Raw genomic sequence first — 144,179 nt, 5'->3', positions numbered from 1 at the left:
ATTGCATTGAGGAAATGCTTAAGGAAATTCAAATAGTGGCATTGGATTGCAGAATAGCGGCATTGCACTGCAGAAATACAATGCCACTATCTGCATTTCCACAAGCCCCAGCTACGAAATTTCAAATCACTGCCACTAATCGGGCACCATAATTTACCTTGATTGCTGCTTGACAAGCAGCCTATTGGGCCTATCAGAGTGCGGAGATCAAGTCCTCCATAGTAATTGGACCCAAAGGGGCTCAGGGCATGAGGAGAGGAGCACTCCTTATTAGCAGGAAGGAGGCTTAAGTTACTAGAGTTTGCTAGGATGCACTAACCGCAGCGTAGCGTGTGCTCCTATGGTTACGCGTGCTACGCGGCTCATAGCACGCATAGTGTGCAGCACATTACATTTAAAGCACGCTGTGGAAATATTTTCTTTAGTGAATCAACCCCAATGGGCATTAACTCTGCAGGTTTGGGATGCTGCCTGCTGCTGGCGTCAAAAGTAACATCATGTGAACGTCGCCTTAGACCCACTATACGTATCATATTGTCAAAGAGTCAGAGTGGAGATGTACAGCCTAAAACATGACCTATTCCAGCAATTCATATTGGCATATGTCAGCCTCACACATTAAACATGAAAGTGAATACAGGAGAAGCAGTGTAGATGTAACATAGTCGTATGGAATGTCTTCTTAGAAAGATAGCTAATATATGCAGTTGCAGTTAGTAGACTGACAAGTCCTTTTTGGGGGTGTTGATGGGAACACTATAAATCATTGCAAAGAGAAACAGACATATACCGTAGGTGACTTGTACTGCGTTGTAATCAGTGGGACATAGATAAAGATAGTGAAAAGATTCAAATTTGCCTTGCTTTGCAGTATAAAGGTTAATTAATGAGTGAAGAAAATTAACTATAACACATAAGTGGAGATGAGCACATTGAAGGTGTTATGCATGTAGAGTGCTACTTATATAGAAGGGAAAAGTGAGATAAAAGCTTAATGAAGAGAGAACGTGCTGCAAGGAGAAAAGATCTGGTTGTCATAGTGAGGGAAGGCAGATTTATACAGAAATGGAGGAAGAGCTCCTGAAAGTAAAATAATGAAGGGGAAGAAAGAGGAATTGAAAGCTGTGTGATCTTTTCCTACAGTGTTCATGTTTTATCACAGCTTCACATGTAGTCATCTTCCATTTAACTTTCACATTTTCTACTATTGAATTATAGATAGCACTCTCCAGGTGGGGAATATGGGCAGAGATCCAGCCTGCATGTTGTCATATCTTGCTTTTCAGTCATGTGACATCTTGCACATCAGGAGATATAAATGTGCATGTCTGCCAATGAATTTGTATCAATATCGATGTTCCTATGCCTCTGCCTCCTGTATAAGCATACTGTATGTACAGTACGTTCACTTTCCAGTCAACATTAAAGCCTTGGTTCAGTCTCATATTTTTTTAATGTACATTGTGAGGAATATACTGTAACATAATTTGTAGTGTTGATGTTTGAATTCGGGACATCGTGGTTCAGGACCCAAATATCTGTATTCAGCACTGGATAGCAGGGAGGGGTGCGTTCCATTTAGCTGCGATACTTCCTCTTTCAGCTTGGAATCAGGAAGTATCCGAGCTAAATAAAACACACCCCTTCCTGCTGTCCGGTGCTGAAATAGTGCTGAATGCGGCAGTTCAGGCTCCAAACCACGTGGTCCCAAATTCAAAAAACAACACTAATAATTTGCAATGAATAAAGCTTTGTAAATTGCACTTACTGTAAATCATTTTTGCATCACTATTTTAATTACCTGGCTGGCTGGGTTCTGCAATATTTATTTCCAGTGCTAATGACCTATGTAGCTGAGAAAAAACTAATAGCAGTGTGTATTCTTTCCAAACTCCTCCCATTAATCTATGATCACCCATATGAGGTAGTCAGAGAGGAGCTGGAAGGGAGCATCAGACCATTATTTTCCTCTGAGTACAGAGCTGACCTTTCCTCTTTGTGCTGCACAGGAGGGAGCAGAAGTAGGAGATGGGAGGGGTCAGATGACATCTCTGTTCAGGAGAAGACACTCGCACTCTCCCTGCAGCTCTATACTTTATGCAAAGATCTGTGGGTCATGTGACTTATTTTTCCAAATTACACTTCAGTGGAACAACTACAGTAAAGAGGAACTTCAGCATAAACAAACATACTGTCATTAAGTTACATAAGTTATGTTAATTAAAATAGATAGGTAATATAATCTCTTACCCACCCTGTTTTAACAGAACAGGCAAAGGTTTGTGATTTCATGAGGGCAGCCATCTTTTTGGTTGAAAGGAGGTGACAGGTCCATGAGACACAGTTCCAACTGTCCTTTGTCCTGATCACATCAGAAATCCCATTATGCTTTGCACAGCATCAGGGGAAAAATGCCCAGGCAGAAGCTTAGCTTCTAAGCAGCTAAAAATGAGGCTTGGGTATGAAAAACAAAGTTCTGATGCTTCTAACCTGTTAAAGAAACACCATACCTTTTCAGTGCTGCTGAGCAGATTTTTAGTCTGGAGGTTCACTTTAAGTAGGGAAAATCTTGGAGGATGAACTAGGGCTATAAAGAGCCTTTAGGTTTTGCCTTCAAAGTTTTCATACAATTACTATATGCACCTCTACTAATTCTCTACATGTTTATAAGGGGTTGCTTGTTTATTCTCATTAACATTAACCCGATAGAGAAAACTCCATTGTCAAACTAATGCAGAGTAAGTGATATTGGGCTTGATGCCAAAGACAAAAACATTGCGTAACATACGTTACCATAGCAATGTTACCCATGTACTGCAGGTTATGCAGATTGCACACCACATGGTAGTCTGCTGGCCTGAGTATTGGCAAAATTGCTGTATGCTATCTGTGCACAGCAATATTACTGGCATCAAGCACACTCTCTCGGTTCAATGTTAGAGATATTCCAGACTGCACAAACGTTTCTCAGCTCCTAAAGGTTTCTTGGGTTTTAATTTTAATTGTATAGTTCCAAAAATCAAAATCTCCTGGCCTCATAAGCAGTCCTGGTGTGGCATACTGATATAACCCTAGCAAGTTGGCATAAGCGCTGACAAAAAGGGGTTTTAGCTCTCTGAAAAAAGTAAAGGTGTCTTGTGGTATCTGTCCCCAAGATACTAGCTTCAGTTCCTTTAAGTCCAATAAGTGGCTATGTGGGAGCCTCCCTCATATTTTCTCCCTGGTGTTTATATGAACTTTGGTGGTCCTAGTGGAAAATCTTTCCAATGGAGTCAGAAACAGCAGTAAAAATGCAAAGGAGTATCTATCCTAAAACATACAGCATAATATTCTTTTATCTAAACTTGACTTATTTCCTGTTGTTCTTTCTCAATCACAGAGCAATTGGAAACGTCTACCAAGGCTTCCTGGCAATCCTAGTGTCTTGCTCTATATTTTTTCCAAGCCTTCTTTGGCCTTGATTTTGACAACTTTGAGGGTTCTAATCCAGAGATTTTTTTACTATGAACACATCTTTCGTACACAGAGTACATCCTGTCCAGTTTCATATTTTCTTTTTGATCTGTCTCTTTGGTATGTTGATTTGCTATTTGCTACAAATCTTTATTAATTACAGTGTCTAGCTATCTCATATTTAGATGGCTAAGGCTAATAGAGTTGAACAAAAACACTATTTGCTTTCCTTAATATAGTTTTCTCCCACCCACCCAGTATGTGATGACCACACTCCACTCTCGAGCTCTCTACCTTTCCTGACTAGTATCTAGCTCCTTTCAGGCTAGTATCTTTAGTTTCTAGTCTTAGTTGTCCTTTTGTCATTAACCTTTCTTAAACCCCCCCCCCCCCCCCCCCTCAATTTTAATATTTTTTTCTATCAAATCTCCAAAGCATCTTGCCAGTAAAGAAAAGTCATCTGTAGAATCCAGATCCTCTGTCATCGGCCCTCATTGCGATCTTCTTTACTTCCTCTCCTGGATTTCACTCATGTGAGACTTCTCAGTCAAAGCATTTCATATGTTACTTGAATGAAACATATTACCTTTGTTGGGAAACCATATGCCAAAGGCTTTTGTGAAAGCGATAAAAGTAAGATACAATCCATGCTGCTATTCACTACTTCAGTGTAGCATTATTTGGAGTACATTTATTGTATTCTCAGAGCTGTAATATTTTTGAAATCTTGCCTGTTCTTTCAGAATTATTTTTTCCACAGAGACCTGAATATGATTTAGAGTGACCCTGGAGAAGGCCTTGCTTGGCACAGAAAGGAGAATCATTTCTTCTCCCAGTTTACATTTGATAGCAATGCTTCTTCTAAAACCCTTTTAGATAAGAATTTGGTGATGCAATATTACACTTTAGAATCATTGCTTCCTCTGCTCTATCAGCCGTTCCATCCTCTCATAACCGTCAATTTCTTCTGCACTTTTGCATGGCACTTTGTTGCCGAGTGGAGCATATTATCTTGAATGAAAAATTCCAAATTGACACTTCACACTATGCATTCAGCAGCCTTACATAAAAAAACAATGTTCAAAATCTTTAATCAAAACAAATTGCTCTTCGTAAAAAGAAGTGTTTAGACAGTTCCTGTGTTTTATGTAGCGGTAGATAGCTAAAACACAACACAGTGTAGAGGGTTAATTAGGTTTCATGCTTGTTTAGGGGCAGAGGCATAGCTAAGGAGCTATGGGCCCCGGTGCAAGTTTTACATTAGGCCCCCCAAGCACTCTACACTTAACAATTGATATAGCGCACCAAAATCTTCTAAGGACAACCACAGTGTCAAAGGTGCAAGAAGAGGAGGGAAACAGTTTGTTAATGATTACTACTATTCAAAGCATCTATAGAAGTGATTATTACCAGCACAGGACCAATAGAGAGCTAATACTGTGGTTGAGGGAGGGCCCCCTAAGGGCCCTGGTGGGGTCACAACCTCTGCACCCCCTATTGCTACGCCACTGTTTAGGAGGAAAGAAACTTTTAAAATAGTCACATAATTCCACAAGTTTGTGCTAAATTCAGTTTCTTGTGGATGTTGAAACTTTTCTCCTCTTTCCTTTCGACAAAAACGTCTTACTAAATTCGGTAAAAAATCAAATTGGACCACTACCTATGTCTGGTCAACACTAATTAGTGACATCATTTAGGGATCTTCTAATCTTCCCACTCAAGGCAATAATATTGGATTTTCAGTTACACTATATGCTTAGGGGATACCAAAGAGATTTTTTTTTCACAATTCTAATGCAGAAGTAAAGTGCCTCCATTATCAAATCATGGCTGCTACAGATGTCTGTAAACATTTCTGTTTTTATTTATCTTTCTTTTTAAGTCAATTATATGTTCTATGCCAGGGGTGTAACAATAGCCCTTGCGACCTCTGCAACCGCTGGCGGGCCCACTCCTCCTCCCTCTCATTACCCTCATGCAGAGTAGTACAGGTAGTGGAGTGATGTTTACCTGCTCCAGCACTGTGGGTCTCCTCCATGCATTACAGCTGCATACTTTCTGCTGCCGTTCGCTGGTCACATGACCAATGCAAGTTACCTGATCACAAGCCGGCAAACGGCAGCCAAAATTTGCAGATGTGATGCATAGAGAGGAGACCAGCAGCACTGGAGCAGGTAATTACTCTGTCGGGGCTAGGTGTGTTTGTGGGGTACGGCGGCGGGGCGAAGTTTTACCCTTCCTGGCGGTGCGATTATCATACCGCTAGATAGAACTGCAACAGCCCTGCACATTACTCACCTCCCATTGAACCAGCTCGGGGGTTACCGCTCTGAGCTGCGGATTTCCGTCACGAGCCTGACTTGGAGTTATCGCTAAGGAAGTTAATTCCAGGGGGCCCCAAGACAACTTTGCAGGGGGGCCTCCGGGTTGTTGTTACTCTTCGGTTCTATGCCTTCATGTTCTGCACCAATTTGTGTATTTAAGATTTCCCACAACAATAAGGTCTTTCCGATTAACTTCTTCACTTTATTGAAGCTTCCATAGATAATTTCCTTAAGGGCTTGTTTCCACTGGGGGGCCAGAGGCGTCCGAGCCATTAGGCAGCTATAAATTTTCGCCTAAGGCGACAGGAAGAGGCAAGGGCGCTTCTGCACTGAGTAGTGAGAGAAGAAATGCCTCTCAGCTGACTCAGGTGTCAGTTTACACAGCAGCAGCAGTGGGGCTGACTGGACTTCAGCTCAATGATTCAAAGAACCACAGTAATGAATGAGTCAGTGAGAGAAGGCACTCATCCTAGTCAGGGATCCGAGGAGTACAGCATCATCAGCTCCTGAGTCCGACTCCTGAGAATTCAGACCCTCTCTCTCTGCTACTGCTAACTGCGTGGTGTAGCAGCCAGGCATTGACTTCCCCCCAGGCCGCCTTTCATTCAATGATTTAGGGTTGGTCCTGTGTCTGCTGTATTCAGGTTTGTTGATGTAAGGCAATGTAAAATACTAGGCTAGCTGATAAAAGTGCAATTAGAGGGCAGGCTAGCTGGTAAATATACACAGCATGATGTAGAACTCGTCTGGAGGGTCAGTGGGAAAAAATCTGTCTGGTCCTCTCCCCATTGTTATAATGACTGCATGTGCAGATAAGGTCTTAAACAGGTTGAAAAGTTTTGACAGTCCCTAGACTCCAGGAGGCTGCTTGCTGACTTGTGTAAGAGATTGGCAGGGACAGCAGTCCTATTACCAGCAACTAGTCTCTGTGTAATGTGGGACTGCAATACAGATAAACTGCTCCATCTCAGGCTATTCTCAGTCTCACTCCACTCCTCCTATCTCTGTATGTGTATAGTGTATGTCTACTGTGTGCTGTGTATAGTGTGCTCTCTGTGTGTGTGTGTGTGTGTGTGTGTGTGTGTGTGTGTGTGTGTGTGTGTGTGTGTGCAGTGTGTGTACTGTGTGCGTGTGTGTGTGTGTGTAGTGTGTGTACTGTGCTGTGCGTGTCTAAAGTGTGTGTGTGTGTGTACTGTGTATAGTGTGTATGTTGTATGCAGTGTGTGTACTGTGTGTGTGTGTGTGTATGTTGTGTGCAGTGTGTGTGTGTGTGTGTGTGTGTGTGTGTGTGTGTGTGTGTGTGTGTATAGTGTGTGTACTGTGCTGTGCATGTCTAGAGTGTGTGTGTGTGTGTGTGTACTGTGTATAGTGTGTATGTTGTGTGCAGTGTGTGTACTGTGTGTGTGTGTGTGTACACTGTGTGTGTGTGTGTGTATAGTGTGTGTGTGTGTACTGTGTGTGGTGTGTGTGAGTGCATGCCGCAATAAGTACATTTTCTGGTGAAACGCTGCTGCATTATGATTTCTGGGGGTCTTGGGGGTGGGGTTCACCACAGGAGTGGTGTTCACCATGAGGGGTGCGGGGTATGGGACTGGGGGCAATCACGGGGGGGGGGGGGGGTGCCACAGATTTCTCGCCTGGAGTGACAAAATGGCTAGAGACGCCCTGTAGGGGGCGATTCGCTGGGTTTTCCTACATGAAAATTCGGACAGGGAAACACAGCTTATTAAACTCAATAGGCTGCCGTCCAATTCGCGCACGGGGAAAAACAGATTGTGTGCAGCACAAAAATTGCATCACATATGCATGAATCGTGCATGGCATGGCTAGGCTAGAGGAATTCAGATGCGTTCTTGCACCATAGCAAGCTTAGCATGCGTCTCACTAGAAGCCTGTGGCAAAGTGAAAACGGGCCATTAGAGGAGAGTCATTTCAAAAAATGGGGACATAATATTGGACTGTTGTAACATTTCATAATGTTTCAAAACAGGCTATAGTATCAACAGCCCTTAAAGGACCTCTGTCGCGAAAAACTTAACATTTAAAAATATATATTGTAACGCTGTGTTATATTTGCAGGTGGGACACTGGCGTCACACTCCTGAACGTGCAGACTCCAGCTCTTTTATTTACAGAGTGGCTGGTAAACTATAGCAGCAAAATCACGAAATAAAACAAAAGGTAAACAGAAATCCTAAGCCTGTCAGGCTTCCTAGTCTTTCTTACTATCTGGAAACCTGACTATGCTATTCAAAGCAAACAAATGAAACAGTCATTTTGGCCTTCAGGCCCACTCACAGTTCAGTAGTCCCTGGAGCACTCTCTCTGTGTGTCCACTCTCTGCATTAGCATCCACAGTCTGACATAGAGCAGGGAGCGGCCAATTCCAATGCTATTTATGCTGCAGCTGCTCTCCCAATGGTGTGGTCAAGTGTCCCATCCTCACACACTTGACTGGCTCCAGACTCCCATTTCAACCAGATTTTGTTCTGGTCAGTCAAAGCTTGCAGCATAAAACCTGTCTGGAGCCTTTTAGCAAATTAACCTGCTCTTTGCCTGAATCCAACATGCAGGTATCTGCCATCTGCTGTGACATGAGCCAGGCAATGGATCACTCTGTCACAATATATAACATATACAAATAAGAAGTATGTTTTTTTCCAGAGTAAAATGAGCCATAAATTACTTTTCTCAGATGTAGCTGTCACTTACATTAAGTCAGGGGTGTCAAACTCAAATAGACGGAGGGCCAAAATGAAAAACTTAGACAAGGTCGAGGGCCAACAGTCATATTTAACCCGCCCCCCCCCCCCCCCCCATTTGGAATGATCGCACAGCACCTGACAATTTGCATTGCATGCTACAGCCACAGTGGGAAAAAAAAACCTTAGTATAGGTAGGTAGGTAGCCAGCCAGGTATAGGTGCCCCCAGTATAGGTAGCAAGGCATAGGTGCACCCAATATAGGTTATCTAGGTAAGTGCCCAGTATAGGTTTGTCAGGCATAGGTACACTAAGTATAGGTTAGCTAGGTAAGTGCCCCCAGTATAGGTTAGCTAGGTAGGTGCCCCCAGTATAGTTAGCTAGGGAAATGTTCACACAATCACAGGCATCCCTATGGGGCAATATTTGCTCGTTCGGCGCAATTGTTCAGATGACGTGCTATTCAGAGAGGAGGCGGATGGCTTGAGATCTAGATTTCGACAAAGAGGATACAATGATAGGACCCTCATTAAAGCGTACAAGAGGGCCGATGCGAGCTCTAGGACAGCTCTTCTTGCTGGAAATGGACATTCAGTCCAAAAGGGAGAACAAGTCCCCAGATTTTGTACTAAGTTTTTAGCACAACATCGTGAAGTTTCTAGGATAATGGAAAAGCATTGGCATATCCTTATGAATGACACCAAATTAAGCACTGTAGTTAAAAAAAAACCTATTTTTCGTTTCGCAGAGCACCCTTGTTACGGGATCTTTTGGTGGATAGCCATTTTGTGGACCCCCAAATCACTACAAAGCATTGTAAAACCAAGGTTACTTATACCTGTGGCGGATGCTCTGTATGTCGTTACCTACAGGTGGGCAGTTCAGTTTGCCTACCGGATGGTAAAAATTGGTCTTTTTCACACTATGTTAATTGTAGTACACCTTTGGTGGTCTATTTATTATTATGCCCCTGTGGGGCTTTTTACGTGGGAAAAACTAAAAATGAGTTCCGCTCTAGAATTTCGCAGCACATTACAAGTATTAAGAGCTCTAATACGACCAATCTCACCCCGGTGGCCAGACATTTTAAAACTGCCCCCGATGGTAAATTCCAATTTTTACGGTTTGTTGGTCTAGATAGGATCTACAATTCATTGAGGGGTGGCAACATGGACCGTTTATTCCTACAGGAGGAGGCTCGGATCTTTGATCTAAATGCAACAAAATATCCAGGTCTGAACGAAAACACTAGTTACGTGCCCTTCCTGCCCCTTTGATGCGGGTCCTCTCCCTCTTGGTGCATCCCTGTGCCGCTGCCTCTGTCGCTGCACCTCTTTGGGCCATGTGCTGGAGGTTGTTCGGTCCCCACCGGGGCATCTCATACACTCTATTTGATTATTACATGATTGTCATGATATATAATGGATTTCATTAAACCAGGGCTTTGCCAAATATATGCCTCTTTGGAGTGACGGTCTGCAATTGCATTCTGTCATGTCCTATATTTGAGGTAGCTTTTGCTAAGTATTTATAAATTAATATGCTGTTGCTTTCTTAAAGTCATTTGTTTTTTGTGTAATGTCATGTGTAGCATTTATTGCTACCTGTGCTTTCATACTCAATGATCCATGTTTGCTTTGCATAATTTACCTGGGACGTGCACGCTTGTCGCCCCCGCCGTCCGATCCGGCTGCTGGCTGGCCCGTCCCGCCCCCACCCGGGGGCCGGCGTGCCGGGGGGGCTTGGTGGATGCACCGGGCGAGCCTATTGGTGGGCTCGCCCGTCGTGTCGGCCTGCCCCGCATCCCCCTCCCCCCCCGCTCGCATTGGTCCGCGGGTGGGGGCGGGAGGGACCGTTTGCTGTGGCCGGATTTGAGGGCGGTAGGTGTATTAGCGGTCGCGTCACCACACTGGGACACACCTCCTGAAGACATCGGCGAAATCGATCGAGGACGCCGTCCTCCGCCATGACGGTTTCCTCCTCGCTTTCTTGCCCTCCATTACCCTGAGATCTGTCTGCCCCTCTCAGCCCTGCCGAGCCATGGACATATGCTTCTTCCGGCCAGCTGTGACTATTTCAAACCTGAGACCACAATAAGAGCCCACTGGGGCAACTCTGTTCACCTCTGGCAATTTATGTGCAGCATACCACTCTACTGCTATTGCTTTGCAGCATACCATGCTACTGCTTTGCTAAAACTTCTCTGAATTGTGTCAGACTGAGCTTGGCTGGCTTGCAACTGCTCTACATATGAACTGTAATGTGATGCAACTTTATGTGACAAACCCTGTCTATACAACTTTAAATGACTGCTGAATATGCATGTATTAGCTAATCTGGATTGCTGAGGACGCCTTTTGGCGGTGTGCAAGTTGCTGAATCACAAATACCACCAGGAGTATCCGTTTCATGACAGCAGGTTGTCACTACAGCAAGCAGTTTACGAGTCAGAGGGATGCATATAGCACAACTTGGGCCGTTGAATTGAAGCATCATCATATGTGATATACATTATTGGCTTGGCATTCTTGACCACTCTCTGTGCCTTGGAATTATCCTGCATGGGTCGGGACTAACTTTTTAAGCTGCGCAGCTTTAGCATAGATCCCTGTGCACAGGAGAATTGACAATTTTTGGACTATTGAGTGTGGGGGGTACTCGGGGTCCAGGTGAGGGGTGGTGGTTTGTGGGGTGGTTTACGGTCATGTGCTTTTATATATATAAATGGAAGTTTCTGTAAGTGTTAAATAAAGTTTTGTATTTTTATAAACATTAGATTTGTTTTCAATCAGGACATACCCTCCATATACTTCATCTCAAATGTTTTTTTCTTTAAATGCTCCCATAGGTTAGCTAGGTAGGTGCCCAGTAAAGGTTAGTAAGGCATAGGTACACTCAGTATAGGTTAGCTAAGTAAGTGCCCAGTATAGTTAGCTAGGTAAATGCTCCCAGTATAGTTAGCTAGGTACATGCCCCCAGTGTAGGTTAGCTAGTTAGGTGCCCAGTATAGGTTAGTCAGGCATAGGTACACTCAGTATATTTTAGGTGGACCCAGTATATGTTAGCTAGGTAAATTCCCCCAGTATAGGGTAGCTAGGTAGGTGCCCAGTATAGTTAGCAAGGAATATGCTCCCAGTTAGCTAGGTAAATGCCCCCATTATAGGTTATCTAGGTAAATGCCCAGTACAGGTTAGCCAGGCAAATGCCCAGTATAGGTTAGCTAGGTAGGTGCCCAGTACAGGTTAGCTAGGTAAATGCCCAGTACAGGTTAGCTAGGTAAATGCCCAGTACAGGTTAGCTAGTAAATGCCCAGTATAGGTTAGCTAGGTAGGTGCCCAGTATAGTTAGCAAGGTATATGCTCCCAGTATAGGTTAGCTAGGTAAATGCCCCCAGTATAGGTTAGCTAGGTAAATGCCCAGTACAGGTTAGCCAGGCAAATACCCAGTATAGGTTAGCTAGGTAGGTACCCAGTACAGGTTAGCTAGGTAAATGCCCAGTACAGGTTAGCTAGGTAAATGCCCAGTACAGGTTAGCCAGGCAAATGCCCAGTACAGGTTAGCTAGGTAAATGCTCAGTACAGGTTAGCTAGTAAATGCCCAGTATAGGTTAGCTAGGTAGGTGCCCAGTATAGTTAGCAAGGTATATGCTCCCAGTATAGGTTAGCTAGGTAAATGCCCCCAGTATAGGTTAGCTAGGTAAATGCCCAGTACAGGTTAGCCAGGCAAATACCCAGTATAGGTTAGCTAGGTAGGTACCCAGTACAGGTTAGCTAGGTAAATGCCCAATACAGGTTAGCTAGGTAAATGCCCAGTACAGGTTAGCCAGGCAAATGCCCAGTATAGATTAGCTAGGTAGGTGCCCAGTACAGGTTAGCTAGGTAAATGCCCAGTACAGGTTAGCTAGGTAAATGCCCAGTACAGGTTAGCTAGTAAATGCCCAGTATAGGTTAGCTAGGTAGGTTTCTAGTACAGGTTAGCTAGGTAAATGCCCAGTACAGTTTAGCTAGGTAAATGCCCAGTATAGGTTAGCTAGGTAGGTGCACAGTAATTAGCATCCACTTCCTTCCACAGCCACGGCTCCTTTACTTCCTGGAGTCGGCTGTCCATCCTGCATTGAAGTCCACTCCCCCGATCCTTTTTGCTGCATGCCTGGCAGTGCGGCATGCAGCACAGGCATCAGCAGTGAAGCTAAGACAGAAGAGCGGCTCCCCAGATAACGTTACGTATACAGGAAGTACTTCCTGTATACGCGCCTATTATAACAGAGCCACTGTGCTGTCATCCCGTCACAGCCGATTCTTGTGCTGCATGCCCGGCGGCGAAGAGGGTAAAGGGAGCGGACTTCAGTGCAGGACGGGCCACTGACTCCAGGAGGTAATGGAGCGGCAGCCAAGAAGGAAGAGAGCCCATCCTCCAGGCGCATTCAGGGGCAGAGCAAGGGAGTGATAGAGCGTAGCCATGCTCTATCACTAGTACAGGAGGGAGGGCAGCGCAAGCCTCCTGGCCACAAAAAATGGCAAGAAGAGATGACGGGTGGGAGGGGGCGGAGCCTGGAGCATGGCGGCGGGCCAAAATCAATGTTAATTATAAAAGCACTGGCGGGCCAAGTTTTATGGTGCTGCAGGCCAAATTTGGCCCGCAGGCCAGAGTTTGACACGTGCATTAAGTAGTAGAAATATGACATTACCAACAGGTTTTGGGCTAATTCATCTCTCCATAGGGGATTCTCAGCATGGCCTTTATTTTTTATAAAGACACTCCTTGAAAAAGATTTATACAAAGACGCTGGCCAGCCTCCATGCTCGCTGCACACTTTTTTGGTTGTTGGACGGAGTAACTGCCATTTACCAAGTGCTTTTGAAAATATAGAAAATCCTGAGAACCCCCCCGTCAGGAGATGGGCTAGTCCAAAACTTGTTAGTTCAGGCAGATTTCTACTCCTTACTGTTATTGACATCAACAAAGGAAAAAAGTAATGTATGGCTCATTGTACTCTGGAAGAAAAATACTTCTTATTTTTATGTGTTTACATGTATTTTACATTTTAAGATTTTCGCAACAGAGGTCCTTTAATATATGTGTTGCTAATCAATAACGCTTTTCTTTCTTTGTCTACCTAATTACATCTCTGTATTCTGAAGTTCGTCTACTCTGTAGAATTACAGAAAGTGAGGCCATCCTGTGTTTTTAGCTTTGAAAAATGTAACCATTTTATTGAACCACTGACTCATATACCAAAAATCTATTTTAGCTTTCCATTTCAGGTCAAAATCATTGATATTGCATAAGTCCAGATTCCATTTTCTTTGTTTCTGTAGTAAGTTAACTTAACCTTCCTGGCGGTGCATTTCTTTCTGGATTTATGAGTCTAAAAGCAGTACATTTTTTTCAAGAATTTTTGGTCTCAAATTTTTAAATCATAATTCACCAAAATATGTCAGAATAAAGCTCTTATAGACATCCCGCATATAATAAAAGACTAGAACACAAAATTGTTGAAATAATTAAATTTATGAAGAAACTTAACAAATAGTGAAACTGTACAAATTAGGCACCAGTCTATACAGTATGTACATATATACCTAATACATACAGTGGTTTGCAAAAGTATTCTGACCCCTTGAAGTTTTCCACATTTTGTCATATTACTTCCACAAACATGAATCAATTTTATTGGAATTCGACGTGAAAGACCAATACAAAGTGGTGTACACGCGAGAAGTGGAACGAAAATTATACATGATTCCAAACATTTAAAAAAAACAAAAAAAAAAAACTGCAAAGTCGGGTGTGCGTAAATATTCAGCCCCCTTTGGTCTGAGTGCAGTCAGTTGCCCATAGACATTGCCTGATGAGTGCTAATAACTAAATAGAGTGCACCTGTGCAGGTCGGTGCAGGCAGCAGGCAGAGATTAGTCAAAATCCAGACAAAAATGTGTAACATTGAGGCCTCTTGCACACTACATGCGATTCAGATCTTTTTATCCGCTTTTGGATTCCGATTAAAAAACTGCTAAGATTTTTAATCGGAATCCAAAATTGGACGCATAAAAAATCAGAATCCCATGTAGTGTGCAAGAAACCTAAGGCAGATCAGCAGGAGCACTTACAGGGGTTGGACAAAATAATGGAAACACCTTGAAAATCAACAAAATATATTTTAATATGGTGTAGGTCCACCTTTTGCGGCAATTACAGCCTCAACTCTCTGAGGTATTGATTCATACAAATTGTGAATTGTTTCCAAAGGGATTTTATCCCATTCTTCAGTTAAAACACCCTCCAATTCTTTTAGAGACGATGGTGGCGGAAATCGACTTCTTACTTGATTCTCTAATAACGACCATAAATGCTCAATAATGTTGAGGCCTGGGGATTGTGGTGGTCAGATGAGGTGCTAAACTTCATTAGAATGTTCCTCGTACCATTCTTTAACAATTGTAGCTGTATGGATTGGAGCATTATAATCTTGAAAGATGGCATTCCCCTCCGAAAACAGTTCTTGAACCATAGGATAAACTTGGTCACCCAAAATTCCTAAATAGTCTCGGTTGTTAATTCTTCCATGAAGGGAAATCATTGGCCACGCGCATTTCCAAGAAATAGCACCCCAGATCATCACAAAACCCCCACCATGTTTTACGGTTGGGAGAAGGCAGTCTGGATGAAATGCTTCTTTCGGCTGTCTCCAAACGTACACTCGGCCGGAAATAAGGTAAATGATGATTCGTCAGAGAAAATCACATTTTTCCACTGCTCGAGGGACCAATTCTGGTGGTTTCTACACCACTCTAAACACTTTGAAACATTTGTCTTTGAGAGCAGAGGTTTTCTAATTACAGTTCTTCCGTGGAATCCAGATTTGTGCAGCTCCCAAGGAACAGTTTTTGTGGAAACTGGGTTCTGTAGGTGTTCAATCAGCTCTGCAGTGATTTTAGGAGCTGTGGTCTTGCAAGCTTTTCTAACAATTCGATTTAAAGTCCGATGGTCTCTCTCAGACAATTTCGACTTTCGGCCACAACTGTGCTTTGCTGAGGACGTTTTTCTTTCTCTTTCAAAGGCTGTCATTACTTTTGAGACAGTACCTCTTGAAATGTCAAGCATTCGGGCAGTTTCTGTTACAGTAGCGCCTGCCATACGAGCACCAACAATTTGCCCTCTTTGAAAGTCTGAGAGAGCTGCCATTTTTATAAATTATAACCAACTTTGGTTTAAATATCTGTAAAAAAAACAATTATTTTAATTAAACATATCAAATAACAAAAATAATAAACATAAAAAATGTAACATATGTGTAGAGTTGGGCCGAACGGTTCGCCTGCGAACGGTTCCAGGCGAACTTCCGTGGTTCGCGTTCGCGTCCCGCAGGCGAACCTTTGCGAAAGTTCGGTTCGCCCCATAATGCACCATGGAGGGTCAACTTTGACCCTCTACATCACAGTCAGCAGGCCCAGTGTAGCCAATTAGGCTACACTAGCCCCTGGAGCCACTCCCCCCCTACTAAAAGGCAGGCAGCGGCGACCATTACGGTCACTCGTGTGCCTGCATTAGTGAGAGTAGGGCGAGCTGCTGCACACTCTCTCTCATAGGGAAAGATTAGTTAGGCTTAGCTTGTCCCTGGCTGCATACCTGTTCTGTGAACCCACCACTGCATACCTGTTCTGTGCACCCACCACTGCATACCTGTTCTGTGAACCCACCACTGCATACCTGTACTGTGAACCCACCACTGCATACCTGTTCAGTGAACCCACCACTGCATACCTGTTCTGTGAACCCACCACTGCATACCTGTTCAGTGACCCCACCACTGCATACCTGTTCTGTTCAGTGAACCCGCCACTGCATACCTGTTCTGATCAGTGAACCCGCCACTGTATACCTGTTCTGTTCAGTGAACCCGCCACTGCATACCTGTTCTGTTCAGTGAACCCGCCACTGCATACCTGTTCTGTTCAGTGAACCCGCCACTGCATACCTGTTCTGTTCAGTGAACCCGCCACTGCATACCTGTTCTGTTCAGTGAACAGTTTGGTGTGTCAGTGTGAAGCAGTACCTTAATTACACTACCTGATTGATGTATACACATGCAAGATGTTTTAAAGCACTTTAGGCCTGTCATTTAGCATTCAATATGATTTCTGCCTAGTGTTGGGCGAACACCTGGATGTTCGGGAACGTTCACCAAACATAGCCGCGATGTTCGGCATGTTCGGGCCGAACCCCGAACTCCCCGCTTTTGGGGGCCCTATGGGGTTGCAGGCATAAGGGGGGAGCATGCCCCGATCGCGTACAAAATCGCTTCCCCATACAAAAGTTTAAGGAAAGTAAAATAATACCGGTGGTAGTGGCTGGCAGTGGCACTGTGAAGTGAGTCAGGAGGAGGAGTCCGGAGAGTGACGCGTTGAGGGAGGCCGGGCAGCGGGCGGTTCAGCGGTAGTACCCTTGTGGTACTTCCGCCCTTTCTCTGACCTCACGTCCTCTGCATACGAGGGTACGCGTCACGCGTACCCTCGTATGCGTCATCACGCAGAGGACGTGAGGTCAGAGAAAGGGCGGAAGTACCACAAGGGTACTACCGCTGAACCGCCCGCTGCCCGGCCTCCCTCAACGCGTCACTCTCCGGACTCCTCCTCCTGACTCACTTCACAGTGCCACTGACAGCCACTACCACCGGTATTATTTTACTTTCCTTAAACTTTTGTATGGGGAAGCGGGCAGAGGGGGGAGCGCTAGCGGAGGGGGTGGGGGGGAATTTCCGACCCCCCCCCACCCGCGATCGGGGCATGCTCCCCCCTTATGCCTGCGACCCCATAGGGGGGCCGTATTCGGCCGAACAGCGGCCCTGTTCGGCCAGGCATTGAGCCGTTCGGGCGAACCCGAACAGTTTGGCCGAACACCACCAGGTGTTCGGCCGAACTCGAACATCACCCGAACAGGGTGATGTTCTGCAGAACCCGAACAGTGGCGAACACTGTTCGCCCAACACTATTTCTGCCCTTAAAACGCTGCTTTGCGTCAAATCCAGATTTTTCCCGGGGACTTTTGGCGTGTATCCCACTCCGCCATGCCCCCCTCCAGGTGTTAGACCCCTTGAAACATCTTTTCCATCACTTTTGTGGCCAGCATAAATTTTTTTTTTCAAAGTTCGCATCCCCATTGAAGTCTATTGCGGTTCGCGAACTTTAACGCGAACTGAACCTTCCGCGGAAGTTCGCGATCCCGGTTCGCGAACTTAAAATCGGAGGTTCGGCCCAACTCTACATATGTGTAGTTTTGATTGCTTAAAACATGTTCAAAGATTATGATGCCAAAATGTTAGGTTTTTTCCATTATTTTGTCCAACCCCTGTAGGTCAGAAGCAGTTGAGAACCAAATGGCTTTTTTGTTAACACCCTGTTCTTTCAAATTAGCTCACCTGCCATCTCTGTCATGGTAGTCTGGTGACACAGGGGAGAGATCAAATTACAACTCGTGATTATAGACAAATAAGGAGGAATTAGACAGGATAAATTCTCTACATACACACAGGGTGATTTTCTCTATGTTTACCTTCTGTGCTGCGCAAGAGATTGGGTCCAGATGGAGGGATTAGACAGGCTAAACTCTCTACATACATCCAGGCTGCACTTCTCTATGTTATCCTTCTGTCCTGTGCAAGAGGTCCAGATGGGCTAAACTCTCTACATACATACAGGCTGCATTTCTCTAGGTTTACCTTCTGCCCTATTTAAGAGATCGGGGTCCAGAGGGGGGATTAGACAGGCTACACTCTCTCAGTACATGCAGGGTGCATTTTTTCATTTTCCTTCTGCCCTGTAAAATTAAGCACTGCCCCTGATTACATCACGCTGCTCCATACCGCCACTGATTGGATCCAGGAAGCAGAGAGGAGATGGGGATCCTGGTGGCCAGCAATAGGAGCCTGGAGTCCCACTGGACAGCGCCAATCGTGCAGGGGGCCCAGGTAAGCTGCAGCAGCAACTGATTTGGTTAGCCCGAGCTGCAATCTCAGAGCTTTAACCTTCCTGGCGGTAAGCCCGAGCTGAGCTCGGGCTATGCCGCGCAGGAAGATATCTCAGCCCCTGGTGGAGCGATTTGCTCCATTTAAAATGCTGTACGCGCAGCTAGCACTTTGCTAGCCGCGCGTACAGCTTGATCGCCGCCGCTCTGCGGCGATCGCCCGTATGCAGCGGCGCAAGAGGGCCCCCCCCGCCAGAGCCCTGCGCTGCCCGGACCAATGAGTTCCGGGCAGCGCTATGGGCTGGATCGGAGGTGTCTGACGTCAGGACGTCGGCTGACGTCCATGACGTCATTCCGATCGTCGCCATGGCGACAGGAGAAGCCAAACAGGGGAGCGCGTTATATACGCGTTCCCCTGTTTGCTATTGATGCCGGCGACGATCGCACTAGAGGGACACATGCGCCCTCTAGTGGTGTTTCCTGTAGCTACCACTCTGGTAGCTTTACATGAAACACAAATTTTTTTTTTTTTAAAAAAAGGATTTTTGCCATTTTGGCAAAAAAAATTAACCGCCAGGAGGGTTAAAGGACACCTGAAATAAGAGGGATATGGAGGCTGCCATATTTATTTCCTTTTAAACAATGCAAATTGCCTGGTTGTAATTCTGATCCCTTGTCTCTAATATTTTTAAGCATAGGCCCTGTCCAAGCATGCAGATCAGATGTTTGGCTTGATTTGCTGCATGCTTGTTTCAGGCGGGCGATTCATACACTACCGATGCATGAAAGATCAGCAGGACACCAGGAGACGGGTATTGTTTAAAAGAAAATAAATAGGGTAGCCTCCATATACCTCTCATTACAGGTGTCCTTTAAGGCTCTGAGGTTGCAGCTCGGGCTAACTACATCAGTTGCTGCTGCAGCTTACCTGGGCCCCCCACACGACTGGCGCTGTCCATGTAAATGCTTTAAGCTTCATGTAACTCTGAAAAAAAGTTTCTTAAAGGACACCGGAAGGAATAGCAAGAGATATGAAGGCTGCCATATCTATTTCCTTTTAAACAATGCAAATTGCCTGGCTGTCCTGCTGATCCTCTGCCTCCAATTCATTTAGCCACAGACCCTGAACAAGCAAGCAGATCAGATGTTTTTCATTGAAGAGCGACTGCATTTGCCACATGCTTATTTCAGGTGGGTGATGCAGACACTACTGCAGCCAAAGACATCAGCAGGACAGCCAGGTACTTGTATCATTTAAAAGGAAAAAAATATGGCAGCCTCCATACCCCTCTAAGTTCAAGTGTCCTTTAAAACTATCATAGTTAAAGGTAAGTTGAAGGAATTATTTGTTAAACTAACTCAAACCTCCCAGGCAGTAACCTTACAAATATACTCTACACCTCCTTATACCCTTCCCATGCTCACACTCACAGTGATCTTCATCCTGAGAAAGCATGTGAGCCCACTGTGTCTGTACTGCATGGATACTCCTAGTCACAGCATGTAGATCCTTCAACCACACCCCACCTTCTCTACAAATGTACCCAATGCATGCCAAGATCCTTTCTATGCTTACCGATAGGGGTCCTCATTCTCAGAGGTCATGTGATTCCAGGATGTGAAAGGATTACTTGTATCCTCCTGTGCACAGCACTTGGATTGTGCTGTTCTGGTGCCATCCTCTCCCCACTAAGTAGTTCCCTATTCTGCCACATACCCCTTGGCTAGATCTAATGATAATCACATCTCCCACCAGACTGGGAAGGAGAGGTTAAGTAGCTAGAGCAGACATGATCTTCAACCTAATGGGAGCAAAAGGTGTAGGTGAACGGCATTACCAAGAAGTGACCACAAGGGGCCGGGACACTGTGATAATGCAACAGTCCCCCTCCAGAAGCCAACAGAGCCCCAGCCATTAGCTCCAGCATGACTTATTTCCTGGAGCTTTAGTGGATCATGTATGTATTCTGGAGGAGGTGATGTGAAGGGTTCTCCATCATATGAACCAGGTGTGTAGGAATGTTACTAGGGAAAAAAATGTGTAATTAGGCTGGAAAATAGAAGACATACTCCATAACCATTTTATTAAAAGGAGGACATTTTAATACTGTTTTTCAAGAGCTTCTAATCATCTGAATAAAAGGCTTTACTACAAGAAAGATATTACTTAGAAGCCATGCTTTTGTATGATAGAAGCTAATTACATCCCAGTAGAATTCTCAGCACTGAACCTGGTGCATTTGTTTGATGTTGTATTTTAGGAAACTCCAATTATATTTGAAGGAATAATATATATCAATGATCTTACAACCTGCAATAAGCATGATAGATATTTGTAAAAACAATAGTAAATGTATTTACTTTGAAATGATGCATAAACACAGCAATTCTGTGCTAGTTACCAAAAATATAGACCTTTTAGAGAGAGGTTTTCCTTTAGAACACATACAGTAGCTATTGTGTTGCAAGCTTTAGACTGAATGCATCTTAAATCAGTCAAGAAGAGGGTTCTTCGCAGTAAGCGTTAAGTCTGTTAAAAAAAGAATATGCTACACGTCTGAATAATGTCACCACTGTATTGTCAAACCATTAGTCATTCCAGTTCTTTTATTTATTGTCTGCATAAGAGATTATTTGCTAAAAATGAAAATTGTCTAATTGTGACTCATTACACCTGACTTACTAGGGCATCTTCAAAGGAGCCAGACAGGGGCCAGATTTGTACTTTTTGATGCACAAAGCCCAATATCATATTACCGACGATTGTTTTGGGGACGTTAAGGTCCCCTTTGTCAAGGCCAGACCAACATGTACACACACACACAATTTATACACACAACTTTAACCCAGCAAGAGCAGCCAGGTCTCCAAAATTACATAGTAGTCATGTGCCGAAACATTAAATAGTCACATGCACTCAGATTACACAATTATGTATTCACATGCCTATGGATAAAGGAATTTAGTAGTCACAATACCTCAGGATAAAAAAATCAAGTAGTCATGCCTCCAGATAAAAGAATACAGTAGGTAGGTGCCAAACAGGAAAAATAAAAATAAATAAATACAGTAGTGCTATAACCCCAGATAAGAGAATGAAGTAATCACATGGCTCAAGATAAAACAAATAGTCACATGCCAGCAGATACAATAATTAAGTAGGTGCCAGAAGACTAATTAATGAAACAGCAAGTTACCTCAAGATAAAATAATTAAGCAGCAATGTTATGATGATTATGATTGATTTATAAAGTGCCAACATATTCCACTGCGCTTTACAAAGTTAGAAACTAACAGCCGTTCATGATAATACAGACAATGGCATACACAAAATATAGACACTGGTACAAATCACAGAATTAGTAATTACAATGACAAATGTAACATGATGAGTAAAATGTATAACAAATTGTCCACTCCATTCAGTATAGGTAGCCAGATGACCCCCCCACCTCAGTATAGGTAGCCCCTCCAGGAATGCTCGGGTAGTACTTTTTGAACCCCCCGCATCCGGGTACCTAGATATCTGGATCCGATTCGAATATCCGAATTTGACATTTTTATACCCGAACAGAATTCGGGTGTATCCGACCCTAGTATCTGGCCGGATTCGGATACCCGAATTGAAAACCGGAAATGGTCTTTTCAAGGCTCCTTATCCCGTTTTAGAAGCTAAAAACATTCCTCCTCCTCCTCCTCCGGTTTTGCATTTTTTTTCTTGCAGACATTTGTAGTATGTCAAAAGCAAGCTCACATACCTTGGCTGGGAATTGAACCCAGCTCCACTGCATGGAGAGCAGCTATGCTCACCACTATTTCACCAACTACACACACAGCAAAGGACAGCACTTTAAAGTCTAGAAGATTCCAGGGCAAGGGTGGGAAGGATGAAAAGCTAGGTGGCCATGCAACCATTCCTGCTAACCTAAAGCTTACTTATCCACTTCAGGACTCAGCCTTTACCCCCCCTTAAGGACCAGCACTGATTTCTAAGATCTGTGCTGGGTGGGCTCTACAGCCCCCAGCACAGATCAAATACCAGGCAGAGCGACCAGATCGCCCCCCCTTTTTTCCCCACTAGGGGGATGATGTGCTGGGGGGGGTCTTATCGCTCCTGCCTGCGTGTGGCTGGCGGGGGGGGGGCACCTCAAAGCCCCCTCCATTGCAGAATTCCCCCTCTCCTCCCTCCCTGCCCCGGAGATCGGAGGCTGCACAGGAACGGATCTGTCCTGTGCAGCCTCTAACAGGCTCCTGCCTGTCATGTGACAGCGATCCCCGGCCGCTGATTGGCCGGGGATCACTGATCTAGTACAACGCTGCTACTGTTAGCAGCGTTGTAAAAATGTAAACAAAGCGGATTATTTCCGCTTGTGTTTACATTTAGCCTGCTGCCCGCGATCGGCGGCCCGCAGGCTATTTACGGAGCCCCCGGCCGTGAATTGACAGGAAGCAGCCACTCGCGCGAGCGGCTGTTTCCTGATTAATTAGCCTGCAGCTACCACTTTGCCGACGCGCGTTATGAGTGCGCGGTCGGCAAGTGGTTATAGACAGTCATATGAGACACATGCCGGGTGCAGGGCTGTGTGGTGAGTGAACATATAGACAGTCATACGAGACACATGCTGGGTGCAGGGCTTTGTGGTGAGTCAACACATTGGCTTGAGACTTTACCAAATCCAATGCTCCAATATGGGGAAGCTTCTCTGTTTGCTGTGTTTTTTTTTTTTTTTTTTTTTTTTTTTAAGTGTGGTGTCACAGTTCACTCATCTCTTCAACTAGAAGAAAGGCCCAGGAGTAGTCTTAGCTACCGTAATATCTATGTTACCGCAGGGCTCTTATAACACTTTCTCTTACAGGGCTATGGAAACCGTTTTGCCCATGCGATAAAGTGAGGTGCAAAATAAAATCATACCTAGCAGAGGATGGTTTTGATCCATCAACCTCTGGGTTATGGGCTCCACACACTCCTGCTGCACCACTCTGCAATCTGCTTACATTTGTATACAATATTCAAGTTTAAGAAGGGTACATTAGCTCCCTTCACATAACACAAAGCCATCCCTGGGTGGGCTTGAGCCACCAACCTTTTGGTTAACAGCCAAATGCACTAATCAATTGTGCCACAGAGACTAGTTGTTGCTGCCATGTGATTTTATGGGATGTGTGTGTGTCTTTTGGAGGGAGGAAGTAAGTCTGCTTCAAGAAGTTTAACGCCACTTTTACCTACAACAAAGCATTCCCTTTGAGGCAGCAGAGTGGTGCAGTGGAAGTGTGCTGGGCCCATAACCCAGAGGTTGATGAATCAAAACCATCCTCTGCTAGGTATGATTTCATTTTTGCACCTCGCTTTATCGCATGGGCAAAACGGTTTCCATAGCCCTGTAAGAGAAAGTGTTATAAGGGCCCTGCCGTAACATAGATATTATGGTAGCTAAGACTACTCCTGGGCCTTTCTTGTGGTTGAAGAGATGAGTGAACTGTGACACCACACTTAAAAAAAAAAAAAAAAACCCACAGCAAACAGCAATGACACTTTCTCTTACAGGGCTATGGAAACCGGTTTGCCCATGCGGTAAAGCAAGGTGCAAAAATGAAATCATACCTAGTAGAGGATGGTTTTGATCCATCAACCTCTGGTTTATAGGCCCAGCACACTTCCACTGCACCACTCTGCTGCCTCAAAGGGAATGCTTTGTTGTAGGTAAAAGTGGCATTAAACTTCTTGAAGCAGACTTACTTCCTCCCTCCAAAAGACACACATACATTCCCATAAAATCACATAGCAGCAACAACTAGTCTCTGTGGCACAACTGATTAGTGCATTTGGCTGTTAACCAAAAGGTTGGTGGTTCAAGCCCACCCAGGGATGGCTTTGTGTTATGTGAAGGGAGCTAATGTACCCTTCTTAAACTTGAATATTGTATACAAATGTAAGCAGATTGCAGAGTGGTGCAGCAGGAGTGTGTGGAGCCCATAACCCAGAGGTTGATGGATCAAAACCATCCTCTGCTAGGTATGATTTTATTTTTGCACCTCACTTTATCGCATGGGCAAAATGGTTTCCATAGCCCTGTAAGAGAAAGTGTTATAAGAGCCCTGCGGTAACATAGATATTACGGTAGCTAAGACTACTCCTGGGCTTTTCTTGTGGTTGAAGAGATGAGTGAACTGTGACATCACACTTAAAAAAAACCCACAGCAAACAGAGAAGCTTCCCCATATTGGAGCATTGGATTTGGTAAATTCTTAAGCCAATGTGTTGACTCACCACAAAGCTCTGCACCCAGCATGTGTCTCGTATGACTGTCTATATGATCACTCACCACACAGCTCTGCACCCCGCATGTATCTCATATGACTGTCTATAAGTAAGCTTTAGGTTAGCAGGAATGGTTGCATGGCCACCTAGCTTTTCATCCTTCCCACCCTTGCCCGGTATTCTTCTAGGAAATTTCCTGGGTACCCAAGAGCATCCCCGAGCCCCTCTTCTGCCCCCCTTTTAGTATAGATGCTAGATTACCCCACCCCCCAGTACAGTACAAGTTTCCAAAATGACCCCCCCCCCTCCCCATGGCACAGTATAGCTGGCCTCTCACATGTGAACTCTCCTCTTAGTTCAGTATAGGTAGCCAGGTGAATGCTCCCATTCACCACCCCCTCCCAGTTCAATATAGGTAGCCAAAGGACCTCTCCCATTCCACCCCCCTCCCAGTTCAGTATCAGTAGCCAGGTGAGCTCTCCAACCCATCCCCCTCCCAGTTCAGTATCAGTAGCCAGGTGAGCTCTTCCACCCATCCCTCTCCCAGTTCAGTATCAGTAGCCAGGTGAGCTCTCCCACCCATCTCCCTCCCAGTGCAGTATCGGTAGCCAGATGAGCTTTCCCTCCCCCACCCCCCAGTTCAGTATCAGTAGCCAGGTGAGCTCTCCCACTCATCCCCTTCCCAGTGCAGTATCGGTAGCCAGATGAGCTCTCCCTCCCCCACCCGCCAGTTCAGTATCAGTAGCCAGGTGAGCTCTCCCCCTCATCCCCCTCCCAGTGCAGTATCGGTAGCCAGATGAGCTCTCCCCACCCCCAGTTCAGAATAGGTTGCAAGGTGAGCTCTTCCACCCCCCCCTTTAGAGTTCAGTGTAGGTAGCCAAGTGAGGAGAGCATGGGGTGCACAGTGCAGCACGGGCCATATACTTCAAATACAAGGAAGTGACCAGTGATGCACCTCTCGCTCTCCTCATCTCTTTTAACCCCGGTTACCGGCGCTGATCTGTGATGCAAGTATGCCGAGCAGGCAGCGAGGGAGGGGGGCTAAGAGGAGGAGGAAAGCAGGCACCAAGAGAGGGGAGGAGGGGTGACTGACAGGAGGAGTGAGTGGACAAACAACGGTGGACCACCGGGAAGAGCAAGGATGCATCGCTGGGCTGACAGAGGCAGAGCAAGGACACATCGCCGGGCAGGCAGGGCAAGGATGCATCGCCCCAGCCTTCCCATCACCCTAGGCACCGGACTTGGTGGCCTGCCCTCAAATTCGGCCCTGGAGCCAGATAGCTCATGGTGATCCAGAACCACTAGGCTATTGTAAGGGGCTCAGAAGGACAAAAAACTAGTATGTTTAAAATGTTGACTAGGTGAAGAATGGGATTAAAGATATAGGGCTTGATGCATTAAGCTGCACTGTTAAGCAGTGCACTTTAATGTGAAGGAGCGGCCGCTAATGCATGTCTTACAGAGCAGTGCTTACTGCTATGCAAGGAGCGTGCCTTTCTTAGATAGGAACGTGCCTTCCTTGGATAGGAGCGTGCCTTCCTATACATAGTTACTATGTATAGGAAGGCACATTCCAATGTGAGGAAGGCACGTTCCGATGTAAGGAAGGCATGCTTCTATCCAAGGAAGGCATGCTCCTATCTAAGGACGGCACGTTCCTTACATAGCAGTAAGCTCTGCTATGTAAGACATGTTGAAAAATCTCTGTGCAATGTGGACAGGACAGGTGTGTGTGTGTGGTCTGACAGCGAGGCGGCTGAGGCCACGTTCAGACCGGCGGTTTCTCCGCAACAGCAGCGTGCGCCTGGCTTGTCTGAGCCTAGTAGTGCACACAGATGGAGAGCTGCGCGCGCTAACAGGCAAGCCCTTTATGCCAATAGGAGAGGGATCAGCTGATCTGGAGGATCATCTGATCCCAGGGCAGCAGGTGATTGGCTGAATAGGACTGGGCGGCGCTGAGGAGCGCTCTGCTATATATACTTCTTCCCTGTCAGTTGCCGATTGTCTGCCGTTGCGAATGCTTATGTGTTAGCGCTCAGACCATAGTCAGATCCTTCAGTGTGGTTGAGCCGGGTGGACCTGGGAATCCACACTTAGGCAGATTACTGTGTTATTACTGTGCTATTATTGTATTATACTTTAGACTAGTTCCAGGGTGTTGAGACTACGGACCTCACACCCAAGACTAGGGATACTGTGTCATTACTGTGTTATTCTTTAGACCAGTTCCTGGGTGTAGAGACCACAGACCTCACACTCTAGACTAGGCCTATGCTTGATATCTGTTATGACCTATTGCTTTCCTGACCCTCCTTCTGCTCTCTGATTCGGTGCCTACGCATATCTGATTACTTGTTGCCAACCCTGCCTGTCCCTGGTTACCGAATTAGTCTTCTGTCTCTGTACCTTATCTGCTCAAGTGTTGCCGGCCCGGCCTGGCCTGGCCGACCTCTCTAACTGTCTGTAGAGACTCCCTGTCTCTTAAAGGGACTTCTCTGCTATCCAGTCAGGGACTCCATCTCTTAGGTGTCCTTTGACTGCAGTAGAGTCTGATTCCCAGCAGTCAGGGAATCACTGGCTCACATACTGTCACATCTAACACTAAAGCTGGCCACTAACGGTCCAATTTGTAGTGAAAAATCGTTCAAGCGATCAGAAATTCTGGTCGGACGAAAAATCGTTCACTACACCATCAACTAACCAATCATTGCTTCCTATCTATCACGACCACCAAGAAAATCAAAATTTTCGTTCGCCGAAAATTCATTCGGGCGACATTTTTTTCACTCGTTCATAATCGATTGTGTCCACCAATGGAGATTATTTACAACCAATCCGATCAAAATTTCTGATCGTTTGAACGATTTTTCGCTAGAAATTGGACCGTTAGTGGCCAGCTTTACACTTTGTCAGGTGTCCAGAGGTTAGTTATACTCGTATTATTGGTGATTCTGCAGATCATCAATAATCAGGTATATATCTGTATTCTTGGTGATACTGCAGATCACCAATAATCAGATTCTCTCTGTGTGCTGACACCGATCGTTACAGATACAATTGGATTCTAATCAAATATAGATCGGTTGGCTAGGCATATTGAACACTGTTGACCTATGTATGGTTAGCTTCGGGCCTTTTTCCACTAGCCTGCGATTTGCGATTTGCTTCTGATCGCAAATTGCAAGGTAAATTAAACTAATGGAAACTGCAGCAGCAATTTCCATTAGTGCGATCCCATTGCGATGCGATTTTGGTCAAAGCGCAATCGTCGTCCTGACGCGTTTTGTATGCGATTGAGCAGTACTATAATGAGTATAGTAGCTCAATCGCAATCGCATGGTGGAAATTGAAACACGATTGCATTTCATAGTGGAAAAGAGCCCTTCGTCCTCAAAGTAATTAGGATTTGTCTAGATAACAAATGAAAAATTAGTAACTGGATCTGCAGTAAAGTGTATGTGATGCAGCACGAGTGTATTTACTTGAAGCAATTTTTTATTTTTACCTCTTGGAATTGCATAAGACTCCCAGTGATGGATTATCCTCTATACTCTATTGAACTTGCACCATGTGCTTTTATTTATTTATTTTTTTGCATGATTTGCATGATGAGTGCCCTGGAATGAAAAATGCTTAAAGAGAAACCGTGACCAAGGATTGAACTTCATCCCAATCAGTAGCTGATACCCCCTTTCCCATAAAAAAATATTTTCCTTTTCTTAAATGGATCATCAGGGGCTCTGTATGGCTGATAATGTGTTGAAACCCCTCCCACAGTGTGATGTCAGGACCATGGTGCTGACATCATACTGTGGGAGCCTTGTTGCATTGTGGGAAATAACAGCTGTTTCCAACTGCCAAAAAAGCAAGCAGCAGCTACTTCCACTGACATCACCTGCCAGCAGTAAAAATGTCACCATATGATAAATGTCAGAATGTAAATCAGAAAGATTTTACAATGGGAAAACACTGACTCAATCATTTATACATAATTACTGTAAAAATTAACATAAAAAGCTGCAGAGACTATTGAAAGATCTGATGTAAATTAGATGCAAGAAAAGGGGAGAAGGGAATACTGATAATTGTAAATATGTTAAAATAAAAATGATGTATACATTATAACTTGTAATTCTATTTTATACACATCCTTTGTGTATAACACACACACAAACATATACAGTGCTGTCAAAAAGTATTTACTAAACAACTTATATCTGCCCTGTATCAGACTCTTATTTTTTTCTTCTGCTCAGGTTAAGGCACAGACCCATACAGTGGCATGGGAGGCTGATGTAGGTGAATTATCCACTAATTATTGGGACTAAACACTAGAAAATTACTCAAATATCACCCCATAAACCTGACCGTCTTCAGTATCTGTATATATTACACAGATCTTATTTAACGTCAGTTTGACTAGCTACATTTAGACTAGGCTACTGTCCTCATTGTCCAAAATGTGTGGTAGAATTAGGTACCTTTTTTCACATGGTGTGGTCATGCATGCCCTAATATAAATACCGTATATTCCGTTGTATAAGACGACTGGGCGTATAAGATGAACCTCCAATTTTTCCAGTTAAAATATAGAGCTTGGGATATACGCGCCGTATAAGACTACCCCTCTTCCAACGCACACCAAATAAAAATTAAAAAATCATCATAAACTGGTGCTATGAACAGATACTGATGCTGTACTGTATGTGGTACCCTTTATATAACTGTATATAGGCGATTGACTGGTTGGATTTGTCAACGCTCTCTCTCCATATGTGGACTGGTCAGCTCTCCTTGTCTCCCTGTTTATCAGAGCGGTATGGAAGAATAGATCGCGCTGTGCCCATAAAACATGCCTCTTCACCCTTTTGGCCCACCCTTGTATCCTATTTACCTCCTTCTCTGTCTCTCAGATCTCACACATAACACGTAACAGGATAAGGCATATCACCCGGCATCAATGACACACGGCATATAAGATGACGCCTGACTTTTCAGAAGATTTTCAAGGGTTAAAAAGTAGTCTTATAATATACAGTACCTTCTGGCAGCAGGTTATAAAATGTATGCATGATCCTATAGGCTGTCCGGTCGAATGTACTCGGCAACTATGTTTGCTTAGTATATTCCCTCACACATTTTCTGGTAAATATGCTAGGTTGTTAATGCTTGTAGTCTTACATATTGCCCGAAAATTACTTATCAAGTTTTGGATCACAGCCAAAGTTCCAAAGACCGTACTATGCCTCTATTGTTCTGCCCCTTTCAATGTTTATTTTATTGGCTCATAATCTTTTCCCTTCTAAAATTGATAATGTATTTCTCCTGAATGCTGGCTTTCCCTTGATGGTCTGATACAATACATACTCTGATATGGATGTAAACACTGACGTATTTTTTTAGTTATTTTTTTGTTTAAAAGTTAGCATTTTTTTAATGCTTTATTTCAGTGACATTTTGAATTGTTCGTACCTTTGTTCTTTCTATTGATCAATAAAGATTGGTTTTGGAAAATTTGGAAGAAGTATTTACTCCTCCTTGACTTTGTTAATTATTCATGCTTATTCACAACAATATGATCTTCAGGCAAATTTAATGGAATACAAATAAACTGAGTACGCACACTACAGAGTTTGAACGCTCATTTTATTTACTGAACAAACATTACGACTTTATAAAAGCAATTGCTTCATTAGTTAAACACTGATCCAACTTTCATCGATACTAGACAAGACACGACCCAGCTTGATTACTGTCAGGCTTACTAAATATAAATAAGACTTACATAGATCTGCATGGAGTTTGTATGTTCTCCCCGTGTCTGCATGGGTTTCCTCCGGGCACTCTGGTTTCTTCACATCTCCCCCCAAAAAACTGAAAGATAAATGAATTGGCTTTCCCTTAAAATTGGCCCTAGACTATGATACATACACTACAAGATGCATACTGTACATAGAGACATATGACTATGGTTGGGATTAGATTGTGACCTCCTCTGAGCGACAGTTAGTGACAAGAAAATATACTCTGTACAGTGCTGCGAAAGATGTTGGCGCTATATGAATACAAAATAATAATAACCTTTCCAACAATGTGAAGTTGCTGAAATCTGAACAAGCAGCACACCATTCTTCATTTAAAATAAATTTCAGAAAAAACCTGAGAAAGAAAGCTAGTAAAACATCAATCTGGAAAGGGATACAAAATTATCTCTAAAAACCCTTTGAACTTTGAACCCTCATCTCCAGTTAGAGAAAACTGTCCAGGAGTGGCCATCTTACAACAGGCAATTGATACTAAATCTTGCAGTCACCGTTTATACATGCAGCAATGCATAGAACACAGCAATAATAACTGCCAACTTGTTAAATAAAACCTTAGTTCTCCAAAAATTCTGCGGCACTCTCAAATTAAGATAACCCTCCAGAATCATCAAGGTTCCCTATACAGCATTTGCCCACTAATACGAGTCAGCATGCACACAACTTAAATTTAATCCTGGGACCAATTGTGGCTCTTAACCTTTAAATAAAGGGAACACACATATGCATCTAACCAGCCATTCAAAGAGCTACAAACGACAATATCCTCCATTTTGTTTTAGACATCAGCAACAATTGCCTACAATACTGGTAACAGGAAGCACCAACAAACGATACCAAAATCTAAAAACAGTTTTAAAAGGGGGAAGGACATCAAGCTAGGTATTTCAAATGATTATTAGATCAAGCCAGCTTCACCAGGTCAATGGCAGTGTCCTTGATGTGCAAAATGCATCGTTTTTTTGTGTCTAATAAATAATGTTTGCCATTCCTAGCTTGTTGTCCATGGAGGAGTCAAGTCACAATCCCTTCTCCTTTTTAAACTGATTTTTGATATTTTTTTTATCCTTTGTTGGTGCTTCCTGTTACCAGTATTCAGCAAACTACTTTGGTGGTGTTAAGAGGGTACTTATTAGCTTCCCTTGCATTCCTGGAGAATGATGACCATCTGACCCCCACGTGGACAAGATAACATATCATGTCGGCCTTGTATCTGTTTGCTTCTCAGAGAACTCAACTTTGTGAGTGGTAGGTTTTACTTAAAGGAATACTATCGATTGAAACAACTTTTTTTTTTTAATACTCTATATTAGTGTACACATTACCACTAGTGCTAGGGGCACTTTATTTATTCACCCAGGTCTCTCTCTCGCTATCCCTGCCTAAAAATTCATTTCTCACACAGCTCATAGTAGTTTGGGTCACCCTGAGCTGCTTGGTTACTCTGTCACACACAAATATATTTCACTGTGTCACTCACAGCATGCAGCAGACATAAGGAGATATAGGCTGATCTGAGGTGGTAACAGGTAACTAAATGAGCTGGAATATTGCTGGAATATAACTAGCTATACCACGAGTCTGTGTTTACACTCAGACTGGCTGCCTGCTTGAGGTGATTCACTCCAGGCTGCATTCACTTTACAAGCTGCTGAGAGGGGAAGACCACTGTCTACAATTAGCATTATTAGTATCTTTATTAGTCAAGAGAAGCAAAGATAATAAACACACGTTGCTAGAATCTTTAACCCCTTACCACCATATCAATAAGATTATTTCGGCAAGGTGATAATTAAACTATAAACCGAGGAGTTGATAGCAACTCCCCTGTGCAGAGATATGGTCTAGCCCTCTGGAAGCTCAGTATTAGATACATTTTGTATCCAACACTGACGCCAAAACTGACGGAGGATTTTACAGCTGAGAGGAACAGCTGTGTGAGGAATCAAATCGCTCCTAGTACTTGCCCTAATGTGTGCTACAACATACAGCATTTAAAAATAAATGCATACATCGATAGTATTCCTTTAATTCTTGCCACATTGGTTAAAAAATACTACACCATAAGAGGTTCTCAGTTATTCTCCCTTCGTTTATAAATTACCTGTAGAGATGGCCTGAACGGTTCGACCACAAACTTATTTGCGTGAACTGCGGTGAACCGCGAACTATATGCAGGTTCGACCTGCCCCCTATACTACATCATTAGGGTCAACTTTGACCCTATACATCACAGTCACAGGGACACAGGGTAGCCTATCAGGCTACACTCCCTCCTGCAGCCCACTCCCTTATAAAACGCAGGCAGCGTCAGCCTTTTCACTCACTTTTGTGGCTGCAGTAATAAGAGAAGGGAGAGAACCTGCTGACATAGGGAAAGCTTAGTTACGCTCTTGTGTTAGGCTTGTTTGTTGCTAAAAAGCACTCCGCATCCTCAACAGCTCTTTTGAGAGCTAATGTTGTTCTTGTGATCTATTTTTTTTTGTGTGTGTCCCACAGACACTTGTGTTGCATATACAGCCCTGTCAGTCAGTCGCAGCTGCTGGACCTTGGCCCCTTGGTAATTCCTACTGTGCCACTGCCAGGCCCAGCACATTCAGTGACTACCTGTGTGTGTGACAGCTGCACATTTGTAATACCAATCACTGCATACCCACCTGTTCAGTGCACCTACCTACCTATGTGAGCGCATGCACTGTTTTATACCAGTCAGTCGCTGCACCTGTTCACGGTACCTGTGTGTGTGACAGCTGCACATTTGTAATACCAATCACTGCATACCCACCTGTTCAGTGCACCTACCTACCTATGTGAGCACACACAATGTCACTGCACCTGTTCACGGTACCTGTGTGTGTGACAGCTGCACATTTGTAATACTGATCATTGCATACCCACGTGATTAGTGCACCTACCTGCATGAGCGCACACACTGCTATATACCAGTCAGTCGCTGCACCTGTTCATGGTACCTGTGTGTGCGACAGCTGCACATTTGTAATAGCAGTCACTGCATACCCACCTGTTCAGTGCACCTACCTACCTACCTACGTGAGCACACGCAGTGTTATATACCACCAGTCACTGCACCTGTTCACGGTACCTGTGTGTGTGTGACAGCTGCACATTGTATTGATACAGGTCACTGCATACCTGCTCACTGCACCTGTGTGACTACACATTGTATTAGTCAAGTCAGTGCATGCCGTTCACTTCATCCCCCCAATATGGGCTGGTATGGGCAAAACAGGCAGAGGCAGGCCACCCGGCAGGTCTGTTCGAGGTCGTGCTGTCGTGATTTCGTGCGGCCCTGGACCAAATTACAGTGTTCAGAAGGCGCGTGCCATCAACCCCCAAGATTGTCAGGATGTAGTTGACTATTTAACACAGAAGACCTCATCTTCCTCAGCTTCCGCACGGAAGCGGGACATATCTTCCTCCTCCTGCTCTGATTCTTGCACCCCACTTAACACTCAGTCGGCCGCCACCACCAAAGTGCCATCACCCTAGGGCTCATCGGTGTGTACATTTTTGTGTGTGTCTGCCTCAGATGAGAGCAATGCCTGACGCCTGACTTTTCAGAAGATTTTCAAGGGTTAAAAAGTAGTCTTATAATATACAGTACCTTCTGGCAGCAGGTTATAAAATGTATGCATGATCCTATAGGCTGTCCGGTCGAATGTACTCGGCAACTATGTTTGCTTAGTATATTCCCTCACACATTTTCTGGTAAATATGCTAGGTTGTTAATGCTTGTAGTCTTACATATTGCCCGAAAATTACTTATCAAGTTTTGGATCACAGCCAAAGTTCCAAAGACCGTACTATGCCTCTATTGTTCTGCCCCTTTCAATGTTTATTTTATTGGCTCATAATCTTTTCCCTTCTAAAATTGATAATGTATTTCTCCTGAATGCTGGCTTTCCCTTGATGGTCTGATACAATACATACTCTGATATGGATGTAAACACTGACGTATTTTTTTAGTTATTTTTTTGTTTAAAAGTTAGCATTTTTTTAATGCTTTATTTCAGTGACATTTTGAATTGTCCGTACCTTTGTTCTTTCTATTGATCAATAAAGATTGGTTTTGGAAAATTTGGAAGAAGTATTTACTCCTCCTTGACTTTGTTAATTATTCATGCTTATTCACAACAATATGATCTTCAGGCAAATTTAATGGAATACAAATAAACTGAGTACGCACACTACAGAGTTTGAACGCTCATTTTATTTACTGAACAAACATTACGACTTTATAAAAGCAATTGCTTCATTAGTTAAACACTGATCCAACTTTCATCGATACTAGACAAGACACGACCCAGCTTGATTACTGTCAGGCTTACTAAATATAAATAAGACTTACATAGATCTGCATGGAGTTTGTATGTTCTCCCCGTGTCTGCATGGGTTTCCTCCGGGCACTCTGGTTTCTTCACATCTCCCCCAAAAAAACTGAAAGATAAATGAATTGGCTTTCCCTTAAAATTGGCCCTAGACTATGATACATACACTACAAGATGCATACTGTACATAGAGACATATGACTATGGTTGGGATTAGATTGTGACCTCCTCTGAGCGACAGTTAGTGACAAGAAAATATACTCTGTACAGTGCTGCGAAAGATGTTGGCGCTATATGAATACAAAATAATAATAACCTTTCCAACAATGTGAAGTTGCTGAAATCTGAACAAGCAGCACACCATTCTTCATTTAAAATAAATTTCAGAAAAAACCTGAGAAAGAAAGCTAGTAAAACATCAATCTGGAAAGGGATACAAAATTATCTCTAAAAACCCTTTGAACTTTGAACCCTCATCTCCAGTTAGAGAAAACTGTCCAGGAGTGGCCATCTTACAACAGGCAATTGATACTAAATCTTGCAGTCACCGTTTATACATGCAGCAATGCATAGAACACAGCAATAATAACTGCCAACTTGTTAAATAAGACCTTAGTTCTCCAAAAATTCTGCGGCACTCTCAAATTAAGATAACCCTCCAGAATCATCAAGGTTCCCTATACAGCATTTGCCCACTAATACGAGTCAGCATGCACACAACTTAAATTTAATCCTGGGACCAATTGTGGCTCTTAACCTTTAAATAAAGGGAACACACATATGCATCTAACCAGCCATTCAAAGAGCTACAAACGACAATATCCTCCATTTTGTTTTAGACATCAGCAACAATTGCCTACAATACTGGTAACAGGAAGCACCAACAAACGATACCAAAATCTAAAAACAGTTTTAAAAGGGGGAAGGACATCAAGCTAGGTATTTCAAATGATTATTAGATCAAGCCAGCTTCACCAGGTCAATGGCAGTGTCCTTGATGTGCAAAATGCATCGTTTTTTGTGTCTAATAAATAATGTTTGCCATTCCTAGCTTGTTGTCCATGGAGGAGTCAAGTCACAATCCCTTCTCCTTTTTAAACTGATTTTTGATATTTTTTTTATCCTTTGTTGGTGCTTCCTGTTACCAGTATTCAGCAAACTACTTTGGTGGTGTTAAGAGGGTACTTATTAGCTTCCCTTGCATTCCTGGAGAATGATGACCATCTGACCCCCACGTGGACAAGATAACATATCATGTCGGCCTTGTATCTGTTTGCTTCTCAGAGAACTCAACTTTGTGAGTGGTAGGTTTTGCTTAAAGGAATATTATCGATTGAAACAACTTTTTTTTTTTAATACTCTATATTAGTGTACACATTACCACTAGTGCTAGGGGCACTTTATTTATTCACCCAGGTCTCTCTCTCGCTATCCCTGCCTAAAAATTCATTTCTCACACAGCTCATAGTAGTTTGGGTCACCCTGAGCTGCTTGGTTACTCTGTCACACACAAATATATTTCACTGTGTCACTCACAGCATGCAGCAGACATAAGGAGATATAGGCTGATCTGAGGTGGTAACAGGTAACTAAATGAGCTGGAATATTGCTGGAATATAACTAGCTATACCACGAGTCTGTGTTTACACTCAGACTGGCTGCCTGCTTGAGGTGATTCACTCCAGGCTGCATTCACTTTACAAGCTGCTGAGAGGGGAAGACCACTGTCTACAATTAGCATTATTAGTATCTTTATTAGTCAAGAGAAGCAAAGATAATAAACACACGTTGCTAGAATCTTTAACCCCTTACCACCATATCAATAAGATTATTTCGGCAAGGTGATAATTAAACTATAAACCGAGGAGTTGATAGCAACTCCCCTGTGCAGAGATATGGTCTAGCCCTCTGGAAGCTCAGTATTAGATACATTTTGTATCCAACACTGACGCCAAAACTGACGGAGGATTTTACAGCTGAGAGGAACAGCTGTGTGAGGAATCAAATCGCTCCTAGTACTTGCCCTAATGTGTGCTACAACATACAGCATTTAAAAATAAATGCATACATCGATAGTATTCCTTTAATTCTTGCCACATTGGTTAAAAAATACTACACCATAAGAGGTTCTCAGTTATTCTCCCTTCGTTTATAAATTACCTGTAGAGATGGCCTGAACGGTTCGACCACAAACTTATTTGCGTGAACTGCGGTGAACCGCGAACTATATGCAGGTTCGACCTGCCCCCTATACTACATCATTAGGGTCAACTTTGACCCTATACATCACAGTCACAGGGACACAGGGTAGCCTATCAGGCTACACTCCCTCCTGCAGCCCCCTCCCTTATAAAACGCAGGCAGCGTCAGCCTTTTCACTCACTTTTGTGGCTGCAGTAATAAGAGAAGGGAGAGAACCTGCTGACATAGGGAAAGCTTAGTTACGCTCTTGTGTTAGGCTTGTTTGTTGCTAAAAAGCACTCCGCATCCTCAACAGCTCTTTTGAGAGCTAATGTTCTTGTGATCTATTCTTTTTTTGTGTGTGTCCCACAGACACTTGTGTTGCATATACAGCCCTGTCAGTCAGTCGCAGCTGCTGGACCTTGGCCCCTTGGTAATTCCTACTGTGCCACTGCCAGGCCCAGCACATTCAGTGACTACCTGTGTGTGTGACAGCTGCACATTTGTAATACCAATCACTGCATACCCACCTGTTCAGTGCACCTACCTACCTATGTGAGCGCATGCACTGTTTTATACCAGTCAGTCGCTGCACCTGTTCACGGTACCTGTGTGTGTGACAGCTGCACATTTGTAATACCAATCACTGCATACCCACCTGTTCAGTGCACCTACCTACCTATGTGAGCACACACAATGTCACTGCACCTGTTCACGGTACCTGTGTGTGTGACAGCTGCACATTTGTAATACTGATCATTGCATACCCACGTGATTAGTGCACCTACCTGCATGAGCGCACACACTGCTATATACCAGTCAGTCGCTGCACCTGTTCATGGTACCTGTGTGTGCGACAGCTGCACATTTGTAATAGCAGTCACTGCATACCCACCTGTTCAGTGCACCTACCTACCTACCTACGTGAGCACACGCAGTGTTATATACCACCAGTCACTGCACCTGTTCACGGTACCTGTGTGTGTGTGACAGCTGCACATTGTATTGATACAGGTCACTGCATACCTGCTCACTGCACCTGTGTGACTACACATTGTATTAGTCAAGTCAGTGCATGCCGTTCACTTCATCCCCCCAATATGGGCTGGTATGGGCAAAACAGGCAGAGGCAGGCCACCCGGCAGGTCTGTTCGAGGTCGTGCTGTCGTGATTTCGTGCGGCCCTGGACCAAATTACAGTGTTCAGAAGGCGCGTGCCATCAACCCCCAAGATTGTCAGGATGTAGTTGACTATTTAACACAGAAGACCTCATCTTCCTCAGCTTCCGCACGGAAGCGGGACATATCTTCCTCCTCCTGCTCTGATTCTTGCACCCCACTTAACACTCAGTCGGCCGCCACCACCAAAGTGCCATCACCCTAGGGCTCATCGGTGTGTACATTTTTGTGTGTGTCTGCCTCAGATGAGAGCAATGCCATCTGTACTCTCTGCCACCAAAAATTGAGCCGTGGAAAGACCAAGACCCGTGTAGGGACAACTTCCTTACGAAGGCACATGATGACAAAGCACAAACTGCAATGGGATGACCACCTGAGGAAAAGCAGCACACAAAAGCAAAGCCACACACCGCAGTGGAAGATACCAGGCCGCAATTATTTCTAAAAAAAAAAAAGGAGATACCCAAACTGTACCGTGATGTTGAAAGGCAAGTGGTGTCATCTCTGGCACACAGTGTTGGGTCAAGGGTCCCTCTGACCATGTGTTCTGCAAAGCACGGTCAGGCTTGCCCGAAAGACTAAGTCAGTGCTCACAAACAGCATCTCTGCCTGCACGCCGTGCGACTGCCTGCCCCAAGACTAAGTCGCTCTCCACACAGCATCTCTGCCTGCAGGCTGCTTGACTGCCTTCTCCGCCACCACCAACAGGGTCCAGGATTCCAGGGGGATTCCTGAATTTTACGGCTATATGAGTGTCTCGCGGGGGGGGGGGGGCACACCCAAGATAATAAGGGGGGGGGGGGGGCACACCCAAGATAATAAGGTTGTTGCTTCATTGTGTACAGACCAAATTCGTCATTGAGCTACCTCGGCCCGGCACCCATATGGGCTGGAAAGCTGCCATCACCTGCACTCTCGTCATGGTGCGCACCAGTCCAGCACGGCCGTCACTACACAAACAGCTGAAACAGCTGTGTGTGGTGCGTTACACGTTGAGTTTGGTCTGTCAGTGTGAAGCAGTACACTAATTACACTACCTGATTGATGTATACACATGCAAGATGTTTTAAAGTACTTTAGGCCTCCAGTTTAGCATGCAATGTGATTTCTGCTCTTAAAACGTTGCCGATTTTTCCCGGGGACTTTTGGCATGTATCCCACTCCTCCATGCAAAAACTCAGATGTTAGACCCCTTGAAACATCTTTTCCATCACTTTTGTGGCCAGCATAAATGTTTCTAGATTTCAAAGTTTGCCTCCCCATTGAAGTCTATTGCGGTTCGATAAGTTCGCACAAACTGAACTTTTTGCGGAGGTTCGCGAACCTAAAATCGGAGGTTCGAGCCATCTCTAATTACCTACAATGAATATAGAAAATATAGAAAGTCAGATAAGATCAGGAAAGTAATATATATTTCTTGATAGTCCATCTATATTACTGATAAACAAAATGATACAAAGAAAAAAAATGCAGTACAAATTCCCTCTAAAGAATGCAGGTCATGTCTTTGTATTAATGTACTGAACTTTACTTACGTATTTTTGACTTTGTAAATGTAAATCTATACCTGTAGAGCTGGATCTCCTAGGGGCACACACACTTTGTGAATATGCTATGGTGCCCTTTCAGTTCCTGCAGAAAATCCCAGATTAGAGAGCTCCCATGGTGACCCCTGTGACAGGTTATTAAATCTTTAATTGAAATGTATAAATCTCAGCTTCAAAGACTATACTGCAATATCGTCAGTATTATTTCTGTTATAACACATTTTGATCATTTATATAACTGCAGATAAGTAAATGTTGCAAGCCCGTAAATAGACTAATTGTGTTTAATCTGCTTAGAGAGTTTTGAAATACAAATTAAATCATTAGTAATTATTGTATGTATTAAAATACCACCTCCATACTATAATGGAATAAAGAAGTCATTTTATTATAAGAATTATCATATTGTCATTATAAATACTCTAGTATTTCAAACCATGTTTTCTGTAATACAGGAAAGCATTCCTTTAGTTAAATATTTTGTATATTTTTAGGACTGTCATGTTTTTATTTTTAGGGTTACTTTAGCCCTCATTTAATTTTCTATCTATGAATTTCTAATATTCTTATACTCCGGAGGTAGTATATCCATCTGTTGCCTGCTGAGCATCACCCAGGATAAATATCATTGCATAATAAAAGGTTCTGTGCATGCGTTTTTAATGAAATTTCCAGAAAGACTATCTGTATGTGAGGCAAAAATCCCATACAACCCAGTCATTGAACAGTTCATAATACATACACAAACTAGAAAAATTTATTCAAGGAAAATTTGGGCGGTCCCCTACTTACAAATGATTCAAGTTACAACTGTTCATACACACAAACAAAATTGTCCCCATGTACAAAATATACATTACTGTTTTGTGTTTTTAAACTTTTTGTTGTTATGAGTTACGATATTGTATAAACTGTTGTAAGTAATTCAAAACAAACTAAAAGCACATTGAAAACAACTAGACATTTTATATATGTACTTATTCCTTCAGAGAATCTCCCAACCCTAGTTTACGCCTTGTTCACATCACGGCTGTACTATTGCAATGCCTTCTATGCGAGCCTTCCAAATGAAGACCTATACCACCTGTTGACCCTAGCGGTGGAATCACAGTCAGCAGGAGGTACATGCAGCAGCAGGAGGAGTAGCATGTGGCAGCAACAGTATTACAGCATGGCACCTATCGGTGGTACGACAGCAAAATTAAGAAGAACCAGGCCTAATTTAATTTGCAGGAGGTTGTGTTGTTGACGGTTGGTCTGTCATAGCACTATACACAGCCACCTCATGTCGTCATCCTCCTCTCACCGACATCAGGGGCCTGGAACTCACCCTCAACCCAAGCCTGGTTCATCTTGAGGAAGGCGAGTCGGTCCACAGACTGTGTGGACAGACGAGAGCGCTTCTCTGTGACCACGCCACCGGCCGCTCTGAAGCATCTCTCCGACAGCATGCTGGAAGGGGGGCAGGACAGGACTTTAAAGGCGTACTGTGCAAGCTCTCTCCAGATCTCCAGCTTCTTGACCCAGTACTTCATGGGGTCCACAGGGGCCTTGGTGTCAAGCCTGCTGAAGGACCCCATGTAGTCTGCCACCGAGTCAGATGCTGGTGCTGACTAGAGGATGATGGTGCTGATAGCACCTCCTCTCTAGGCGGCTCTACTGTGTAGAGTTGCCTAGTCTTGCTGCTGCTGCGGGACAGGGGCAGGGTGGGTGAAAGGTTGGGGGAAGGCTTCCTCCAGTCTGCGAACAAGGGCCGCCTGCAACTCCCTTGTTCGACGCTCTGGGTCTTCACGTTGCATGAACTGACCCAGCTTGCCCTCCAGTCGTGGATCCAGAATCATGCTGATCCAGATGTCCTCTCTCTCTTCCGCATCTGGATCACCCTGAGGTCTCTGCGCAGACATTGCAGCATGTGCGCAGCCATGGGGAAGAGCTCAGCCACAGCAGAAACATCATTGTCATCATCACCCCCCTCTGAGACGACACGTCTGTCCTCTTGTTATGCTTGCTGTCGCCGAGCTTCGTCCTGCCTTCTGAAGGCTGGCGGCAGACCAGTCACAGAACTGTCGGCGGCGGTCACAATGGCACTGCCTCTCCTGATGCCTCTGCCCCTGCCAGACATTGCACAATACACAATACAATTTATGGAGAAAAATAAAAAAAATGGAAAGGGAAATACCCTTTTCAATTTAATATGTGTGGGGTGGTGACTAAGGAAAATTTGACAATTTTTTTTTTTTTTTTTTTTTTTTAACAGACAAATATAATGTAGTAGCTCACTTCACTACACGTACATGGAGGGTCAGTGCCAGTGAGTGAACTACTAGTGTACTGTCTACAACAAGTACAAATAAGTAACAGTAAGTAACTAGGTAACTGTCTAGTCAGTCAGTCACTAACTAAACTGAACTGACTCTGGTAATGAACAGAAGACTAGTGACAAGTCAAGAAGAGAGAGACAGTGAGTGACACAGTAAGAGACTGCCTGACAAGTGTGTCACACACTCAAAGGCGGCAGCTACAGAAGTGAAAAAGATGCTTCAGTCAAGATCTAACACAGTAACTGATATAATATAATCAAGGACTAATAAGTAACCTAACAGGCTACGCTACCTAGTAGCTGGCTAAGAAGGCCTGGCCTGCACAGAACTCAGCTAAGCGACTGTATACGGTATATACACTGACCGCTCTATCACATATCAAGTATACAGCAATACAATATACGTGAGACTACAGGTGTAAAATAGCAAAATCACACTGTGTTCACAGTAAATGAGCACTTACAGGAAAGTGACAGTGAGCGACACAATAAGAGACTGCCTGTCACACACTCAAAGGCAGCAGCACCTGCAGACGCTAGTGAGAGAGATGCTGCAGTGCTGACTGACACTGACTGTATGCTAGTGTAAGTCTAACAGTAAACTAACACAGTAACTGCACAGTAAGTAACTGACCAAATAATCTCTAGCCTACCTACAGGCTACCTAGCAGGCCTAGCCTGCGCACACCTCAGCTAAGCTAGCCTAGCACTGTATACAGTATATACACTCAGCTACACTGACTGAATATTACAATCAAATCACTATCTATCTATAAATAATACAATAAAAATGTTGGTAATGTGTTTGGATGCAAAAACGCTGGGTAAACAATGAGAAAAGCACTTGCTATAAGACACAGCAGCACTAGAGGGCCTTTGATTGGCCCAACGACGCCATACAACGTAATTTCCCTAACTACCGCGATTGCCGATTACGAGCTCGAGAACGGCAAAAATGACTCGTGATCACGAGTTACTCGTGATGAGCACCCTGCTTAAAGTGAACCTGATATATATTGCTGTATGTAGTGATGTCACAGCTTAGGCTGTTCAGCTTAGCAAAATTTTCCTCCTGTCCTCCTGGAGCATCCTGAGAGACCAGAGCCCATATGCAATTCAAATTTTCACCTGAGTTTTCTCCTAGGTGATATTTTAAACCTTGTCAATAAAATTCATTTTAAACCACCAGCAAGCAAAAAATACTCAAAATAAATTTGATAGTACTTTTTACCTACTTTTTGATATTTTTTTTCCATTGCAAAGTGCCAAAAAGTTATTATAAATAAAAGATGAAAATTTTTCTCCCAGGATGAAAAAGTGAATTGCATATGGCCCCAGGTATTTTTTTTCTACTGACTTTGGAACTCTGAGTATACAAGCATACCACAGAGCTGCACAAAGTACTAAAGATGTTACCACCCATGGCACATTTCAGAAGGTAAATCAGAGGAAAGGTTTTACAATGGGCAAACAGTGACTAAATCATTTATAAAATAACATTGTAAAAAATAAGCCATTTTATATATTACTTTATTTTCCAGGCAGTTCGTCAACATCTTCAATGTTGATACTAACAACACATTTCAACTTCTAATTTGGTCTAGATCAGGGGTGGGCAAACTTTTTAAGTCAAGGGCCACATTGAGTTTTTAAAACGGGCCGGGGGGCCGCAGCAAAAAAATGGGCATGGTCATGTCCGGATGTGGGCGGTGACATAACAGGAAAGGGTGTGGCCATGACAGGATGTGGGTGGTAACAGGAAAAGGTGTCTCCATGACAGGATGTGTGCAGTTTTGAGCTACATTAGCTCCATCAATCCGCCTGAGATTGATGGCACATTTCCCCACACATGCTATGAGATTGATGGCACATTTCCCCACACAGGCTATGAGATTGATGGCACATTTCCCCACACAGGCTATGAGATTGATGGCACATTTCCCCACACATGCTATGAGATTGATGGCACATTTCCCCACATATGCTATGAGATTGATGGCACATTTCCCCACACATGCTATGAGATTGATGGCACATTTCCCCACAAATGCTATGAGATTGGCAGCACATTTTCCCACAAATGCTATGAGATTGACGGCACATTTCCCCACACATGCTATGAGAGTGGCAGCACATTTTGCAAAATAAGATCACCTTCTCTCCGACCCGACCTCCTCCTCCGCAGCAGCCAGGCACGTGGCGTGATGTCGCCGAGCCAGCCAGATGCAGCCCACGCAGTCGCTGCCCAGACAGGTCCTCCCGGCCCCAGCACAGAACGGTCGCTCGGCTCAGCTCGGCTCTCCACTCGCTCGCTCCCTCGCTCAGACACGCAGGCAGTACGCAGTTGCGGCAATGGCTCCAGGCGGGGGGGCGGAGTCAAGCAGCATATCGGAGCCACGCACCAGGGCACGCCACGGCCGCCGCCTCAGTCCCCCTGCTGTCTGATTGGGTGGAGTGCAAGCAACACGCTGCGGGGGCGGATTAACTTCAAAAAAAAAAAAAAAAAAAACAAGCTGCAGGCTTTGGCGGGCTTCGTGGGGCCGGATGGAGGACCGCGGGCCGTAGTTTGCCCACCCCTGGTCTAGATTCTGTTCTCATCTGAAAAGAACATGTATTTTTTTTGCACAAATATACTGTATGTACCGGTAGTTTTTCTGCTGTAAACAACGTGATTCCAGTCCCTAGACTTCAAGCTGCAATAATAATGTATATTAATTTACCTTTCCATAATTACTTCCCACAAACAATCTCGACTTTACAAATGTTTAATTCAACAGCAAGCCAGGGAAATATCACAATATTAAAAAAGAGCAGCAATAAAATTATGAAATGCTTCCAGGGTATTTATTTTACGTTCCTGTATGGTTGTGGAGATAATTGCCTAATGCGTGCAATTTAAAACAGAAAATATATTGCGAATAAACATGTAGAGGCATCTCCGGCAGAGCTTCCATGCTAGTTTACTAGAGATTAAAGTTGTATTAACAAGAAATAAATACCTCCAATAGCTATAAAACACACCAACTGCTAATTACCTTACTACAACAAAATCAATGCAATGCGGCAATTATGTAAATACTGTAGATAACTGAACACTTTTAGAAAATGTATTATTGCATTTTCATTCTCTTGTTTAGCCTACTAGATCTCCTTTACACTCACATATATTTACATAATTATTACACAATGTATTATTTCAATTTTGTAATTCAAGTAAATCTTTTTGAAATGATCCTTGTATTATCATGCACATGAAGGAGCCCATGCTGTGCTGGCTCAATAGCCTGAGGCCATGGGCACCTCCCAATGATATCTCAGAGAAGTTCCAATTATAAAGTGATATTCTGTTGTTCCTTAGCTTGCATTGTTCTATTACAATTGCCATTCAGAGCTAAATAAGACATAATGGAATTTTGTGGGGAAGATTTGTTCAAGCAGAACTTCTAAGCTTTATTTTTCTTTCAAACTGCTTAAACGGAAGATTTACTTATTAAGGGAACATTTGAATTGGAACGTTAAATAGAGGGATTGGAGGCTGCCATATTCATTTCTTTTAAAACAATGCCAATTTTCCCGCTAATCCTCTGCCCTTCAATATTTAAAGGGAACCTAAACTGAGACGGATATGGATGTTTCCTTTTAAACAATACCATTTGCTTGGCAGTCCTGCTGATCTCTTTGGCAGCAGTAGTGGCTGAATCACACACCTGAAACAAGCATGCAGCTAATCCAGTCTGACTTCAGTCAGAGCACCTGATCTGCATGCTTGTTGAGAGGCTGTGGCTAAAAGTATTTGAGACACAGGATCAGCAGGAGAGTCAGGCAACTGGTATTTCAACTGGTATAACCTTCTCAGTTTAGGTTCCCTTTAAAGCCACAGGCCCAGAATGAGTATGCCGGTCAGGAGTTCAGATTAAAGTTCAACCATATTAGCTGCTGCCTGCTGCATGCTTGTTTCAGCTTTGTGATACAGTCACCACTTAACCTCCCTAGCGTTCTGGACGAGCTCAGGTCGTCCAGCAAAAACTTGCTGAAAGTGTTTTGGACGAGCTGAGCTCGTCAATCCCGCCAAGGAGATTTCCTGTTTCTCTGCACCGCCCGCTGCAATTTTCCCTCATCAGTGGGATTCCCCAGGATGGCTGGATGTCTGACTGCACGCTGTGGGTAGCGATCTGTGCTACCCCAGCGTGCAGAACAAGCATCCAGCCACCCTGGGGAATCCCTGTGCAGCTGGCGGGGCAGTGAATGTGCTGCGTGCAAGGATTCCCCCTATGTGTGCGGACGGGTGTCCACTCTGTGCAGGGGGATTCCCTATGCGGGCTGGTAGTGGCCGGCGGGGATCCCCTCTGTGCAGCAAGGGGGGGGGGGGGGGGGTGGGGTGTCCCGTTCTATGCTGGCTGGTAGTGGCCGGCGGGGACCCCCCTTCTGGGCGGGAGGGTGTCCCCGTCCTTTGCAGGCTGTGGGTGGCCTTTCCCTCCCCCCTCCCATCCCCTGTGCAAGCCCCCCCTTCCCCCTGAACCCCTTCCCTTGGTGTGAGTCCTGTTCTACTCACCAGGCTGTCTCCAGCGGCGCCAGCAGAATCCCTTCTTTCTCTAACGCTGAAGTCCCGGCCTGTGACGTTACTGCTACGAGGCTCAGTGACGTCACCAAGCCTCGTAGCGGTAATTACACAGAGCATGAGACTTCGGGGATGGAGGAAGAAGGGATTCTGCGCCGCCGCCGCTGGAGACAGCCTGGGTGAGTAGAACAGGACTCACACCGAGGGAAGGGGTTCAGGGGGAAGGGGGGGCTTGCACGGGGGATGGGAGGAGGGAGGGAAAGGCCACCCACAGCCCGCAAATGACGGGGACACCCCTCCCCCCGCCCAAAAGGGGGGTCCCCACCGGCCACTACCAGCCAGCATAGAATGGGGACACCCCACAGCCCGCAAAGGACAGGGCCCCCCTCCCTCCCCAGAAGGGGGGTCCCCACCGGCCACTACCAGCCAGCATAGAATGGGGACACCCCACAGCCCGCAAAGGACAGGGCCCCCCTCCCTGCCCAGAAGGGGGGTCCCCACCGGCCACTACCAGCCAGCATAGAATGGGGACACCCCACAGCCCGCAAAGGACAGGGTCCCCTCCCTGCCCAGAAGGGGGGTCCCCAAAGGCCACCAACAGCCTGAAAAGGACAGGGACACCCCACCCCACCCCCCCAGAAAGGGGATCCCGACCAAATGAAAAAAAATTATTGCAAAAAAAAAAAAAAAGTTTAAAATGATTGGAAATTAATTGAACCACTTCTTGCACGGAAATCCTGGGGAAATAGAACGCCAGGGAGGTTAAAGTGAACCAAGCACCATTTTAAGAACCCAGTGCGTCTCAATAGCACATTAAAAAATGCTTGCCAACAATGTGGCTCTTATCTAAAAAAAAACCACTTCAATTTGACCTCTTCTTTTTACATTTTAAAGTTTAGCAGAGGTTTTATAACCCTACTTCCGAGGCCTGCCCGACCCAAAGAAATGTCTGGCAAATGAGGACTGATGTACTTATTTTATTGCACACATTAACAGAGAGCAAACAAAAGCTTTCATCTGGGGATGGATGGACACATAGGGCACTGTTCTTTAAAGAGTTTAGATAAGTAAATAATGGGCAGCTAGAAAGGGTGGGGAGGGGGGCATGGCAGCTCCTATAGCTATTAGAAACTAGTAAAAAGTAATATTGCACCAAATATTGCATACATGAAAAAAAACTGATTTAAAAAAAAAAAAAAAAAAAACCCATAAAAACAGTCAAGTCTCATCAAACATAACTGGTACTGGATAGATATGCATGTTATATGTCCCCAATGGTTTATAGTACTATGGGGTATGTTCATTAGAACAAGAAGTACATATTAATTCAAAATGAAAGAGGAACTGGAGTAAAAATAATGTAAGAAAAAAAGCTTAATTTTTACAATAATTATGTATAAATTTAGTCTGTGTTTGCTCATTGTAAAATATTTCCTCTCCCTGATGTACAGCTTGTCCTGATGGACATACTTCACAATGTTAAATATCATAACCCCTAGTGAGATATAATATGTATAGGTTTCATTAATTGTTTATTACCAATTATGGTTGATGAGCCACTATTAAGTAATTTTACATTTTGTGATTTTCTGGGTTTACAATTTTTGTTATAAATATAGAAGTACTAGGGTTGATCGGAAAGACCAAATTCCGTTCCGCCAGAATTCGCGGATTCCGACAGCGCTGAATTCCGTCGCTATGAAAATTCCGACAGATTTTTACAGAATTCCGGCGGAAAAATTTAAATAATCGCAAATGGAACCTTGTTGTAACGATCGGTGTAACACAGAGAGGGTCTGATTATTGGTGATCTGCAGTATCACCAAAAATACAGATATATACCTGATTATTGATGATCTGCAGTATCACCGATAATCAGATATATTACTAACCTCTGGACACCTGAGTAATATGAGTGTTTGGTGCAACAGTAATACTTTGAGAACAATATCTGGAGGACAGGTACAAAATCAGTAAGGAATACTGCACTAGGGAATGAGTACCTTTCAGCAGCCTGAGAATCTCCCGCAGGGAGGAGTCAGACTGGGAGAGGAAAGGACCAGAGCGTGAGTGACACCAATAGGAGGATGTCACTAACTGATCTGTGAACTATCTCTAAACTGAGGAGTTAGTTCTCAAGGTCGGGCAAGCCAGGTCGGCAACACACGGACATACAAAGTACAAAGACAGGAGGCTGATTCGGTAATCCTAAGGTTTGGCAGGGTTTGGCAACAGAGTATCAGATATAGCGAAGTACCGAATCAGTGAACAGAAGAGTGGTCAGGAAAGCAGTAAGTCATAACAGATAATAAACAATGCCTAGTCTTGGGTGTAAGCTCCGTGATCATCAACACCCTGGAACTAGTCTGACATATAACAGAATGGTAACACAAGTCCCTAATCTTGGGTGTGAGGTCCTTGATCATCAACACCCTGGAACTAGTCTGAAGTATAACAGAATGGTAACACAAGTCCCTAATCTTGGGTGTGAGGTCCTTGATCATCAACACCCTGGAACTAGTCTGAACTATAACAGAATGATAACACAGATTCTGACAATAAGGTCTGAGTGCCTCCACGTAGTGATCGCAACGGCAGACAACCAGCGAATGACCAGCACCCGGTATATATAGCACAGCGCTCTCCAGCGCCTCCTCTAAGTGCTGGACCAATGGGCACTGGCTGAATCGTCAGCTGACCGGCTTGGTCAGCTGACTCCCTTCTGGCTGTCATAAAAGTCCTGCCTCAGCGCGCGCGCGTTCTTCTGAACCTGTGTGGACTATCAGTCCCAGCCACACCAGACATGTGTTGCGTACCACCCGCTGCGCTGGACGCGGAACCAGCCGCACCGCTATCAGGGCATGAGCCGGTTTCTCCGCGTTCAGCCATACTGGCAGATGTAGGCCTACGCGTGCAAACCGCCGCGTTGGATGCAGAATCAGCCGCCTTGTTCTGAGCACACGCGGCGGCTTTTCCGCGTTTTCTCACACTTGTTTATGCTATATGGTAGCCCATAGACCCTATTGACTGTTCCCTTAGTCCTTTTCTCCTTCCTCCCTCCTCCTCCCTTACTCCCTCCTCCCGGAGGGTCTCGTCTTCCAGGGAATTGTAGGATTTCAAAAGCCAGCTTACATACCTTGGCCGGGAATTGAACCCAGGTCTAGTGCTCGGTAGGTAGCTGTCTTCACCACTATACCACCACCAACACTACATGTTGAAGCCAGCCTAGCATGTACCATTATGATATATCCAAGAGAAAAATGAGCTTGCTTAGGGATTTGTAGGATGTCAAAAGCCAACTCACATACATTGGGCCAGGCCCAGGAATTTAACCCAGGTCTAGTGCTCGGTAGGTTGCTATCCTAACCATTATACCACACAACACAACACACTACAATGCTACATGCTGAAGCCAGCCTAGCATGTACCATTGTAATATATCCAAGAGAAAAATGAGCTTGTTTAGGGAATTGTAGGATTTCAAAAGTCAGCTTACATACATTGGCCAGGAATTGAACCCAGGTCTAGTGCTCAGTAGGCTGCTATCCTAACCATTATACCACCAACACTACATGCTGAAACTTCTTGGAGCAGACTTGCTTCCTCCCTCCAAAACACACACATACATCCCCATAAAATCATTCAACAGCAACTGCGTGCAGTCTTTATGGTACACAGTCCCTGGCACAATTGGTTAGCGCGTTTGTCTGTTAACTGCAAGGTTGGTGGTTCAAGCCCACCCAGGCATGGCCTTGCCTTTTGTGTTCAACAGTTGTCCGAAGAGAACCCCAGATAGCCATGTAGATTCATCTCTCTCTCTAGTAGGGATCGTCACCGCTTTCCGCGGAATTGTATTTTCCACAATTTTAGGTGGAAATTGGTCATTCCGTTCCGTTTGGTCGGAACGGAATTGCTTTTTCAATCCGGCGGAATTCCAAAATTGCCTGTGAAATTCTGCCGGTATACGTTGATGCCATTGAACTGAATTTTCAGCTTAAAACCATTAAGTCCTAGAGAGAGAGCTCATTTTTCTCTTGGGTATATCACAATGGTACATGCTAGGCTGGCTTCAGCATGTAGCATTGTAGTGTGTTGTGTTGGTGGTATAATGGTTAGGATAGCAGCCTACTGAGCACTAGACCTGGGTTCAATTCCTGGCCAATGTATGTAAGCTGACTTTTGAAATCCTACAATTACCTAAGCAAGCTCATTTTTCTCTTGGATATATCACAATGGTACATGCTAGGCTGGCTTCAGCATGTAGCATTGTAGTGTGTTGTGTTGGTGGTATAATGGTTAGGATAGCAGCCTACAGAGCAGTAGGCCTGGGTTCAATTCCTGGGCCTGGCCAATGTATGAGTTGGCTTTTGACATCCTACAAATCCTTAAGCAAGCCAATTTTTCTCTTGGTATGTATGATATATACATGCTAGGCTGGCTTCAGCATGTAGTGTTGGTGGTGGTATAGTGGTGAAGAGGGCTACCTACCGAGCACTAGACCTGGGTTCAATTCCCAGCCAAGACCTGGGTTCAATTCTCGGCCAAGGTATGTAAGCTGGCTTTTGAAATCCTAAAATTCCCTGGAAGATGAGATACTCCTCCCTCCAGGGGGAGGAAGGAAGGAGAGAGTCTATTGAGTAAAAATTCCTCTTATTAGGCAAAAATCAGTTCGGTGGGGAAAAAAAAATTCAATTCTGTAAAATTCCGCAGAATTTTTTTTTCTAATTTCTGCCTTAGCGCTATAGCAATTCCGTTCCGTCGCACCTGAAGCACCAAATTCCATCCGGAATCGCTGAATTTATAATCCCGCGGAATCCAGCGACCATCCCTACTCAGTACATAGATATCTCTTTTTTTTACCTTTTTTACACTGAAATTTCAATACTGCAATTTATAAAACACAGTAAGAGTAAGATCAAATGCCTTCACAGAATCATCTAAAGCACATTTGATAAGACAATACTTTCTGCAGGGCTTCCCAACCCTGTCCTCCAGTACCACTAACAGTACTTATTAGTATCTCAGCAGCACTGATGAACTACCGCTGTGGATTTCCACAAAACTTGCGCTGTTGGTGGTACTGGAGGACAAGGTTGGGAAGAACTGGCTTACTTCATTGCAGACATGCAAGTAGGTACTATACAGTATAATCCACTGGAGGTTTTGTTTGAACATAACCAAAGTATAAGCAGGGATTTGTACACCAATTACCAACTGATGATACAAATTAAGATTTGGCACAACAAGGCCATAGCTAGTGGTGCTCAGACCATGTGTTTATTTTCTGAAACTTGGCATACAAGCAAATAAAATTCTGCAGGAGATTTTAACTGGTCCAATTCCAAGCTGCAGACATTTATATATAAAACAAAGGTTGCATTAACTCAAAATTATTGGCATTGCACTAACCATCTTTAACCAAAACCCTTACAGAATAATACAGACCTGCTAAGCACTAGAGTCCTCATGGCTGAATGTAAAATACAGGTTATTAAGAGTCATGGTATGGATTTGGTCTGGTTTTGTTCATTGTTATAATATATAAACGGGATGTGCATATCCATGTAGCAAAAACGGAATGAATATATGTAGAATTTTGCTCATTCTGGCTGTATTACTTTGTTCATTCTGGCTGTGTTACTCAAATAAAATGTTTAAATATTTAAGGAAAATAGGCTTTGCGACATAAAAATTTAACACAACTTTTTGAAACAAACCAACACAGTACAACTGTTTGCATTAGTAAATTTATTGATAATTTTTTTTTTACCATTATCATTTTTCATTAGAATAATGAAAGCACAATATAAAGAAGATACTCCAAACCAGTACTGGAACACTGGTTACTGTAAATATATTCATCCATATGTAAATATATTTATCCATATAAAAATAATATTCACCAACATACAAATCAGCAATACTTACATAGGATTTGAAGCGAATACAAGTGTACATAAAAGTTTTGGAAAATCTTAAAGGACTCCAGAGGCGACCATTTTAATCTATCTTTACTTACCTGGAGCTTCTTCCAACCCCTAGAAGTCATTTCTGTCCCTCGCCACAGCTCTTGTCCTCGATGTCGCGCTGGCCTCTCGCAAAGATCTTCGGCACATGCGAGGGTGTGTGTGAGCGTCCACGTCATTTGGTGTGCTCTGTGCCTTTGCAGTAGCGCTGTGCAGGCGCAGTACGAGCCAGGTAACGTGGGCATGTGCTTGCACACGCTCACGCAGAAGCTTTGCGGGCAATCAGCAGGACACGGAAGAGGACTGGAGCTGAAGCGAGGGACCAAAATGACTTCTAGGGGCAGGAAGAAGCACCAGGCAAGTAAAGATAGATAAAAATGGTCGCCTTGGGAGTCCTTAAAGCAAAAAGATGTCCCAGTAAAATTTTGTAAGACACCCACAAACAAGATAAAATGTAAACACATGTATACAGTGTTTCAAACCAGTAATTTTCTACGTTTGGTTTAACCACAATTTCAAAATCAGCTAATTATCTTATACAGATATGGTTCTATTTACATAAATACAAAATATAAAAAAAAGTTTACTGTTCATTTCTAATCACTGAAAGTCTTTCAGTTTATGAATAATTCCTATTAGAGTAGTTTGAGCCCCCTGGACTTGGATGAGAAGGAGGGGGTGGGGGTGGAGGTGGGGGTGGCGGAGGTGGGTAATTCTGCATATAAGGAAAGTGCATGTTTTGATCTGGCCAAATCATGTGTGGAGGTGGTGGTGGAGGTGGAGGAAACGGAGTTGGAAAATGCTGCATGTTTTGATAATGTCCAAAGAAATGTGGTGGTGGGGGAAGGTTACCATTATTAGCATAGGTCATAGGATAGTCCTGGGAATTACTATTCTGGTAAGTATAAGACTGCTGCATCATATGTTGCACTGGAAACTCAGATGGAAAACTTGGAGGTCTTTGTTGTCTAAAACCATTTTCTTGCATGTGAGAACCGCGTCCATTTGAAAAGCGAGGTGAAGATGTGTTCGAGTATGGTCTTGAAAACCTCTGACTTCCATTAGACTGGTTTGACTCTCGGAAACAAGCTGCAACACAAGAAACCTATTTAAGTATATGTATGTGTATATTAGGGGTCATATACTGCAAATTTAACCCCTTGAGGACCGCAGTGTTAAACCCCCCTAAAGACCAGGCCTTTTTTTGTAAAATTGGCCACTGCTTTAAGGCCAAGCTGCAGGGCCCGCACAACACAGCATACAAGTGATCCCCTTTTTTTATAAATATTGTTTTTATTTTTTTATTTCGCAGGAGAAGGAGAAAGAGGAGCTGCAATCAGCTATTTATTCCAAAGTGTGGCACATAACGTAAAAACAATTGGTGCAAACATGCAACTTACTGATACTTGAATCGTTGTGGGTGGCAGTGGGTGCTGGGCACCGATAGCCTTACGCCGTTTCGCGCTGATATGCGTTTCTACGGAGGCTCTGGTGCGGGCTGGATGCTGGCCGGGAGCTATATACACTCTAGGCTCAGCGTTCGGCATGTCTGCACCGACAGAGACCTCCCACTTCCTTTCTAGGTGTCCAATAGTTGTAGCTCATGGAAGGGCAGCACTTCCTTCTTACGGGTGCCCAAGCAGACCACACTTATATGCAATGGAATAAAATACCTCACTTGGCTATATTGGCAGTAATCTGCCTCTAATCAATTTTTTAATGTTAATTATTTGTAAAATGCCATATTGTCACGATGCATTTTTGTATTTTATTTCAGTTGCACCGTCAACTCAATTTTGGCCACAAGATGGGTTGTTTTGGCCATCCTTTCATGGGTTCGCCCAATGCATGCAATAGCATTAGCAGCCACCTAATAAGTGTGGTCTACTTGGGCACCCGTAAGAAAGTGCTGCCCTTCCATGAGCTCTAACTGGTATGCACATGCGTTTTAGCACGCTATTGGACACCTAGAAAGGAAGTGGGTGGTCTCTGTCGGCGCAGGCACGCCGACGCTGAGCCTAGAGTGAATATAGCACCCCGCCAGCATCCAGACCGCACCAGGGCCTCCGTAGAAGCGCATATCCGCGTGAAACGGCGTAAGGCCATCAGTGCCCAGCACCCACCACCACCCACAACGCTTCAAGCACCGGTCTGTTGCATGTTTGCACCAATTGTATTTACTCTGTATGTGCCACACTTTGGAATAAATAGAAGAGAGGAGACCGGCACTGCAATCAGCTCTCGCCTTCTCCTGCACAGTACATTGCTATTAGCTCTGTCACAGCCACAGTGTGCGAGGCAACGTGGGTCCTGCCAGCTCCCCGCTCAAGAACGCTTTAACTGCTGTAGTGCCAACCAAACAACCTCTCTACACAATTTTTTTTTTATTTCCCCTGCAGTGGCCACTCTTTCCCTCCCCCCCCCCCATCACTGTGACAGGCTGCCATAGGCTGAAGCCTATGACAGCCGATCACTTCTGGGCTAATGGAGGGGACAGCCGTGTCACACGGCTGTCCCCAGTACAGCACTGCACCAGATCGCAGCGCTGTACAAGCTTTATAGACTGGCAATCGGAGACTGAAGGCAGGAGGTGCGCGCACAATTTCCTGCATTAGCTGGCCCCAGGACTTTACGGCGTTAGGCGGTCCTGGGGCTGCCGACGCGGCCATCAGCGTGACGCGGTCGGCAGGAGGTTAACCCCCTAACGTGAAATTGCCGGCTGTCTTCATGACGACAGCCGGCGATCTGACCAACAGGAAGTAGAGCCCCGGAGGAGAGGAAGAAGAATGCGAGCCGACGTCGGGATCCCCGGGAGGTATGTAGAAACGCTTCCGCTGCGCGCATTGCTCTGCATACAGCCTCCGGCGGCTACCCGAGCAGAGGTCGAGATCACCGCTCTTAGCGGCGGTTTTCCGCCCCGACCCTAGCTCGGGATAACCACCAAGGAGGTTAAAGTACACCTGAAGTGATAGTGATATGGAAGCTGCCATTTTTATTTCCTTTCCAGTAATACCAGTTGACTGGCATCCTGTTGATCTTTTTGGCTGCAGTAGTATCTGAATCAGACACCTGAAACAAGCATGCGGCTAATTTCATCAGAGCACCTGGTTTGCATGCTTGTTCAGGGGCTGTGGCTTAAAGTATTAGAGGCAGAGGATCAGCAGGACAGACAGGCAGCCTGCATCGTTTAAAACGGAAATTAACATGTCAGCCCTCAGTTCTGGTGTGCTTTAAAGCAAACCTGAACTCAGAACTTCCTCTCTGCTCTAATAGATAAGCAACAGCATAACCTTTAAAGAAAAACATTTCTTACAGCTGATACAAATCCTGCAATACATCTGCACTGTTTACTTCCTGCTTTCATGGAAGCAGACATAGGGTTAACTTCCTGTGTTTACAAATAAGCTGCTCTGCCAAGATTCCTGAGCTGACACGGCTGAGAGATCAAATTACACTTGTGATTAGTCAAAATGAGGGGGAATTAGAGGTGCTGAACTCTCTAATTACATACAGGGTGGATTTCTGTAGGTTTTCCTTCTATCCTGTGTAAGAGTTCAGGTCCACTTTAACCTCTTAAAGAGGCACTGTAACATCAAAAACCTCCCCTGGGGGGGGGTACTCACCTCGGGTGGGGGAAGCCTCCGGATCCTAATGAGGCTTCCCACGCCGTCCTCTGTCCCACGGGGGTCTCGCTGCAGCCCACTGAACAGCCGGCGACAGAGCCGACTGTAGCTTCAATATTTACCTTTGCTGGCTCCAGCGGGGGCGCTGTGGCTGCTTTCGGCACGGAAATAGACGGAAATACCCGATCTCCGTCGGGTCCGCTCTACTGCGCAGGCGCCGGAAACTTGCGCCTGCGCATTAGAGCATACCCGACGGCGATCGGGTATTTCCGCCTACTTCGGAGCCGACAGCCGTCAGAGCGCCTGTGCAGGAGCCGGGAAGGTAAATATTGATGTCACCGCTGCACAGAGGGCTGCAGCGAGACCCCTGAGGGATGGAGGACGGCGTGGGAAGCCTCATTAGGATCCGGAGGCTTCCCCCACCCGAGGTGAGTACCCCCCAGGGGACGTTTTGTCGTTACAGTTCCTCTTTAAAGGACAACTGTAGCGAGAGGTATGTGGAGGCTGACATATTTATTTTCTTTTAAATAATACCAGTTGCCTGGCTATCCTGCTGATCTATTTGACCGCAGCCGTGTCTGAATAACACCAGAAACAAGCATGCAGCTAATCTTCAAAGATTTTTTTTTTTTATTATTTAACAGTTTCTCTATTTATTCTTCATTCACAATATCTTCAATAATTGTGGACATGACATATGGGTACAAATTCAGGAAACATAAGCCCAGGTAATAAAGACACTCTTTTGTCTCATTTAATTCTAAGATACCACAGGGATGTTTACCTGACTAGTTCTCACCAGAGCTGTTCCTTATAGGTACTTGAATCATGCTCTTATACGACACTGAGGTGATAGTATACTATTGCTTAGGTCCAGTGGTGTAGCTAAGGAGCTGTGGGCCCCGATGCAAGTTTTACAATGGGGCCCCCCCAAGCACTCTATACATAGCAATTGATACGCAGCACCAAAACCTGCCAATGGCAACTACAGTGTCAGAGGTGCAAGAAGGGGATGGGGAACAGTTTGTTAATGATTACCACTATTCAAAGTATCTATAGAAGTGATTATTATGAGCACAGGACCAATAGAGAGCTAATACTGCAGTTGAGGGAGGGCCCTTCGGGGCCCCTCTGGCCCAAGGGCCCCGATGCGGTGGCTACCTCTGCACCCCCTATTGCTACGCCCCTGCTTAGGTCTTTTTTGCCTGGGCTTATTTTTTCATATATTGAATTTTTGCAGATTACGGTTTTACTTGCCTTGGTCCATTGTCGGTAAGAGAAATATACTTTCTTTATATGGCTTCTGGCCGTCATTTCCTGACATGCGCATAGATCTTTTATGGTATGTATGTGACTTATATGTCCTATAATATATATATTTTTTAACAGATGTTTGTATACAGTGTGCCTCTGAGGAAGCGGCTGTTGGCCGTGAAACACGCGTCAGGCAGTCTTTTTGTGTGATGGAACTCTGAATTTGTACCCATATGTCATGTCCCCAATTACTGAAGATATTGTGAATGAAGAATAGAAAAACTGTTAACCCCCCACCCCATCTTTTGAGAATGGTGTTGGTTGTAACTTGCAGGGGTGGAACAGAACTACTCAATTTTATTGTTATTATGCAGCTAATCTTGTCAGATCTGCCAATGTCAGAAACATTTGATCTGCTGCATGCTTGTTCAGGGTCTATAGCTAAAATTATTAGAGGCGAGGATCAACAGGATAGCAAGGCAACTAGTATTGCTTAAAAGTAAAAATAAATATGGCAGCCTCCATATCCCTCTCGCTTCAGTTGTCCTTTAATCCTATCTGGAGCTGTGGGCTATCTGGACGACAATCCACATTCAGCGTTTCCCCGGCAGGTGTGCGCATGGGTGCACGTGCCGCTCGCTCCCAGCGCCAATTCTCGGAAGGTAAACTAATGTTTCCCGATCCAATCGCAGTTCTTAGAATAAATGGACATGACCCCGATCAGGGGCCATGTCCATTCATAATAATAATAATAATAATAATAATAAAGGTAGGGACGAGAAAAAAACTAAACAAAAAAAAACACTTCCGGGAACCCAGGATAGTGTTTTTAGCGCTATTTAGTGACACAAATGTAAAAATGCCCTAAGGGAAAATTTTAATTACATTTTAAAGTTAATCCCTTCCACCACCCCTTTCAGCCCAGTTACTGGACAAACGCACACATAAAAAATACGAACAGTTTTTTGTTTTTTTAAGAAAATATATAAATAGTTGCCTTAGGTACACAGCTTTTTTAATATGTATAGAATGAGGTTATATTACTGTTAAGTTAGCAAATAAGGTCTAGTAATTAGGGAACGGATACAAAAAAAACCACAAGACAGAAAAAAAGGACACCTTTATTTCCAAATAATATATTGTCGCCATACATTGTACTAGGAACATAATTTAAATTTTGTCATAGCCGAGACTAACGGGTAAAAAAAAATAATAAAAAAAAAAATGCGTGAGCATTGCTTATTTTAAAACTATAGGGGATGGAATTTGAGAAATTGGGTATTTTTTTTTCTTATATTTCCCTATAAAATGCATAGTAAAATAATTTCTGAAAAAAAAAGGTATCACCCCTAAAAGCCTAATTTATCGCAAAAAAAAAAAAAAAAAAAATTATATATGGATCATTTACGATGAGTAGTAATAAAGTTATTGGCGAATTAATGGGAGGAGCGCTGATGGGAAAATTGCTTTCATTCGTGAGGTGAAAACACCCGTAGGCTGAAGTGACACTGAAGCGGAAAAACTTCTAATAATGAATTGTAGGAGTAGTACAGATAACTAATAGAACATTAGTAGCAAAGAAAAGTTTCATACTTTTTTCAGTTCTAATTTTTCTTTTTTATAACATAGCAACATCCTGTCAAATTTGCAATTACAAACCACACACTATATTTCAAACTATGAAACAGAGCAGAGCTAATGACCCTTTGAACACACCTGCAGTAAAACCTATTTTCTGAAGCTGCCTCTCACTTTTTCTTTGATGTATATGTGCTTCAGAAAATAGGACAAGTCGGATTGGAGAGTTTAGCGAAGCTCTTTTGCATAGATAACTGAAGTTTCTTAAAGGGACCCTGAGCTCTGCATAACAATCACAATTTTGACTTGCCTGGGGATTCCTCCAGCCCCCCGTAGCCTGCGAGGTTCCCTGACGTCCTCCAGGCCCAGCTGGCGGCTCTGTTAATTGGCGACTTTGACCTGAAGTCGCCTGTGCGCGTTCCCGCTATACATCATGCTGGCCGGCCTGAGAGTCCTGCACATGTGAGAGTCTCTCAGATTGAACCGTGCATGCGCAGGACTCTCACATCCTCCTCGCAGGCTACGGGGGGGCCGGAGGAAGCCCCAGGTAAGTCCAAATTGCAATTGTATGCAGAGATCAGGGTTCCTTTAACTCTTCCTGTACTGGAAACAACATTAGAGTCTGTTCTTTGCTACTTTTGTTTGATTTCTTAGCTGTGCTACACATACAATTCATTATACCATAAGTTTATTTTCCCTTCAGATTCCCTTTAACCTCCCTGGCGGTAAGCCCGAGCTGAGCTTGGGCTATGCCGCGCAGGAGGATTTCTCAGGCTCTGTTGGGGCGATTCGCCCCATTCAAAGTGCTGTGCGCGCAGCCAGCACCTTGCTAGCCGCGCGCACAGCTTGATCGCAGCCGCTCTGCGGCGATCGCCCGCACACAGCGGCGAAAGAGGCCCCGCCAGAGCCCTGCGCTGCCCGGACCAATGAGTTCCGGGCAGCGCTATGGGCTGGATCGGGTGCGCCTGACGTCAGCTGACGTCCATGACGTCATTCCAATTGTCGCCATGGCGACAGGAGAAGCCAAACAGGGGAACGCGTTATATACGCGCTCCCTTGTTTGCTATTAGTGCCGGCAACGATCGCACTAGAGGGACACATGCGCCCTCTAGTGGTGTTTCATGTAGCTACCACTCTGGTAGCTTTACATGAAACAAAAAAAAACAAAAAAAAAAAAAAGGATTTTTGCCCATTTGGCAAAAAAAAAAAAAATAACCGCCAGGGAGGTTAAAGGACAGCACAGCTGCAAGCTTTGGCAAACCACTATTTTTTTTAACTGCACATTGCCTGGTTGTCAAGGTTTACCTTTTTCTTTCAGTAGTTTTTGAAATTAGACCCTTGGAAAAGTCACGCAGCCAGTAGAACAGAGTGAGTGGATTTGGTGCAATGAGTTAATTCGCCGGCCCCCAATATGCTGAGTATGGGACAATGCTCTTCCTGTTCAGTAAACCAGCACTTATGCAGTAGGATACCTAACACTGCTACTGCCTACAGTGCGCGGCCGAGTGGCTGCAGTGCTTGTGCTTTGAGTCTGCCAGACATATCAATGTTCTGTGTCTTGTCTACTAGTGGCATTTTTAGAAAATAGTCAGCAGTGGCTCCTTGCAGATTTCTGTCACTTCATGTTTGCTTTAATAAAAATGTAGGAAGTATGGCTTGGGCTAAACTGACACAACATGCTTGAACTTCAACCTAGCCCACAATTCATCAAATCAATATGCTGCTTATTACATTCTTTTAGACAGCTTCTTCATCTTCTACTGTACTTAACGTAATTCAGTTATTCATTTCCATTCCTGAATCAAAGCCACATTTGTAGTTGTAAATCTATTTAACCACTTGATGACCCAGCCTTTACCCCCCCTTAAGGACCAGCGCTGTTTTAGCTGATCTGTGCTGGGTGGGCTCTGCAGCCCCCAGCACAGATCAAACACCAGGCAGAGCGACCAGATCATCCCCCTTTTTTCCCCAATAGGGGGATGATGTGCTGGGGGGGGGGGGGTCTGATCGCTCCTGCTTGCATGTGGCTGGCGGGGGGGGGGGGGCACCTCAAAGCCCCCTCCACCGCAGGATTCCCCCTTTACTCCCTTCCCTTCCCCGGAGATCGGAGGCTGCACAGGAACGGATCTGTCCTGTGCAGCCTCTAACAGGCTCCTGCCTGTCATATGACAGCGATCCCCGGCCGCTGATTGGCCGGGGATCGCTGATCTGGTACAACGCTGCTAACTGTTAGCAGCATTGTACAAATGTAAACAAAGCGGATTATTTCCGCTTGTGTTTACATTTAGCCTGCGAGCCACGATCGGCGGCCCGCAGGCTATTCACGGAGCCCCCCGCCGTGAATTGACAGGAAGCTCGCGCGAGCGGCTGCTTCCTGATTAATTAGCCTGCAGCCGGTAGTCCTGCAGCTGCCACTTTGCCGACGCGCGTTATGAGTGCGCGGTCAGCAAGTGGTTAACAGCTGATTTTGTTTCATTCATACAGTCTAAAGTGCAGTGGCTGGGTAGCGTACTGCTCTGCCTCTGACACAGGCGACCTGGGCTCAAATCTCGGCTCTTCCTGTTCAGTAGGCCAGCACCTATTTAGTAAAGAGTCCTTGGGCAAGATTTCCTAACACTGCTAGTACCTATAGAACGCGTCCTAGTGGCTGCAGCCTTGGTACTTTGATCCCGCCGGGAAAAAAAGCACAATATAAATGTTCTTTGTCCGCGTTCCATTTTAGGAATTGTATGACAGCAGCTGAATTCCACTCACCTTCAGATCTGCTGATTTAGTATACTTGTTTATTATGAGCATTTATTTAGAAAAAAAATGCAACTTAACCACTTCAGCTCCACAGGGTTTTTTGCTTAAAATCCAGAGCAATTTTCACATTTCAGCGCTCCTCCCATTCATTCACCAATAACTTTATTGCTACTCATCAGATGTAAATGATCTATATCTTGTTTTTTTTGCCACAAATTATGCTTTGTGAGGGTGATATTTGCTTTTAGTAATTATGCTATTATCTGTGCATTTTAAAGGGAAAAATGAGAAAAAAAAAAGAAAAAATACACTATTTCTCCATTTCCATGCACTATAGTTTTCAAATAAACAATGTTACCATAGGTAAAACCCACACATTGTATTTGCTAATTTGTCCTGGTTATCTCAACATTTAAATAATGTTCCTAGTACAATGTATGGCGATAATATATTAGTTTCTGGTTTGTGTTTTTTGTTTTCTCATTGTACTCAGTAATTAAAAAGCCCTTATCTTCATGATTAACAGTAATACACTCTCATGGCATAGATATTTTAAAAGCTAAGTCCCTAGGGTAACTATGTATTCTCTTTTCAATGCTGTCACTTTTGTTTTTTTTTTACTAGTATTTATTTAGGGGTATAGAGTACATGTAAATAACAGTTTTATTGCTTTTCATTCTGTTTTCCGGTAAAAAAAAAAATCACATGACTTATCCCTCAGTTGTCAAACACCACAAAATCTATTCTCTCACTTGTCACGGTTAAAATGATACCCTATATACATAATCAGATAGCTTATTGGGCATACAGCACACTGTTTACCACAAGTACACCTATCTACTCCCCTGAGCTTCAGATGAAGTTTTGTGGGGAGTAGATAAGTGTAGCAAGGGAGGTAAAGTGGTTAAAGGGAAGGTCCAAGCAAAATTAAAAAAAAAAATGAGTTTCACTTACCTGGGGCTTCTACCAGCCCCATGCAGCCATCCTGTGCCCTCGTAGCCTCTCACTGCTGCTCCAGTCCCCCGCTGGCATGCTTGCCGACCTCAGAGGTCGGCGGGCCGCATTGCGTACATTTTTACGCATTCCCGTTAGTGCAGGAACATTAACACATACATTTTTATGCGTTACTGGTTCAATGCATACATTTTTACGCATTGAACCAGTAATGTAAAAATGTAGGTGTGTGAAACTCATTTTTTTTATTTTGCTTGGACCTTCCCTTTAAGAGTTCAGTTTTAAAATAGAGAGTGAGGCACTTATGCTGCATGGCTAGGACTGTAACAGAAGAACAGTGCAACAGGTCTGCTGTAGCAAGTTTCATTTTTTTTTTTCTAGAGAAAAGCACAAAAGCAATACAATCTTCTCAAGACTTTGTTGTAAGTGTTAGCATCTGTCACAAATCTGTCTCAGGTGTTTCATTTCTGTTCAGTGAACTGTGAGTGTACAGGGAATTACAAAGGCCCAGAACAACCATCATAAATCATTCCATACATAAGCAGCTGAATGAATTGCACCAGCAAAGCAGCCAATAAATGGATTCCAAAATGACTGGATTTAACCATTTAAGGACCGCAGTGATTGAAATCTATGCCCTGTTTTGGTGGGCTTTTGGCTGGCAGGGCGTAGATCTCAATCACTGTCCGTAGCGCACATCCGCCGTTTCCGCCTCTCAAACCCGACCATTCTCGCCGCATCTCACAGGCTCTGCCTGTCTCTATGACGGCCGAGCCATGTGAGCGGGTCAGGAGCCGATTTCATTGGCTCCTGGCCCTGTCTTTCAATGTAAGCCGTTCCCATTGGCTTACATTGATAGACACGGTTAGGAACCAATAACAGTGGCTCCTGACCGTCTCACATGACTCTGCCATCATAGAGACGGCAGAGTCCATGTCCTGGGGGTCCCGGCGAGCGGCGATGACGGCGGGTATATGCGGCGATTCGTTGGGATTGGACCAGTGGTCTCTGGTCTTTAAGTGCCCAGAGACCGCTGGTCCTTAAAGAGACACTGTAACCTCAAAAAGATCCCCTGGGGGGTACTCACCTCGGGTGGGGGAAGCCTCCGGATCCTAATGAGGCTTCCCACGCCGTCCTCTGTCCCACGGGGGTCTCGCCGCAGCCCTCCGAACAGCCGGCGACTGTGCCGACTGTCAGTTAAATATTTACCTTTGCTGGCTCCAGCGGGGGGCGCAGTGGCGACTTTCGGCACGGAAATAGACGGAAATACCCGATCTCCGTCGGGTCCGCTCTACTGCGCAGGCGCCGGAAACTTGCGCCTGCGCAGTAGAGCAGACCCGACGGCGATCGGGTATTTCCGCCTACTTCGGCGCCGACAGCCGTCAGAGCGCCTGCGCAGGAGCCAGGAAGGTAAATATTACGTCACCGCTGCACGGAGGGCTGCAGCGAGACCCCTGACGGATGGAGGACGGCGTGGGAAGCCTCATTAGGATCCGGAGGCTTCCCCCACCCGAGGTGAGTACCCCCCAGGGGCCGTTTTGTCGTTACAGTTCCTCTTTAAAGAGACACTGAAGCGGAAAAAAATATATGATATAATGAGTTGGTTGTGTACTATGAATAATTACTAGAAGATTAGCAGCAAAGAAAATATCCTCATATTTTTATTTTCAGGTATACAGTGTTTTTTCTAACATTGCATTATTCTCTAATATGTGCAGATTACACAACACTCAGCATTCAAAATGATTCTTTCAGAGCAGTCTATGAACTAATGACCTCTCCTCTGGCAGAGAAACAGTAAATACTTCAATAACAGTTGAGATAATAAAAGTCAGAAGACAGCCCTCTCCAGGACTTTGAAAGTCGCAGAGCTTAATTGCTTTTTTGCATAGAGATAACTGGAGTTTCTTAACTCTTCCTGTACTGGAAACAATTAGACTGATGTATCTGATCATGTTTTATTTCTTAGCTGTACTACACATACAAATCATAATATCATAAAAAATTTTTTCGCTTCAGTGTCTCTTTAAGTGGTTAAAAAAAAATATTTTTTTTTGCACTTTGACTGCTTCCAGACCAGCCTAATTAAAATACACTGCTAAAAAAAATAAAAAAAAAAATAAAGGGAACACTTGGGCATGATTCACAAAGTATTTTCACAGAGCAACCCCCCCCCCCCCCCCCAAAAAAAAACCCCCAACAACAATACAATTAAAGGGACACTGTATGGGGGTTGGGGGAAATGAGTTGAACTTAACCGGGGCTTCTAACGGTCCCCCGTAGACATCCTGTGCCAGCGCAGCCACTCACGATGCTCCGGCCCCGCCTCCAGTTCACTTCTGGAATTTCAGACTTTAAAGTCTGAAAACCACTGCACCTGCGTTGCGTGTCCTCGATCCCGCTGATGTCACCAGGAGCATACTGCGCAGGCCCAGTATGGTCTGTGTCTGCGCAGTACGCTCCTGGTGACATCAGCGGGATTGGGGACATGGCAACGCAGGCACAGTGGTTTTCAGACTTTAAAGTCTGAAATTCCAGAAGTGAACCGGAGGCGGGGCTGGAGCATCAGTGAGTGGCTGCGCAGGCACAGGATGTCTGCAGGGGACCGTTAGAAGCCCCGGGTAAGTCCAACTCATTTTCCCCCGACCCCCTACAGTATCCCTTTAAGGTAAGAAAAAGAATATTGAAATAAAAATTAAGTAAATCAGGAACAATTTAGTTTGAGCGATTATTTTGTTTGTAAATGTGCTGAAACTAAGGTTAATTTTATTAATCAGGAGAAAAATAAGCCATTTATGAGACGTTTTGTGAATTAACCCCAAGGTAACTCCAAGTCAATTACACTTCTGTGAAATCAAACTGTCCACTTAGGTAGCAAACCCAAAGGACAATGAATTTCACATGCTGTAGTGCAAATGGAATAGACAACAGGTGGAAATCATAGACATCCCCATTAAAGTGTGCTGATGTTTTGGTCACTTTTGAATGCTGGTTGTGCTTTCACTCTATTGGTAGCATAAGATGGAGTCTACAACCCCCACAAGTGGCTCAGGTAGCGCAACTCATCCAGGATGCACATCAATGCAAGGTTTGTCGTGTCTGTCAGCATAGTGTCCAGAGCATGGAGGTGCTACCAGGAGACAGGCCAGTACAACAGGAGATGTGGAGGCGGCTGTAGGAGGGCAACAACCCAGCAGCAGGACGGCTACCTCCATCTTTGTGCAAGGAGGAACTGGAGGAGCACTACCAGAGTCCTGCAAAATGACTTCCAGCGGGCCACAAATGTGCACGTGTCTGCTTAAACGGTCAGAAGAAAAATCCATTAGGGTGGTATGAGGACCCAACGTCTACAGGTGGGGGTTCTGCTTACAGCCCAACACCATGCAAGACATTTGGCACTTGCCAGAGAACTCTAAGATCGGCAAATTCGCCACTGGCTCCCTGTGCTCTTCACAGATAAAAGCAGGTTCACAGTGAGCATGTGACAGAGTCTGGAGATGCTGTGGAGAACATTTTCCTGCCTGCAACATCCCCCAGCATGACTGGTTTGGCAGTGGGTCAGTAATGGTGTGATGTGGCATTTCTTTGGGGGGCCACACAGCCCTCCATGTGCTCACCAGAGGTAGCCTGACTGCCATTAGGTACCAAGATGAGATCCTAAGGCCTCTATACTGGTGTGGCTGGCCCATAGTTCCTCCTAATTCAAGACAATGCTAGACCTCATGTGACTAGAGTCTGTCAGCAGTTCCTGCAAGACTAGGGCATTGATGCTATGGACTGGTCCACCCTTTCCCCAGACCTGAATCCAATTGAGCACATCTGGGACATTATGTCTCGCTCCATTCACCAATGCCACATTGCACCACAGACTGTCCAGGAGTTGGTAGTTGCTTTAGTCCAGGTCTGGGAAGAGATCCCTCAGAAGACAATCCACAACCTCATCAGGAGTGCGCCCAGGCATAGAAGGGAGGTCATACAGGCACTTGGAGGCTACACACACGACTGAATCCCATTTTATCTTGTTTTAAGGACATTGCATCAAAGTTGGATCAGCATGTAGTGTTTTTTTTTTTCTTTTTCCATTTAAATTTTGAGTGCGACTCCAAATCCAGACCACCATAGGTTGATACATTTCATTTCCATTGATAATTTTTGTGCGATTTTGTTGTCAGCACATTCAACTATGTAAAGAACGAAATATTTTATACAAATATTTCCTTCATTCAGATCTAGGATGTCTTGTTTGTGTGCCCCCTTAATTTTTTTGCGCAGTGTATATGCCGTGTTTGGGATCTATTACCCTGCCAGGATGTAGATTTCAATTAGTGTTGCATGGACCAGCAGCTACCACCGCTCTCATGCCGCTTCAGCCCTCAAACCTTGTTATGCCTTGGCAAAATACGCTTAGTAGAACGACTGGTTTAATTACAGATAAGACCATCTATTTGATACTTGACCTGTTCACCAATTCTAATATTTACTAATAACTTTTGAATGAAGTTTAAGGATTAATTGTGCATAATTAAGCCTGAATAAGTATTTTTGCAGCCGTCCTGTCCCACACCAATCCTCTGTTCTCTCAATGCAGTGCAGTTTTGTTACCGCCAACTGCGCCTGCACAGCCCTGGCCATGTGCATCCTTCTTTGCATTCCCATCCCGCAAGACTGACGGGTACGCGAAGAAGGAATATACGTGTGGCCAGGGCTGCATAGGCGCAGCTGCCGTTGACTTAGTCGGCGGTAACGAAACTGCACTGCGGCGGGAGAAAGAAGGATCGTGGAGGACCGGTGCAGGACAGGACAGCTGCACAGGGCTGGCAGAAGCCCCAGGTAAATGAAAGTCTTTGTTTTAGCTGAATCTTCAGTTCCACTTTAAGGAATGTTTGAATAATATTCATACAAATATATATATGTGTCAAGCGAAGCACTCACTTTTGGCACCAGTGTTAATTGCAGCTATGGTGTGTCAAAGTGCTTAGAGCTGGTGCACTGTAGTAGCGGCTGTGTACCAATATTACATTCGGAAAGTGTCTGAGCAGCCGGAATTTGGTTCAGGAAGTGACGCCGCAATGGTACTTCGATTGGCAAGGGGGCAACTTTCATGGTTACGAGGGAGAAAGAAGGGTAGAGTTAGGTGTAAGGTTAGTTTTAGAATTAGCAGCAGTGAGGTTAATGCAGGTTTAGCAGAGGTAAGTAGCGGGAGTAGGAGGTATAGTGTTAGGCACGGCTGTTGTAACTAGCAGTAGTTGGACTGATGTTAGACACGGGGGCAATAGGAGTGACAGTGTTAGGTGTACCGATAGTAGTAGGGTTAGTGTGAGAGGAGTCATTAATACAGCCATTTATAGCAGAATATCAGTGATAGTAAGTTACTGATATTACTACTATGGTTTGCTGCTTGCGCCAAACTCACTAGCGTCCAAAGTAAATATACGCGTGTCAAGGGGTACTTGAGAGGATGATATCCACAAAAAGTGGTGCTCAGAAAACATCTTCCATAAAGGGGTGCATGTTGTAATTATGTTGACAAACATTAGACTAGAACAGGCTTATTAGGATTACAGAGGTTTAGTGTTTTCAGTTGTGTTGCCATCCCTCATAACCCTGCATATATTAAAAGCAGATGTATTTTTAACTTGTTAAACTGACTCAACTAGCTTCAGCTTGGCCAGCTTATTCTCCCTTTAGCTCTAGTTACCTGGCATTGCAGTTACTTTAACACTTACATGAGTTATCCTTTTCTGCTCTATTCTTCTTCTTTCCAGGATTCTGAGATTTCTTCTTGTTCTTTGCCTCCTTTTCTTTTTCATCATCACTGTAATCTAATGCCTACAGGAAATTAAATAGCCTGATTAGTTTAATGATTTAGTTTACCAGAAGACAAATTGGTATTAAAGTACCCCTCAACCCAGAGGGGTTTTTCCTTCTTTAATAGTTTATCTGTGGTGCTGTGGCATAGGTCACAGCACTAGCCTCACGCTCTCCAGTGCCCCAAGCACTGCTCAGCCTTTAGTTTCGACTGAGCAGAGCGTCTATTATGGACAGAGAGGAAGTAGCAGTTCCCCTCCTCTCCGCCCATCCCTAGAAACGCCCCTTTCTCTCCCTGTTTATCATTTTGATACAATGTGTCTTTTAAATCCACTGTACAGTTCAACAGTCCTGTTGTTCAGGGGTTCAGATGTGCTTGGCAGCCCGGTAGTTTCTCTACCCCTTATGTATGCTATGATTCAGCCAGCACATTCAAGCAACATTTCTTGCCGAGGCAAGACTCCAGGGCTGCCACACTTGCCTCCCCTAGTGCCAAGTGGCACATATGGTGCTAGTTGGTGATATTCAACTGTTTCCATTTCAGATCACAGTCCTTCCCTTTCCTCTCCTTTCCCAGCTGTGTGCACAGCTGTCAATGGTTGTATGATTAATTCATCACATAATCATATGGTAGGGTTAGTGCAATCTATTAACAAATGTAATGATTAAAAAACAAAACAAAAAAACCCCCCCAAAACAACTGAACATTAACTTCTACTGCCTAGGCTACGTTTAAAAAGGTCAAGTTCAAGTACTTTATTGCCATCGTACAACACAACAAACATACTTTTTCAAGACAACCCCTAAGGTGCATTTAAAGATCAAAGAGGTAGTAAACAGAACGGTAGAAATAGGAGGATTTTTTTTTTGTGTGTAAAAGTATATTGCCCAAAGAATGTGTTAGACCACAGCCGAAAAGCCAAAACTGCTCAGGCCCATTCAGTATAAACAACCACTGGATAGCAAGTTACTAAAAAGAACTTCTCAATTATGCTTTGCCTCCTTCTCATAAAGGCAGACTGGAGGACACACATCTCATAGCAAGGGGCGACCAGTAAAGAAAGGTAAAGACATTTTTGTACAAAGTTAGGGAAAATGAACTGGTGATTTAACCATCTTAGCGGTATGGACGAGCTCAGCTCGTCCATCACCGCCGATGGCTGCCGCTCAGGCCCTGCTGGGCCGATTTTGCTCAAATAAAGTGCAGCACACGCAGCCGGCACTTTGCCAGCCGCGTGTGCTGCCCGATCGCCGCCGCTCTGCGGCGATCCGCCGCGAGCAGCGGCGAAAGAGGGTCCCCCCAGCCGCCTGAGCCCTGCGCAGCCGGAACAAATAGTTCCGGCCAGCGCTAAGGGCTGGATCGGAGGCGGCTGACGTCAGGACGTCGGCTGACGTCCATGACGTCACTCCGCTCGTCGCCATGGCGACAGGAGAAGCCAAACACGGAAGGCTGCTCATTGCGGCCTTCCGTGTTACTTCTGGCTGCCGGAGGCGATCGGAAGAACGCCTCCGGAGCGCCATCTAGTGGGCTTTCATGCAGCCAACTTTCAGTTGGCTGCATGAAATAGTTTTTTTTTTATTTAAAAAAAACCCTCCCGCAGCCGCCCTGGCGATCTTAATAGAACGCCAGGGTGGTTAATATTTTCTAACATGCCCTGTATAATTGTGTGAAGAGGGTAATATTCATTTTTCATGGGTTTTTTTAGGGGGTTAATATTTACCTCTGCTGGTGGCTCTTGGTCATTTGTCCAGGATGCATCAGAACCTCTGTCCCTAAAAAATAAATACATTTTTAAATAAAAGTCATCTACAAAAAGGAAAGTTGAATTGTACAGTGGATTTAAAACGTAGAAAAAAAATGAGGTGCAAACAATCTTGACAACAATATAAATGCATCCAACAGGAAGTTTTCACTGCCACTTCACAGCTTTTCTGCTGATGCCCATATGCACAGGAGGTTTGGTGCCGCCATTAGCATGGTGATATACAGCAACATATCTAGCTGGATAGTGTACTGGTTAAAGGGAACCTAAACTGAGAAGGGTATGGATTTTGCCTTTTAAAATAATACCAGTTGTCTGACTCTCCTGCTGATCCTGTGTCTCTAATACTTTTAGCTACAGTCCCTGAACAAGCATGCAGATCAGGTGCTCTGACTAAAGTCAGACTGGATTAGCTGCATTCTTGTTTCAGGTGTGTGATTCAGCCACCACTGCAGCCAAATAGATCAGCAGGATGCCAGGCAACTGGTATTGATTAAAAGGAAACATCCCTATCCTTCTCAGTTAAGGTTCCATTTAAGAGCTCTGCCTTTGACATGGGAGACCAGGGTTCAAATCCTGGCTAGGGTCAGTACCTATTCAGTAAGGAGTCCTTAGGCAAGACTAACACTTCACAGTGGCCTCTTGAGCACCTTCCAGTGACTGTAGCTCTTGAGTGATTGGAGTCCGACAGGAGAAAAGCGCAATACAAATGTTCAGATTATTATTACTACTGCACTGAACTAGCTGGGCAGTCAACCTCTCATCAGGCATTACATGTGGCACGCAATAACCATGTGGTTGGTGACAACTGGTAAGCTGCAACCATGAGTGTGGATTTCTACCTGGTAACAGATGGGGAAATAAATCCAGTGGTGAATTAGTAGGTAAGCATTATGTTTAGCATCCACAGCGACCAGCTCTTAAACAATTTAGCCATACACTCTTTGTAAAGAATGGAGCTCTGCTGTCCTCTGAGTTCCCTGCTAGAAGCAAAATCAATGATTCTGTATTTTTAAACATTTGTATGTCACAGGTTATGTTACTGCTGTGACAGTGATGAGACCTGAATGAAAATATGCATAAGGTCAGTGAACTGAGAGGCATATGCCAGCCATTTCTTTATCAACACTGCTAAATTCCCATCACGCTGATATTTTTCTTCTCAAGTTTCTGAAGGTGGCCAATTTGTCAGTCTCTCCTTGTCAGTACAGGTCACCTGACCCCATCCCACCTCTTCCCTCTGCTGGTAAAAGATTTACTTATAGTGGCTAGCACAGCAGCTACAGCAGTCTCATGAAACCAGTTCCATACTTATGATGCTGAAAGCAAGACTGTGTGCATTTTTGTCAATCTGTAAAATTCACGCACTTAACATGTTCATAAGCATTTTAAAAAAACTTATTTGATACTTATTTAAGAAGAAGGAAGGCTATGGATACTATAGAGCCTTCCAATTCCTCAATGCTACCCATCGTTCATGCGCCATGCCCGGTTAAACGTTCACAAACTGCTAGCGCTTCATAGTTACATAGTTATTTTGGTTGAAAAAAGACATACGTCCATCGAGTTCAACCAGAGAACAAAATACAACACCAGCCTGCTCCCTCACATATCCCTGTTGATCCAGAGGAAGGCGAAAAAACCCTTACAAGGCATGGTCCAATTAGCCCCAAAAGGGAAAAAAATCCTTCCCGACTCCAGATGAAAATCAGATAAAATCCCTGGATCAACATTAGACATTACCTAGTAATTGTAGCCATGGATGTCTTTCAACGCAAGGAAAGCATCTAAGCCCCCTTTAAATGCAGGTATAGAGTTTGCCATAACGACTTCCTGTGGCAATGCATTTCACATCTTAATCACTCTTACTGCAAAGAACCCTTTCCTAAATAAATGGCTAAAACGTTTTTCCTCCATGCGCAGATCATGTCGGCCTAGGGACAAAAAAGCTCATTCGCCAAGCTTTTAGATTGCCCTCTGATGTATGTATACATGTTAATTAGATCCCCTCTAAGGCGTCTTTTCTCTAGACTAAATAAACCCAGTTTATCTAACCTTTCTTGGTAAGCGAGACCTTCCATCCCACGTATCAATTTTGTAGCTCGTCTCTGCACCTGCTCTAAAACTGCAATATCTTTTTTGTAATGTGGTGCCCAGAACTGAATTCCATATTCCAGATGTGGCCTTACTAGAGAGTTAAACAGGGGCAATATTATGCTAGCATCACGACTTTTTATTTCAGTAGTCTTCAAGATGATTTCATAAGTAAATTTCCCCTAGTACGTCTGAAGAAGAGCAAATCCATACTGCGCATGCATGAGTCCATACTTCCAAAGGCTGCCAAAGACTACTGAAGCAGCATTTGACCTAGCAGGTCGAAGGAGTCTAACCGGGTGTTGCGCAGGAACAACTTGCATCATGGAGGAATGGGTTCTATGGTATCCCTCTAATTGTCAAACCTGAAACGAGTTACCTCACTTCAGGTTCATTTTAAGCAAATACTTTTAATCATGGGTTGTGCATTTACACCTATACACTTGCACAAATGTCATGCATTACTTTAGTGCAAATTATTTTTTGAAAGAAGTTTAGTGCAAATTATTTGAGGTGTTGCATTAGGAGAGAAGAGGAGACATGCATTCATACTGGTACAACTAATATTTATAAAGTTGAACTATTTTAAAAAGATCATCTTTCCATGGCATTTCAGAAAAATTATTTACCGCTTCAAAGCATCAGGTATAATGTACTGTGTGAAGTCCTCAACTGCTGGGGCAATGTACATGCTGTCCTTTAACTGGATTCCAATGGATTTAATATGGTCCTCAGAATTAAACCGGATTACATAGAATGGATGTGGAACTGGACCAAATATCTCAAATATCTGAAAGTTGAACAACAAAGAATATGTCAAATAGTAATAGGTTATACAAATGAAATATAAAGAATAACTACAAATGGAGAGGAGGCACCACCAAGTTAACTAGGTACACAGACAAAAAACGGTCAACCTCCCTGGCGGTATGATTCTTTCCTGATTTTAAAGTCTTAAAGCGGAACAATTTTTTCATGTGCTCTTAGACTGCCAAGGTTTCCTGCACCCCTGCACATTACTCACGTCCCCCGGGATCAAGCGCCACAATTCCTCCCCCTGTACTCAGAGCCAATCGGAGTACAGGGAGAGGAATTGTGGCGCTTGATCCCGGGGGATCTACCCCATAGTGAGATTTCCGTATGTCATCATACGGCAAACTGATCTCACCCGAGGGAATCAAGAGCCTCTGAGGACCAGAAGAAGATGGGCTGCAATCATCTGGATCTAGGGGTAGGAGAGTTACAACAACTGCTGCACTGCGCCCTTGTTCACACTGGCGGTCCCCCCAAGCCTGGCTCAGGATTACTGCTAACAGCATTTTCTTTTACCGCTAAGGAGGTTATTGATAAGTTGCAAGTTTCATGATTAATATTCACCTTGTGACACTTCTAAAAGTGAAATTGTGAAATTGACATAATGGATAAATTGCTTTTTTTTTTACAATATTCATTTATAAATTAATGTTTGCCCATTGTAACATTTTTCCTCTCCCTGGTGTATATTCTTTAGTTTGGCCAGGTAATATGGGCAGAATGTTTGTGCATAGAACTCTCAGTAAACAGAGGGAGATATTGCTTGCTTGGAGTTGGAAAAAGCTGTTTTTTCCCACAATGCACCAAGGTTCACAGACCGAAAATGATCAGGACCATGGTCATGACATCACACTGTGGGGTTTTATCACAATATCAGCCATACAAACCCTTTAGTTCCCCCTCCCTTTTGATCTATTCGAGAAAAGTAAAAAAAGATTTCTCATGGGAAAGGGGGTATCAGCTATTGATTGGGATGAAGTTCCTATTTAAAAGTTACTGTCTTAAAACAAGCAAGCAGATAGCTTTAAAGGGAATGTTACGGTAAGTTAAATATCTTGTGGCCAGTTACTTGCCTGGGGCTTGTTCCAGCCCTCTGAAGACCTTCTGGCCCCTTGCTGTAATTCCATGCTGCTCCATTCCTTCGCTGTCCCCCTTCGCAAGCCGGACAAATCGGCCCGCCACCAGCTACTGTGCAGTAGGAATATTTACTTATGCGCAAGCGCAGAACACTCCCGGCAACACAATGAAGGCGCATGGAATGGGGGGCTGAACATGCAGTGCTTGAAGGGGGACAGCAGAGGACAGAGCAACACAGAATGATGGCAAAAAAACAGGAGAATGTTTTGCTTAAGATTTCCTCAAAAAGCTGCTTTGGATCACAGAGCTAGTAAGAAGGCAGATGTTACATTCTAGCCATTCTACTCAGTTTCATTATACATCAACTGCTGCAAAAGCCTTTTTACCATCATGTACCCAAATTCAACGGCAAATATGCTTTGGTGGGTGTGTATCCTGTCGGTGTATGCTTGCGCAAGTATGGCAGTGCCTGCCCAGCAGAAAGAAGCCGCTTGTGCACAGCTTTTTCCTCCATGCATGAGCTGCTTAGTCGTGAAGAAGAGCGTACCATTCAGCAGCGGGGGTGTCAGCTTAGCTTCAGTTATGCTTTAATGACAAAGTAACAAACAATGATTAATGAATCCAGTCCAGCATTCTGCATCCCTTATGAAAGCCCAGCTTCAGATACATAATGCCCTATTTACTCAGGCATCTCTTAAGAGCTCCATGGGCTTGTCAACAGGCAGCCTATTAGGCCAATCAAAGTGCAGAGATCACGTCGTAAAAAGCTACAGGACCTGATGGGGCTCAGGGCAGGATTAAAGGACAACTGTAATAAGCAGTATATGGAGGCTGCCATATTTTTTTCCTTTTAAGCAATACTAGTTGCTTGGCTGTCCTGCTGATCCTCTGCCTCTAATACTTTTAGCCATCGACCCTGAACAAGCATGCAGCAGTTCAGGTGTCTGACATTATTGTCAGATCTGACAAGATTAGCTGCATGCTCGTTTCTGGGCCAAATAGATCAGCAGGTCTGCCAGGCAACTAGTATTGTTTAATGAGAAATTAATATGTCAGCCTCCATATACATCTCACTACAGTTGTCCTTTAACTACCTAACGACCGCGTCACGCCGATGAGCATGACCACGGTGGCAGCCCCAGGACTGCCTAAAGCCGACTGGCGTCAAGTCGTGGAGCTGCAGTTTGGCAGGGAACGCATTTACCTTTGTATAGCGATGCGATCTCCTGCAGCACTGTATGGCTGACACTCGGCTGTCCCCCGGATTGGCTGGCGAATGGAGGCCTCTCATAGGCTGCTGATAGCCTCCCTATGGCGATTAGGACTGCACGGGGAAGGGGGGGTGCTAAGTGCTGTGCAGCAACCTGACCAAGCTGCACACCCCTGCGTTGTGAAAAATAGCCTGGTCTTTAGTGGGGTGCAAGCCTATGGTCGTCAAGTGGTTAAAGGAGCGGGTGCTATTTAAAAGAAGCACACATAAGTTACCTCTGCACGCTATGCAGCACTACCGCTCGTAGCGGGTGAGCTGACATTTTAACTCGCGCTGCTCCATTTAATGAATCAAGCCCTGTGTGTCATGAACATTTGGTTTCAATGTCATGTGTCACAACTTAAAAAAAGGTTGGGAAACACAGCTGTAATCAAAAACACATATTTCAATAAGCTCCCAGAACAGCCATATGTCATAAGGAAGTATCTCAAACTCCCATCTGAAGCCTATAAATAAAGGGATAATACAGCGTGGGAACAAAAAAAAAAAAAAAAATTACTCTAGCGATTTAAACAGAAGGGAAAGTGTTAAAAACAATAATTTCGAGATTTATTGGATGTAAACACAAATCATATCACTTGCGGAACAAAGGTTTGATGCTGGCCATCTGGCGCTGGTTTAGGAGCATGGGGAATATACATTAACAACAATAGTTAATGTGACCTGGCTTGCAGCTCAAGAGTGCCTTTTGTTATGCGACTGATAAGAGAGGGAGGATATTTCACATCTTTATCGTAAGCCTATTTTATGACTCCACTTTATTATAGCCACACAACAAACAATTGGCACCAGTGTTAAAGTATGGAAAAAAACAACGTAATTAAAAAGAAGCCATCAATACGCCCTGTGAAAAAAAACAAAACGAACAAAGCAAAAAAAACCAAACAAACAAACGATAAAATGATACAGCATAACCTGCAACAAAGACAGAGAAAAACAAAAGACTGGCTCAATTCTTTTAGCAACAACATCTATGATGGTGAAATTCAAGAGAACAATATGAAAACAATTTCATTCAGTCTGTATGAACACAGAAAGACTGCATCTGGGAGTTCATATTGTGCTAATTCTCAGGGACTTTGCCTTCAATGCCTGGTACACACCATTCAATTTCCTGGCAGATTGGTGGGTCAAAGCGATTATTTCTGATATGTCTAATCAGGTTTATGCACAAGTTAAATAATGTATCTAGTTTTTCAAGGAAAAAAAAGGAGTACTTCTGTTTATATTCAGATCAGTTTATATTGGAGTACATACAGTAGCCTACCAAACTTACTATGGTTTTCTTTACATTTTTTTTCTCATTAGTTAAAGTGGAACCGAGATAAACTTTTAGTCATCGCATAATTGTGTACCTTTCATATAATATAGGGCATTCCTCAAGCCAAATAGTATTTTGTTTTAATACTCTAATTCCCTATAAACTAAACAAGCCTTGCCCACAGCTTTTAGGAGTGCCTTAGCATTATCAGACAGTAGCAAGGGCTTATGGGAGCTCTGTCTGGGCAGGAGGAGGTGGAGGTTACTAGCTAGAGATTTCAGAGGCAGAGGAGGGAAAAGGGGGAATTAGGTTTTCACAGGCTGAGGGCTGGACATGCAGAACACCTTGCCTGTGTGTAATGTTTACAAACAGAACATGGAGCATGCGCATGGAGGAAAAACGTTTTAGCCATTTACTTAGGAAAGGGTTCTTTACAGAAAGAGTGATTAAGATGTGGAATGCATTGTCACAGGAAGTAGTTATGGCAAACTCTATACCTCCATTTAAAGGGGGCTTAGATGCTTTCCTTGCGTTGAAAGAGATCTATGGCTACAGTTAATAGGTAATGCCCAGTGATGCTGATCCAGGGATTTTATCTGATTGCCATCTGGAGTCGGGAAGGAATTTTTTTCCCTTTTGGGGCTAAATTGGACCATGCCTTGTAAGGGTTTTTCGACTTCCTCTGGATCAACAGGGATATGTGAGGGAGCAGGCTGGTGCTGTACTTTGTTCTCTGGTTGAACTTGATGGATGGATGTCTTTTTTCAACCCAAATAACTAACTATGTAACTATGTAACATGGTCGCTGTCATTGTATCACAGGAAGAAATAATCATATTCTGTTGAAGCTGTTTGCAGCTAGATTTGCTGTGTCAACTATTTAAACGTTAGATAAGATATGTAGACAAGTTACTCGTTATAGTTAGTTTTTCATCTCGGATCTCGGATGAAAATAAACTGATGAAACAAACAACTGCATCTATCCTCCTCTTAAAAATTACCTATTGAATTATTGACCCTTTCTTTTAATCTCTTTTCTGCTTCAGGTAGCCATTTACTGACAGGAAAGTATTTTATGCCAGTAATTACTCATCAGTGAGGGTTATGCTATAATCGGACTGAGTCTGACTTGGGTAGAAACTGTCACTTGCATACCGAATATTTAACTCTTTCAGGTAGAGAAAGAAAAAAGGAACACATCCTAGTTATTTGTGTGCACTATACATACACATGTCTATCTCATCATGTCACCTCGGTTGTCCTTTAAAGCCTGTACACATGCTCAACTAAACCCGCCTAATTGTCGTCTGATTTTGGTTTGTTGGACAAATAACTAGAAGTGACTGATAACAGGCGGATTGCCTGATCCATCCGGCTCATCAACTCAGATGACTGCTGGGCTGATTTCCATTATTGCCACTAGAAAGGAAGTGTGGATTCGGGAAGTTGAAGCTGGAAGGGCCAAAGTTATCTATTGGAAATAGCGTCACGTGACCCCCAAAGTTGAGGAGCCCCATAGCAAAGTATAGAGCACGTTTTTATATTCTTAGTTTAGATGGGGGAAATGGAGCTTTAGGAGAAAATAAAATATATTTAGTAACAATTACAGCTTTCCAAGGAACATGTACTTTTCACAGCAACGTTGATCGTGGCCTGTAACAGCCAATGATAACAGCAGCTAGTCACATTCCATTCACATTAGATTTCTCTCTCTAGCAAGGGAGCAGAACACTGCAGAAAAAAAAAATGATAGGTCTGCTTCTTAGAACTGTACAAGTTTCCAGAAACCTAAAAAGGATTATAGCTTGATTTATTTCTGCTGACAAAGTCAAACCTTCTGCACAGAGGACAGGATGGCTCAAGGCCATAAATCAGCCTTTCCATAGCTTAACATAGGTAAAAATACTCCACTAAACCTAAAGAGCATGTTGTATTTCTTTAACTTTGTCTTCACTTTCTGTATAAATAAAATAACGCATTACCCAAACAAAGCTGGCCTCATAAAACCATGTACTTGAAATGCAGAATGCCAAGATATTTTGTTTTCTTTTGATTAATGACCACAGCTTGTCTGTGTAAAGGCTTTTCCATGTACGGCATTTTAAACTTTATGCAGGGAAGTGACCTGTGCTGCCAGTAGTGGGCCCAAGTTCATGATATAACAAATGGCACACACTGGTTCCTACAATATAATTTAATATAGACTGGCCTTTTCTTAAAGGTCTGCTTCTTAGTGCAGAACGCCTGTACCTAGACCCGTAACACATTTCACAAACTATGTGCATCACAACCCTCATTTCATCAGGAGGATTTAAACAGTACCTGTTACACGTATACAATATTTTCAAGTGGACCAGTCCTAATTCAATTAATAGAAAAAGGGTCTTCATTTTCTTTTTTAAACTGTTGATATTTAGATTTTTTTTTTATTACAGTGTTCTCCCCAGAAAGTAGCTGGGTAGCATGAAAAAGTAGCCGGGTGGGGCAATATGAGAGAATGCAGGGCTGGTGCTTCTTTGCGCAACTCTGCTTATAGCATAGGAGGAGGTGAGCCGGGTGCACCACCCGGCTAAAATATATTTTTATGTATGAAACTTGCAATAATTCAGTTACCCACAATGCACCACTACTGAATATGCAAATGATCTCTTTTCGCCCCTGTAAGCAAGGCAAGCATCCAGACCCGCTGGTGTATAGCAAGCCTATAGCTTTAAATATTACACAGCCACACCAACTCCACATGTAGACAGCCTGTTTCAGGCTTTTGGTCCTCCTCAGACCATGGCAGGGATTGATATGGCTGTATGAGATAGGGCTTGGACCACCAGTACAACAGAGTAACCAAGCAGCTCGGGGTGACCCAAACCACTAAGTTTGGGTCACCCCGAGCTGCTTGGTTACTCTGATATTTTAATGTACTTATCTGAGGAAGACCATGGAGCTCAAAAGCAGCTCATCAGCTGCTTCATCTAGCAGCCGGCATGTTGATTTCGGGGAAAAATCACGTGGCAAACGCAGTACTCAAATGTAAACATCCCCAAACAGAGTTTGGAGACTGTTTTCTATTATGCTAGTTTGTAATACCACTTTTAAACAGTGAAAGTGCCCCTGTCTGTTTTTTGTTGAAGATGATTAGAAAAAGCCATAGGGGGTGATAGGTTTATAGTCAGCTTAGTGCGAGAAGGTAAAAGTGGGTTGTAAGGGAATAAAGCAACAAAAAAATAAATAAATAATAGGCTCACCCAGCATACAATCTTTCCAATGTTTTTTTTTTTTTTTTGGAGGGGAGGCAACTGAAGTGAGAGGGATATTAAGGCTGCCATATTTATTTTACTTTTAAGCAATACCAGTTACCTAGCTATAAAGGCTCATGCACACATCAGACCATAGTCTTTTGAAAATGAAAGACCACAGACCAATTTTACCCCCTTCCATGTAGTATGAGAGCCATACCTACACAGTCTATTCTATGGAGCTGAACTCCCCATCAGACAGAAATCTTTGCAAGATGCTGCACACACAGATGCTGTACAGACACAAAAGATCAGTATCTGCAAAAGATCTGTTCCTGCCAAAGATCCGTTCCTGCAAATTGCATTCATAGTCTATGATATCTGCAGATCCTCATACACACCTTGTTTAACTGACATTCATCTGCAGATCAGGGTCCACCAGGATGGATTTTCAGATCTGCAGATGATTGTCTGATCTGCAGATGAATGTCAGTTAAACAAGGTGTGTATGAGGATCTGCAGATATCATAGACTATGAATGCATTTTGCAGGAACGGATCTTTGGCAGGAACAGATCTTTTGCAGCTACTGATCTTTTGTGTCTGTACAGCATCTGTGTGTGCAGAATCTTGCAAAGGTTTTTTTTCTGATGGGGAGTTCAGCTCCATAGAATAGACTGTGAAGGTATGGCTCTCATACTACGTGGAAGGGGGTAAAATTGGTCCGTGATCTTTAATTTTCAAAAGACTATGGTCTGATGTGTGTATGTGGCCTAATGCTGATCCTCTGTCTTTAATACTTTTAGCCATAGACCCAGAACAAGCATATGCAGATCAGGTGTTTCTGACATTATCAGATCTGCATGCTTGTTTCTGGTGTTTACTACTGCAGCCTAATAGCCTATTGTTGAAGAGGAAATAAATATGGCAGCCTCCATATCCTTCTCACTTCAGTTGTCCTTTAAGGGCACATTTCCACTCGTATGCATACGCAGCGTTTCCTCACATCTGACTTGGACGGGGAAGCCCTGCCTATTCCAGCATTAGGTTTTAGCATCCTAAATCCATGCTGGTGCGATTTGGATGGCATCCAAGTGGAAATAGGCCTAAAAGAAACTAAGATTTATAAAAGTGGCGATCACCTCAAACATTCTCTACTTTTTAAATAGGTTTTCCATTTTGTAGCTCACCAGTTATTTTCCCCAGGGTACAGATCACCACGCAGTGGTATGTGACTGCATCGCACTACATGTTGCGAAGCAGCGGATTGTTAATTTAGGTGAATTACGGCACTCACACGCCTTGCTAGTCACCAAAATATGACCCGCTCTATTATAAATCTTGCATTATAAGAGAGGTAAGCATATTTTAAAAAGCAGAGAACACAACTTTCATTTTGTTCTTCAGGTTTTTTTTTTCTGTTTTTTTTTTTTTTTTTTTTTTTTACAAATGGGCCCATTATTTTAGTACACAATGTCATCTGACTTTGCTGCCAGAACTGCAGAATGTGCTGTGCTTCTCAAAATGACATTACCCGCTGAGCTGATGTTCCTAAGAAGCATTTGACACTTGCGTGATATTCTATAGCATTAACCTCTAATCTCAGTGTTTGCACTGGTACTAGAGAGGTGCATCAAGTTCAAGCAAACCGTTCATCCTCCTGTTTATCCTTCACTTGGCTAAGAAACTGTTAGCTGTTATTTCTTGTGGCTTCTTAGCTCTTACCATCTACCACGGATTAATTCTCATAACCAAGTAAAGGAAACCGAGTGGACAAATATTTATAACCTATCCTAACAAATATAAAATAAATACATTATAGCATAATCTTGTTCTAGTAAACGCTGATATAGTTAACTTTTGGGTATAGTAAACTAAGTCTTCAGGTCCCGGCCAAGCCCCATTATTAGTATATGAAAGTAATGCCTGGTATAGTAAGAGCAGTGTTCTCCCCGGAATTTTTTTCCAGCCGGGTGGTATGAAAAAGTAGCTGGGTGGGGAATGTTATGCTGGGTGCCATTAGGTGGGAAAGTGCTCGCCTCCCCCCTCCCCAGATATCCCCTCTTACACCGCCCATATACAGTGGAGGAAATAATTATTTGACCCCTCACTGATTTTGTAAGTTTGTCCAATGACAAAGAAATGAAGTCTAAGAACAGTATCATTTCAATGGTAGGTTTATTTTAACAGTGGCAGATAGCACATCAAAAGGAAAATCGAAAAAATAACCTTAAATAAAAGATAGCAACTGATTTGCATTTCATTGAGTAAAATAAGTTTTTGAACCCTCTAACAATAAAAGACTTAATGCTTAGTGGAAAAACCCTTGTTTGCAAGCACAGAGGTCAAACGTTTCTTGTAATTGATGACCAAGTTTGCACACATTTTAGGAGGAATGTTGGTCCACTCCTCTTTGCAGATCATCTCTAAATCCCTAAGGTTTCGAGGCTGTCTCTGTGCAACTCTGAGCTTGAGCTCCCTCCATAGGTTTTCTATTGGATTAAGGTCCGGAGACTGACTAGGCCACTCCATGACCTTAACCACTTCCGGATTCTCGGAGCGTATATACACGCCCCTGAATCCTGAAGTGTATACCACGAGCGGCCGTTCCATGTCAGTTCACGGAGGGTGTCTCCGTGAACACCCTGCGAGCCGATCGGCGGCTCGCAGGGTAAATGTAAACACACGGGGAAGATCTTCCCCGGTGTTTACATGTATACGGCGCTGCTGCGCAGCAGCGCCGTAGAGGAGATCGGCGATCCCCGGCCTCTGATTGGCCGGGGATCACCGGCATCTGATAGGCTAAAGCCTATCCCATCAGGCGCAGGACGGATTTCCGTCCTGCGCCGCTCACAGGGGGAGGGAGAGGGAGGGAAGGGGAAGGAGGCCAGGAAGCGCTGCGGAGGGGGGCTTTGAAGAGCCCCCCCCCCCCCCCGCAAGGGCAAAAAGCCGGCGGCGATCAGACCCCCCCAGCAGGACATCCCCCTAGTGGGGAAAAAAGGGGGGAAGTCTGATCGCCCTGGCTGCTAGCTGATCTGTGCTGTGGGCTGGAGAGCCCACGCTGCACAGATCAGCATAAAATTTCATGGTGTGGAAGTGGTTAATGTGCTTCTTCTTGAGCCACTCCTTTGTTGCCTTTGCTGTATGTTTTGGGTCATTGTCGTGCTGGAACACCCATCCACGACCCATTTTCAGTTTCCTGGCAGAGGGAAGGAGGTTGTCGTTCAGGATTTCACAATACATGGCTCCGTCCATTTTCCCGTTAATGCGATTAAGTTGTCCTGTGCCCTTAGCAGAAAAAAAACCCCAAAGCAAAAGGTTTCCACCCCCATGCTTGACGGTGGGGACGGTGTTTTGGGGGTCATAGGCAGCATTTTTCTTCCTCCAAACACAGCGAGTTGAGTTAATGCCAAAGAGCTCTATTTTGGTCTCATCAGACCACAGCACCTTCTCCCAGTCACTCACAGAATCATTCAGGTGTTCATTGGCAAACTTCAGACGGGCCTGCACATGTGCCTTCTTGAGCAGGGGGACCTTGCAAGCCCTGCAGGATTTTAATCCATTGCGGTGTAATGTGTTTCCAATGGTTTTCTTGGTGACTGTGGTCCCTGCTAATTTGAGGTCATTCACTAACTCCTCCCATGTAGTTCTAGGATGCTTTTTCACCTTTCTCAGAACCATTGACACCCCACGAGGTGAGATCTTGCGTGGAGCCCCAGAGCGAGGTCGATTGATGGTCATTTTGTGCTCCTTCCATTTTCGAACAATCGCACCAACAGTTGTCACCTTCTCTCCCAGCTTCTTGCTAATGGTTTTGTAGCCCATTCCAGCCTTGTGCAGGTCTACAATTTTGTCTCTGACATCCTTGGACAGCTCTTTGGTCTTTCCCATGTTGGAGAGTTTGGAGTCTGCTTGATTGATTGATTGATTCTGTGGACAGGTGTCTTTTATACAGGTGACTAGTTAAGACAGGTGTCCTTAATGAGGGTGACTAATTGAGTAGAAGTGTCTAACCACTCTGTGGGAGCCAGAACTCTTAATGGTTGGTAGGGGTTCAAAAACTTATTTCACTCAATGAAATGCAAATCAGTTGCTATCTTTTATTTAAGGTTATTTTTTCGATTTTCCTTTTGATGTGCTATCTGCCACTGTTAAAATAAACCTACCATTGAAATGATACTGTTCTGAGACTTTTCATTTCTTTGTCATTGGCCAAACTTACAAAATCAGTGAGGGGTCAAATAATTATTTCCTCCACTGTATATAGGAAACAATCTTGTTGGTTTCAATTTCAAATATGCAGATTGAACCTGGCTGCAGTTCCTAATGTGACACTGTCAGTCACACGGAATATTGCTGGCTATGTGGCTGTAAAGGGGCCAGAGTTTTTCACTAATCACTCTGTGCCTCTGCCTGCAGTTGCCCTGGGCGGGTCTGTAGCCATCTGTATACCAGCTCTCCCCCCCCCCCCCCAAGCTGCAGCTCCCTCTCACCAGTGACACTCACTTCTGGCGGCATCATTCAGGGCTGGAGAAAGCAGTGGCAGGACAAGATAATTGTGGGGGTCGAGGGGTCAAGCATCGTAAAGTTCTGGCTGGCAAGAACCGAGTTAGAGGCTCCCCTCCTCCATTAGAAGCAAGGGAGACTTACAACATACACAAACACGCTGTGCCTGGCCACAGGACCAGTTAAGGGAGAGGAGCAGAGCGTCTGGAAAAACATTCCACCAAGTACAGAGCTCCGCCTTCTCTCCTCTCTTTAGCTCATTAGAGCTGTGAGTACAGGGAGAGGAGGACGACAGTATCCGGCTGTACATTCGAGAGCCGTGCTTAGTCTCTTCAGCTCAACTGAGCTGCGTGTGACGTCCCTGCATTCCCCGTTCCTCCACACTACACACAACTGCCGGGAGCTGAGGAGGAGGGCAGAGATAGTGTCCCTGAGTGACAGTGGCTGACTGCAATGAATACAGCTGCTGCTGCTCACTAATTATTGCACAGAATGGGAATAATTTTACCCGGGCGCTCATGGATCTCACCCGGGCGGGTGGCCCATGTAGAAGGCTCTGGGGAGAACACTGAAGAGAGTAATAGTATACCTGTTTTTTGGTCCCTTCAGTATTCTGTATCCGGCTATAGTGGAAAGTGGGCGGAGCATGCATCATATGTCAGTCGGAGACCTATGAGCCATGCTTGGTGGGTGGGCTGGCAGCCACTTGTAGCCTGCTTGCTATCTGCACACTACTCTGGTCCTGCGTGTCTTACCTCAAAAGCACCAGCCAGTGAGATCTATGCTTCCTATGTAAGCTGCTGCCTGATTACTGAGAGAACTGCCCATCATCTTTGACTTGCTTGTGCATGGCTGCAAATGCACAGCATCATCCAGGCTGCACAGACAGTGGATAGAGGAGTACTCCATTACTACTGTACATGCATTAAAAAGTGAGACCTATGCTTCCTGTGCAAGCTGTTGTGTGATTATTGCATGCAAATGCCTGCATATTGAGCATTGTGCATTTTAATCTAGCTTAGATACTGTCAGTGCTCGGTCGCTGAAGCATTGAAAACTAAAAATGACTCAACTATTGACCGAATTAAGATCCAGTACTATAGTTTTATGTGCTTCAGTATGACCATTTCTAATATAGTAAACTTCTTCTACAGTACATTCTTGCTATAGTAAACTCTGATATAGTAAATATCTGGATATAGTAAACTCAGTCCTTAGGTCCCAGCAAATGCATCTGTATAAATATACAATACTAGCTGGTCGCCCGGCGTTGCCCGGGTATGCAATTGGCTAGTGTTAGCTCTGTCCACTTTTTCTAATCCTAACACACAATTACCTAGTTTGTGAGCTTTGCGGTCTTTGGCATCAATAATTGGCTGTGGATCCACTACTTTGAAAATCAATAGGTGAATTTTGATTAGCTTTTGTAGGCTCCACCTACTTTTCTGAATATTAATCCCAGTCACCCACTGTGCAAAGTTTAAGAACCCTGCCATTAACAGACAGTGTAAGAATGGCTGCAGTTTACATTCTGGCAGTTAAATTTTTATTTTTCTCCACCCACTGATGTCCTGATGTTTCCCAGGTATGTATTTGGCTGCTGTTGGCTGTGGCCACTTTTTCTAACCCTAACACACAATTGTCAATAGTCAATGACCAAGTTTGTGAGATTTGTGGTCTTTGGCATGAATAATTTTCATTGAAATGAAACACATCTGATTCACTATTTGTAGCCCCACCCCTTTTCTAAATATTTAACCCCAGTGACCCAATGATCAACTGTACCAGGTTTGAGGCTTGTGCCATTAACAGTGCAAAAATGGCAGCAATTAAATATTTGCCTTGAAAATCAATAGGTGAATTATGATTGGTTTTTGTAGGCTCCACCCACTTTTCTGAATATTAATCCCAGTCACCCAGTGACCAACTGTGCAAAGTTTTAGAACCCCACAATTAATAGTGTAAGAATGGCTGCAGTTTACATTTTCCCAGTGAAATTTGTGTTTGTCTCTGCCCACTGAAGACTCGGCATTGCCCAGGTATGTATTTGGCTGGTGCTAGCTCCGTCCACTTTTTCTAACCCAAACACAAAATTACTTAATGACGAAGTTTGTGAGCTTTGAGGTCTTTGGCATCAATAATTTGCATTGAAATAAAATAAATCTGATTGGCTGTGGCTCCACCCCTTTTCTGAATTTGAACCCCAATCACCCAATGGCCAACTGTACCAGGTACAGGTGATTAACAGTGCAAGAGGCTTGTGCCATTAACAGTGCAAGAATGGCATCAATTAAATATTCCCCTTAAAGATTAATAGGTGGATTTTGATTGGCTTTTGTAGGCTCCACCCACTTTTCTGAATATTAATCTCAGTCACCCAGTGACCAACTGTGCAAAGTTTGAGAACCCTACCATTAATAGTGTAAGAATTGCTGCAGTTTACATTTTCTCAGTGAAATTTGTATTTGTCTCCGCCTACTGATGACCCAGCATTGCCCGATTATGTATTTGGCTGGTGTTGGCTGCGCCCACTTTTCCTAACACACAATTACTCAATGACCAAGTTTGTGAGCTTTGCGGTCTTTGGCATCAATAACCTGCATTAAAATGAAACAAATCAGATTGGCTGTTTGGGGCTCCACCCCCTTATATAAATTTAAACCCCAGTCACGCAATGATCAACTGTACCAGGTTTGAGGCTTGTGCCATTAACAGGGCAAGAATGGCAGCAATGAAATATTCCCCTGAAAAATCAATAGGTAATTTTTGATTGTTTTTTGTAGCCTCCACCCACTTTTCTGAATATTAACCCCAGTTACCCAGTAACCAACTGTGCAAAGTTTGAGAACCCTACCATTAACAGTGTAAGAATGGCTGCGGTTTACATTTTCCCAGTAACATTTGTATTTGTCTCCGCCCACTTATGACCCGGCGTTGCCCGCTTATGTATTTGGCTGGTGTTGGCTGTGCCCACTTTCCTAACCCTAACACACAATTAATCAATTACTCAATTACCAAGTTTGTGAGCTTTGCGGTGTTTGGCAACAATAATTTGCATTGGAATGAAACAAATCTGATTGGCTATTTGTGGCTCCACACCCTTTCTGAAATTGAACCCCAGTCACCCAATGATCAACTATACCAGGTTTGAGGCTTGTGCCATTAACAGTGCAAGAATGGCAGAAATGTAAATATTGCCCTTGAAAATCATTAGGTGAATTTTGATTGGCTTTTATAGGCTCCAACCACTTTTCTGAATAATAACCCTAGTCACTCAACGACCAACTGTGCAAAGTCTGAGAACCCTACCATTAACAGTGTAAGAAAAACAAAAGTTTGCTTTCTTAAAATAGAAATAATTTGCAATAATTCAGGTTGGAGTGAGCTTGAGATGTCTCCCAGTGCATCACTGCTGAAAATATACTAATTAGCCATTATTACCCTTAGAAGCTAAACACACCTCCAGAACCACTGGAATGCAATGATGTGTCAGCTTGTTAAATTGTACAGAGCCATAATAATCCAACACGCATACAGACTGTTTTGGATTGTTTGATCCTTATCAGTGCATGGCATAGATTAATTTGTCTCTATGCAGTAGGGCTTGTAACACCGAGAGGGACATGCTACCCAGCAAGCTCATGGTGACCCAGAACTCATTGGAGTGTGTAAGGGACTACAATCGTCCTAAAAGCCCCCTTACTAAGATGTTAAGAAAAACAAACGTTTGCTTTCTTAAAACAGAAAGAATTTGCGATAACTCAGGTTGGAGTGAGCTTGAGATGTCTCCCAGAGCATCACTGCTGAATATATGCAAATTAACCATTCTACCCTCAGAAGCTAAACACACCTCCAGTGTAACAGTGTATGGCTGCAGTTTACATTTTCCAGTGAAATTTGTATTTGTCTCTTTTTGGTTATGGGAATAAAAAGTATCCTATACTTTATTCCAGGTAATGTACTATGTGTGTGCCAAATTTCTTTCAAATCCATTCAGCCGTTTTTGCGTGATCGAGTAACAAACATCCAAACATCCGAACTTTCCCATTTATTATATTAGTAGGATATGGCCGATTCTGATATACTAAACTGGTCCCTTGGAGTTTACAATAAAAGGATTATACTGTATAGCAAACCACTTTGCCCAGTCCCTCGGAGTTTAAAGGGATTATACTGCATTACATGAGCCACATTGCAACTGGTTCTCAAATGGCTAACAATATTCAAGAGGCACTGGTTTTCTGTCCAGCACTATTGGAACTAGCCAGCCATTCCACGGAATTAACAAGTGACTAAATAGACAGATATATCATAGGACACTCAGTATATACTTAGCAGAAGCAAGAGACCACTACTGAACCACATTAACATAATTGTACAGCTATCAAATTATGGAACCGCTTAATGTGCAATAAATCTAAGACAATTTATGAATATATTTATTTCCCAGGGCATACTGTCAAGCCAATTTGTTTATTTTGCCTCTCGCTAAAGCTATGTTACCGGCAGTATTATAAGCCTAGATGCATGTAATAATGAGAATCACAAGGCAGGGCAGAAAGTTAATCACATTCTTGTTCAGCTGAAGCCAACTGAGATTACTTACAATAGAGTTTGTGACCCCCGCCTCTGGAAACCCATCAGCAATACCTTTACATACAAATTCCACTTAGTAAAAATTCTGCAAGCAATAGCAGACCATAAAACAAATGTACAAAACACTTTCCAGATGAGGCCAAGTTATAACGCACAGATTGGTCCTGATCATGAAGGAGTCAATCCCTGGGTAGTCCTCTGCTGACCTTTCCTGATGCAGTACTGCTTATATATTTCAGTGTCTCTTGCTCACAGAATGCGTGTCTAGGCAGGGGCACACAGGTACCCAAAATTGCTCCGACTCCTTAGTCTAATACCAGGGCAGTAGATTTTGTACAAAAATCACCGACTCCTCAGTTTATGAAACCACCGACTGACTTCAGGTACCCAAAATTACTCTGACTCCTCGACTCCAACTCCGACTCCACAGCCCTGCTGAAAAGTGCTTTCAGTTACTAATACTAGAGAGGCTTGCATTCTTATTTTCCATGTTAATGTCCACTTGACTTAAAGGGAACCTAAACTGAGAGGTATATGGATGTTTGTTTTTAAAAAATACCAGTTGCCTGCCAGTCCTGCTGATCTCTGTCTGCAGTAGTGGCTGAATCACACACCTGTAACAAGCATGGAGCTAATCCAGTCTGACTTCAGTCAGAACACCTGATCTGCATACTTGTTGAGGGGCTATGGCTAAAACTAGTACAGACAAAGGATCAGCAGGAGAGTCCAGCAACTGGCATTATTTTAAAAGGAAAAATCCATATCACTCTCAGTTTAGGTACCCTTTAAAATTGAGCCAACCAAGCTCAGTAGCTATTGGTTAAAGAGGACCTAAACTCTTCCACAGGAGATGAGGAAAAAAACACAGTGAAACCCACCCTGTATGAATTTAGAGTTAACAGCCTAATTCTCCCTTTTCTACTAGTAATGAGCCACTGTAATTTGAGCTGTCAGCTCTGTCTAATCTGTGCCAAGGTTTGTTTCATTCAGACAGGCTATATGTAAACACAGGAGAAACCAGGAAGTAACTACACTGCAGTATCTCAGTAGGAGTTCTATGGGCTATAACAAATGTTTTTCTGTAAAGGTTATTATGCTGTTGCTTATCTCTTAGAGTAGAGAGAAAGTTCTGGGTTTAGGTCCGCTTTAATTAATGATCCTTCACCTAATTGATGAGCAGCTTGCTCTTGCCTAGCTAGTTTAAAGTTAGTGGAAGTCGGCATATAAGGTGGATTTCATGCTTATCTCTATTGCTTTGCATGCAGCATGTAACCTGTCAGTAGGGTTTTATTGCTGCCTTAAAGCGGTTGCATTACTGGTAGACTTTAAAGGGAGTCTTAAGCGAGGGGACAATGAAGGCTGCCATCTTCACTCACAAATTATACTACTTGCCTGGCCGTCATGCTGAGCTTTTGACTTTAGTTTTTGAGTCACAAACCTACAAGAAGTATGCAGTCAGTAAAGTTAGACCAGCATCAAAGCGTCTGTTCTACATGCTCATTATGGGTCAGTGACTTAAAGTATTGGAGGCGGGACATAAGCATTGTTTATTGGAAAAGATGTCAGCCTCTGTATTTCTCTCACTGCAGGTACCCTTTAAGAAACAAGTGTTGTCACTGCGTTTTAGTATCTCACAGGTATCACTGACCAGCAGGCCACTGTAATAATGGCTTTCTAATATGAATTCTACCTGAAGCAATAGTCTGTAATGCTTATGAGGTGGGAGTTCAAGCTATTCCAAAGCATCAAACTACGGGACATAAGAAATTACATTTCCACACAGACTGTGAATATATAATACAAGACCTACAAATAGCAAAGCTATAGCTTACAGTACTTATGTTGTTTGGGGCTAGAGTGGGATTCTAGTCTATATATGAAACATTCCTGCAGCGACCCTTTCAAATTATACATTTTTCACTTCCAGTTTATTTTCTTTTTTCTCCCTATGACACCCAGGGACAGCGGGACCATCATCAAGGATCATAAAAGGGTGCAGTCACTGGGTGCAGTATCCACCTACAACAAAGAGGCAATGTGATCCCTTCCCCCAACCCTTTCCCGAAAAATCAACTCCTCCCCATAGAACAAGCACTACTATGGATTTCTTTTCATAAAAAGTGAAGTCACTACCCCCTGCCCATAGTAGTACTACAACTCCCTCGCACAACAGGTGTTGTCATTATTTATTCACCACCTTATAATTAATACATTCAGCCAAGTGGATTTTTTTTTTAATAAAAACTGTGAACTCCATTCCCCCTATAACTATGTAGCTACTATGATAATGACCCCATCAGTGAGGTCACTATACCTTTTAATAACAGGTGGGGCCACTAATTCTCCCCTCCTATGTGCAGACACCACTGCACCAGTAACATGTGTAGCCATGCATCTTCCAAACAAGTAATATCACCATGAGTTCCCCCTCCCTTTCCCCCATACAGTGTAGCCTGGTGGCATTGCCAACAAGTGCCTTAGTTGCCTGCTCTTTGACAACACCTGTTGTCACTCACCTCTGTCCTATTACCAAATTTACCACTATGTTGTGACACAAGAAGGCAAGAACTTTACCAAGTGACAGAAGGCAGCGGAGCAAACTGGTGCTAAAGATATCCACTGGCTCCACCATTGTGCTATCTGCGCTGCTGGGTAGGGATCGAGGCTGAGGAACAAAAAGTACCAGGGAAGCACACAAGTGGGACCCTGTACTGGACCCAGGTTTGAAGTATTCTTATTATTCAATCTTTATTGCAAAACAGCCACGGACACGGGCATGTTTTTAGGTTCATGCGTTTCAGAAGTACTACTCACTCACAGGAGTGAGTGGTGCTCTAATACGCGCAAGTCTAAAAACATGCTTGTGTCCATTTTGCAATAAAGATTCGACCTTTTAAGGCTGCTTTCAGTCATCAACTTACTGGCAGTGAATTCATTGCCTGTCAGCTGCTTTCCTGCATCAGCTGGGCGCTTGGAACCGGCACTAGACAGATGCCCCCCCCCCCCCCCCCCCCCCCATAGACTCAGACCATGCTAAAACTCAACATGGTGCGGTCCTCTGTTGCCAGGTAACACCACAACGCCAGTGCTTGGCATGCATGCTGCTACTACCGCTGCAATTCGGCTGCATTTAAATTGCACCCGAATTGCACTGGTGGGCTGCAGACAGGATGTTAAACTTCTCAGCAGGCGCACAGTTCAGCCTCCCTTCTAAAAGGGGCATCACTCTCCAGAATAATGGATTCTTTCTACAAGTATGCCTCAGTGGTGTGGCTGAACCTGTTTCCAGTTCCTGGATTGTCTCTGCAGAGTAGGGACTGAGTTTACTATAGCCAGAGGTTTCTTATATCAAAGTTTACTATACTGAGAATCTACTGTATTATATGAATGCCTTATTGGAGAAAGGATTCAACAAAGTCTCTCCACAAAAAATGCTATACATGTATTTAACAATTCACAGTAAAATCTATCTACACGTATAATCTATACAGTGGCCTCAATTCACTAAGCTTTATCAAACGTTTGATAATTTACCTCATGAGTAAAATCTTATTTTGAATTCACTAAGGTGTTATAAATTTAACAAATGTTTTATCGATAAAACATTTAAAAAGTCTATAACACCTTTGTGAATTAAAAATTAGATTTTACACATGAGGTAAATTATCAAACGTTTGATAAAGTGTTTGGTAAAGCTTAGTGAATTGAGGCCATTGAGATCAACACCAAGATATATTACTTCTACAAATGCTGTGATTTTCAATTACAGAAACCACAGTGTTCAAAATAGTCATTGTGAGCCTTTCCTTTATGATAGTGTCAGTTTAAATTTAATTTAAAACAGCTGGACAACTTCAAGACAATTTACTGTTTTAGAAGATTAAAAACACAACTATCATAATATGTATCTCACCTTTCCAACAGCAAGTCGATTTTCATTAAACACAACTGTGTCCTCATTCAGTGGTGGAATGTCACGCAATGATTCAACAACCACTAGGGGTAGAAAATACATATGTAATTATTTAAAAGCGTGCTCTACGGAAGTTTGGAAAAGTGATTATTTACTACTCAGGTCTTTACTCAAATAGGTCTATACTCAAATAGAACCATCCAAAACAGAAACCTACAAAAACACATTCCCTTTATGGAAATGGCTTTATCTGAGAAGACCTGGCATGTACACAAGTACACAAATCTCAAAACCAGTGTTCTCCCCAGGCTCTTTTATCTGGGTGCTCCACCCGGCTAATTTTGGTGGGCACCTGGCTGTCATCAGCTTGCCTCCTCATCCTCCTACACTGTAAGCAGAGTTGCGCCAACCCTAAATTACACCTGTTGTGCCTGTCCTGGCTACTTTTTCATGTCACCCAGCTGGAGAAAAAAAATTCTGGGGAGAACACTGGAAACAATGCAAGAGAGGTTAAAGGGAACCTTAACTGAGAGGAAAAAGTGTAGAGAAACTGAGAGCCCAATATAGTGTAGTATGTTAAGCATAAATGAAGTAAAGGTTATCGTGAGAAAATTATACTCACAAACGTGGGTTACCACAAAGGCAACCACTGTATAGGCAGGTGAGGAGATTAGACCTGTCCTCACTCAGGGATAAGAAGTCGCTCTCTGTAGATGCGAAAGGGGGTAGATCACCCCTCCACCAGGGGTGGACACGGTATAGCAGTAGGAGAACAGAGGCGCCAGCAGGATAAAAGCGGATAAAAACTTTAAAATTTGCTGGGAGGAAGCGATGGACTTACCACCATAAAGCAGACACGAAAGACTGTCTGAATAGTAGCAATCACATTTATTAACTAGTACCCCAAAACAGTGCAACGCGTTTCGCAGGCCTAGCCCGCTTCATCAGGCAATAAACATGGGGACAAAACAGAATTTCAGCAATAGCAGGTGTAGCGCCTCAGTCACTGTTTCCTTTTAAACAATACCAGTTTCCTGGCAGTCCTGCTGATCTCTTTGGCTGCAACAGTGGCTGAATCACACACTGAAACAAGCATGCAGCTAATCCAGTCTGACTTCAGTCAGAGCACCCGATCTGCATGCTTGTTCAGGGGCTGTGGCTGAAAGTATTATAGACGCAGGGTCAGGAGGAAAGTCAGGCAACTGGTATTATTTTAAAAGGAAAAATCCATATCTTTCTCAGTTTATGTTCCCTTTAAGTAATAAGCCAGCAGTGCTCCCATACCAAAACTCCCTACAGGGCATTTCTAGAAACCCCATACTGTTTTCACAAAGCCGTGACTTCAGTACCATGTAATCTCTGGTGATGTCACACCCTACACTAAGGCAAAATGGTAGAGGCAGTTAATTGGCTCAAAATGAGGAGATTGCCACATCATCTTCACTACTTCCCAAAAGTGACTGTAGGTGGCCATGCTACATGCCATAACAGGATGGCTCTTTTCCAGGAGAAAACAAGAGCCCTAACAAGAATTTCAAGTGTGATCTCACTGAATTCACTGCACATAATTTTTTAAAGAGGAACTGCAGTGAAAATAACGTAATGAAAGAAAAAAGTGTTTAACTTCTACAATAATTATGTATAAATGATTTAATCAGTGTTTGCCCATCGGAAAATCGTTCCTCTTTTTGATTTACATTCTGACATTTATCACATGGTGACATCTTTACTGCTGGCACGTGATGTCTGTGGAAGGAGATGGTCCTTTTTTTTGGCAGTTGGAAACCGCTGTTATTTCCCCCAACGCAACAAGGCTCCCATAGTGTGATGTCAGTACCTAGGTGCAGACATCTCACTGTGGGAGGGGTTTCACCACAATAGCAATCATTCAGAGCCCCCTGATGATCAGTTTGAGAAAAGGTAAAGATTTCTTGTGAGAAAGGGAGTATCAGCTACTAATTGGGATGAAGTTCAACCCTTGGTTACAGTTCCTCATTAAGTTATTTGCATGGTATCACATACCCAATAATGAGTGGGACAATTCTTGTGTACATATATTTCTATGGCCCATATAGCTCTACAGATGACAATAATATCCAATCAAATTTTAGTAAGAAGAAAAAAAAAATATGAATAAGTAAACTGAAGGCACACTTACAGAATCATTTCGCTCTTCAGACAATGAGGGAATAGAGTGTTTATGGTGTAGATCCAAAAACTCTCCTTTTTCACTGTCTAGATCAGCAGAGCTGGTCAGTGAGGTGCAAATAATACAAATACCAATTGTATGTGGCCTGAAACGGCGACCAACAAAACATTTGTAAAGGCCTGTACACACTGCTGCACTTTTAAAATCGCATGCGTTTTTTAATCGCAAGAGCTTTTGAAAAATCATGAAAATCGTGAAGACCTGTACACACTGGTGCAATGCGATATTTCTATTTTCATAAAAGCAAGCGCAGCAGTGTGTACAGGCCCCTAAAGCACTTTTCTCCCGTAGGACCCAAAGCTTGTAAGCTTGTCTCAGATAAGTACATAGTTAGGTGTAACAGGGGAAAAAATGTATGCAATCATAAATGCCAGACTAAACAGGTGGCTTTTCAGTTTTTACTTAAACGTATCCAGGGTTGGAGCTGTCTCAATCAAGTTTAACAAGGCATTCCACAGGGCAGGGGCAGCATGACAAAAAGCTCTGGCTCCGAAGGTTTGTAGTTGGACTCTGGGGGTGGCTGGATCCTTTTGATCTGAGGTTCTGGGAGGTGTGACAGGGTTGCAACAAATCCTTCAGGTATCCAGGGCCTAGGTCATGTAGGGATTTGAACGTTAGCATGCCATTTTGTGAGTAGCCAGTGTAGTGAGCAAAGGATTGCTGTTATGCGGCAATGGCGGGTTGGCTTGTTAACAAAACAGCAAAGAATACATTTAACTGGCCCAATTCTATTCCATTTGTATAAAATTTTGCATAACAAGCCAAAATAATCTGCATTACATTGACTATCTTTGGCAACAGCTTAAAGGGAACCAGAGATGAACGTTTCACACAAAATAAACATATCAGTCGATAGCTTGTAAAGAATAAATGCTCTACCTGATAATTTCGCCCGCTCTGGTGTGCCTTTTTTAGTGTTTTTTTACCCATTATTGCTCCAGGAAAAATCAAATATGGCTGCCGGCTCATATCCCTTCTGCTTCCGGGTTATGAGTTGTTCTGGATGTGCTGTCTAGGCTATATGAGACTATGCTGCTATCTAGGCTAAATGCAGCCTTTCATCTATGTGCTTTCATTTTGGTATGATGTGCAGCTGCCTGTAGGAAGTGTCTCTCATAGGAATAAAACTGCAGTCATCATCAGTATCTAGTGCACACAGAGCACACAGGGATCATATTGCAGCCACACTTGTCTGTTCAGAGCTTCTCTCTCAGCAGGAGCAGCCCCTCCTATGTCACCACAGCTCTCAGTATGCAAAGAAGGAAATCTGAGCCAGGAGGTGGCAGGTTTGGGCTTGAAAAGACTCCACAGAGGAGTGACTCTGCTATAATGATTCCAGGTCAAACCTAGACTGAGGCAGTCGGGGATTCTTATCACAGCTAATAATAGACTAATTAAGCAGATAACAATGAAAAGGGTAGGTGTTTACTGTCATGTTCCCACTGAAAAATGTAATAAAATACATGAGGGTGCTTCATCTATTTACACATGCTGGATTAAACCACTTAAGGACCAGCCTATGCTGGTCCGATCTGTGCTGCGTGGGCTCTCCAGCCCACAGCACAGATCACTTTGAAGCCAGGGCGACCAGACTTCCCCCCCTTTTTTCCCCACTGGGGGGGGGGGGGGGGGGGATGTCCTACCAGGGGGGGGGGTCTGATCGCCGGCCATCTGCGTTTTGCGTGGGGGGGGCTCCTCAAAGCCCCCCTCCGCAGCCATTTCCGCCCTCACGCTCCTTACCTCCCTCTTCCTCTTCCTACGTAATGCGCAGGACGGAATTCCGTCCGGCGCATTGAAGGATAGGCTTCTGCCTATCAGATGCCGGCGATCCCCGGCCAATCAGAGACCAATCGCGATCTGCCTTGTAAACAGCGGGGATTTCTTCCCCGCATGTTTACATTTTGCCAGCGAGCCGCGATCGGTGGCTCTCCGGCTGTTCACGGAGACACCCTCCGTGAACTGACATGGAAAGGCCGCTTCCATGGTAAACCACTTAAGACCTGCTGACGCCTATGGGCATTAGCTGGTCGTTAAGTGGTTAAACTCAGCAGACCAAGAACGGGCGAGTGTAGTTTCGCCCTTTAGGCCTACATAAAACAGTTCTAGTGTATTTGTACAACTTTTCAAAGCAGCATGGAATGTAGCAAGAAATGTAAAATATTCATATTCTTAATTACATAATAAGATCTATTTAATGACTACATTGTTTATTCTTCAATAATTAGCGAATGTGTCCCTACTGAACACTCACTTTGGCACGTGCAAGTATTTTCATTGCCCGCAAACAGACCATTAGTCAACAGGAATGCCAGAATGCAGTCATGTAAATGTACAGGCAAAATACGTTAAAGAACATCTGGACTCCCAACATCAATTGAATGCACGAAACTTCAAATACATCAGCTCTAGGCTCTAATTAGGTTTGAATGACTTCATAAATATACATACCTAGCTGTTCAATTATGCTGGAAACTGTTCCAAATTGTTTTATTTCAACATTTTCTGGTAAGCTTATGGCCAATTCTTCAACAGCAGGTAGCTCCTAGAGAAAAAAAAAAAAGAAAAGAAAAACAAGATGACATATCACAAACTAAAGCAAAAAGGTTTTGTTAAGATGTGAAATAGTGGATTCTGATCTGATCAGCTCCAGCAAGTGCAGCTGTAATTCTGGGAACCATGAGCACCTAGTGCAAAATGTCTGGTGTTCAGAAGGTCCCAAATCTGAACACGACTGTAGTCAAGGTTGACTGACTGTGTGGTCTGTTCAGCAATCTTGGAAGCTACAGCTCTGTATAAAAGTTGCTACAAGCGGAGATGGACATTTTTAATAACATGGCTGGTGTCTAGTCAGCATTAATAAGTGCACACAAATCATCCGACTCCAACTCCTCAATTTATGAAACCACTAACTCCGGGTACCTAAAATTGCTACAACTCCTTAGTCTAATTCTTACCAAGGCTGTGGATTTGGTAAAAAAAAAAAAATCATCAGACTCCGACATTTATTGAAACCACCCATACAGGCCCCCGCTCCCCCCCCCATATTCCTCACCCAACTCTGGTACTCCTGTCTCCTCTCCATAGACATCCAATGATCCAATGGCATACTGTCTTTAACCTCCTTAGCAGTAACCCCAAGTCAGGCTCGGGGTGAAAAAAAAGTCAGGAGCAGTAGTCCTGGGCCTGACTTGGGGAACCGCCTGGGAGGTATGGAGACAGCACAGTGCGGCGGCATTTCTAACTCACCTACCCCTCGGATCCAGACACTGACAGAGATTCCTCTTCCGGTCCTTGGAGGCTCTCGATCCCTCGGGTGGCATCACCATTTGTCACATGACATCACACGGCGATCTCACCGTAGGGGTAGAGCGCCACCCAGATGATGGAGGAAGAATTGCAGCGCTGGATCCAGGGGAGGTGAGTAATCTACAGGGCAGCCTAATCTAGCTCTATAGTTTTTTTGTTTTTTGTTTTTTACTTTTAGGGTCTAAGAGCTTGTGAAAAAAGTGCACCACTTTTAGACTCCAAAAGCCGGAAATAATCATAATGCCAAGGAGCATTGGTTCACAAACATTTACCAATTAATATTTCTAACACTTTGCTTTTAGAAAGGCTGTATTGGCTCAGGACAAATAATCAGATACAAGTAGTCTGCATCAATCATACAATGCAGATGCCAAAAAAAGAAAATATCAAATTGGCGCCAGTAATATCTATGTAATGTTTCAAACAATTACTTCATGCTTTCTGGCTTATATACGTGGATGTCATACCTTGGCAACCAATTCGTTTGCACTGAGAAGTATATCAAGAACGTTTTGTTAAGCGTAATATGTCAATTTAATTGGAATTCTGTCATCTATGTTCTTGTACAGTTGGATGAATTTGTAATTTTTTTCTTGTCTATTTTATAAAATAAAGAATATTTAATAATCATACCACTACTTATAATAATAATACTATTTGGTTCTTCTTCTTACTTCATAATGATCGTGGTAACAGTCTAATTATAAAATGATGATCAGAAATTAACAAATTATCACCCTAGCTTTAAAGAGAAACTCCAACCTAGAATTGAACTTTATCCCAATCAGTAGCTGATACCCCCTTTTACATGAGAAATATAATGCTTTTCACAAACAGACCATCAGGGGGCGCTGTATGACTGATTTTGTGCTGAAACCCCTCCCACAAGAAGCTCTGAGTACCGCGGTACTCTGAGCAAACTGCCACAATGTAACAATGTTCACAGACAGGAATTAGCTGTTTACAGCTGTCTCTAACAGCCAAAACAGCTAGGAGCAGCTACATAACCTGCCCACAGGAAAAATGTCACCATTTAATAAATGTCAGAACGTAAATCAGGGAGAGGAAAGATTTTACAATGAGCTGACTAAATCATTTATACATAATTATGGTAAAAAATGAAGCACTTTTTTTACTACATTATTTTCACTGGAGTTCCTCTTTAAGCAAAATTCATATTACTGTTCTTAACCCACACACAGTGCAGACCACACTACACTGCATAGCTCAGTGCAGTTCAGAAACTTCTTAAACTAAAGTTTTAGAATTAGGTTTTGGCAGAGGCAATAAAAAAAAAGGGTCAACTCTTTTTTGCAGCTGAAAAAAAGATGTAAAATCTGAAGGATTTAGCAATCTACAACTTGTGCCAATATTATAAAAGGTCGATGCTCTACTTGAGTAGGGTCAGGATGTGTATACTTGCCAATTACTGTACAAGAGTAACAACAATATTATTCCAAAAATAAGGAACGGTTTATTTGAAAAAGTCAACTGTGCGTTTTCAAAGTATACTCATCTTAAAAGATAAAAGGTTGACAACTGTTTGAAAGCACAATTGTTCCATGAAACTACTTCCACATCCTCAACTTTAAATAGTGCATATGATGCTCCACCTATTTTCAATGTGTTAATATATCACGTGACATGAGCAATTCAAGAATCACTTAAAGAGAACCTGAGCCAGATTAATAGAAAAAACAAAAACATACCATCTGATGCAGGGTCTAGCGGCCAGCCGGATGGGGTAGACTCCTTTACCACCACTCCTGCGCCTTCAACTCATTGAGTCCTCCTCCTCAGAGTGCACAGCGAGGAGGAAAAGGGGTGGGAAGAGCCAGTGAAAGGGCACAGAGAGAGACGGTAAAGGGCCTTCTAAAGGAGCTCCTCTCGTAAAAGACACACCCCTTCAGTTAGCAGGCAATTTCAGGGTGTGGGTGTGTGTTGGGGGGTGTTAATGCAGCAGCCGGGGGGGCACAAACCCATAAAAGAACAGGAAGGACACAGAGGTATGTGATTAAACGACTAACATGCCTCTGTGTCCCACTCATTGGGCATATTCCGCCTCGGGTACACTTAAAGGAACTGAAGTAAGACGTATATGGAGGCTGCCATATTTATTTAATTTTAAGCAATACCAGTTGCCTGGCTGGTATTGGTCTATTTGGCTGCAGCGGTGTCTGAATCCCGCCAAAAACAAGCATGCAGCTAATAATGTCAGATCTGACCATATCAAAAACACCTGATCTGCTGCATCATTGTTCAGGGTCTTTGGCTAAAAGTATAAAAGGCAGAGGATCAGCATTATAGCTAGGTAACTGGTATTGCATAAAAGTAAAATAAATATGGCAGTTCCATATACCACTCACTTCAGTTGTTCTTTAAGCCACAAGCAAATAATTGATGTTATTGATAGGGAAAATGCACGCAGTGCTGCACTGCTGTCGGCTTTTTTCTGCATGCGCAAAACACATGCGAGCGTGAACTAGACCATTGACTAACATTCAGGGGCGTAACTAGACATCACTGGGCCCACCTGCGAAACTTTGGATGGGGCCCCCCACTCCCCTCGCTTTCTACACAGGAAAACTGAGGACCAATGTGTTTTCCCCATGCAGATAAAAACACTTAGACTTAAAGGAAACGTCAGGCAATCTATGCTATCCCCAGATCTACTTACCCGGGGCTTCCTCCAGCCCCTTGCAGCTGAGAAGTGTTGCAGCTCTGCTCCCAGTACATACATACACACACAGCCGTATTATTTTACTACATGAGAGCACATGCTATATGGAGGAACAACAATGACATGCTGAACATAAGATATAGTATCAGTGTAACTTTGGCAAAACATTCAGAATGTCACAAGCTCTCAATGAAACAGCAACAGTAAAGCCCCATCTACACGATACGATTCTTTATACGATTCGATTACGATTCTATTTACGATCCGATTAAATCCAACATGTCCAATCAGGATTCGATTCAATTTGATTTGCCATTGTTTTGCAATGGCAAATCGAATTGAATCGAATCGAATCCTGATCGGATATGTTGGATTTAATCAGACCGTAAATAGAATCGTAATCGAATCGTATAAAGAATCGTATCGTGTAGATGGGGCTTAAGACATCAATCTCCACTCCATTGAGTTGTAAAAGTATTCAGAGGTCATAAAGTCATCAGCCCCTGTGATAAGAATCTAGGAATCCTTTTGCTGAAGAGGGAAAGTCTACAAACAAAGGAGTCACATTTTGAAAAAAGATGTAAAGTCTTTGTCAAGTCTTTAGAACTTAGCTGCAGTGGGAGACGATGTCTTTTACGAACCCTAGGGAGCAGGGACAGTGTACAAATTCCAAAGTGTGTGTGATTCCTTATCTGTGTGGTGGACACATGCAGTCTGCGCTGTATGGAAACAAAGCCTAAAATAACATTCCAGCACTTTTCAACTGAAAAGTACCAAAAAGCTGAAAAGGTACTATCAAATTTATTTTGATTGTTTTCTTGCTTTCTGGTGGCTTAAAAGGCATTTTATTGACAATTTTAAAAGTATTATCTAGGAGAAAATAGTGAATTGCATATGGGCCACTGTGTTCAACCTCCTTGGTGTAATGATCATTACCGGATTTAGGGTCTAAAAGCTGTGCAATTTTTTCACAAGCTGTTAGACCAGGCATGGGCAAACTTGGCCCTCCAGCTCTTAAGGAACTACAAGTCCCACAATGCATACATGCCTGTATTAGATCCTAAAATGGGGGGGGGGGGGAGAGGGGGGGATACCAGAGAGAGATCTGCAGCAGTTCCTGCATATAACTCACTTGGGATTATCGCTCTGAGCTGCGGATTTCCGTTCCGAGCAGGACTCGGGCTTTCCGCTAAGAACCATGCACAGAAGATCCCGACTGACGCGTCTGAGACAGTTTACCGGGGCTGATTGAGAATGAACAGAGGTACTCGGGAGGACGGCGGGGGCTTAACACTGCTTATGGGGCTGCTGGAAGCCCCAGTTAAAGGAATACTATCGATGTATGCATTTATTTTTAAATGCTGTATGTTGTAGCACACATTAGGGCAAGTACTAGGAGCAATTTGATTCCTCACACAGCTGTTCCTCTCAGCTGTAAAATCCTCCTTCAGTTTTGGCGTCAGTGTTGGATACAAAATGTATCTAATACTGAGCTCCCAGAGGGCTAGACCATATCTCTGCACAGGGGAGTTGCTATCAACTCCTCAGTTTATAGTTTAATTATCACCTTGCTGAAAGAATCTTGTTGATATGGTGGTAAGGGGTTAAAGATTCTAGCAATGTGTGTTTATTATCTTTGCTTCTCTTGACTGATAAAGATACTAATAATGCTAATTGTAGACAGTGGTCTGCCCCTCTCAGCAGCTTGTAAAGTGGATGCAGCCTGGAGTGAATCACCTCAAGCAGGCAGCCAGTCTGAGTGTAAACACAGACTCATGGTATAGCTAGTTATATTCCAGCAATATTCCAGCTCATTTAGTTACCTGTTACCACCTCAGATCAGCCGATTTCTCCTCATGTCTCCTGCATGCTGTGAGTGACACAGGGAAATATATTTGTGTGTGATAGAGTAACCAAGCAGCTCAGGGTGACCCAAACTACTATGAGCTGTGTGAGAAATGAATTTTTAAGCAGGGATAGCGAGAGAGAGACCTGGGTGAATAAATAAAGTGCCCCTAGCACTAGTGGTAATGTGTACACTAATATAGAGTATTAAAAAAAAAAAAGTCGTTTCAATCGATAGTATTCCTTTAAGTGTCCATTCTTTCTATATTACCATCTCTGGTACACTTTAACCACTTATATAGAAGCTTTTAACAGTCTATCAATGTTCCCCTTGCTATCAGTCCGAATGAATACAGTCCTTTGCATTTGGACACTGGCTGAGGTTGCACAACTAGAAGTCACTCCATAAACATGTTCATGGATTTATGTGGTTCACAAATGCGCTGGCGGTTGGTATTTTGTACTGTATGTATGACCTATGATCAGCCAAGTCATTATTAATTTCATATTTTGTATAAATTCTGTATTAGGTCACTAATGATGTATTTTGTATACTGGTGCATTCCATTTGTCTGTATTATGTACCCCAGGTTCATTTCTTACTTTGTACAGCGCCACGGACTATGTTGGTGCTTTATAAATCAATAAAAACATTATATATTTTTTTAACATATTAAAGCTACGATTTATAAAAATAATTGAAATCAATAGTACTCCTTGTTAACCTAGTTTTCTTAGGCAGGGTTCACACTTATTCAAATTTTCGTGTCATTTGTGTTTTTCCGAAAATGCGATTGCAGCGCATGTAATGTATTTCAGTAGCATGGCATTCTGTTTGCATTTTTATGAAAATTTATGAAAAATTATTATTGGGTAAGGTCCTTTATAATGTGAAGGATCAAAAACACAGTCCTATTTTAGGGCAATCCACCTTGCCCACCGTGACTAGTATATTGCTTTAAGAAAAGGACTCATATCAAGATGCAATCTCAAAATTACAAAAAAAATTCCTCATAAAAAAGATTTTATTGACACATATACAAAAAGGTGTATCCAAAAGTATAAAAGGAGCACAGTTCTTGAATAAATAGTGGGTCCTCATAGAGCCAAAGACAAAAAAGTGATATCTAATTTAGCTTGGTAAACAATTGCAGTTACAACGGGTATTGATTTTCAAGGCAACGACACATGTTCGTTTCGGGCTGTGTAAATATATGTGCCCTACATCAGGCCAAGATACCCAGTTCTGCGTGGCTCAATCAGGCGAGGAAGACCAATTTGAAATCAAAAGTACATACTGGGGACACCTGAACCTACCAGGCGTACAAAAACCTTCCCAACAGCGAGAGAAACGCTTAGGACGTGGGAACCCCCTGATGAAGGGCACATATATTTACACAGCCCGAAACGAACATGTGTCGTAGCCTTGAAAATCAATACCCGTTGTAACTGCAATTGTTTACTAAATTAAAGCTAAATTAGATATCACTTTTTTGTCTTTGGCTCTATGAGGACCCACTATTTATTCAAGAACTGTGCTCCTTTTATACTTTTGGATACACCTTTTTGTATATGTGTCAATAAAATCTTTTTTATGAGGAATTTTTTGTAATTTTGAGATTGCATCTTGATACGAGTCCTTTTCTTAAAGCAATATGCATTTTTATGAGAATCTGCATCCTCTATTCTGAATTTAAAATTTTGGACAGCAGGTCTGCTTTTTTCCCACATGCGATGTGTGATTCATGTTTCAATGCAAGTCAATAGGAATGCAGAAAAAACTCAATAGCATTTGACATGAAAAATTTGCATGTGATTTTTAAGTTCAATACATTTTTCATGTAAAATTAACTTTGGTATTCATGAAAAAACTAATGTATGCAAAATTTCAAACACACATAAAAATGTGATTTAAGCCCAGGATTACAACTGATCCCATATAGCACCTAAGCGCACAAAGCTGGACATTTAGGGCCCTTTTACATTGAGAACTGCGATCGCACTGCAACAGTGATCCCTAGTGCAGAGAATGCATGAGATTACGATATGACCCAACTGGTGTCATGTTGTAAGCAGGGCTGTGGAGTCAGTACAAAATCATCCGACTCCAACCAGTTTTTGAAACTACAGACTCCGACTCCAAGTACCCAAAATGCCTCCGACTCAGACACCTTAAGGCCCATACACACATCGGATCGCTCAAAATCAGTCTTATCACCCGAACGACGGACTGTACACACGCCCGATTTGGTGTGCGGACGACTGAACGACGGGACGTTCAAACGACCCGTCGTTCGGGAAAATCCGACGTGTGTATGGGCCTTTAGTCTAATACTTACCAGAACTAAGGATTTAGTAAAAAAAAAAAAAAAAAATCATCCGACTCCTCAGTTTATGAAACCACCGACTCCAACTCCAAGTACCCAAAATTGCTCCGACTCCACAGCCCTGGCTGTAAGTGGATTTACAACAAGTGCAAACACTTGAAAAATGCAGCAAGACCGACATTTTGAAACAGAAAATTGTATTGCACTCATGGAATTGTTCCCAAGAAATTTCCATAAGTGGTGAAGGACCTAGAGTTTGTCGAAACGCTGATAGTGGAAAACAGCCTTTACGTTGTGGACTCTATGTTCCCTAATACTGCAAATATAGCTAATAAAATGCATTATTTATAATATGAGCTTAACATCTCATTTGGTGCAATTACTTCATAATGATCATCTTTTGTAGAGAACAAGTGGCTTATACTAACTGATCTAGCTTCTATTACGCACATTTAAAGATCATGGCCTCAGCGGATTCTCTATAATTGCTCATGCAAAAATAAAACTGTTGTAAACAATATAATTAAAGGATAATAGCTTAATGATGGTTTACTTATTTCTACATAAATGTTTCCTATTTCAGGGCATTTGCTACATAAACTTTGGGCTCATATAATTAAAGCCCATCTCCAAGCACAGATGTATAAATATCATCTAATGGCCTAGTAATCAGAAAGCTCAAATGTCATCTTATTTTAGTATAACATGGGGCTTTTTCAATTAAAAATGATGTGTGGATATTTGGATCACATGATAAAAGGTCCTGAAACCAGCAAGTTTGTGTGCTGGGATGCTGCTGTTTGGATGGCATAATTCTTTTGTTGAAAGGTGAAGGCACAGCTGAATCTCTCTGAGTACTGCAGTATATAGTAGCAACAGTTTGTGGTATAGGAAACAAGGATTGACTGGGCTCTTGACCATGTATTTTGAAGTACTGTATATACTCTAGTACAAGCCTAAATTTTTGGGCCAAAAAAAGTGGCCCAAAAATGGGGGTCTCTGCGAATACTCGAGTCACTACTCTTTGAGTAACCCCCAAGGTGCCCCCACTATATGCACAGAGGTGAATCTTCTGAGGGAGACGACACACTAAAAATGTTCTATTGGAGGACCCGGCTAACCTCATCTCGAGTTGTAGCCTTGGACAGTGTCCACTGAGTGGTGAGAATCCCTGTATTCCTATATCAAGTTTTAGATACATGACTGTGGATCTGCGTTGCTTGCTTTATCTTTATGCCAACTTAAACTTTCCAACAGGAGCTCTTTGCATATCCATCTCCATTGTAGGCCTACGTTCTGGCTTATTGTCGCAATCTGTTGAACTTATCCTTTTCTAATATATGGTGGCCGTGGTGGTGTGGCCGGCCATGGCTGTGAGTGGTGTTGTGGTTGTGGGTTTTGCCTCGCATTATACTCGGGTCAAACATTTTCCAGGTTTTTACAGTAAAAGCTGTGGGGGAGGGGGGGCAGCTTATACTCGAGTATATACGGTAAACCAGGAGGGGGAAAAAAGGTTTAAGAGCTGCGTCACACTATGGATGTTTTTCTAAGGTACAGCGATTGAAAACAATACCTGTTGACTGACTGTCCAACTAATACTGCTTCTTGGGTTCGGGTCCCACTTGAGCGGATGCAAAACAAGGTACGGTAAGCGCATCCGCTAAGCGATCACTGCTGTTCGGTCATTCTGTACTCAGCCCAGAGGCCAACAGGAGCATGGAGCTCTCCATAGCATGCAATAGACCAATTTTCACCAGCAACAGAGAATTTTCATTGGTCCTCCATGAACCAATGAGAATTCTCCCTGTTGCTGAAGATTCCCATTGGTCTTTTGCAGTCCAATGGAGATCCCCATTCTTCTGCCGGCTGCTGGGCTGTGTACGTGAACAGAGTGGCAGGACAGGTAGCCCGGGGCAGATGCGCTTCACCATAGGTTATATGGGGGAATGCATCCGCCTGCCTGGGAATATTGCGGACTGCGCAAAAGTGCAGAGTGAAAAGAGTGAGAAATAATAATAGGAGCTTTAAGGCCTGGAACCCACTGAAATCAGCAAACGCAAAATGCAACCGCTAGCGTTTTGTCTGAGCGGTTTGCAAGCGGATTCATGCGCGTTTTTGGTCGTGTTTTGCAACATTGTATTTTTTTGCCCAGCGGGTGCATAGCGTTTTGCGTTTTTATCCTGATTGGTCCTGTGAATTATTTTTAATTTTGTTACAGTGTGCTGAACCGCAAAACGCTAGCAAAACCGCTCAGTTTAGGTTTTGCTGAGCATTTCTGCTAGCGTTTCAATACTTTACATTGAAGCGATAACGCTCCCAAAATGCTGCAGGTCCTGCGTTTGCGTTTCTGGGAAACGCAAACGCTCCTGTGGAAGTTGCCCCATCCATTAACATTAGCCCAGCGTTTTGGCAAACTGCTAGCGTATCGCATTGCTGCCAAAACACTGCCAAAAGCGCTCCTGTGGGTTCCAGCCCTCAGTCAGGTTAGTGATAAACGGAGAAATTACAAAAAAAAAAATATCCATTTCCTGCTCAAGTGGGAACACAGCTGCATAATTTTAGCCATAGTCCCTGAACAATTATCCAGAGCAGATTTTTCTGACAGAAGTCTCACTACAGTAGCTGCATGCTTGTTTCAGGTGCGTGATTCAGACAGTGCTAAAGGTAGTAAATCAGGACTGCCAGGCAACTGGTATTGTTAACCACTTCAGCCTACAGTGTTGTTCACCTTATGCATCCGAGCAACTTTCACCTCCCATTCATTCGTCAATTACTATTACTACCGGTACTTCTCACAATTAATTGATCTACATCGTGTTTTTTCTGTCACTAATTAGGCTTTTTTTGGGTGGTACATTTTTCTAAGAATTTTTTTTCTAAATCCATTCTAACAGGAAGATTAAAAAAAAGAAATTGAAATAATTCATTATTTCTCAAATTTTGGCCATTATAGTTTGAAATGAATACATGCTACTGTAATTAAAACTCCTGTATTTTATTTGCCCTTTTGTCCCAGTTATTACACCATTTAAATGATGTCCCTATCACAATTTATGGCACCAATATTTCATTTAGAAATAAAGGTGCATTTTTTCAATTTGCGTCCATCACTATTTATAAGCTTATAATAGTAGAATATAAAAATAATATACTCTCTTGACATGCATTTTTAAAAAGTTCAGACCCTTAGATAACTACCGGTATGTGTTTTTTTTTTTTTATTAACAAATGTATTTGGGTAATTTTTGGTGCGGGATAAAAAAAAAAAAAAAAAAAAAAAGCAAATTTTAAAAATGTAATATAATTAACTACTTGCCGACCGCATCACACCGATGGGCGTGGCCGCGGCGGCAGCCCCAGGACCGCCTAACACCAATTGGCGTAAAGTCCTGGGGCTCTTATTTGCAGGAGATCGCGCGCAGACTGTGCTCGCATCTCCTGCTTGGTGGGCAGAGCAGAGCTCCGTTTTCAGTCTCTGAGCGGTGATCGCCAATCGGGAGACTGTTAGACAGCAAAATCGCCGTCTAACATGTACAGCGCTGTGATCTACAGCAGCGCTGTACAGGGGACAGCTGTGTGACACGGCTGTCCTCATGGGGGAAACAGAAGCGATCCGCTGTGATAGAGCTGATTGCTAGGATACGCAGACAGGGAGAGGGAGGGAAATTAGCATAATAAAAAAAATTAGTTATTAAAAAACTGAAAAAAACAAAAACACAAACCTGGGGTGATCAGACCCCACCAAAGGAGAGCTCTGTTGGTGGGGGGAAAATGGCCTGGTCAAAAAGTCCTGGAAGCAAACAATCTCGCTTCCAGGAACAAGAAAGAGGACGGGACTTTTTTTTTGTGTGCAGAAAGACCGCAGCCTCTAAAAACAGACCGTCCTTTTTCTGCGGGGGACTTAGATCGATGAATGGGAAGTATATTCCCATTCATTGATTGGGGGGCTAACAGCAGGCGGCGGGAGCGATCACGCACCTCAGGCAGCCGGAGCAGCTCAGTCTATCAGGACGGATATATCCATCCAGATAAGACTTAAGTGGTTAAAGGAAATAAATATGGCAACCTCTATCTCTCTCTCAGTTCAGGTGTCCTTGAAGCTTCACACATGAGTAGAGATGGTCAATGATATGTAAAAAATTCTTTGAATGTAAATTTAATGCAAATTGTATGAACCTTGGAATTGGGCTAATCAAATGTACTTTTTGGCTGGACCAGTTCCTAGCTGTATACAGTTTGCACAAACCATGCAAAGCCAAAATGATAAGCATCTCACTGACCATCTCTATACACGAATATCAATATTTGGAAAACCTATTTCTACAGCAAGTGTGATTTTATTTATTTAGCAAGCTTTTTCATGGTACACGCCTCAATGTATGCTTTTGCATATGTATTTAAAGCCGTAAATTTAGCACAAATAATCAGCAATGGAGGATACTCAGGGAATTACAATTTTGTGCAATTTCATATTACGTGGATTTACTTGTAAATGCTTAACACCACCACCTGCTCCTTGTTCAGCTAGACATTGATTGGGAGAGGTTACAGAAGAAAATGTCACTTGCCTAATAAGATGTGAAAATGTGGAGCTGATGGGTATTTAAGAAATCATAGTCTGAAATGATTTCTGGCATTGTGAGTACTTAAATCAATTTAAGACAGATGGTTTTTAATCACTTCTAATTGTGATGCCTTGAGTTTTAAATCTTAGGTAAAGTAGGTGGAATTTATACCTCACTGCTGACAGAACAGGCAAAAACTGGGACTAAACAAGACAATATGTACATCCTTTTTCTTTTTAACCGCTTCCGGACCACACTAGTTGAAATCTACGCCCTGTTTGGCAGCTGTTACCCGTGCCAGGGTGCAGATTTAATCTTCCCTGCCGTGCGTACCTGCCAATACAGCTCACCTGCCCCGTTGTTGGTATGACAGCAAAGCTCTGTGTGCTTGTCAGGAGCAGATTTAAATGGCTCCTGACAACGTGAGCCAATCTCATTGGCTTGCATTGATCACAGGGGCAGGAGCCAATGAAATTGGCTCATGACAGTCTCATGGAGCTCTGCCATCATAGCGACAGCAGAGCGAGTGAGCTTCAGCGATGGGAGAGCAGTGAGAGGCGGTAGTGGCGAATCCATGTGGCATGACATGATTGGGACTTGTTTTCGTACCAGCGGTCTCTGGTGCTTAAGGGGCCTGAGACCGCTGGTACCGAAATGGTTAAAGACTGCAAGCATTTCCTTTAAAAGCTTGCTTACATTCAAGTGTCCTACAAGACTTCACAGCAATTTGGACATGCTTCTCCTGCCACAAGAAAAACACACAATGCCAAATTCTCAAAGCAAATATGGAAAATAACTATTAAGCCACTGTATGCAGAGCGAACAAGGGGAGTCATACCTTCCAAGATTGAGATAAGAAAGAGGGACACTTTAAGGCATGCCCCCTGTGACACCTCAAACCATGCCCCTGCCACACCCCTTGCCATGCATACCACAAATGACCCATAAGCAAAAGATGTAGGTGTATCATTTGTTGCACTCTGGTCCTTTCTATCAGTAGTTTTCCTTCACGTTAAACATTTGAAAATAAGAAATATATCAATTTAAATGATGGGAATAAAGTTTAGAGTTGCACATTTTTCAGTAGAAGAAAGAAAGACAAATGAGGATGAAAGAGGGACAGAAGGATTTAGTTCCCAAGTAGGGACTCTTCCTCAGGGACTGTGGAGTGTGGGTGGGGACTGCACACTACACCGGATGCAACTAGAATAACCAAAGTTCAAAATCTGTGTGCTTCATCAGGACATCCATATTGCATAACAAATTAGCAACTTCCATGTATAGAGAACCATGAATCTTAATTCATTCTACGACAAATGGCAGTTGAACTAAGCTTGATGAGCAACAGAACCCTCCATGACTGGGTCTTTTGCATTGCCCATGACATTTAGTCACAACTAAGATATCACACCTGGACTGCGATTCAAATCTAGAGAACTCCAAAATGCCTTAACCTCCCTGGCGGTATAGACGTGTGTACACGTCTGCAGAAAACATGCTGTGAGCGGTATGGACGGATCTGTTCGTCCAGCATGTCACTCACACGCCACTGCTGATAGCGGCAGTTTCCGCCTGTTTTCACCGTCTCCCGGTCGTTCTGTGTCCCTCTGCCGCCTTCTGAGTCTCCCCCAGCTGCAGTAATCCTCTGTGTCCCCGGCAAAATGAAGACTTCCGTCTTCCAGTTCCCGAGTGATGCTCTGTGTGCGCCACCTACTGGCAGGCGCACATATTACATCACAAAATGAATGAATGAATTCAAAAGTGTTTATTATTAGATCCAAAATACAAACACCTGTATTTGAATCTAATACCAACAAGTATAAATAGCTTGGCAGTTATTCCCCTCATTCTCTTTTCAGAGTCCCAGAGTCCAGTGCTAGTTGTTTTCAGCTCAGCTCCTGTGATTTCTGTGCTTTGATTTGCTTATTTGCTGCTTTCTGCCTTAGATTTATTCAGAGTTGCGGTATAGTCGTTCTAACGACTGCTGTAATTTCTGGTTGTCTTTGCTGCAGATTTTTTTTTTTTGTCGCTGTCCTTTGGTTGACATTTGACCCCTGGTTGACCTTTGGCTGACTGCTATCATGGCCTCGAGTTCCAGAAGGCATCTCTCTGACCAAGCACTCCTGGACATCTTGGAGGAGAGTGACAGTGATGTGGAGTCCGTGGTGGATTCGACTGACAGCGATATGCCAGGAGACCTGTCATCGGCATCCGAGACTACCAGTGAGAGCGACAGCGAAAGCTCGGCTAGTGTGGTGCGTACCTGGTGCGAGATGGGCTGTCTGACTCAGGAACCACCCCCTAGGTTCCCTTTTACTGGGTCACCTGGACAGAAGCGGGAGTGTGACCACAGCCCCCTGGCCTACATGGAACTTTTCTTGACTGAAGAGGTGATTGGCATGATTGTGCAGGAGACCAATCGCTACGCAGCGCAGCAGCTGGCTGCTCCTTCTAGCAGGTTCTCCAGGACCAGGAAATGGGAACCTGTCACCAGCGAGGATATCTGGCGGTTCCTGGTCATTATCCTCCAAGGAGTGGTGGGTAAGCCGCTCCAGAAGTAGTACTGGTCCACAAATCGAATCCTGGCCACACCGTTCTTTGGGTCCGTGATGTCGGAGTACCGGTTCTCCCTCATCATGAAATTCTTGCATTTCAGCAACAATGAGGAGTTTGATGAGGCCACCCACCCTGCACCCAAGCTAAAAAAGATTTGGGAGCTGTACCAGCTGATCATGTCCAATTTCAGGACCACCTACACACCAGAGCGTGATATCACAGTCGATGAGTCTCTCATGGCCTATAAAAAGGTAGGCTCAGCTGGATTCAATTTATTGCATCTAAGAGGGCACGCTTTGGGGTCAAGAGTTTCATGTTGTGCGAGTCAATATCCGGATACATCTGGAACTCTGTCATCTATACAGGGAAAGGCACCAAGTTTGACCCCAAGTATAGTGCTTACGGCCTGGCAACTTCATCGGTGCTCACCCTCATTGATCCGTTACTGGATAAGGGATACTGTTTGACGACGGATAACTTTTACACCTCGCCAGAACTGTACGAGTACCTGTTGTTACACAAAACAGACACTTATGGCACTGTGAGGGCTTGCCGCCGCCAAATGCCATACACATTTTCTAGCAAAAAATTAAAAACTGGAGAAATTGTGGCCTGGCAGAAGGGCAAGGTCATGGCGCTGCGGTGGCGCGATAAAAAGGACGTGTGCCTTCTAAGCACAGTACACAATGCTGCTACAGTCCTCACAACGACCAGAGGTGGAAAGGAGGTCCAGAAACCCCAGGTAGTGCTGGACTACAACCACACCATGGGGGGGGGGGGGGGAGGGGGGGGGGGCCGAGCTGACCAGGCACTTACATTCTATCCTGCGATCCGTAAGCAGCAGAAAAAATATTACAAAAACATTTTCCGCCACCTTCTTGAACAGTGCCTTTGGAACCCTTTTGTTCTCTATAAAAAATGGTGTGACATAATTATGCCACACCATGACTCCGTGTGGCAAATCTGTGAGGCAATATTCCTGAAATACCCCCAAACCACAGGCAAGTAGAGTGGGACGGCGGGCGTCCTATGTTGTGAACCCCGAACGACTCACTGGGCGCCATTTTCCGGAGTTGCTGCCATCGACTGCAAAGAAGCAACATCCTTGTAGAAGGTGTGTGGTGTGCTCTTCAAAGACTGATGGGGAGGGTAAAAAAGTCCGTAGAGAGACCCGGTACAATTGCCCGGACTGTGATGTGGCACTGTGTGTGGTGCCCTGCTTCAAAGAGTACCACACAAGAGAGGTGTTCTAAACACTGTATAACACTGTGTAAAAAGTATTTTTTCTTTCCGCATTATATTTTTATCTTTTTTCTGCATCATATTGGAGATGGATTTTTCTGTTTGTAATTATTAAAGTGAATTTATTTTTTACTATCATTTAAGTGCCTGACACTTTTATTAGTATTATAGATAGATAGATAGATAGATAGATAGATAGATAGATAGATAGATAGATAAATAAATGTATACCAGACCTCTGATTAACACATTTTGGTAAGTTGCAGAAAAAAATTCAAGAAAATTAATTGTACCACTTTTTGCACAGAAATCCCTGGGAAATTGAACGCCAGGGAGGTTAAAAATGTCAGCCTTTTCTAACTTTTCACTCTTCTCTTGCTGCATAAAGCAAATAAGAGAGCGTCAAACAAAAAAAGAAAAAACCTGAGCCAGATAATATCTTAGCATCTCAAAAGGTGTCTAGGTGATATGTGAAAGCACCATTACTCCCCGACCACCATAAATGCAATCTGCATGTCAAACAACAACACAGTATACAGAGTATACATATGTGTTTAAGTGGGTTCAGTTCGGATTGTGGAGGTTTTTTTTTTTTTTTTTTTTTATAGAGCAAAACTGGTCTAAATATACACCTTAATTTTCTGTCGCCTGGCAAGGATAGAACCTCACACAAAAGTTTGTTGCAGAGTTCTATAAATACTAGTTTGTTGCTATGGAGGGCGTTTGAGGGACGACAGAGCAGTTACCCGTAAGCGGTGGGAATGTGGAAAACAAACTTGGCAGTAGCTTGAGCATCACTTAGGATCCGGCATGCTGGATCTACACACCACTAGATGCACAAACAATTCTCACCTGAAGCAAAAAACCGTATCTGCCACGTTTAATCTAGTGTGTGGTAGTTAAACTATGTCCACACACTAGATTAAATGCGGCAGATAAGACTATGATGTATGTATTACTGTGATAAGGATTTAATTGTGAGCCACTCTGAAGGACAGTTAGTGACAAGATAACAGACTAATGGCCCATTCACACTGGAGCATTTTCAGCAGCACTGCAAATAGCTGCAGATTGGAAAAGCGCTATGGCAAAGCAAAGTCTATGGAACCATTCACACTGCAGCTCTTGCGATTTTTGGACATTGTGAATGCGCGGCATGAAGCATCTTTGAAGCGATTCTTCGCAAGTGTAATCGGAATGCAGAATTGTGATTGCGAACGCTAGGCATCCCACCGCTCCGCTAAGATTCTTCCCTTCAAACACTATGAAGCAGTATATAAAAATTGAGTTACATTAGCTAAGCTTACCCAGATTCCCATGTGCATACTACTAGGTATCTGTATTCATCTCAAAACTAAGCCTAGCAGTTGTAGCTTCTCAAATCTCTTTAATTACATTGTTATTAAATCTCTCAAATGTGTGTACAAGATGTTATTTAAGCTTTACAGTATGACTATTCAGATCCTGTCATCTATCTTTTCTAATCAGTTGAAGCTTACTCTGGCTTGTTAACATATGAATGTACCAAAAGCAGAAAAAAATGACAAAGCACAGAACAGTTAAAAAACAAAGAACTCTGAAGACAAAAAATAGCCGCTTATTGAACATCTAACAGCCAAATACACTTGTGACATCCTTTCTACAACCAAAATCAAACATGATTTGTAAAGTTTGTAAAGTTTAACTCAATCCTACTGCAGAAGATGCCACTAAAAATCCAAGCATGTGATGGACCAGGAAATGATACAGGAGTAATTATTTTTGTCCAGACCCTCAGGACAGCTTCTCAAACCAACCACCACATCTCACTAGTATGGTACTTGCAATACAACTACACAACTATTAAAGAGAATCTGTAACCCCCTCCCGCACTGGGGATAATTACCTCGAGAGGGGGAGTCTCTGGATTCCAATGAGGCTTCCCCTGTCCTCTTCAGCCTCCGGTATCCAGCAATGGCAGCACCTGAACACCGGTGAGGCAAATATTTACCTACCACGATCCTGCGCAGGCACAGTAGCGACTTTCCTATCTGGCTTAGGTGGAAATAGCCGAGAGCGATCTGGTCCGCTTTACTGTGCAGGCAACTCACCCCTGAGCAGTGGAGTGGACCCGATCGGGCTAGGCCATTTCTGCCGGAGTCCATAGGAAAGCAGATACTGCACCTGTGCTGGAACCTGGTAAGGTAAATATTGCAGGCGTTTCTGCGCCTGTATCACAGCTGACAGCTTTTCGGCTCTATTGTGGGTGCTACTAGCGCTGGATCCCTGAGGCTTAGGAGGACAATGAAGGGGGGGGGATTGTTACAGAGTTTCTTTCACTAAACCACTCATCACACACTTTCCTTATATCCAATTCAAGAAAAATACTGCCTCTCTGGCGAAAAACAGCAACTGCAAAGAAGCAGAGACTACAAGGATTCAGGCTACAGATACCTGAAATCAGCCAGCAAGGTACACATTGATCAGAATTTACGAGACTGCTGAAAAATATTTGAAAATGAAAATTGCAAAGAATGAAAAACAAAAAAAAATACTGTAAAGAATGAAAAGAAAGAAAAAGCACCAGCAGCACAACAAAACTACATATGGAGACATATCAAAAAATGCATTTTACTATGGAAATGGATTGTCTCACATCTACAAGAAGTTCATCTTTAGTTTTCAGAGGTGCATCATTGTTTTCTATTATTTCCTCTTCCTCTACTCGGAGCATTGAAACCAGCGATGACGAGGAAGATGATGAAGAAGAGGAAGATATAGAAGAGGAGTCCGAGTCACTACAAGAAAGAAAAGAGTTATTGAAAAGTGATAGGACCAGCAAACTTATTATGCTAAATGCAATATTTCTCCAAAGTATAAGAACAGACATGGATGCAATAAGTGACATGAAAGCTCTGTGAAAAGGAGTTTAGTTAAAGGGAACCTAAACTGAGAAGGGTATGGATTTCCCCTTTTAAAATAATACCAGTTGCCTGACTCTCCTGCTGATCCTGTGTTTCTAATACTTTCATTCACAGCCCCTCAACAATCATGCTGATCAGGTGCTCTGACTGAAGTCAGACTGGATTAGCTGCATGCTTGTTTCAGGTGTGTGATTCAGCCACTACTGCAGTCAAAGAGATCAGCAGGACTGACAAGCAACTGGTATTGTTTAAAAGCAAACATCCATATCCCTTCTCAATTTAGGTTCCCTTTAAGCCTCCAAGTCTCTATATTGTCTTAGGAAGCATAAGGGGCTAGAACAGTGCTGGGCAATCTTTAAGTGGCCCGAGACGCATGCTGCGGACCACGGGCTGCATTCTTTACATTTCAACCCCCTCCCTCCCTGCAAAGTTGCGAGCGAGCAGCGGGAGATTTGAAACTCACCTTCAATCACTGATTCACGTGACACGTCGCCACGGCAACAGGACGTCCCATGATGTGACATCAGGACTTGCCAGTGCAGTACATGCTGGCTGCCAACGTGTAACACGCTGGTGCGTCACCGCCTGTAACCATGGCGTGGGAAGCGGTGATTGAAGGAGAGTTCCAAATCCCCCGCTGCCCACTCGCAACTCTGCAGGGAGGGGGGGGGGGTATCTGGCCACCTGTTGGTGGGCCAGTGTAATAGCACACGCAGGCCATAGTTTGCCCAGCGCTGGGCTAGAGGGTATGTGAGAAGCAGGAAACTAGTGTGGGAAGGAAGGGTACACAAGGGGTGGATAGGGAGGTAAGGTGGCATGGGATCTGGAGGGATAGATAAGCAGTGGATAGGTAGGTAATGGTCAGGAATGATGGCATGGAGGAAGGGGGATTGTGGAAAGATAGGTGAGGGATGTGTAGAACATGCCACATGAGAGGGTGGAAGGTAAAATAGGGCTGGTTGTATAAGTGAGGGTAAGAAAAGATTAAAGAGAATCTTAAAAGAGCCGAACTCAGTTGGAAAAATGAAGAAGCCATGTATGGGAAGCTATTGTAAGGAGAACAGAGGTGCTAAAAGAATAAAATGTATTAAAAGCTTTAAAATTCCTCGGGAGGCGGTGGTGGACTCATCTCCCTGAAGTAAACATAATATGTATTATTATTATTTGTATTGTTTTAATACAAACAAGTTTATGTATATACTCCAATAGACAGTGCAACGCTTTTCATGGGTATATTCCTGTTTCTTCAGGCAACAAGTAGGAGTACACACAGTGCAGTCTCAAGGTCACGATAAGAGCCTCTTCGGCGCTTATCGCGACCTTGAGACTGCACTGTGTGTACTCCTACTTGTTATTGCCTGAAGAAGCGGGAATATACCTGCAAAATGCGTTGCACTGTCTATTGGAGTATATAAATAAACTTGTTTGTATTAAAATTGACGGTATTATGTTCTCTGTTCTCCTTACAATATCAGCATCCACCCCTGGTGGAGGGGTTGAATCCCCCTTTTCTTATCCCTATCTACAGAGAGCGACATCTTAATCCTGAGTAAGGACAGCTCTTATCTCCTCACCTGCCTATACAGTGGTTACCTATACAGTAACCCTGACTTGTGAGTATATTTATTCATATGCCTCTCATTACCCGTTCCTGTACATACTACACTATATTGGGCTCTCGGTGTTCCCTTATTTTTTTCTATGTATGGGAAGCTGTACTTATGCCCACAGCTCCACCTGTTCTCCTCCTCTATCCCCCTTCTTTGCTACCTAAATGTCCCCCTGGCAGCCTCCTCTGGGTCGGGCTGCAGTTTAACTTACCTGGGGGTACTTTCCAGCCTCCTGCAGTCATGTGCCCACGCTGTCACTCTGTGATCCTCTCGTCTCGCATTGGCCCCGGATTGTGCGCCTCATCCCACTCCTGTGCACAGCAGCATTCTGCACATTTGCAGTACAGGATAATCGCTACCGCACATGTGCACAATTCTCTCAGCTACAGGAGCACAATCAAGATGCGTGCGGCCCCAGGCCGTGCATGTACAGCAGCCTGCGACCAGCCACGAATACCCATCTTTGAGGCTCACTACTGCTGACTGGAGGGTTGCAGAAGGGCGGCATGGACACAGGATGACTGCAGGGGGCTGCAAGAAGCCCCCGGTAAGTTAAACTGCTTTTTTGGGCTTTAAGGGAAGGTCCAAGCATCATTTAAAAAAAAAAAAAAAAATCCACTTACCACAGTTCCACCTGTTCTCCATCCCCCAAGTCAGCTTCTTGTGCGCTTCACGCACGGGTCACGTGGTCCGCCTGCGCAGTACAGGCCTGATGACGTTGGCTGACCAGGTGACCCGCCCCGTGGAGCGCACATGAAGCTGACCTGGCGAGGTCTGCTTCCGCAGCGCGGGACACCGGGAGCCACTTCAGCTGCGGCAAGGGCACAGGAAGGCAGCCAGGGGCTGGAGGAAGCTACAGGTAAGTGGATTTTGTTTTTTTATTGCTTGGATGTTTCTTTTAAGATTCCATTTAAGAAACAATTAAGTTAGAGTAGAATTGGGCAAGCTACGGCCAGCACACCATACATGGCCCGTTAGTGCTTAAAATCCGGTTTGCCGATGGAAGGCCTGCTACCTCTTCCTCCCTCACTGCAGAGTTGCGAGTGGTGCGTAATGACAAGTTTAACTCACCCAATTGCAGCTTCCAGCAACGATTTCCATGGCCACAAAAGAGTCATGTGACCTGCCGTCAGTACAACTAGATAAGTTAAAACCTGTCATAATGCACCACTTGTAATTCTGCAGGGAGGGAGGAGAGGAATACGGCCCACAACGGAAAAAGTTTGATCACCCCTGGGTTAGAGGATGGAGGAGGACCTGCAGAAGGGACAAGGGCAATTAAAAAAAAAATTGTTGGCGCGTGTGTGCGTGAGAAAAGGAGAAGATAGGAATGGTAGTGGTTGGATAGGGTATCGGTACAGATGTTGTTCAACCTTTTCTACCTGTATATTGCAACATGGAAAAGCTGTTTGAGTGATGCGTATCACTGCTTTACTACAAACCACTGTGCCTCCAGTACCAATGAATGGGCACAGACGCAGAATGACAGCGTAAAAGAAGACAAAGACAAACACTTACAGTATATAGCGCTTTTCTCCTGGCGGACTCAAAGCGCCAGAGCTGCAGCCACTAGGACGCGCTCTATAGGCAATAGCGGTGTTAGGGAGACTTGCCTAAGGTCTCCTGCTAAATAGGTGCTGGCTTACTGAACAGGCAGCGTAGCAGCTGAAGTGTGTAAGAAAAAAATCTCTGCACCCAGTAAAATTTATCGTTAATGTGATGGGGTGGGGTCTAAGGGAAGGCATTGGAGGGGGAGGGTTCTGTGTGAGAGTAGGGTTAGGAATAGCTGCAGTAAATTATCACGAATATTTACAGATATTTTACCAATGAAAATGAACATTAAATAGTTGAAGATCGGTGAATGTCACCGATATTCTACCATCGGCCATATCCCTGTGTCCCTATTTCCTGGCATCTTTAAACATACGCCATTTTCTTGCCTTTCAACGAATGGCAGATGTATGTAAGGCAGTCCTAGAGCTAGGGAAGTCCGGAAAATCTGTAGGAAGCTCATGTAGCATCCACAGATCAGAAACCTTGCTTTTAGCAATATTTATACCGTTTGAATCAATGGCTAAGAACGTTTCCTTAGGAAGTCCAAGTCAAGCAGAACTAATTGTAATTGTATTATTTTGTTACTTCAGCTTAGGAAAATCACAAGGAGGCTTTAGAGCAAGTCTGAAAGTTTTTACAACATGCTTTTCATAGCAATAGATGTACAAAGTAAATAGAGCATAACTGAAAGGCAGCTGAGCACAAGTCTCTGGCTGTTAAAGGTTCATTTGAAAAGAAGCAATCTCTGAAGATATTCAGGATTTAAAATATTATAGCCTTCCACAAGTCTCAGCATGCGATTTAATGGTCTGTAAACATTCAGCAATATTTTCAAAATGTTCCTCGTTAATCTGAATGCACAACTAATAAAATCATGCTGGCTTAATCCAAGCTTTAAATTAACATGAAGGTGGAGGTACTTTAGTTAAAAAAAAAAAAAAAAAGAAAAATTAAAAAAAAAAAAAAAAAAAAAATCACCAAAGTAGATTTTGCTGGCTAGAACAATACGTTTTTTTAGCCAGTGTGTACCACAGGGTCCGTTTCTTATTGCCCCCAATACAGTGCTTCAGCGTCCGTTTCCGCTCTGCTGGGCTCCACTGTCTGGAAAAATCATTGCAGCACCAAACTTGCAGTCCGTTCGAACGGACCAATGTGAACAGATCTATTGGTTAACACTGGATCAATTCAGCTACGATCAGTGACTGGACTGTTTTTTTTTTTGTTTTTTTTTATTGCCAGTGTGAACTTGGCCTTAGGGTCCTTTTACATTAACGCGCTGCAGTAGCTGTGCTATCTGGAGCAATCGCACCACAGCCGAAAAGTCGAACCGCGCTACAGCCGCACTTGTGATGACAAAAAGAACATGCAACTTCCGGTACATTTCTGGGAGTCGCAGGGTAACGCCACCTGCAGCTTGTGCTGCGCCTGGAGAATTCCCGCTGCATCTCACGGCATGTCTCAGACTTCAATGGCCACTGCGACGGGCTGAGGCAGGGAAGAGTACCGCAACACAACATGATGTGGTTAGTGTAAAATGGCCATTAGAGACTGTTGATGTAAATATTTTTGGCTTGCATGCAAATTTCATGCAGGGTCAGTCAAGTGCTGACAATTCTAACTTCATATATGCTCTGCCCCCTTCCATTATGAGAACAGATTTAAGGGGTTTATATTTGTTATTAAGGCTCAGGCTTGAGAATTTAAAGGAAATCTTTAAAGAATAAAAAAAAAAAGGATGGAGGCTCTGGATCCTATTGAGCCTTCCGGTTCCTCTCACAGTCCCTGCGTTCCAACGATGTCCCTGGTTCATATTTGCCACCTCCCGCAGCCCTTGGAAGCACGCGGGTGCATGCGCAGTACAAAGCAGACTGTCTTTGGAAGCACGTAGGGACACGAGTTCTTCCAAAGGCTTCCGAGGATTCCCCAAAGGGATGTTAGACCAGTTGGTACAAAATGTGCAACAAGGGTGAAAGCGCTGGAACAAGAGGACCGAGAGAGGAACGAAAAGGATCCAGAGCCTTCTCTCTCCATAAGAAAGTATGAGGGTTTTTTTTCCCTTTTTTGTTTTGAATGCGCTTCAGTATCACTTTAAACCCTTCTCTGTGCCTACTCCCATTTCCCTGCATTCCATAGTGGAACATACAGACAGGTTCTATCATACGTCTACTAATAAATTCCCTGACATCAGCAAATCAAGCAGATGCCTACCTTGCACACTGCAACTCATAACATAGAATCAAAATAATGTACATATTGGCTTTTTATTATTCTGTATACAGTATCTCACAAAAGTAAGTACACCTCTCACATTTTTGTAAGTATCTTATTACATCTTTTTATGGTGTAATATCGTCCATGTGCAGCTTGTGTAACCGTTTAAATGTGCTGTCCCATCAAAATAAACCAACATAGTGTGTCAATATTTTGTGTGCCCACCATTTATTTTCGAGCACTGCCTTAACCTCACTCACCCACCTCCTGGGGGATTCCAGAGGTCAGTAACCATTCTCCTTCCTGTCCTCCGAGGCTCTGAATCACTGTGGTGAGATCGCTGTCTGTGATCTCACTACAGAGTTACAGCGCCACTTAGAGGACAGAGGTAAAATTGCAGCGCTGGAGCCCAGGGAGATGAGCGAGTGCTGGGGCTGCTGGCGGCTTTCTGGCAGCATGATTATTTTCTGATTTTAGGGTCTGAATCGTACTGAAAAGACCCTAGAATCAGGAAATACCGCCAGGGAGGTTAACTCTCGAGCATGGAGTTAACTACAGCTTTACAGGCTACCACTGGACTCCTCCTCCACGACAAAGCTGGAAGATTTTAGAGACCTTGTGCTCCTCCACCTTCTGTATGAGGATGCCCCACAGATGCTCAATAGGGTTCAGGTCTGGAGACATGCTTGGCCAGTGCAGCACCTCTACCCTCATTTTCTTTAGCAAGGACATTGTCATCCTGCAGCCCAGTTTCAGCATCAGCATGTCGCAGTACATGTTAGCATTCATGATTCCAGCAATGAACTGTAGCTGACCAGTGTCGAGAAGCACTCACTGACTGTAGGAAAGAAAGGTCATTATACTCCTCACCTGGTTGCTGCCACACACGCTGGGCACCATCGGTGAGAGAAAAGAAACACCGCCTAGTTCCATGCAGGCTTGGGACTGTACATACACGTTAATCTCATGTCACATGACAGCTCACAGCCTGCAGTGTTCTCCCCAGCCAGATTCAGCCGGGCATTTTGGCCAGCTAATTTAGGTAAGCGCCAAGGTGCAGAGTGAGCAGCAGTGGTAGCGTGCCTGGGGGTGGCGTCATAACCCCCAAGGCCTGTGCTGTGCTCCCCCAGCCCCAGTATATGGTGCAGAGCAGAGGCTCAGCTGGAAACGGTGCTTCTCTCACCTCCTCTGGGTGATGTAAGTGTTCCGCTAACAGCTCACTTTAGTGCTTGGCATCAACTCTCTTCAGCCACATAATTACATGTGACACACAACAGTGCGATATCGAGCACTAGAGTGAGTGGGGTATGGAGTGGATAGATGGACATATTTGGAGCACCCAGCTGCATACTCTGCAGTATATAGTGGGGCTAGGGGAACACAGGAGAGGGACACTTTGGATAAAGATGGCCACAGCAGCCTTGATGATGAAGCGGGCAGAGTTTCAGGCCTCCTGGGTGAGCAGGTGAGTTACTGACTCCCACAGATCCTTGCAGCTCTAGCACAGATCTTTACATTAAGCTCTTAAGATCTTTACTTTTGCTTTTATTAAAGTAAATGGGAACCTAAAAATAAAAAAAAGTCAGATACTTACCTAAGGAAAGGGAAGGCTCTTGATACTATAAAGCCTTCCTGCTCCTCTCACAGTGCCCCCAATTCAAACGCTGGCTCCCCCAGTAGCAGTATTCGACCAATTGGTCAAATACTGTTCTCTGCCGCCAACGGCTTCAGGAGCCTGAGTGCTCCCAAAGACAGGCGCATACTGTGCAGTATGGAGCTACCCGTCTTCGGAAACATTCGAGCTCCCGAAGACTTCTGTGGCAGGGAATTCAAATGGGGGAGCCAGTGCTTAAAGAAGGAGCCTGTGAAAGGAGCGGGAAGGCTCTATATGACCCAGAGCCTTCCCTCGTAAGTATATGGTTTTTTTTTTTTGGTTTTTTTTAAAGGTTCCCACCTTTAATGTACAATCTTCCTCTTTTTGAAGGGTGGGACAACTTAAACAGCACAAGTGAATTTAACCACTATGGGACACAGAAATGTGCAAAGTCTGATAATTATACTCCTAAATGTGAAGGAGAAAAAAGCACATAGGGTTGGCTTAGCACTATTGTGTTTTATGGATGCTCACTTTAATTCTTTGATCTCTAGAGAATAAAAATCACTGTACGCAATAACTGATGAGAAATGTACCTGTCAGACGATGAGTCTTCTGAAGAACTTTCCGCCAGCTCATCTTCAGGCTTCACCTGAACACCATCTTGAGGGAACGTATTCACCAATAATTGATCAGGTTCCACAACATTTTCACTATGCACACCTACTGTATGGTTTTCAAAGTGTAAGCTTTCAGAGATTTCCATTTGCTCTTCTGGCTGACCAATGACATGTCTTTCCACACTCCCAGATGTTTCAGTTGTTGTGCAAAGTGTCTGCATTTGATCATCATTATTTGTGCAGACTTCAAAGTCTTTATTGCTGCCATCAGATAACAGATTGTCTTTAGCAGGTGCAGAATGTAGTACAGCTGCTTCATGCTCTGCACACACAGAAAGGTCTCCATTCTCCTGCAGACCAGTGACATCCTCTTCAGCTGTGATAGTTTCCTCCTGAGTCTCCATATTATTCTGCTCTGCAATATAAAAACATTAGTAAAAAAAATATTATACATGAAACTTGCTTACCAACACATAAAAGCATAATACAAACTTTGAGGTTTCATATTTGCCATATCTACCCAACTGTGAGCAGCAGCAACATTGTCACGCAAACAAATTCCATTAGAAACATAGCTGGCCAAATCTAACCAAAGGCACATTCAGCACTGTGCAAAAGTTTTAAGCAAGTGTGAAACAATGCTGTAAACAAAGAATTGAAAATGGAAATGCTAATCATTTATTTTCATCAATCAACAAAATGCAGTGGATGAACAAAAGAGATATCTAAATCAAATCAATATTTGGTATGACCACCATTTGCATCTCCATTGCGATACAATGTGTGCGCTTTATATACGTTTTTTGAAAATTATGCAGCAAGTACTGTAGTGTGTTTTCAAAAACGCACAATGTAAAATGCACATATATACATATTTACAGTGGTGTGAAAAACTATTTGCCCCCTTCCTGATTTCTTATTCTTTTGCATGTTTGTCACACTTAAATGCTTCTGCTCATCAAAAACCGTTGACTATTAGTCAAAGATAACATAATTGAACACAAAATGCAGTTTTAAATGATGGTTTTTATTATTTAGTGAGAAAAAAAACCTCTAAATCTACATGGCCCTGTGTGAAAAGGTGATTGCCCCCCTTGTTAAAAAATAACTTAACAGTGGTTTATCACACCTGAGTTCGATTTCTGTAGTCACCCCCAAGCCTGATTACTGCCACACCTGTTTCAATCAAAAAAATCACTTAAACAGGAGCTGACACAGAGAAGTAGACCAAAAGCACCTCAAAAGCTAGACGACATGCCAAGATCCAAAAAAATTCAGGAACAAATGAGAACAAAAGTAATTTAGATCTATCAGTCTGGTAAAGGTTATAAAGCCATTTCCTTCCATGTCATGTCAGCATACTATGGGGTTAATCCCGCCCCTTAACCCCTCCAGGACTTGTTAGTATAAATTTCAGACCCTCCCCCTTCAGAGTGCTTTTTTTTCTCGTCCTCCTACAGGACTGTTAGGTAGAGCGATAGGTTTATTGTTTTATTCTTTTGCGGCTTACTTTTATTTTTATTTTTGCCCTACCTGCTGCCTTCCTGGTAGCCTGGCCACGCAATACCTCGCTGCGTGAAGCCCCGCCGTTTCGCCTTAAATAGGCGTAGGTTAGGGGTCCCCATCTTTCTGCTGGTCTTTATGGGGGAATTAGGTTTCGTGTCCAGGGCTTACGGCGCTGTAAAGCAGCGTTACTATGAGTGGGCAGTTACGACAGCGGAGCGTTCCAGCCTGGTGTCAGCGCTTCCGGGAGGAAATGACGTCACTGGACTTCCGGTCGGCTCGTGGAGACAATTAAAGGAAGTGCGGCATCCTCTCGCCGCGCTGACAGTTCCTGAGCGGGGATTGAGGTGGCAGCCGGTATCGTCCTCGGGGCGGCTAGGATCCTCTGCAACACAAGTCGGCGCACTGTATGCCTGAGGTGGGTGCTAGTGATAACTAGCACAGAAGAGGTATGTAAAGCTTTTTACTCGGCATATGTAACTGATGAGAGCATGTTTTGTCTGCAATAGATCTGCTCAGCGTGAACAGGAAGAGTAGCAACAGGACTAAAAGTTGATTACTTCTCTGGAAGGTGTGTGTATCTGATACAAATATGGAGCTATTTAGTTATATTTGGGGAGATGCTCATGATAAATATATTTCTCTGTTTAGATTGGAATCATGGATAATGCCCTAACTGCCCACGAAACAGACCAGCCAGATCTTGATAGGTAGGGCACGGTTAGCTATCTGTTTTTTTTGTTTTCTGAAATATGCTGCAAATATTTTTAGAGGTGAAGAGTTCATACAGAAATAAATATTTCTGTCTTCTCTATCCCCCTGCAGTCTATTCCAACCTGAAGAAGGTGCTTCCACCTCCAAAAGGAGATCCTCTTCAGGATCAAGCAAAGCCCTCTCTAGCAAGACAAAGCAGGAGGAGAACAAATCACGGAGTGGGAGGAAGAAATGCTGGGCTTGTGGTCATAGTTGTATGCCAGGCAAACTTGTATGCTCGGATTGCTTTTATACCATGCCTACGGATGAGGAACCTGGAGAGGGCCTAGAATCTATGGTCAGAGAGATGGTTCAACAATCATTGGCAAAGCATAATATAATCACACACAGCACCACTGACGGGGGACGTAGATACAGAGGCTTTTGAGCAGCCTGAAGACGAAGAGTCAATAGCCATGGGCTTTGACTTTGCTCTAGTTACCCCATTTGTTAGAGCGGTCAGACAAGCGTTAGATTGGGAGGAGGAAGAAGAGCCTCCGGAGAAGAAGAGAAGATTCTTCCCTCATCTAAAGAAAAAGCCCCTCACCTTTCCTTTGATGGAGGAGATTTCGGAACTCATTCAGGAGGAGTGGTCAAAACCGGAGAGGAAGGTTTCATTAACCAATCGCTTCTCAAAGCTATACCCGTTGGAGGGAGAAATTGTAAAACAGCTAGAGAACCCCCCCGGTGGTGGACGCATCTGTTATAAGACTGGCCAAACATGTGACATTACCACTTGAAGATGCGGTATCTTTCCGAGAGCCGTTAGAAAGAAAAAAGTTGATACGGATCTGAAGAGAGCATATACCTCGATAGGTGCGGTCTGTAAACCGGCCATTGCCCTTACATCTATCTCTAGGGCCTTACGGGCATGGACAGACAACTTAGAAGGCGCCATTCAGGCGGAGGTGGACCGCAAGACCCTGATTAAGTCTCTGGAGGATTTTAAGTTAGCATCAGACTACATAAGTGAAGCAGCGATCGATATAATTAGATGTGCTACACGGGCTATTATCCATACGGTCACAGCCAAACGAGCCATGTGGCTCAGACCATGGGCAGCAGATACCAACTCCAAGACCGCATGGTGCAGAATCCCATATGACGGGAAGAACCTATTTGGTCAAAAGATGGACACAGCCATATCTCGAGTGACAGGTGGGAAGTCGGGGTTGTTACCCCAGGACAGGAAACGAAGAGGTACAGTGTCTAGCGAGCGAAGACCTTTCCAGAACAGAGGTAAAGACTACAGACAGTCCAGAGGACGTCAGTCCTTTCGGAGGAACTGGCAAAGTAACCAAGCCAACCTGTCAAGATACAGCAAACAGAAAACCGCTAACTCTAACGCTCAACCCGCCAAGTCCTTCTGAAGGTACGCTCGCCCACCTGGGGCCGGTAGGGGGGCGGCTTCAGGAATTTGCACAACAATGGGCGATGGAAATAAAGGACGATTGGATTACAAATACTCTAACAATCGGGCATTCTTGGGGCTTCAAGGAGAGACCTCCAATACCACACTTCAAGGCCACATCCATACCGGCAGCAACACAGAAAAGGGACATCTTGCATCAATACGTTCAGGAGCTACTCCTGAAAAAAGAGCCATTACAGAGGTGACGCCAACAGAGAGATTTACAGGCCTGTACTCCCCCCTGTTTTTTGTGGCGAAAAGGTCAGGCCAGCTCAGGCCAGTACTAGACCTACGCTTTTTGAACCTGCACATACAGCAAGAAAGGTTCAAGATGGAGTCCTTACAAACCATCCTCCCGACAATCCAACTGAACGATTGGATGCTTTCTATCGACCTGGCCGACGCCTACCTTCATGTTCCGATAAGACCGTCATTTCAGAGATACCTCAGATTCTCTGTGGGGGATGCACATTACCAATTCAGGGTATTACCATTTGGCATATGCACTGCTCCAAGAACCTTCTCAAAGATACTGATCACAGTTATTGCATTACTCAGAACGCAGGGTCTTCATGTCCACCATTATCTGGACGACATTCTGCTAGTAGCGCCGTCCAGACCTCTCTTGTTGCAGCACAGAGTAGTATTAATAAAGACATTACAGAAGTTCGGATGGCTCATAAATTGGGAAAAGAGCAGAATAGAACCTACGCAGAAAATAGTGTTCCTCGGTGCAGAGGTGGACACGAGACAAAATTCAGTAGGGTTACCATTAGCCAAGTTGGACACAGTCAAGGAAAGAGTCAGAACAGCACAAAGGAGCGTCTCCCTGACGGCAAGAGAGTGTCTGAGACTACTGAGAACCCTTACAGCCACTATTCCTATGGTCAAGTGGGCAAGATTGAACTTACGAGCCTTCCAGAAGGGGTTCTTAGACCAGTGGGGAGGTCAGAATTACAATCAAGCCATCAGGATCCTTCCCAGAATGAAGGAAGAACTGACATGGTGAATGGAAGACGAAAATCTCCTCAAACATCACAGTCTGGTTTCTTCCCAACCCATCGTCATAACAACAGACGCAAGTCATTGGGGTTGGGGTGCGCACCTGGAACGCAACTATGCTCAGGGCAGATGGGAGACGGAGTCATTGGACACCCCAGCAAATATACTGGAGATAAGAGCAGTACTCAAAGCGTTGCAAAAAACTTTGCCCCTCTCATCAAGAACAAGGAGGTGCTACTAAAGGTGGACAATACTACAACAGTAGCTTACCTAAACAATCAGGGAGGCACGCGGAGTCGAACTTTATTAACGGAAGTGGAACCAATCATGTCTTGGGCACAGCACAATCTGCTCAGCCTCCATGCAACGCATATTCCAGGCGTGAGGAATTATGTGGCGGACTCTTTAAGCAGACAGTGGTTGAACCACAACGAGTGGAGTCTCAAGACCGAAATCTTCAAAACGATTTGCAAGAGGTGGGGAGAACCCCAGATAGACCTCATGGCGACACCTATGAATGCGAAGTGCAATCAATTCTTTTCGAGGTACAAGTACCAGCAAGCGGCGGGCTGGGATGCGCTGTCAATCCAATGGGATTTCAGCCTAGCATATATCTACCCACCGACGCCAATGATTTACAGGGTGCTGAAGAAGATACAGCAAGAAGGGAAAACAGTATTAGTGGTACTACCATATTGGCCTCGCAGGCCATGGTTTCCGCTGTTGCAGACACTAGCCTCGGATCCGCCCATGATTCTGCCGCAGCTCCCAGACCTCCTCTCACAGAACAGGGTGTTGCATCCACATCCAGAACTTCTCAACCTGACGGCATGGAGACTGAGAGGAGGAGGCTGGAGGGACTAGGCTGTTCTAAGGAGGTCGTGGATACCTTACTCAAAGCAAGGAAGAAAACAAATATATCTTACCATAGGACATGGGGAAGGTTCATTGACTTCCTGAAGACCAGATCTATACAGCTGGATACAGTAGGGGTCACGGCAATACTTGAGTTTCTTCAAAAGGGGGTCAATTTAGGATTAAGCCTCAGTACAATAAAAACCCAAATTTCAGCAATCTCAGCACTTACGCACAGGAGATGGGCAATGGAACCACTGATAGTCCAATTCATCCAGGCGGTTTCAAAGATAAACCCTCCAAAAAGAAACTGGTACCCACAGTGGGATCTACCCACTGTCCTTAAAGGTATATCGAGACAACCATTCCTGCCTCTGGAGGAATGCACCATAACTAACCTCACCCTAAAGACTGTCTTTCTAACAGCCATTACGTCGGCAAGAAGAGTCTCAGAATTACAGGCACTCAGCTGCGATCCTCCACACACGCAGTTTTTTCAAGATAGAGTGGCATTAAGACCTATAGATCAATTTGTGCCTAAAGTGGCGAAGTCTTACCACTTCAATCAGGAGTGGAGTTTGCCAAGTTTCCAAGATCCCACATTGGAGATACCTGATTCTCTAAGCTTGCCGGAAATACTGAGAAGATACATAGATTCAACACAATCATTTCGGAAAACAAGAAGATTGTTTGTAATCCCAGAGGGATACAGGAGAGGGGAGGCAGCTACATCCAAGACGCTAGCTACATGGTTGGTGAAGACAATCAAGCTGGCTTATACTATAATGGGCAGTACACCACCAGAAGAGATAACAGCTCACTCTACGAGATCAGTCTCAGCTTCGTGGGCGGCATTAGTTAAAGTGTCGCCAGAGATCATCTGTAGGGCCGCGAACTGGTCCTCGCTCAATACATTCGTAAATCATTATAAGGTCGACCCGGGTGCACTGTCCACGGTGCAGTTCGGAAGAGAAGTGTTATCTGCTGTTAAGATAGACACGCAGTAATATGTACCTATGTTTACGGCTTCTATTTTTTGCTTCGTTGTTTGTTCTCTATGCTATGGTGTATCGCCAATAAAATTCATGATTAAGCATTAAGATCTCCCTCCCTTGTGCAATTATACTTAAATCCCCATAGTATGCTGACATGACATGGAAGGAAAACGGAAAATTGTATACTCACCTTCGGTAATTTTCCTTTCAGGTCCATGTCAGCATACGGGGCACCCACCCGATAGTACAGTTATTGTCGGGACTAGTAAAAAAAGCACTCTGAAGGGGGAGGGTCTGAAATTTATACTAACAAGTTCTGGAGGGGTTAAGGGGCGGGATTAACCCCATAGTATGCTGACATGGACCTGAAAGGAAAATTACCGAAGGTGAGTATACAATTTTCCGTTTTCTAAAGCGTTGGGACTCCAGCGAACCACAGTGAGAGCCATTATCCAAAAATGGCAAAAACATGAAACAGTGATGAACCTTCCCAGGAGTGACAGGCCGACCAAAATTACCCCAAGAGCGCAGAGAAAACTCATCCGAGAGGCCACAAAAGACCTCAGGACAACATCTAAAGAACTGCAAGCCTCACTTGCCTCAATTAAGGTCAGTGTTCACGATAGGGCTGCACGGTTTTGCGGTTTTAAACGGAAACCGCAATTCACGTGCAGACGATCTACAGATCGTCAGTAGCTGCGGTTTAGTCGGTTTTGTCCCGCCTACCGCCACGCCGTCATAGAGAGCCACTGATTGGCAGAAGACAGTGCATATTTATGAATGTCAATGAGCCGGGCAGCAGGGGGAGGGCGAGTCCAGTCCAGAGAAGCACACAGCGCCACCAATAGCTAGATAGAGATGGTATGACGGAGGCGATAGGCGGATCTGTACAGAGGGTACAGCTCCGCCTACCGCCGCCGTCATACTATCTCTATCTAGTGATTGGTGGCGCTGTGTGCCGCTCTAGACTGGACTCGCCCCCCTGCTGTCCGGCTCATTCATTCACAAATATGCACTGTTGGACCGGTGTGTGGGCGGAGGCAGAATCCGGAAGTGACCGGAGTCACGCTGCCTGCCGCCCGCCTTGAAGTAATGACGACCTGCCGCTGCCCCCTTTCCGCCAGCGCGAAATGTATGCCTGCCGCTGCCCCTTCTCACCAGCGCGAAATGGATGCCCGCCGCTGCCCACTTCTCGCCAGTGCGAAATGGATGCCCGCCGCTGCCCCCTTCTCGCCAGAGCAAAATGGATGACCGCTGCTGCCCCCTTTCCGCCAGCGCGAAATGGATGCCCGCTGCCTGCCATCGGTGAGCAACTTTGCTGTGCCTGCTGGACTTAATGGTGGCAGGGAGCGAGAGGCCTCAGCCTGCCAACAGAGATCCCCCAGCCAGTCCTTCCACCTTCATTGTGCAGCAGCCACCTCTAGCTCCGGCCACTCTGTATCTCCCCCTCCCTCTCTCTTCCCACCACTCTGTCTCTCTCCCCCCCTCTGTCTCTCACCCCTCTCTGTGGCTCTTTCTCCCCCCATCTATCTGCCCTCTCTCTCTCTCCCCCTGTCTCTCTCTCCCCCCTCTCTGTCTCTCGCCTCCCCCATCTATCTCCCCCCCTCTGTTATCTGCCCCCTCTGTCTCTCTCTTTCTCCCCCTCCCTGTCTTGCTCTCTGTCTCTCCCCCTCTCTCTTTCTGTCTCCCTCTCTCTCCCCCGCCCCATCTATCTCCCCCCTCTGTCTCTCTCTCTCTTTCTATCTCTCTCTCCCCCCTCTGTCTCTCTCCCCCTCTCTTTTTCTGTCTCTCTCTCCCTCTGTCACTTTATCCCTCTCTCTCTCTCTCTTCCCCTTTCTCTCTGTCTCTCTCTCCCCCTCTCTCGGTCACAGGACATCATGGCCACAACCTCACTAACATTGCGGCCACTGTCAGCTCTGCCAGTGCCACCAGTGGCCCAGGTCCACCAGCCCCTGTGGTAGCCAGGCCACCATCCCTCTCTCCCTCCCTCCCACTCTCTCTACTTCTCTCTCCATCCCTCTCTGTGTGTCTCTCTCTGCCCCACGCTCTCTCCCCCCTCTCTCTCTCTCTGTCGCAGGACTGTATTAAATTACTCTGCGCATGAATACAGTAACATTTACAAACATGACAGAAAATGACATCATACTACACTCAGTTTGATAATATCATTTCATTTTCTGTCAGTGCATGTTTGTAAATGTTACTGTACATTGTGAATTTAGTGCTAAAGCTTGTTTTGAAAAAAATCGTGAAAAAAATCGAAATCGCAATTTCTAAGAGAAAAATCGCAATTTCAATTTTTCCCTAAAATCGTGCAGCCCTAGTTCACGACTCCACCATAAGAAAGACTGGGCAAAAATGGCCTGCATGGCAGATATCCAAGGCGCAAACCACTTTTAAGCAAAAACATTAAGGCTCGTCTCAATTTTGCTAAAAAACATCTCAATGATTGCCAAGACTTTTGGGAAAATACCTTGTGTACCGACGAGACAAAAGTTGAACTTTTTGGAAGGTGCGTGTCCTGTTACATCTGGCGTAGAAGTAAACCAGCATTTCAGCAAAAGAACATCATACCAACAGTAAAATATGGTGGTGGTAGTGTGATGGTCTGGGGTTGTTTTGCTGCTTCAGGACCTGGAAGGCTTGCTGTGATAGATGGAACCATGAATTCTACTGTCTACCAAAAAATCCTGAAGGAGAATATCCGGCCATCTGTTCATCAACTCAAGCTGAAGCAATCTTGGGTGCTGCAGCAGGACAATGACCCAAAACACACCAGCAATGACCCAATCCACCTCTGAATGGCTGAAGAAAAACAAAATGAAGACTTTGGAGAAGCCTAGTCAAAGTCCTGACCTGAATCCTATTGAGATGTTGTGGCATGACCTTAAAAGGTGGTTCATGCTAGAAAACCCTCAAATAAAGCTGAATTACAACAATTCTGCAAAGATGAGGGGGCCAAAATTCCTCCAGAGCGGTGTAAAAGACTCATAGCAAGTTATCGCAAACGCTTGATTGCAGTTATTGCTGCTAAGGGTGGCCCAACCAGTTAATAGGTTCAGGGGGCAATTTCTTTTTCACACAGGGCCATGTAGGTTTTGAGTTTTTCTTCTCACTAAATAATAAAAACCATCATTTAAAACTGCATTTTGGGTTCAATTATGTTATCTTTGACTAATAGTTAACGGTTTTTGATGAGCAGAAACATTTAAGTGTGACAAACATGCAAAAGAATAAGAAATCAGGAAGGGGGCAAATAGTTCACATTCATATCACTGTACATCCGGCCCATAGACTTTCATTAGCGGCAAAAAACACTAGCATTGTCCGCAATGCTAGCGCTTCTGCCTAATGTTTCTATCCCAAAGGATAACCCCCACGAAGACAAAGCAATCGCTTGGCAGATCGCTGGCCGAGCAGCTGCTGTACACACGCCAAGCAGACTTTAATCTAGCATGCGCATAGGGCTTAAGATCAGCCAAAACTAGCCTAGTCATTTAGCAATCACCAAGCTTGCCTTTGTACACAGCCTACTCCTACTTTATTAAAGTGGACCCAAATTAAAAATTATCATGCCTTGCAGAATACAGTAAAGTCCAAGTTAACTGGAACTCAGACATCCGACAGTCTCAACTAACCGGTGTGCCTGGCAGGGGGAGAATGTGGGTCGTTCCTATCGGTTTGTGGAGTGGTGTGCAGCGGAAATAACTTTCAAATCCTCTGTGTGTCGGTGTAATGCAGATTTATGCTTCCTATCTAGGCATGCTGAAATCCCATCTGCACATATGCGCCAGCACATGATCTCAGTCCTGGTGATAACCCCCCCCCCCCCCCCACCAGCCTTGTCGATAGTAACTACTACTAAGCATCACATATGAGCAGGTTAAAAGGAAGGTAAGGAGAGGGATAGGTTAGTGTTAGGTGTAGAGAAGGAAGGTTACCGTTAGGAGTACAGTTGGGAGGGTTAGTGTTAAGATAGGAGAAGGGTAGGTTAGTTTTAGGAGAGGTGGTAGGTTAGTGTTAGGATAGGAGAGGTGGTAGGTTAGCGGAGTGGAAAAGGGCGAGTGAGTTAGGCAGACCCGTAGGCTAGCCCAATAAAATTGGATATTTACACACTTAACTAATCGATTGACACTACCGGGTTAGACCAGGTAGTAAAACGCAACAAAGTAAGCCAACTCGGCACATCACCGGTCTTCCTCTCCTCCTCCTGGCGGCTTTGCAGTGTCCTCATACAGCTCCACGACATGTCACCTGATCGGCATCAGGTCACGTGACGCATGGGAGCTGTTCACGGAGGACACTACAAAGTCACTGGGAGTTGCAGGAGAGTAGAGGACCCACGCCTGGAGGATTCCTAAGTCATTTCTGCTGTGCACCACTCTGCCTTTAAGCCTCTTTTTCCACGGACTGTTGAACTGTGTGCTCAGCAAGCAGTTAACAGACAGCAGTGAGCAGTTGTTCAAGTTTGAGAGGCATTCCACTGCCTATCAACAGTTCGTGAAAAAGAGGCCTAAAGGCGTATATATACACTCTGTACTTTTTGAAACGGGTCCCTCATACCCTCCCGCAGGGCGGTCGCTCTGCCGACAGTTTCACGAGAGTACAAGCTGTCGGCAGACCGATAAGACTGTTTGATCAGTCTGCCGACAGCTTATACTCACGTGCAACTGTCGGTGGAATGACCTCCCCGCGGGAGGGTCTGGCGGACGCATCGTTTGAAAAAGTACAGCATGTGTACGCGCCTTAAGTCTATAGGTAGCCTCCCCCCCTCCCCCCCCCCGAAGTATAGGTAGCCAGATTAGCCACCTTAAAGTGTACCCGAGATGGGGACTTATATATAAAATATACATACCTGGGGCTTCCTCCAGCCCCATTGCTCCCACGCCATCCTCCGCATCCTTATTTGCTTGCAACTGTCCCCGGTAAGTCGACCCTTCCGTGCAGTCTAGCCGAGCGTGCTCCCCTGTCTCACTTCCATCACCAGGGGCATTATGTGCCTGCACAGTACTGATGTGCAGGCACAGAACACTCCCATCATCTGGAGTGAGACAGGGGAGTGCGCACGGCCGGGCATGCGCAGTTGGCCCCAGACTGGAGAATAGACTACAAATGAGGAGGCGGAGAAGGATGGCGTGGGAGCGATATGCCTGAAGGAGGCTATATTAGTCCCCATCTCAGGGTCACTTTAAAGAAAACCTGTAACAGAAAAAAGTCGCCAGTGCAGTAGAGCAGACCCGATTGGGATCGGCTAATTCCACCTTAGCCCATCGTGGAGCGACTACTGTGTCTATGCTGGAGGCGGGGAAGGTAAATATTGCAGGCGCTCCTGCACCACAGCTTGACAAATTGTCGGCTGTGGCTTCGGAAGGGCCCAGCGAGACCACCGTGGGCCGAAGGAAGCCTCGATATTATCCAGAGGCTTCCCCTTACAGAGGTAAGTACCCCCAGGGGCACTTTTGTTGTTACAGAGTCTCTTTAAAGTAAACCTGAGATAAATTAAAAGGAAGAATTCATACATACCTGGGGCTTCCTCCAGCCCTCTTCGACCCCGTCCTCCACCTCCTGGATCCTCCGCAATGGCTTCCGCTAACTTTGCTTATTGCATATGCACAGCCTGGCCGCATGCACCCCTTCTCACTCCCTTGGCCGCTCTGCGCCAACGGGCTGAAGTTACTGGGAGGACTGCGAAGGATCCAGAAAGTGAACAGCGGTGAGGGAGCGATTAGGTAAAAAGTGGCTGAAGGAAGCCCCAGGTATGTATGCATTTTTCCTATTCATTCATCTCAGGTAAAGTTTTAAGTGCAGGTAACCAGAATAGCCCCCTACTCCCCCCAAAGTACAGGCAGCTAGATAATCCCACCATTGTGCAGGCAGCCAGATTAGCCCCCATTTATAGGTAGCCCCTCCACGTATAGGTAGCCAGATCAGCCCACTAAGGTATAAATAGCCAGATTAACCCACCAAAGTATAATTAGCCCTCTCAATATGCAGAGTAAGCGAGAAGAGATAGAGGGAAGTGACATACCTCTCTCCTCTTCTCCGGGCGTGCTAACAGTAGTGCCGAGTTCCCTCCAGATCTCCCCTCTCTGCTAGCGGTGTCTGAAGCGTTGCCCCTGGAACTACTTCTTCTTTACCCTCCTCCACGTGGTATACTAGGAAGGTAAACGCTGGATTCTAGCGGACCCTAGTGACGTCACTTACCCATGTGACCTCCGTCTGCACACGTAACCACGTGACCTCCGCAACTACAGGAAGGCGACGCCGCTGATTGGACACCAGTGAACTCGTTTGTACGAACTCGCTGCTGCGAGAAGTGTTTATTTTGTAGTGCTGACATGCAGGGTGCAGGTGTTCTGTCAGGCACAACTCCCCGCTAAAACGTGCTGGAGAGGAGACGAGTGAAAGTGGCGATGAGCTTGAGACGTCGGGATCGCTATGTAAACTAACCAGCCACCTGTTGCCGAACTGTTATCACTGCATAGGGAGAAGGGAGGTCCGCTAGACGAGCAGGCACAGCTATAGAAGAGAGGGTGTGGGGTGAGGACCTCAGAGGCTCCAGGGACAGCTATAGAAGAGAGGGTGTGGGGTGAGGACCACCAGGGACAGCTATGGAAGAGAGGATGTGGGGTGAGGACTACTAGGGACAGCTATGGAAGAGAGGGTGTGGGGTGAGGACTACCAGGGCCAGCTATGGAAGAGAGGGTGTGGGGTGAGGACTACCAGGGACTGCTATGGAAGAGATGGTGTGGGGTGAGGACTACCAGGGACAGCTATGGAAGAGATAGTGTGGGATGAGGACTACTAGAGACAGCTATGGAAGAGAGGATGTGGGGTGAGGACCAACAGGGGCAGCTATGGAAAAGAGGGTGTGGGGTGAAGACCACCAGGGACAGCTATGGAAGAGGGTGTGGGGTGAGGACCACCAGGGACAGCTATGGAAGAGAGGGTGTGGGGTGAGAACCACCAGGGGCAGCTATGGAAGAGAGGGTGTGGGGTTAAGACCACCAGGGACAGCTATGGAAGAGGGTGTGGGGTGAGGACCACCAGGGACAGCTATGGAAGAGAGGGTATGGGGTGAGGACCACCAGGGACAGCTATGGAAGAGAGGGTGTGGGGTGAGGACCACCAGGGACAGCTACGGAAGAGAGGGTGTGGGGTGAGGACCACCAGGGACAGCTATGGAAGAGAGGGTGTGGGGTGAGGACCACCAGGGACAGCTATGGAAGAGAGGGTGTGGGGTGAGGACCACCAGGGACAGCTATGGAAGAGAGGGTGTGGGGTGAGGAGCACCAGGGACAGCTATGGAAGAGAGGGTGTGGGGTGAGGAGCAACAGGGACAGCTATGGAAAAGAGGGTGTGTGGTGAGGACAACAGGGGCAGCTATGGAAGAGAGGGTGTGGGGTGAGTACCACCAGGGACAGCTATGGAAGAGAGGGTGTGGGGTGAGGACCACCAGGGGCAGCTATGGAAGAGGATGTGGGGTGAGGACCACCAGGGGCAGCTATGGAAGAGAGGGTGTGGGGTGAGGACCACCAGGGACAGCTATGGAAGAGAGGGTGTGTGGTGAGGACCACCAGAGGCAGCTATGGTAGAGAGGGTGTGGGGTGAGAACTACCAAGGAGAATTATGGAAGAGAGGGTGTGGGTTGAGGACCACCAGGGACAGCTATGGATGAGATGGTGTGGGGTAAGGATCACAAGGGACAGCTATGGAAGGGGGTGAGGACCACTAGACCAATGGGGAGAGCTATGAAATGGTGGTGGGGGTATGAGGACCATCAGAGACTACGATAGAAGAGAAGAATTGGGGTGGGGACCTCTAGACTACCAGGGACAGCTATGGAACTTGGGGTGAGGACCACCTGTACTGTAAGGCAGCGAAGTGGGTGAGAGGATGCACGATTTCTATAGCATTTGCGAAGAGAACGACTGTCACATTGGATCTTCTAAATCCTAGACGAATCCTGCGTAAAGTACTGCAATCGCTGAATTACCTGTTGCATCCATTGCATGTTCCCATGGGTAGGTAGGTGGATTGGGGAACCTTCCTGTTTGGAAGTGCTGCCAATATCTCCTTCTGTCCAAAACTCATGTAGGTATATCTATGGCTAGCTGCATCCATGTGCTTCAATTTGCATTCAAATTATAGATTAGGGACTAGTACATAATTTGCATCTGATTTGCATTCAAGGCATGTGTTTAGCTCCAGTGGGGCTCTGCATGCCTGTGTTGGTCTACATTTCAGTTGCAGTCTATGAGTGCTGTAATTTGTTTTATGTCAGATCGGGGAACCTTGTTCTGTTTGTCGAGAGGCATCACTGTGAGGTTTCCTGGTCCATCTTTGGGTGCGTATTGAGCTTTAGGGGTTGCAAAGGTGAAACGTGTGGGTTTAGCTATGGCAAACGGTGATTTTTATGGTTTCTGGTAGTTCTATAGTTATAGAAGAGGGGGGTTATATTTTGCTAAACGGAAATGTTGTAACTGCAAGAGAAATGGGTGGTCTTTATATTTACTTTAAAGTAAACCAGAGATCTTCGAACCTAAAGATTTGATAGTTACCCGGGCTTCCTACCAGCCCATAATCACGTCTAGGTCCCATGCCGTCCTCCCGCGGTCTGAGGTTTAGCCGCGATCAGCACTGGTAATAGGCTCAGTCGCATGCGCAGTAGACCCAGACTGACGCTACTGAGCCTATTACCGAAGCTGGTCGCGGCTGAACAGCAGACCGCAGGAGGACAGCGTGGGACTTGTTTAGGGGCTGGTAGGAAGCCCCAGATAAATAACAAAACTTTAGGTTAGAAGATCTCTGGTTTACTTTAAGGCAGCGGAGTGGGTGTGAGGGGATTGGGATGTTGGAAGTATTAAGCATTACAAAAAAGTTAAAGTGAACCTTAAAGCGACACTGAAGCGGAAAAAAAATGATGGTATTATGATTTGTTTGTGTAGTACAGCTAAGAAATAATACATTAAGATCAGATACATCAGTCTTATTGTTTCCAGTACAGGAAGAGTTAAGAAACTCCAGTTGTTATCTCTATGCAAAAAAGCCATTAAGCTCTACGACTTTCAAAGTCGTGGAAAGGGCTGTCTTCTGACTTTTATTATCTCAACTGTTAGTGAACAATTTTCTTTTTCTCTGCCAGAGGAGAGGTCATTAGTTCAGACTGCTCTGAAAAAATCATTTTGAATGCTGAGTGTTGTGTAATCTGCATATATTATAGAATTATGCAATGTTAGATAAAACATTATATACCTGAAAATAAAAATATGAGAATATTTTCTTTGCTGCTAATCTTCTGGTAATTATTCATAGTACACAACCAATTCATTATATCAAATATTTTTTTTCGCTTCGGTATCTCTTTAAGCCAGAAAAAAAAGTTTTACTCACCTGGGGCTTCTAGCAGCCCCCTGCAGCAGTCTTGTGCCCTCGCAGCCACTCACTAATCCTCTGGTCCCCCGCTGCCAGCTAGTTTCGTTTTTGCCAACAGGCCCGTCAGGACTGGCCACGCGTAGCTTTTTCCGCATTCCTGACTGTTATTAGCACTATTGCGGGCCGCAACGCGTACAACAATACGCATTGCCGCATATCTATGCGTGTATAATGCGGCAACGCGTATTTTTGTACGCGTTGCTGCCCGCAATAGCGCTAATTACAGTCGGGAATGCGGAAAAAGCTATGCGTGGCCAGCCCTGACGGGCCTGTCGGCAAGAACAAAACTAGCTGGCAGCGGGGGACTAGAGGATTAGTGAGTGGCTGCGAGGGCACAGGACTGCTGCAGGGGGCTGGTAGAAGCCCCAGGTGAGTAAAACTCATTTTTTTTCTGGCTTAAAGGGGTTCTGTGGGGGTTTCTAAAGAGAAAAACTGCCACTTACCTTGGGCTTCTATGAGCCCCATGCAGCGGTAATGTCCCACGACGTCCTGCTCCCATCCGCCGTTCCCCGCAGCCGGCACCGGGCTATTATTCGTCTGACATACAGACGAATAATGCGCGTTGCCGTGCCTCCGCTCGCGTCATCTGAGGCTTACTGCGCAGGCGCAGTACAACGGAGCATTGTACTGCGCTTGCGCAGTAAGCTTCCGATGACGCAGGCGGAAGCGAGCGGGTGCGAGGCCACTCTAGCGCAGCCGCAGTTGGATCCCATGCCGCTTAGACCGGCGGCTGGCGGCGGAGAACCGCAGATGGGAGGAGGACGGCGTGGGACATTACCACTGCACCGGGCTGATAGAAGCCCAAGGTAAGTGTCCGCTTTTCTCTTCCACAACCCCCCACAGAACCCCTTTAAGTGTCTCTTTAAAGCGGACCCAAACCAAACATTTTTTTAATTCAAAATATTTAGTTGCACCACTCTGACACCTACAAAGATAAATAAACACTCCTTCAAGCCTATGGGCATTTCAGTGCATGCTTTTCACCCTTCTCTTTCCATAACTAGGGTTATACAGGTGGCAGCCATTAGCAATTACTCCTTTGCCGGACACTACCTACTCCACCAATATGAAAGGAAGGAGGGGGGGGGGGGGGTTCCTCCAATAAATGTAAAATATTTTATATTTGTCATCATGCAGCTGCAAAATGCTGCTATTTATTATTATAATTTAGAAAATAGATTTTATTTCTGAAATCTGGAGTTTTTAATTTGGGTCCACTTTAAGCATGAGGGTTTTGCTAGGGGTGATGGTGGTCTTTATGGTTAATGATAGTTATGTAGGAATAGGAGGGGGTAATGCAAAGGAGTGAGTGCTGGTGGTAGGGGTGGTTTAAGTGTAATGTGTCTCTCTGACAAGTACGTTGGGTTAGATGGGGGAGTTGGAGGTCTGTATTGTTTTTGTTAATTTTTGTCTAATTGAAATTCTATTTGGGGGAAAAAAATTGTACAGTGTGTAGCTATTTTTTACTTAGGTGAGATAGTGCTCTTTATTGTTACTGATGAAGATGCAAACAAAGAAGTTGGTCAGGTTATTTTATGGCAGAGTGGGACATGTGGAAGGTAGGGAAGTTGTAAGTGTGAAAATGAGATGAAAATGTGGGTTAACTAGGAAAACAAGTGGTCTTTATACCAGAGTGTGGTGATCGCTATGCCATCTTCCAGATGAAATAGAAAATCAAGTGTGGGGGTATATGACAGCCTAATATCTTAGTATGTAACTGCAATTTGCGATTCTTAAAACTGTTTTTTTCTTGTAGTGAGAAGCTGTGATGGCAGAGGCACAAGCAAGTTTCACGTTGTTGGAGTTACGGTCATCGTGAAGTTTTTGTTTCTCCAGGGAAAGGCAAGCAAAGGACATTCACACTGAGATGTCACAAACACTGGGGAGGTGTCCTTCCTACAGCACTGTTAAAACCTGGATATCTCATTATAAGACTGGGCATCTCACAGTTGAAGATGAGCCCTGCTGTGGGTGCCCCAAACCTCAACTGACCCGGCAACCTGTGATGCCATCCAAAAGCCGATCATTGAGGACTGGCAAATATCTGCAAAAAAAGATAGCCCAGATACTGGACAGTTCACGTGAGTGTGTTTGGGTTTGTTATCAGCACTATCCATGACATGCACAAGCTTTCAACAAAGTGGGTGCCAAATGTTTGAACAGTGATCTGTTTTGGCCCATTTTGAAGCTGCACAGGACTTTTTGGCTAGGTTACTCAGGATGAAACCTGGCTCTACATCTATGACCCTGAAATCAATGAACAGTCAAAGGAATGTTGACACAGTGGGTCTCCGCAGCTGAAAAAGTTTTGCATCCAGAAATCAACCAAAAAAGTAATGGTATCTGTTTCTGGGACAAAGACTGTATTTTGTTGGTGGACTACCTACCTCGAGGCTCTAGTATCACTGGACCGTATTATGCTAATCTCCTGGACCAGCTGTAGGAGGCAATTAAGACAAAACGTCCTGAAAAGTTTACCAAAGGAATCCTTTTTTTTGCAGGACAATGCACCTGCGCATATGGCCAAGGTTGTGACTGCCAAATTGAACACCCTGGGTTTTCAGTTCGTTCACCATCCCCCCTACTCACCTGACCTGGCCCCTTCGGACTATTATCTGTTCCCGAACTTGACAAAACATCTAAAGGGGCAACATTTTGAGGACATTTCTGATGTCAAACTGCTGAGAGCTGGTTTGAGGCCTGACCAAAGGACTTTTATTTGATTGGTCTATAAAAGCTGCAATTATGCTGTACCAAGTATATCAGTCTCAAAGGGGAATATGTTGAATAAATGTGTTATTTAATTACCCAGACTCTCTTCTTTCTGGGCAAAGCCAAGGATTTTATCTGCACCCCCTAGTGGTTATAGTTAGTGATGCAGGAATAGGGGGCTTATTGTAACACCAAGGAAGGGGTGTGGTGTGGAGGTAGAGTTGTTTTTACATTTTGTGTTTGAGGAGGAACTTTGTGTTAGCTAGGGGAGATGGAGGTCTTGAAGTTTTGCTGATAATGATGCATTCAAAGGAGATGGGGAGGAGCTTGTGGGGGCTTAAGGTGTTTTATGCATTGCAGAGAGGACATTTTGTGTTGCATGGGTGAGATATTTTGCAGACAGTCAAGATGGAAGAAGTGATGACACTTTTTTGGAATTATAGAGAGAGTCGAGATGGAAACCAGCAGAAATTTTCTTTTCTTATAGTTAGGGACCTGCACCCCCTCACGAGATGCAAGGGCGGTGTTTATCCTCGTTAGGGCAACGGGCCTGGCATTCAACCAAGCACGGGACGCTGTGGCACCCGTTGCGAGATGTTCGCGGAACGTCCCATGTCACTAGGACAACGGCGCCCACCAGGGACAACGATATGTAGCGCCGCACAAGTTACATCACCACACGGCGGGGATGGCAACAATGGCCGTTGCCTGGGAAACAACCCGGCACACTTCCCACCAATGAGAGCTTGAAGGGAGGTTTCCTGTGGACTAGGAACACAGGGAACTCCCTGGGTCTCTACTTCCAACTATCAGTCTCCCTGATAACAACTGGGTGGGACTGTGGTTTGAATGGCTGGTACAATTTAAGGGGCACTATGGTGAAAATAATGCTGTTCCATTATCCCTAGAGCTGTGGGGTTGAAGTCGGAGCAATTTTGGGTACCTGGAGTAGAAGTCGGTATTTTCAATAAACTGAGGAGTCAGAGTAAGGTGATTTTTGAACTAAATGCATAACCTTTGTAAAAAAATAGACTGAGTCAAGGAGTCAGAGCAATTTTGAGCACCTGGAGTCGGTAGTTTCATAAACAGTCGGATAATTTTTGTACCGACTCCACAGCCCTGATTATCCCCACATCAGTTATTTAACCAGTTCCCTACCCTGGGGTTTTCCCCCTAAAAAAC

At 44.2% G+C, this 144,179-nt stretch overlaps 1 protein-coding gene and 1 long non-coding RNA gene across 3 annotated transcripts; one reads left to right on the top strand and one right to left on the bottom strand.

Moving 5' to 3' along the window:
- Nucleotides 1-52,426: 52,426 nt before the first annotated feature.
- NAF1 (nuclear assembly factor 1 ribonucleoprotein) lies at nucleotides 52,427-137,050 on the bottom strand. 2 transcript variants are annotated; one of them, XM_068269460.1, is made up of 9 exons: nucleotides 136,879-137,050; nucleotides 124,308-124,746; nucleotides 116,475-116,616; nucleotides 97,767-97,860; nucleotides 93,110-93,192; nucleotides 73,071-73,231; nucleotides 70,306-70,357; nucleotides 68,503-68,605; nucleotides 52,427-53,711 (listed from the first exon to the last, which is right to left on the bottom strand). In XM_068269460.1, the coding sequence occupies exons 2-9, from the start codon at nucleotides 124,733-124,735 to the stop codon at nucleotides 53,242-53,244; spliced, it is 1,533 nt and encodes a 510-aa protein (XP_068125561.1). In that variant the 5' UTR covers nucleotides 124,736-124,746; nucleotides 136,879-137,050; the 3' UTR covers nucleotides 52,427-53,241. The 2 variants fall into 2 exon arrangements, with proteins under 2 accessions (XP_068125561.1, XP_068125569.1); XM_068269468.1 differs by having other exon boundaries at nucleotides 124,308-124,741.
- A 1,210-nt stretch (nucleotides 137,051-138,260) lies between these two features.
- LOC137569510 (uncharacterized) lies at nucleotides 138,261-143,092 on the top strand. The gene is made up of 2 exons (XR_011030993.1): nucleotides 138,261-138,944; nucleotides 142,042-143,092. It is a non-coding gene; the product is annotated as an uncharacterized lncRNA (long non-coding RNA).
- Nucleotides 143,093-144,179: the final 1,087 nt, after the last annotated feature.

This window comes from Hyperolius riggenbachi, chromosome 1 (genome assembly GCF_040937935.1).
Source record: "Hyperolius riggenbachi isolate aHypRig1 chromosome 1, aHypRig1.pri, whole genome shotgun sequence".
NCBI lineage: Eukaryota > Metazoa > Chordata > Amphibia > Anura > Hyperoliidae > Hyperolius > Hyperolius riggenbachi.
Note: the sequence above shows the minus strand (reverse complement) of the source record. Positions and strands in the feature narration are given on the sequence as shown.

Excerpts from the sequence above, each read along its gene's own strand:
- NAF1 (XM_068269460.1), bottom strand. The coding sequence starts at position 124,735 with ATGGAGACTCAGGAGGAAACTATCACAGCTGAAGAGGATGTCACTGGT. Across the intron at positions 68,606-70,305 it reads ACCAAGAGCCACCAGCAGAG|GCATTAGATTACAGTGATGA; the intron begins GTAAATATTAAC and ends AATTTCCTGTAG. Across the intron at positions 53,712-68,502 it reads AGCAGAAAAGGATAACTCAT|CTTGTTTCCGAGAGTCAAAC; the intron begins GTAAGTGTTAAA and ends CTTGTGTTGCAG.